At 40.1% G+C, this 143,329-nt stretch overlaps 11 protein-coding genes across 11 annotated transcripts in view; 4 read left to right on the top strand and 7 right to left on the bottom strand.

The window, feature by feature from the left end:
* Positions 1–34,921: 34,921 nt before the first annotated feature.
* Positions 34,922–41,766, bottom strand: api5 (apoptosis inhibitor 5). The gene is made up of 14 exons (XM_083893154.1): positions 41,486–41,766; positions 40,538–40,699; positions 40,271–40,364; positions 40,022–40,087; positions 39,784–39,935; positions 39,374–39,580; positions 38,978–39,082; positions 38,334–38,423; positions 37,639–37,820; positions 36,734–36,827; positions 36,551–36,607; positions 36,186–36,265; positions 35,920–36,062; positions 34,922–35,539 (listed from the first exon to the last, which is right to left on the bottom strand). The coding sequence occupies exons 1-14, from the start codon at positions 41,555–41,557 to the stop codon at positions 35,463–35,465; spliced, it is 1,581 nt and encodes a 526-aa protein (XP_083749280.1). The 5' UTR covers positions 41,558–41,766; the 3' UTR covers positions 34,922–35,462.
* A 1,135-nt stretch (positions 41,767–42,901) lies between these two features.
* Positions 42,902–48,568, bottom strand: samm50 (SAMM50 sorting and assembly machinery component). The gene is made up of 15 exons (XM_083893996.1): positions 48,429–48,568; positions 46,673–46,783; positions 46,462–46,563; positions 46,163–46,250; positions 45,947–46,053; positions 45,672–45,802; positions 45,345–45,432; positions 45,056–45,184; positions 44,827–44,898; positions 44,665–44,751; positions 44,498–44,568; positions 44,009–44,076; positions 43,766–43,912; positions 43,427–43,568; positions 42,902–42,988 (listed from the first exon to the last, which is right to left on the bottom strand). Exons 1-15 carry the CDS (start codon positions 48,447–48,449, stop codon positions 42,943–42,945), a joined length of 1,410 nt encoding a protein of 469 aa, XP_083750122.1. The 5' UTR covers positions 48,450–48,568; the 3' UTR covers positions 42,902–42,942.
* A 993-nt stretch (positions 48,569–49,561) lies between these two features.
* LOC310930699 (uncharacterized protein) lies at positions 49,562–51,990 on the bottom strand (the record flags this gene model as incomplete). Its single annotated transcript, XM_083893741.1, has 7 exons — positions 49,562–49,656; positions 49,768–49,932; positions 50,447–50,555; positions 50,754–50,763; positions 51,339–51,429; positions 51,561–51,725; positions 51,873–51,990. 7 exons carry the CDS (start codon positions 51,988–51,990, stop codon positions 49,562–49,564), a joined length of 753 nt encoding a protein of 250 aa, XP_083749867.1.
* A 264-nt stretch (positions 51,991–52,254) lies between these two features.
* On the bottom strand, positions 52,255–54,313 carry uqcc6 (ubiquinol-cytochrome c reductase complex assembly factor 6). Its single transcript, XM_083894096.1, has 3 exons — positions 54,193–54,313; positions 53,395–53,521; positions 52,255–52,780 (listed from the first exon to the last, which is right to left on the bottom strand). Exons 2-3 carry the CDS (start codon positions 53,500–53,502, stop codon positions 52,661–52,663), a joined length of 228 nt encoding a protein of 75 aa, XP_083750222.1. The 5' UTR covers positions 53,503–53,521; positions 54,193–54,313; the 3' UTR covers positions 52,255–52,660.
* A 732-nt stretch (positions 54,314–55,045) lies between these two features.
* tdg.2 (thymine DNA glycosylase, tandem duplicate 2) lies at positions 55,046–59,685 on the top strand. The gene is made up of 9 exons (XM_083893205.1): positions 55,046–55,391; positions 57,053–57,363; positions 57,481–57,683; positions 57,870–57,939; positions 58,387–58,522; positions 58,636–58,718; positions 58,802–58,896; positions 58,990–59,161; positions 59,264–59,685. The coding sequence occupies exons 1-9, from the start codon at positions 55,333–55,335 to the stop codon at positions 59,356–59,358; spliced, it is 1,224 nt and encodes a 407-aa protein (XP_083749331.1). The 5' UTR covers positions 55,046–55,332; the 3' UTR covers positions 59,359–59,685.
* Positions 59,686–61,992: 2,307 nt separating this feature from the next.
* Positions 61,993–67,254, top strand: tdg.1 (thymine DNA glycosylase, tandem duplicate 1). Its single transcript, XM_083893204.1, has 11 exons — positions 61,993–62,068; positions 62,625–62,720; positions 63,674–63,840; positions 64,019–64,347; positions 64,450–64,519; positions 64,724–64,859; positions 64,987–65,069; positions 65,170–65,264; positions 65,420–65,594; positions 65,773–65,925; positions 66,714–67,254. Exons 2-11 carry the CDS (start codon positions 62,662–62,664, stop codon positions 66,839–66,841), a joined length of 1,395 nt encoding a protein of 464 aa, XP_083749330.1. The 5' UTR covers positions 61,993–62,068; positions 62,625–62,661; the 3' UTR covers positions 66,842–67,254.
* Positions 67,255–68,418: 1,164 nt separating this feature from the next.
* On the bottom strand, positions 68,419–72,828 carry LOC310930698 (patatin-like phospholipase domain-containing protein 4; the record flags this gene model as incomplete). The annotated part of the gene is made up of 9 exons (XM_083893740.1): positions 68,419–68,587; positions 68,846–68,926; positions 69,343–69,481; positions 69,635–69,919; positions 69,989–70,049; positions 70,142–70,351; positions 71,397–71,462; positions 71,551–71,783; positions 72,621–72,828. 9 exons carry the CDS (start codon positions 72,826–72,828, stop codon positions 68,419–68,421), a joined length of 1,452 nt encoding a protein of 483 aa, XP_083749866.1.
* Positions 72,829–74,241: 1,413 nt separating this feature from the next.
* On the bottom strand, positions 74,242–80,878 carry LOC310930697 (patatin-like phospholipase domain-containing protein 2; the record flags this gene model as incomplete). The annotated part of the gene is made up of 9 exons (XM_083893739.1): positions 74,242–74,575; positions 74,964–75,071; positions 77,605–77,728; positions 77,877–78,053; positions 78,154–78,214; positions 79,064–79,279; positions 79,360–79,425; positions 79,611–79,843; positions 80,692–80,878. 9 exons carry the CDS (start codon positions 80,876–80,878, stop codon positions 74,242–74,244), a joined length of 1,506 nt encoding a protein of 501 aa, XP_083749865.1.
* A 368-nt stretch (positions 80,879–81,246) lies between these two features.
* LOC310930696 (uncharacterized protein) lies at positions 81,247–84,482 on the top strand (the record flags this gene model as incomplete). Its single annotated transcript, XM_083893738.1, has 7 exons — positions 81,247–81,399; positions 81,898–82,022; positions 82,376–82,442; positions 82,712–82,868; positions 83,320–83,462; positions 83,554–83,664; positions 84,303–84,482. 7 exons carry the CDS (start codon positions 81,247–81,249, stop codon positions 84,480–84,482), a joined length of 936 nt encoding a protein of 311 aa, XP_083749864.1.
* Positions 84,483–85,304: 822 nt separating this feature from the next.
* LOC310931067 (nucleobindin-2-like) lies at positions 85,305–91,434 on the bottom strand. Its single transcript, XM_083894155.1, has 13 exons — positions 91,302–91,434; positions 90,708–90,836; positions 90,375–90,486; positions 90,155–90,283; positions 89,738–89,841; positions 88,348–88,533; positions 88,041–88,131; positions 87,807–87,865; positions 87,594–87,686; positions 87,279–87,368; positions 86,979–87,149; positions 86,702–86,762; positions 85,305–86,178 (listed from the first exon to the last, which is right to left on the bottom strand). Exons 2-13 carry the CDS (start codon positions 90,834–90,836, stop codon positions 86,084–86,086), a joined length of 1,320 nt encoding a protein of 439 aa, XP_083750281.1. The 5' UTR covers positions 91,302–91,434; the 3' UTR covers positions 85,305–86,083.
* A 20,018-nt stretch (positions 91,435–111,452) lies between these two features.
* pik3c2a (phosphatidylinositol-4-phosphate 3-kinase, catalytic subunit type 2 alpha) overlaps positions 111,453–143,329 on the top strand; it is a 32,190-nt gene continuing 313 nt past the window's right edge. The window contains exons 1-32 of the mRNA XM_083894166.1: positions 111,453–112,629; positions 121,178–121,281; positions 121,864–122,024; positions 126,254–126,374; positions 127,335–127,446; positions 127,620–127,699; positions 127,814–127,877; positions 128,591–128,737; positions 128,826–128,859; positions 128,949–129,189; positions 131,039–131,161; positions 131,302–131,469; positions 131,857–131,974; positions 132,273–132,415; positions 133,578–133,769; positions 133,916–134,009; positions 134,106–134,200; positions 134,372–134,552; positions 134,661–134,765; positions 135,998–136,090; positions 136,179–136,308; positions 137,230–137,366; positions 137,833–138,002; positions 138,607–138,763; positions 139,506–139,615; positions 140,210–140,417; positions 140,520–140,644; positions 140,791–140,908; positions 140,999–141,080; positions 141,250–141,356; positions 141,438–141,563; positions 141,757–143,329. The exon at positions 141,757–143,329 is cut by the window's right edge and continues 313 nt beyond it. Of these exons, the coding sequence (XP_083750292.1) occupies positions 111,460–112,629; positions 121,178–121,281; positions 121,864–122,024; positions 126,254–126,374; positions 127,335–127,446; positions 127,620–127,699; positions 127,814–127,877; positions 128,591–128,737; positions 128,826–128,859; positions 128,949–129,189; positions 131,039–131,161; positions 131,302–131,469; positions 131,857–131,974; positions 132,273–132,415; positions 133,578–133,769; positions 133,916–134,009; positions 134,106–134,200; positions 134,372–134,552; positions 134,661–134,765; positions 135,998–136,090; positions 136,179–136,308; positions 137,230–137,366; positions 137,833–138,002; positions 138,607–138,763; positions 139,506–139,615; positions 140,210–140,417; positions 140,520–140,644; positions 140,791–140,908; positions 140,999–141,080; positions 141,250–141,356; positions 141,438–141,563; positions 141,757–141,939 (5,199 nt within the window). The 5' untranslated portion in view covers positions 111,453–111,459 and the 3' untranslated portion in view covers positions 141,940–143,329. The remainder of the gene's footprint in view (positions 112,630–121,177; positions 121,282–121,863; positions 122,025–126,253; positions 126,375–127,334; positions 127,447–127,619; positions 127,700–127,813; positions 127,878–128,590; positions 128,738–128,825; positions 128,860–128,948; positions 129,190–131,038; positions 131,162–131,301; positions 131,470–131,856; positions 131,975–132,272; positions 132,416–133,577; positions 133,770–133,915; positions 134,010–134,105; positions 134,201–134,371; positions 134,553–134,660; positions 134,766–135,997; positions 136,091–136,178; positions 136,309–137,229; positions 137,367–137,832; positions 138,003–138,606; positions 138,764–139,505; positions 139,616–140,209; positions 140,418–140,519; positions 140,645–140,790; positions 140,909–140,998; positions 141,081–141,249; positions 141,357–141,437; positions 141,564–141,756) is intronic.

Below are 143,329 nucleotides of genomic sequence, written 5' to 3'. Positions count from 1 at the left end.
AAGAGATGAGGGGAAAAACCCTGACTTGGTCTCAAACTTACGGCCCGTGGTCCACACGTGGGCCTCCAATCAATTACACGCCGTCCACAATTTTAATATCACGTTATCATGAAAACATGGCCCGTGTAAACACAGCAGATGTGATAGAATATACAGTAGATGGAGTTCTAAATATGTGTGTAAGCAACATTCGCTTGTATTTATCGAGTGATTTAATATATTAAATCATATATATATACATACATACAGCTAATTTAGTTTTTTTTTTACACTTTTACATATGTTATTATTTACTTCATTTTTGATTCTGTGAGTTTTTGTTTTTATTGCTTTTTTTATACATAATTCCATATGAAAACAGAAGTGTTTACTTTAAATTTCTGCGAAGCATCATCCTGAATATTAGTTACTACAGTAGCACAGTATATATTATTACAGTATAATATGATTTTAATTTTCTTTTTCTCTAGACCGAGCCCCTCTTGACCAGACGAGACAGGACATTTGAAGTTTGAGAGCCCTGATTTAGTACATGCATTAGAGGTGGGGCAGTAATTAAGAGGAAAAAACAGTGAGTTTGAGCTCAGGTATCAAGGAAACAAATTCTTTTTTTGGGGGGGAGCAGATCTGTGGGTGTCCTGCCTGGTCCACAGCGCAGCCTGCTCACAGTCACACATCACACACTCTCAAATAAACATGAACGCATGAGGAAAATAACAGATGATACACAGCATAATGTCACACTATTACATACTTTGACATCCTTTGACAAACACAAAGTTACGAGGAGTCAGATCAAAGACTTGCACAACTATGGAGCCTTAAATTAAAATGGTGCCTAATTTACAAATGATGCTCACCGACTACGTGGATTCTATTATATGATATATATATATTTTTATGAAGGTTTTACTTGGTATGTATTTTTATTTTAAGGCACTCTTGAGGATGTGAACAGATCAACCTAATTATCTAATAAAAAAAAATAAAAAAAAGACCTTAATTTTTTACAAACTGTGAATTGTCTAAGATTAGAGCAATTTTAATTTCTTCTGATTTGAGCCTCTTCAGTACAAGGTTTTCCTGAACAAACATCCAGTGAGCAGTGTGCTGCCTCTGCCTCTGTGGAGCTCTGTGTGCCTTCAGCTGTTAGTCAGCCATTTTCTGCTCTTGACATGACGAGGCTTCACCGAGGCTGCACTGCTTGTGAAAAAAAACAAAAAAAACAGGGCTTCACGTAACCTTTAAACAACACTACAAAAACCACGACACGTGAACAACGGCACGCGACGACGTGCTACAACACAACACCAAAAGAGATTTTCCATCAGTCTGTTTCCCCCTTTAGCAGATTGCACTGAGTGGCCATAACAAAATGGTTGACGTGCATCTTCAAGGATGGGTCTTATCCTTTCAAGTGTGTTGGAGGTAAAAATCTGAATGTAGAGAATGTCATTTTTCCTGGATTTGTAAATCATATTATAGCTGTGTTTCTGATGTTTTTATGTTTTCTTTATTTTCCTTTTTTTTTTTAAGTCACACAAGGACAACAGACCTCAGACCTGTACCCCTTTTTCAGACAGTGAAAAACACCCTAAAAGTGAGATATTTGTTAAGATTTGACTTTTTCTTTCTTTGATTTCACAGGACACATTGACATAAAATGCATGCTTTAATATGACAAAGAATTGAAAACATTGTGGAGAAACAGTGTTATCTGAATGAACACATCACAATAACGTCACATTTAAGCTTAATTTATAAAGGTACAGGCAGCACTTACAAATGATTTAGGGGGTTGAAAAGGTGCATTTTTATATTCTAAAGACTTTATATTATCCTATTTAGGAAGACTGAAACTTTGGTATGACAGTCTCGCTTCATGACGGCAAAGCTGAGATTTGTTAAAATATGTAACTTACATGTACATAACTAAATCCCCACAGTCAGAGAGGTTCTCTTCACTAAAATAAAAGTAGTCTCAGTGAAACCAGAATGTCCCCCCCCCATCCATCCATCGCCCACAGCGAGTTAAAGTACTTGAACAATAATGAAAATAAATAAAAAATAGGTCACAATTTACCCTTCTGTTATTTAAAAGACAATGAAATAACATTTATTTATGCTCTGTGTGTGTGTGTGTGTGTGTGTGTGTGTGTGTGTGTGTGTGTGTGTGTGTGTGTGTGTGTGTGTGTGTGTGTGTGTGTGTGTGTGTGTGTGTGTGTGTGTGCGTGCGTGCGTGCATGTTCACAGTTTATGTTTTCACATGAACTGTAAATGTTAGATATAAAATGAGAATAGTGGTTAAGTGAATATTAGAGTAAGGTGTTAACTTGTTATGGTTAAGGTTAAGGATTAGGCTTTGGTAATTTTTCATATGTATACATATGTAAATGAAAATTGAGCATTAAACTTAAACATTCAATAGAAATTTAATCAACACATACAAATACTGAAATCAAGTTACTGTGGATTATCTGCTACATTAAACTTCTGTGTTTGTTCTTCTTTTTAGTGACGGTGGCAAAAACCTAATAAAAGAAATATGAATTGTTTTATTTTGTCCATGTACATTTACTTTTCTGCTTTGTGTAATTTTTCTCTCCATCACCTAATCTCAACTTTTCAGGTTCTTTGTATATATTCTGTGAGGATGCATGAGGACGTCCTGTAAAACACATCAAATCTGTTTAAATGAAGCAGAAGGTCCTTCAAAATGAAAGTGTCGTTTTGTGTGAAACGAGGAAGGAAATGTTTTTTATTTATAGTTATATTTTGTCCATATACTAGTGTGTGCTAAAACACTAGATATAGAATGATGGTAAACGGAAGTGGTCTGGTGTCAGGGTGGCAATTATAAGAATAAATGAAGAATATTTTAGTATAATTAAATCTCTTGAAATTTTCCTAATAAGCTTCTTGTTTCTGGGTTTATTTCTGTGACATTATAGCAGCCATAATGTCATGACATAATATGTCATCACAGAGGGGAAATATAACATTTATCCTCTAAGAGATCTATTGTGTGTTCCTTTAAAATCTTAAATAATCTCTTTAAAAAAAGATTGAAGAGAAAGAGAAATGATTCCACTTTGAGCCAAACTGTAACTGAAAACTCCATCATGTGATAATAATAATAATATTAATAAGAACTTTACTGATCTAACTCCCTTCTAAACAAAGTTACAGTGTGTTATAAACTGTAATAAAAGCCACAATATGAAACTATAAAAAAGGACTTTCAAGTCTATACCAAATATAAAACAAATGATTAAAAAAGTGAGTTTTAAGAAGAGATTTAAAGATGATAAAGAGGGTTAAACACACAAAAGAACAAAGCTGTAATACGCTGTCCCTTCACGTTCACAAACTCAGTGGAAAATTATGATTCATCGTGTTCTTATTGTGAATCGGCCGAGTTTAAAATAAAAAAGAGTTACGTCGCGGGGTACAAAAAAACAACTTGATGAAATAACAAGCGGAATGATTTTCCAGGTTCGAGTTGACTTTTGATCTTGTGTATTCTTAGATTATTGTCCTGTTGTGTTTGTGGATCTGCGTCACGTTTTATAAACGACACGCGCACACACACACACACACTTTTACAGTATGACACACACAGTCACAGGTGCAGACAAATACAACTCATTCTGTCGGCACCTGTAAATAAAAGCTGAGATTATGACGTTATAAAATGGTTAAATAAACAAATTTTTTACATACACACACACACACACACACACACACACACACACTCCCAATTTTCCCAGTGCAATTACCCATTGGCACTTCTAATGTTAGCATGTGATTTAGAAATACTGCATTAAAATAAAGAAAAGAAAGAGAGAGAGATTAAATTTATTTACCAAAAAGTTAAATTCCTGTTGTTCTGAGGAAAAATGTAAATCTCACAAAACCAGAAATCTGTGTTGGAGCTTCTTCAGATCCTTAAATATATCAGTTCCCTTTCTTCCTTTGTCCTTTTTTTGTCATTAGAAAAAGAAAAAAAATGCAGGTGAAAAAGATTGTGAGGCTTTTTTGGAAAATGGTAAATAAACAGGATAAAAAAAAAAAAATTAATGTGATCAATTATTTTTAATGAAGGATCACAGCAGTTTGCGCTATTCCTGTTTGAGGGCTTGGATTAGAATTGCGTCAAAATGGATTGTGTGTGCGTGTGTGAGTGTGAGTGAGTGTGTGTGAGTGTGCGAGTGAGAGAGAGAGAAACAGATTTTAAAGAGTGACAAAGAAAAAAAAAGTGTGAGAATGAGTCAGTGATGTGTTAGCACAAGTGCGTCAGCATACGAGTTTGCTTTACTTGTGATATTGTCTATTCCTGACGTGTGCGTGTGTGTGTGTGCTTGTATGTTACCTGCTTTTTTTCCCCTTCTGGTATAAACAGGACCAGTAGTCCTCATGGAGTCCAAAAAACCTGGTCTTAAATGAGACACAACATCATTTATGAGGAACTGGTTTTTTTTTCTTCATAAAAACGAGCCAAGTGAACTGTGACTTATTTCCAAATTTCACAAATTCTATCCGAGTTGATTCCCTCAAACACTCTGACTCCTTTTTGCTCAGGTGTGTTTATAAAGTACACTCTTACAAATAAAAGTGCTAAGTAGAACCATATAAGGTTATTGGGCTTGTCCTCATAGGAGAACCCTTTTTGGCTCCAGGTAGAACCTTTTTTATAAAGGTTCCACCTGGAACCCTTTTGCAGGGTTCCACCAAGAACCATTTTAAAACCCTTTATTCAGGAAATGGGTTTTAAAGGGTTCTCTGGATCAAAATGGTTCTTACTGGAACCATTAGTGTTACCAAGAACCCTTGAAAAACCCTTTCCTGAAGAAAGGGTTTTTCAGAAGCAAATGGTTCCAGGTAGAACCTCAGCCCTCGTAGGAGGACCCTTTTGGAACCCTTATTTCTTTATTTATAGAGTGTAGTATATATAGTTCATCAAATTGCCTAGGTTGTGCTGGAAAAAAGGGATATAAGACACTCTATATTGCACATTCTTATAGCCTCTGTATGTTTAAAGATAGAACTGGGAAAAATCAGCCAACATCCTCTGTGTTCTAAGGGTTAAAACTAAAGTCATTAAACTGGTTTCCTTGTTTAATCTGAGTTCAGTATCACCACACTCCAAATGCCAATGCCACTTTTGTGATCTTTCTGTCCTCTAAGCTTAAAAAACAAGAGTTTGGTTTAAATAACACCAATTGATCAAACCACAACAATCACAACAATCACAACAAATTAAACTCCAAAAATCAAACATGTGAACGTACTGATGGAGACAGCAGTGGACCAACATCTTTATGAACTTAGGTGTGGATGGGTGCACAGTTTACACAGTGGTGTAAACTTCAGTTTCAAGTTGGAAATGGTTGTCTGTAAGGGCAAATCAAACCAGGAAACATAATCTTAAAGTATTGTAGACTTCAGCAGACGTAGAGTTTATTAAGTGAGACGTTTTTCAGTTTTTCCTTCAGTGTGTCCGGCTGCTTCACGGACAAACCCTAGTTTATTACATTTCTGCCCTCACTTTTCACAATCTGTCTGATTTTTTCCTTTTTCCCCCAATATTTAAATGCCTGACACACATAACTACACAATGACTGATCATCTCTGACGTTACCTACAAAGTTTACTTTGTCACACACTGTCAAAGAATGAAGTCTACGGTCACAGCAGTGAGAGTCAAAGTTAGTGCACATGCTTCATCATTTACTGATGTTTTTCCTCAAGCGTGTAAAAAAAAAATCACATTTAACAGCATTTATAATCGCAATATCAAACATATTGTAATTGAAATTATGCAGTTGTTCTGAACTCAATTAATGCTTTCAAAACGTGGGGTTTATTTATCTATTGCATGGCCAAATATGTTATTGCTCCAGAGTAAATTTGTGCTTTTAAAAAACAAAAAAATACACAATAAACACTTATTAAGCACACTTATTTAAGGGAAAATGTTAATCACTATTATGTGTTATGTCTCAAAGAGTGTTTACACCACGTTTAAAGATTAACTCAATACAGTATGTTAAACCTATTGATGCTGAATTTGACTGTTAATAAATTATTGCCCTGCTCACATTTATCGTATATACAGTATATACATGTAAATATATAAATACTGGAAACGTAGGATACCTGTTAAAAAGTATCCTATGAAGTTCAGTTGCAAAGCAACAGTGTGTTTTCACAGTTTTGCATTCTTCCCCTGCTCATGTGTTACATAGTGTCGTACTGTGACAACAAACGTATATCATTTAGATATTTTTTTTCTTCCGCTGAGTAAAGCAGGAGGGTGAAACGTATGTGTGTGTCATATTTTGGTCCTCGTGTCTCAAAGTGTGTTTACACCATGTTTAAAGATTAACTCAATATACGCAGTATGTTAAACCTATTGATGTTGGATTTTATGGCGATGTACTGTAAATAAATGATTGCCCTGCCCACATTTATCATATATATTCTTTATAAATACTGGTTTGAAACCAGGGCTTCCTGTTAAAAAAGTATCCTATGAAGTTCAGTTACAAAGCAACAGTATGTTTTCACAGTTTTGCATTCTTCAACTGCTCGTGTGTTACATAGTGTCGTACTGTGACACAGTATGACTTAAAACAAACCATTTTTTTCACTAAGTAAAGCAGGAGGGTGGAAAGTGTGTGTGGGTCATATTTTGTTACGCGCGTCTCACGTATGCATCTAGAAATGAGTCCCTGCCTGTGAAGTATGGCTGCATCTTAATCTCACGGTGTAACGGGAGGCTGAAGAAGAGAAACCTAAGAGAAGAGAGTGAAGGAAACATCATCAGCTGTGTTTCTCAGCATTTGCTCTGTGTCAGTCCTCATCTCAGGCTCCTGAAAAGAGTGAATGAGGCAAGAGGGAAACGACAGAGTGAAGAGGAAGAGACGGTGACGGACATTCGTGCAAAAGAAAAATGCACAAAATAAATTAAATAGCATGAAAAAATAGCATGTTTTATATGGAAAACAGGAAAAGAGAGAGGTTGGTGATATGGACAAATGGATACCATGAGAACTGTGCATGTTACGATATAAAATGAAGAAGAAATCAAACCCAATTTGTATCTTTTTCTATGTCAGACATTTAGTGCATTTAAATTTGGTAAAAGTCTCTCTGAAGAGTCGTTTTAATTATTAGTGAAGTGCACCATTTTAGGACATAGTGGAGCACAAATGTTCAACACAAGTGTTTCCATCAAACAAGATAATGGTCTTTTTTAAAAATCTTTTTTTCAGCGGATAATTCATTTTAAAAAACATGACTTATTTTTGGATATAATGTCAACAGCCGATTTTCCTCTTATTTCTGACAAAGTACCATCGATGAGTATGTTTGCTCTTTATATTAAACACCGTGTACCATTTTACCCTTACATAACAGATTTTACAGCACACTGGCTCGTGGGCTACAGTTTAACTTAGGTGGAGAGACTACAATGATGAATAATGCTTTTAACATTTAAACATTTAGGAGCTTTCCCACTAAGATGTAATTGCAGCCTCACGTACAGTACGTAGCCATATTGTAAAATGTGAGGAGGTTTCCTTCTCTGATGGTCATCTGGAAAACAGGGACTAATCCCAGAGTGATCCTCAAATCAAAGAGGAGTGGCTCCAGGCTCAGGCTTCCTGTTTTATATATATATATATATATTACATGTAAGTAATCAATCATTAGGACCGAGTATAAAGATGAACGACATTACTGTTCTCAAAAATGAAGCCAGAACGTCTCTGGCTGGCTTTAGAGCGTACAGTATAAGGACGGACTGTCTCACTGTTTATGTTTGCAACGTCACTTGTTCTGTTTCATCTCTACTCTGGCTTTTCAGGACGCCTGGTGTAAATGTCTGCAGATGAAAACAGAAAACCTTTATTGATATGTATTGTCGATAGATAAATAATTATAAATATAAAGAGCAAACTGTGAAAGAAAATCTCCAATCTAATTTTTTACGTCACCATGCTCAATTATCTGCCGACAATGGAAAGACTCCATGTGGAGATAGTCAGTGACCACAGACTCCCACACACGCAGATGACACAAAAGTCCTTGACCTTTCAGACTGACAGACAAAAACAGTATTACAGACACAGGAATATGAACAGATGTCTATTCTGTACCATGTCCCCCCCCCTCTCTCTCTCTGTGTGTGTGTGTGTGTGTGTCATCTTGTGTACAGGCCTACAGCTTGGGCGTATAAAACGTTGCTCAGCTAAAAATAAATAAAATGCTCCGGAGAGGAGCGAAAAGCATTGTGCGCTGTGAGTCACGACCAGGAGTGGTGACGATGCCCTGCCCCCACCACACACACACACACACAGACACACACACACACACAGACACATACACACACACCTTTTCCCCATTCATTTGCAGAGAGGAAGTCAGTCTGGGTCTCAACACAGAAGCATCAAGAAACCCCAGCAGACCCTCACACACAGACTCAATTCAGTGATGACATTGAAGCCAACAAGATATATATATATATATATATATAAGAAAAGTTCCTCCCTGTGTTCTCCCTGCTGCTTCATAATTCACAAAATCATTTTGACATCTTACACATTTATGCCATCAATAAAACGGACCAACTGTCACTCACACACTTCCAGTTTTAACGATGTTCCACGTCACAGAGAGACAGACAGACACGAATCTGAACCTCTAAACCACAGATTACACAAAGTTGTGAAGATTAACGACGCGCTTTATCACGTTGTCGAGTGACAATCGGAGTTTTATAGTTGAGCTCCGCTGGACAACAAACCGCAGTTAAGTCGTGATTTAGTCACATCTGGGAAAAGTTGACTGACAACAGGATATTTTAAAGAGTAAAGCAAATGGTGTAAAGCTAACAATTAAATAACCTAAGAGCTAACAATCTGAATTTATCACAGGGTTGGTAAGTGTCAGACAATGTGATATGTTACTACATGATATGATACAAACTGCGTCATAGGGAAATTTGCTTTTGACACACCTAAGTCACACCTAAAATTGCACATAATCCACTTTGCACACATACTGTACATACATTGCACACATCGACTAAAAACACCCAGTAACACTAACAAAACTCTTCACACCACAACAACAACAACGCCTCCAGCAGACAAATTAAATGAAGATTTAAGACTTTACACAATAACAGGTTTCAATTTCAATCAAACATAAACACACTCAATCTCTAGCTTTATATAAAGTGAAATTTAAGTCAATGTCAATAAAAAGCATGAACGTCTTGACAACATTTAAATTCTGAAGAGATTTGAGTAATGCTCTTAAATTCTATAGAACCAGAATTTGATTTGTGACGTTTTGGTGACTCTCACTGTTGTTAATATTATTATTCTGCCTCTGTTTGGTCGGCGTGATGTAACGTTACTTTTGTGCTACGTCCTTCATCTGAAACCGAGCAATACTATCATATATATATATTTATATATATACAGTAGCAGCGCAGGAGCAGGTGGGAGCAAGGACGATTTATCCCACCAATCTTTAACGTTAACACAGAATTAAAGACTGACAGCGCAACAAATAAAGGAAATTAATGTGCAAAGTGTCAAATGAACAAGCAAAGTAAAATACTAGGAGCAGGAGCAAGTTCCCGCTAAAAGAATTTTAAAATCCTGAAAATCAGCTTGAGACTCTGCTGAAGCATGTTTCCAGTTTGCAAATTGAGGGTTGACATGTAGGAAAATGCCCTTTTTTTAAAGTCATACACCAGTTTTTTTTGCAGCTGTCTCACTTTACTAACGCAATGTTGTTGTTGCCTCCAGCATAAAACAAATCACTTAATGTGACACAAGGTTTAAACACTGCTATAGTTAGAAACGTGAGTTGAGCTGATTTGACTATGGCTATATTTGGCTATATGGTGAGTTTTTAATTAAATTAAATTACATTTTATTTGTATAGCGCCAAATCGCAACATACATCATCTCTACAGCAAACACGAGGAGAGGGAAAAAACCTCTCTTTTAACAGGAAGAAATAGGAAGAAAGAACCAGACTCAAAAATCTGCCTCGACCGATTGGGGTGAAAGGAAAAATAGGGGACAGAAGAGAGGTTGGGAACAGAAAGGGTGGAGAGAAAGTGAAAGAGGGAGGCAAGGTAGAGACAATAGAGAGGAACCAGCAGCATTCAGGGCAGTTCTGACACGTTTAAAGTACTACAGCGTCATTTTGTGTCACAAACTGCTTTGTGAGGAGTACGTCCACGTGTTATGCGCTCACAGCTGTTAGAGCCCCAGCATAAAAAAAGATGAGCACCTCAAAAATAAACCTCAATCAATTTACAGCATCTATTTTTGGAAGATTTGCGCTCAAACTAACTGCAGAGATGGCGATGAGCTCGACCACTGTGTGCATGCAAGATGGATTTTTGTCAATAGTTTTTATGGTATACGGAAATAAGACAAACCACAGATGAACCAGCGAGAAATTTTCATGATTTTAAAAAGTAATGTTGTTTTCTCTGAACCTGATATATTTGATATTTCTGGTATGCAAAGAAGAAACCAGGAGAAAATATCCATCTATTTTCTACCGCTTTGTCCTCTTCATGAGGGTCGTGGGGGGTGCTGGTGCCAATCCCAGCTGACATACACGCTGGACAGACCGCCAGTCCATCACATGGACACACATAGAGACAAACAACCATTCACTCACACACTTACGGTCAATTTAGAGTGACCAATTTACCTAATCCCCATATTGCATGTTTTTAGTCTGTGGGATGAAACTGGAGAACCTAGAGAAAACCCACACACACACAAACATGGGGAGAACATGCAAACTCCATGCAGAAAGACAGGTCTTCTTGCTGCAAAGGCAAGATTGGTAGGAATTCCTCTTGTTCCATTGCTATGAACAAACTGATAATGTACATTAAGACTAATGATTATCTTACACATCACTCTGATCAGATTATTATTAGGGGAAAGAGCCAGTGTTAGCACCATATAGCAGTGATGGTTGATTAAAGGTGTATCAGTGACACTGCCATTCACTCATTCATTCATTAACAGATGCATTGCAAGGCCAACAGTTACCTAAAAACGCCAAAATCTTTATCTCTTCTGAGTCATTCTTGGAGAATGTAATCTTTGAGTGCCATAAGTACAACTAAAAAAAACAACTATTTATATGTTGTTTTTTTTTTATTTAAGTTGTTTACTCGTGTGTCTCAACCAGCCATTTTTGGGGGCCGGCAGTACTACTGGCTTCTTTGGAGTTATTTCAGTAAGTGCACCAAAAATGACCTAAATGGTCTGCTTTGACGTCACCCATTCAGATGCTGCCAGGAGCAATTTGAGGTCAAATGTAAGGGATATTGACATGTGCACATGTAGACGAGCGGCACTGGGGATCGAACCCAACCTTTCGGTTGGCAAACAACCTGCACTACCAGCCATATGTAAATGGTTTATACAATATTTGTACAGCGCTTTTCTAGTCTAGATGAACGCTCACTACAGTTTTGTCATTCACCCATTCACACCCAAAGGACATTTCATTTTCTATCACTCATCTTTCATACCCATTCATACTCTGCCAGCACAGCCGTCAGGAGCAAGGAGGGGTTAATCGCCTTGCCCAAGGACACATTGGCATGTCGAGTAGAGGAGGAATCTAACTCACAGCCTTCAAGTTGAAAGACAACTCGCTCTACCACTGAGCTACTGTTGCCCCTTAAGCTTAAAGGTTAATTTATGATTATGTCTAAAGTTATTTTGAAGCATGAAATTTGCTGAAAACGCAGCAGAATTCACTTGTTAAACTTTTCATAGACACTTCTTTATGTTTTCGGTCATAGTCCAGTTATGCACAACGGTTTTAAACGTTCAAATACTAACATTTCTGATCAACTCTCTGTCCTGAGCTTCTCTCACCACATAAGCACAGGCAGACACATTTAGTTCATACGTGACACACAGCGTGAGGTAATCTCTCCATCTCTGAAAACCTGATGCACATACTGAAATGATTTTGATTGTGGTTGTTGTCAGTTTCCTCGCTCTCTCGTTTTTAGGTTGCTTTGCAGTGAAGCTAGAACAGCATCCTTTCCACCACAGGGACACATACAAATATCTGCTTAATCCTGCCTCACACGAGGATTTTAAAAATGTCAACGACCACAGACACAACGCACTTTGTAACCCCCCGATTTTCAGTGTTTTAATCCAGAGAAAACACTAGACTGGACGATCCAGTCAAGATGCAGGACCGTACAACACAACAATTTCAGGGAGGAGGTTCCAGGGATTTTGGGATCTCACAGAAACTCCCGTGATTTAACGTGACTTCAGAATGTAAACAGACATGGAGGCGGTTGTGTGTGCGATGTTTTGTGCTGAGTGGATAAAGTCATATCTGAGAAGACGGAAACAACTTAGCTAGAAGTTAGGGTTCTAAACAAAAGTACGTAACATCTGTTTCCTGGTCAACTTGCTCTCATTGGTTATTGTGGAGTTCTGCTCACGCTCCAATAACTGTTCAGTCGTAAATACATCAAAATTCCGTCTGTTAATCCCTCACACTGCAGGATAATTTGTCCAGTTAATCTGTTCAAACCAGCCTAAAATCGTAAGACACCCCAAATTGTCGGAAGTGCCAGATCTGGACCGAAATCTGGCCAATTATCCTCAAGTGCGAGTCACACCTAATAGGATAACTTTGAACCATCCTGTGATTGGTCAGTTTCTCCTGTCACAAGCTAGAATTCTTCAACAGAGACTAAAGAGGTGCAGGAGTTTAGGTCTCTTTCACATCACTAGATTTACATTATACTTTTATTAAATTATGCTTCAGTTAGACAAAATAAATATCCAGTCCACCCAGCGTTAGTTGACAAAAGCCTCAGCAGAAAGAAGGTTATTGGTTCAAAGCCCATGTGTTGAATATAGTTGAGTTTAAACTAATTAAAACAAGAGCAAAGGAGGAAGTCATGTGACCTCACATTTCAAGTGACAAATTCATCCATTTAGCCAATAACGCACGACAAGAAGCTGGTCCTTCTCGCCCCTGAGCTGCCACTGTATACACCCAAAACGCTCCCTCTGCAAGCCCGTTTTCAGAGGAAGGACATGGCCTACAAATAATGTTCATAAAGCTCAAACAGAGGCAGGGATAATAACATCAACAACCAAAACAAAACCACGTAGAGTCACTCACTGCAGCTTTAAGGCAGAGACGACAGGACAACAGGGTTTCAATCACAGGTGTGAAGACTTCAGCAACTTCTTAAATAATAATAATATAGTTCACACACACACACACACACACACACACACACACACACACACACACACACACACACACACACACACACAGACAGAATGATGCCTGTCTCCTGTACCACAAAGACTGCAAATGGTCCCAACACAAAACATCTCACAGACACAAAGGTGATACAACCATAACACAACATTTGAGGTGTAACCATGATGTCATCTCACTAAATATAGTCTGTGAAGCGGTGGCAGGGTATTAAACTAGAGAAAACAATTGTCAGTGGATATTTAGTCCCATGCTGTGCATTTATCACGCACAGATGAGGGTGACGTCAGAAAAACTCTTAACACTTTGACGTAAAAACCGCGGCCTATGATTCCTAAGACAGTATCAGGGCTGTGATCATCAACAGCAGCGATTGGCTCCGACGTGTACAGCAGGTGAATAATGAAACACAGCGAGACGGAAGCCATGTATGGACACTCAGAACAAAAACTGTATCCTCTAGACAAGCCGTGATGCTTGTGCTTTGATCTACACTGAAACATACATGTTAAATCAGCCAAACAAAGACATGACATCATGATTTTTGGTGTCAGAAATATCACCATGCTGCACTCGGTTCACAGGAAGAAAGCAACAAAGTGGTTTTCTACAATGACGTGATACTCAAAGTCAGGGGTTTTTCTTTTTCTTTCTGATGCAACAAAAATGGCACAAAACTTAAATAGTAAATTCACACAAATTCTAGTTTCACTAATTTCCTCATGGTAGTGTCTCAGATTATTTTTCATGTCCATGTTTTTTTTCTTACATACACATTTGCCACTGCACTTTGCATGACAGCAATGGAGAAAATATATATATATAATATATATATATATATATTATACATTTAACAGCAACATTTCTCTGGACTACATAACAAACAGACCCCAGCTATCTTCAGTTTTCATTGAAACTACGTTCAACAGAGAAAACGGTGACATCTGACATCTGCTGACAGTGTGTTAGGCAGATAATCCTGACAACAGGGACACTGCAAACGTAAAGATTCACAGCAAAGAGAGAGTTCCATTCACCTCCATTATATTTGGGTGGAAATCTCATGTGCATGGCAACAATAATGATGTTTTAGTCATTTAGTTTGAACCTATACTATATGCACAGCCTTTAAGCTTCCTCCATGTTCTCAACACAAAAGACAAAGTCCCAAATTGACTGCCTTATTCTGTTTAACGTCTACAGCAGGTCATGGGAGTGGAAATCCACGTCAGTTTGTTCCAAAAAGGGAATGTTTTCCTCATTTTCAGCTGGTGTTTTAATTGCAACACACACACACACACACACAAACACACGTTAACATCCGTTGTGTTACTGTGAATACAACTTCCTAAATGCACCTTCAAATACCCTATGCTGAATAATATTTTTGTTTTGTTTAATTCTAATCCATGATCCCCCCCCCCCCCTCATTTTTTTGTTCTGAATTGTTCAGCCTGTTCTTTTAACTATACATTATTGGGACAAACTAGGAAGATCTGACGTGAGAGAGGAGGTGAATGACTCACATTTAACAGGTGACGGATGAGGTATTTGGGGAGGAGACCTCACAACTCCCGTCTGCTGCCAAAAACAGAGCATATAACGCAGATACAGTGCATGACCCCATGCTTCCACGGATGGATGTGATCACTGGACCATTTTGTGACTGACAACTACCTCATGGCCCAATGAAACCAGATGAATGGATTTTTAGAAGTGTGGCTTTTATAATATCAGATTTACATGTGGATGATTTTGTGCTATATGTAATCTTTATGTTTCTGACACACAATGACATCTTGTTTTGGACCCAAGAAAATATCACACAAAATCCAAACTGGTCATTAAACACTACAATCTATAGATTGTAACTTTCAGGCTTGTTCAGCATTACTTTTAGACGTTGTTGACTGAGCTTCTCAAAACCCCAAGCAGTGACTATAACCATAGAGGAGACATGACAAGTCCTGGCATTTACAGGTGATTTAAAGGCCTCAAATAATAAGTCAAAACAAAAAGGGGGAATCCAGCACCACAAAGACATCTCCTGCTCACACACACCCACCACTCATTACAAGACTTATATGCGCAAAATGCAATTCAAAGGCTGATTGGAGTTTGATGTCACTCTCACCCTGTAACACGTCTCAGGCCGTGCAATTACCTTTCTCGGGATGAGGACGCAGGAGAGGACAAAGAGGAGGAGGAGGAGGGTCGATCGGTGTCCCTCTTTCACTCCTCGGTGAAAACATCCAAAAGTGTGGGTTCCACCTTTTACCTCCGGCGCACAGTTGGAGGCTCCAACAGCAGAGGAAGAAGAAGGAGGAGGAGGAGGTTCGACCCGAGCACAGAAGTCACCGACGTCCTTTTTGTGATGGTTCCCTCCTGCAAGGAAGACACGCATGGTAAAAATGTAACCGTCCATTTGTACCAGGATTTCTCAGCGTATACCGTATAGATCAGGGTTTCTCACTCATGGTCCTGGACGAGCTGACCATTTGAATCAGGTGTTTTGGAGCAGGGGAACATCTAAAACATGCAGGACAGTGGCTCCCGGGACAAGGAGTGAGAAACCCTGATCTATACGGTGTGTCTTCGTCTGTGCGGGCGTCAGAGGGAATTTGGGCAGAGGTGGGGATTAAACTTTACGACCTGCAGCAGACAGACAGACAGACAGGCAGGCACGTGCAGCAGCTGCTGCTCCATCATTCAGAAAACAATATGAACTATTTTCTTTTTTTTACTGGCACAATGTCACACAGTGAAATACATCAGCCCACGGGCCAAATATGAGAGATGTGTGAGGTTGACCCAAGTCACATCAGAAACAGCAGAGAACCGCACAGGCGCCCGCGTGTCCCGCACACAACTCAGACTTCTGACCCACAGACACGCACAGCGTCTCTGCGGGTTAGAGGTCACACTGTGTCATGTATACAAACTATTCTTCTTTTGTCGTTTTGTTTTGGTCTTTCGTGTTTATTAACGGAACACGTGCACCGTTCATATGTAAGTTTTGGACCTGCACGTGGACGTTATTTTCCCCCTTTTTTCTTTTGTGGAACAGCGTCTTTTACGCACAGTCTGCGCAGCTTTTTGACGCCTGCGTGGGGCCTCGCCAGGTCACAGTTTTTTTTAGCACTTGGGTTTGATTACGTCATGCTACTCTCGGAAATTGCAGTGACGTCTTCGTGGACTTTAAAAAAAAAAATCAAGGTGTGTTATTTCAGCTTCGTCACTTTATTCTACTTTTTCCATTCTGGCGTGACTTTTTTTGTTCAAATAACCTGCACGTGTCATAAAGAAGGGGCGTCTCGGATTACTGACGGTCTCTCACTGATGACCAGGTCCACATTTGGCCCCCGTTTGGCCATAAATTCCAAATCGGCCCTTGTTCTAACGTGAATTGTGATTATTGATATTCGAGAATGAAGCTGCACGTGCCTCTTCTTCTCGGGGTTAAATTGAACCCCACTCTCTCGTGCCCTTTTTACTCGGTCTTTTCCAAAAGGAACTGCTCATCTGTGACTTTTGTTTTCTTTGGCGTGGTCACTTCTTGCTTTGCATGGATGCCGGTGGGGTGCGTGGATGCCTCGTAAGCACATTGATGGGATCGTTGGGCTACAGATAATCGGGGGTTGGTCATTTTTGTTTGGTTTGGTTTCAAGTCCCGTGGGTCAGACGTGAAGGCACTGGCAGTTGTATCCATGTGTGTGTGTGTGTATGGAGGGGGGGGGGGTCAGTTGATTTGGGACAGTGATGCTTAAAGTGGATTAACTACTTTTCATAAAAATGTGAGGGGAGGTGGGGGGGATTTGCGTTGACAGTGCATGCGACTGTGAGGTAAGGGGGTTGTTTGCACGACACACACACACGCGCGCGCACACGCACACATACACACACACACGGTCAGAGTATAAGATTACAGCTGTTCCTCATCCCTCTCCATCAATCCGGGCCTTTCTGTGTTAGGCTGGACTGTTGGGGATTCCCTTGCATATGCTGCACTTACAGGTGTGTGTGTGTCTATGTATATATGTGTGTGTGTGTGTGTGTATGTATGTGTGTGTGTGTGTGTTTTCCCACATTTTCTTTTGAACGAGGCTGGGGTTCCGTGACGTCCAGATGGCACCCCACCCTCCAACACACACACACACACACACAGGCTTTGCCCACGTGCAACATATTCATTGCAAGGGTCTTCCTGTGTTTACACTGCGTGCCGTGGGGCCGTGTGTGCGTGTGTGTGTGTGTGTGTGTGTGTGTGTGTGTGTGTGTGTGTGTGTGTGTGTGTGTGTGTGTTTGAACATGGTGACTTTATCTTGCATTTGTCAAAGTTTTGGGTCCGACGACATTTGTTTGTTTGTTGACAGTAAAAACCAAATGAATGTGTGTTTGGGGTTGTTTTTCCACCTTGACACTGTGGCACACACACACGTTTGAGGAGCACAAACTTGGGTGCGACGTACGTGGCTGCAGAGCTTTGCCACATTTTTTTTTTCTTCTAACAAAGAAGAAAAAGTGTTGACTAGAAAAAAAAGACAGTATGGGGCTGAAAAGCAACGTTGACAAAAAAAAAAACACACGCCCCTGGCAAAGCCGAAATTACTAAGAGTAAATGATAACAATAACAGTGCAAAAAAAGAAAAGTGGAAACAAGCCATAAAAAAAACCCTAAGAATTGTAAAATTCCAAGAGTGGACTCGTCTTCCTGATGTCGATGCCTCGGCGCGGCGATTGCGCCCTCCGCAAATGCTTTTTGGGGTAAGGGCTTCCCAGTTTAATAGTTATGAACAGCAAGCCCAGACCGCAAAAAGATTCGTGAAGGACATGATTTTCTGCTGCTGCTGGCGGCGTCCGACGGAGACTCCGTGAGACCCGGGGAGTGGAGCTGTCTTTTCGCTTCCGTGAATGTATCTCCCATCCCGGCGCGCGCTTGATTGTATCGCCAGCCTTCGGCAACCCGAGGCGAGTGAGTTCCTCCGACACACACACACACACACACACACACGCCAACATAAACACACTATAGGAGGAGATGGAGGATGGAGAGAACAAGAGGAACAGAAAAGGAGGAAGAGATGATGGGGGGTCTCCGGATGTAAAGGCTGCTGCTGCTGCTGCTGCTGCAACCGAGAACTGTCCAAGGTCCTTACGCTTCCTTCACCACTTTGAATTCTCCTCTCTCTCCTCTCTTGTCTTCCCTCCCTCGTCAATCCTTTCCTCATTCCCGGTTTTCTCTCCTCTCTCTCCCTGATATTTTCCTCCTGTTTTCTTTTCTATCGTAATTTTTTTCCTCTCTCATCCAAACGCTCGGATGTGCAAAGCCCGGGTGATCACTGGGAGCTGTGCATCGATGCGTTTTGTTGTCACTATGTGCTCTCTCTCTCCCTCTCTCTCTTTCCCTCCCTCTCTTCCTCTCTCTCTGAGTGTCCTCTGTCTCCCTGTAGTGAGTCGCTGCCTCAGTGCAGCCGCTCCTGAGCTCTCTCTGGGTGAGGAGGGAGCAAGGCTGTAAACTGCTGGCAATAAATAGAGGAGCAGGGAGGAATCTGATTGGCGCAAAGCAAACCTCGTCATCAACCAATCGGTTGCTCTCTCATATAGGGACCCCCCTTTTTGAAAAAACTAAGGAAAAAAAGACAGGACTAACCAAATTGAGGTCTAGGGAAAGTGTGTACTTGCATATGCATTGATGATGGGATGTGAGCATTTAATGAGACTATTTGTCATATATATAGATGTATTTAAATATAGTACTATGCTCTGTTTATCAACTCAACACTCACCAAAAACGCTTCACGTCGTGATAAATAACACTGAATTATTGACTGACAACGCGACAACAGCAACAACAACAAGGTGTACGACAGCGAGGAGGATGAGCCATGTTCACTATTATCACACATTTGAAAATAATAAAGAAAGAAACAACGCCCCCCCCCCCCTTTCCTTTGAGACACGAGCCAACAACCTACGTGAAATGGTGGCGAGTGCAACCCAACAACAACAACAACAACAACAACAGGAAAAAACAGTCATGGAATAAATAACGTGCTCCCGCGCGCACAGTTCTCCACATCACAACACTGCAAAAGAAGAAGCATCTGAGGTCATCTATAGAGTTCACCCACTGAGGGACATGACACGCGGGGTGGGGTGGGGCGGGGGGGCAATGTGAATCCGGCGCGAGTCACAGGTTGGAACCAAACACAACAACAGTTATAAATATCACCATGACACCGCACTGCATCAACAATGTGCGACTTCACAACAACAACAACAACATTGCTGAGAATCACGACCGTAAAACCACTCACTCTCACACACGGTGTTTAATGTGGTTTTGGGTCAAAATTTTAGTAACGTAATAATCACCTGTTTGACTGTCTGATTGTTTGTTTGTTTGTGTATTTGTTTGTTTGGTCACCTTCTCTTTGTCTGAACACACCTCAACTTCTTCTCTGCAGCTGTAACTTATTGCGTTTCTACCCCCGAGGTGGAGGCCGGGTCACGATGTCTGTCCCCCCCCGTTTGTACCAGAGTGGATGTCGAACTAACATAACCCCCCACCCTCCCCTCCCCTTCCCTCCTCTCCTCCCTCCCTCCCTCCCTCCTCTTCCTCTCTCTCTCCGCCCCACTATCACTGATGAAACTCGTCTGCATTCAACTTGGCTGCCAGCAAGCAGTGGGGCTAGAAGGGGGGGGGGGGTGTTGAGGGAAATGGATATAGTATAAACCCAAAATCTGAAGCCCACACCAGCAACCACCAACCCCCTCTTTTTTCATCACTGGGTGGTCTTTTTCATTTGCAAACCAGTCAGTCACGATTCTCCCCCACCGTCTGCACTGCACAGAGACTGCCTCTCCTCTCCTCTCCTCTCCTCTCCTCTTCTCTCCTCTCCTCTCCTCTCCTCTCCTCTCCTCTCCTCTCCTCTCCTCTCCTCTCCTCTCCTCTCCTCTCCTCTCCTCTCCTGACGCAGCCAACGCGCACATTACTCACTTTAGCAGTCACGACTCGGGAATCCGCGTTGTTCCGATTAAAATTATCGTCTCGGTGTTGACTTTTTGGTCAAAATGTCGCCCCTCGAGTGGGTTTTTACGCATTTGCTCGCGCTGGAGGAGGTGGAGGAATGTATCGCAGGTGAAGTGCAACCGGGTTGTTTTTTTTTTGGCATGGATTTTTTTTTGATTGTCTTTTAGGCTGCGTGCAATATTGTATTTTTTTTCCGGGGGGTGGGGATAGAGGGGGGTCCAGTCGGACTGCAGAACTGTGCAGCCGCATGTAACCTATATTCATGTATAGGTTGGAGTCGCGGATGCCAAATAAATGGAGAGGGTGATTCCTTCAAACTCCGGATTAGGAGCGACGATATAGCGACGCTCCTTTTTCGCCTGTTTTTTTTTTTTGGTAGTTTATTTTGATAATTGTTGAAGCAGAGCCACGTCACAGCACAGACATCAGACACGGAGTATCACAGCTGTTTCAGTCACTTGGTTTTTCTTCCCACAAACATTTCCTATACATTACGCACGCGCTGTTTGTGGAAATCAACGCGCAGCACTTCAGAGAGGATGATTTGTTTTACTGATTACTGATGATTAATGAGAGACGAGAGGAAATGACGGGGCTGACATGAGCAGAAGAGTTGATCCAAGTTGGTCCGCCTGTTACCTCTCTTCTCGCTCTCCCTCTCTTTCTCCCTCTCTCTTGCTGTACCTATGGCATCCGATGAGGCCGTTCAAACCGCACAGGCGGGAAAAGCCCTGATAAAACATCTTCTGGTGCCAAATGTCTCTCCTCCGTCAGCGCATATACAGTATAAAAGGAGGTGGGGGCGCTTCAGTATTTCTCATCCAGTGTTGCTTCGGGAAAAAAAGAGGAGTCACTCGGAAAAGATGCTGTTGGTTTCCAAACAGGAGTACATTAAGTATTTTTTGCTGCCAGAAAATCCACCCACCCAAACCCTCTACCTTCTCTCTCTCACACACACACACACACACACATGCATTTGAACACACGACAGACAAGCACCACCAGCAACAGCCCACTACCGCCACTTGGTGTGGTTTCAGCACCATTGCTGCTGGACAGCTCCCGGGTTTCCCCACGCGATGCACCCTGGTCTCTGCTGCAGCAACAGCTCGTTCACTTCACTCCTTCCTCTCCTCCTCTCCTCCTCTTCCTCCTCCGCCGCTGCTGCTCCTCTAGTAAACGACTCCTCTTTAACAAAAACACACAGACACACAAGAAAAGAGGGAAAGACGTCCTTGAGCGCTCATCAGAGAAGGGTTCCCCTCGCTTTCGCTGTGAGGCAGGGAGATGGGAGGAGAAAAAAATAAAAATGTGATAGATACTCAACAGCGCCAACAGACAAAGGGAGTTTTTGCACTTGTTTTTTTTTTTTTTTTTTAAACCAAAAGGGGTGATTCCTACTCTGCAGGAAGGGTTGCTATATGCCTCGGCTGCAGTCAAACAAGGCTCGTAAAGCATGCCAATAAAATACATGCCTATACGCCGGGGAGTCGAGGTTTTTTTTAATGCGTGTAATGAGACAGCAGAGGAGGTGAAATTTGGAGAGGTGAAGCACAGACAACCGAGAACATGCACAACCAAAAACACACAAAAGTACATGAAATGATACACTGCATGTGCAAATGTGCCACTCACCGTGAAGCAGACAGAGCCTTGTCCTAAACATGGGGGGAGAGAGAGAAACAGAAAAAAAAGATTGAGATGTCAGTGGAAAAAAACAGCAACAAGAGAGGGGGGAAGAAATGCAACAGATTAAGTCCTCCATTTGTTGTGATGTAGGCTTACAGTGGCACGTCCAAGTTTGCCCAGGATCGCCTCCCTTTTTATACAAGCGATACCCGTCTGTCTATTTCTGGCGCACGATCAAAACTATGTTGCTATTTTTAGGTCACAGTTCGAGGAAGGGGGGAAAAAAACACTCACGAAAGACATTGCTTAGGAACGTTACGTGAAGTGCATGTAATGTAAATTAATTAAGCCTCTCCAACTCTGCACAAGAACCCCGATTCCCCTCCGGTGCATCATTGCAGTGATTTTTTTCTTTTCTTCCTTTTTTTCCCTTTTTTTTGGGGGGGGGGGCACCATGCACCGTCACCTCCTCCTCACCCTCAAAACACACTATACCCCCCCCCCCCCATCAACAACTAAAACGTGGAAACTCGTCGTCTCTGCCAATATCATCCACATATATCTGATGTCTTGTGTCGCCCTCTTCGGCAGCAGCCTCTCGTCCCGGTGTCACTTCACAGCTCAAACTCTTGAACGCAAAATAGCTCCAATAAACACTGATGCACGCGGACTAAACGACGCGCGCTCCCCCCGTGGGATTTATTTATCTGCTCTTTTAGACGTTGGTGCATTGTAAAAAAAAAAAAAAAAAAGGGAAAAAAAGAGGTAGCACTTAAATCTTTGCTGACGAGAAGAAGAAGAAAAAAATAAATAAAGAAAAAAAGGGCCATTTTTTTTGAAGGGCTGCGTCAGTTACTAGGCATTGACGTCACGTTTAGAGTCTCTCACTTTACAGCCCCGTGGAACCTGATTAAAGACACTGCCGCTCCGTGGTCGCAGCTCTCCGCAAATAATGCCACGGGGAAAGACGTGTGTGACAGAATGGGAACATATTACAGGTGGAGAGTGTGGTGTGGACGCGTGGAAACTATAGCTTTGGAGCGGTTTATCTCCTGGTAAAACCCTCCTCTAATGCTCCAGCAGCATCTGGGTTTCCACTCCCCCCTCTCCTCCCTCCTCTTCCCTCCCTCCACCAGCGTTGGTGCTGTTTTGGTCTTGGAGGTTGTTGTTTTTTTTGTATCCCAGCATCCACTGCATTTAGCGGACCAAACACCGCATCTTGACGCCGAGAGGTAAACACAGCAGCGAACTGATCCTCCATCCCATATATCCACTGGTCGTGCCCACGCACCAGACCCTGCTCATCCACGGAATAGACCCACGGGGGGGCGCACACTTGTTCATGCACAAACAAATCCTTTTTTTCCCCCAGTTTCTTCTGTGTCTGTCTCTCACCTCCCCTTAATATATACAGTATATATATATAGCTATAACGCCTATGAGACCCCACACACAACACACATGCAGCGTGGATATTCACGAGACTTTACGGGAGGGGAGGGGAGGGGAGGGGACGGGGTGCGCTGAGGTGGATGGAGTTGAGGGTTTAGAGATGGAGTTGCTCAGACCGCAATGAGTGGCAGCCTAGAAAAGTCGACTCTGAGGAGGGAAAAGGGCTGCGCCCGACGCAGCGGTTTGTGCTATTTTTATCTCTGCCTGTAGGCCAAATGTATGTCCGTGACTTCTGGTGAGTGTACAGGAAAACTCTCTCTCCTCTCTCTTTCTATCCCTCTCCTCTCACTCTAACATAGCCAGCACAGGGAAACCCATAATAAGAATAAGAATGACAGCCATAATGGGGAAAATAGAAAGTTTTATTCCCTGGATATTTTTGACTGGTTATCCAATGGAGCAAAAAAGGATAAAAATAAAGAACATCAAGAACATCAAGAATCATCGTCTTTTCACTCCCAAAGATACAAAACCACCAGCAGTAGCTCACACCACACATACACACATGGACCACTGTCCTCTGTGGTCCACAATCATTCAATCAAAGAAGGAGCACTATCAATAGGAGATGCAACCGAGGTTCCTCGGTGCAGTGCGCCAAGATAACCGCGTGGTGTCGACAAACCTGGCCAGAGATCCCCTCACACACGCACACACACGCTCAACCTCCTCACCTCAAAAGAGTACATGCACTCCTGTGACTCCAGCAAGTTGCAGATAGCCAGCAACAGTATTAGTAGTATTATTGTCATTTGTGGAGCCTTTGTCCACAATCTCAGAATGGGGGAAATATTTTGCAGATTATTATCTCAACTAATGAGCTTTTACCTCAATGTTAAAGGAACATATTTTGGTGTGAAAATACTTTGGAGGAACAAAATGTGTGACGTTTTCAGCGATTTACACATCCATCGAACTCTGCTGAACTATGGGAGCTGTCCAGGGTGCTGAACTCAGACTGCCCACAACCCTCCCTTCTTCCCCTCTGTCTCACGCACAATCCCTCTCATTTTCTTCCCCTCTCTCTCACTTTCTCCACTTTTGATACACCATAAACCATGCCGCCAAAGAAATGGGAATGTTTTATGGCTAAAAAAAACATAATGTGATTCACCCAAACTTTTCCTCTCGCAACCTCTCACAGCTTGTTACTATACATGTGAGCAGAGCAGAGCGATTTAGGTAGAGGATCCCCAACACGTGAGTGTACTACGCAGTACCGGAGGACGCTCTCTTTGAGTGTGAGCAAAAGACACGCAGAGCCAAAAAATAAAGAAATAAAGAAAAAGCCTTGTCTAACCGTTTCCCCCCCGGAGACAGAAACGCAAATTCAGAAATGCCACCGCGATTAATGTAAAGCTGCTCCGGCATCAATAACTGTATAAGTAAAAGGCTCACATAGATGCACGTTCCAATGTTCACAGGTCAGTTAGATCGTTGTGTCAGAAGAACGATGTCTCCATAAATCAAACAGCAGGTTCACCTGACTTTGGGTGACGTCTCCCGCTTACATTCCTGCTCGTGTCCCCGTCCCCGAGTCCCAAACATCCATACGCTATCACTGCAAACTTCACTGACTGGCATTCTGGGTCAGGATTAGCACCACCTAAAAAAAATAAAGCACTTACCTTACTGATTTTTCTCTCCCTCCCTCTCTGTCCCTCTATTTTAATCTCTATTTCTAAAGAGGAGGTTTGTGCAGACTGAGGCAGACACGGAGGGAGAGTAAAAGCAGGGCAGCCTGCAGTCTCACCGTCTGCGTCAGGATGGAGGAAGCAGGTCAGTCCGGTGTGCGTCGTGTGCGCCCAGCTCTGCATGTCGGAGACTAAAATATTTAGTGTTGCCATTCACGATTCGGGGAGCAAATAAAAGGATTGGGGGGGGGGGGGGGCGGAGGGGGGGTATTGGTCGGTGGTTGGTAAGAGAAACGGGAGTGGGTGGGGGCTTCATCATGTGGGCCAAGTGATAGAAGGAGCCCGCCAAATCTGACAGTGCATGGGACTTTACGCATTTGGGCAGACGCGCGGCGACACCATTCACTGCATCTGAGAGAGAGAGAGAGAATGAATGGGACACGAAGCACGACACAGTATTATTGGAACAAACCCGATGAGAGATGAACAAATCGAAAAAAAAATATATTTTGAAAAGAAGACGAAATAGACATGATCGTTTAAAAATATATAAATATAAAAATACAATAAATTATATTATAAAATACATAAAAATAATAGGAACAGGTGAAGAAGGGATTAACTCGATCACCCCCCCCCCCCCTTTCTGTTTGTCTCTCTATCTTCCGTCTCCCTCACCCTAGTCCTCCTCTCCAGCAGTGTGCTATTGACCTGCATTGACGTCATTGCGTCATTAGGTATCCCTTAGAAACATTGACTTTCAAAAATAGTATCAAATTAATTCAGCAGGCAAGGAAAAGAGGGGTGGAGATTGCGAGTGTTTGGGGTTGGGGCGTTTGGGGTGAAGGGGGGTGCGTGTGTGGGCAGATAAGGGTGAGAATGGGGAATAACGTGTTTTATTCTGAGGGTTTTCTTCCTCCTTACGTGTCCGTCACCATCTCCAGACTGACTGGGGTCGAGAGCTGGACCAGACAAAATCGATATGTGAAGTCTAAAGATCCAGTGCGGAGTCCCACTGTAAGGGGAAAAACACAAAATAACTCAGATTTACATGCGCTCATTTGTCACCGTTGCCAAAGAAAGTGTGGCAGTGTAAACAACAGGAGAGAGGGAAAAACATAAATAAACCAAATCAATGAAAGTGATAATAAAACAAGAAGTAATAGCTTCAGTAATCAGGTCAGAAAGGTTAATCTCCATCAGTTTTTGTCTCTGTGTCTCCTCCACTCTAAAAATATCCTCCAGCCTCAAGCTGACTATGTTGAAAACCTTTTAACCATTTAACCAACAGCTCTTAAAGCTGAGGGAGAGGCAGAACAACAGGCAGACAAGCAAACAGACAGATATATAAGCAGATAGGCAAACAGACAGGCAGACATGCAGGCAGCCACATGCAGACATGCAGAAATGGAGGCAGAGATGCAGACGGGCATGTCGACAGATAAAGAAACGTGCAGACAGAGAAGCAACAAGTGCACTTCTACAGGTTGTGGGGATAGTGAGAAACAAGTCCAGCATTGTTCTTGATTAAAAGATAATTAATCACCGCTGGTTAGGAACATGTCTCGATATTATAACAAATAAATAACCAGAACAACAGTGGTTTTATTTTACCACAGTGTGGCGTTTTAAGGAGCTGTCCATGGTGCTAAACCTGTGTGCGTATACATTATTATAGTATAAAACAACAGCCTTTTGTATAACAGGGACTCTTTAAATCCCACATTGTTCTGCAACAGCTACGGGCTGTTTTTAATTTACTATGAGACGTGTTTTGGAAAATTTGGTCTCCTGCTCCCACACACACACACACAAATATTGGGTAGTGATTTGGAACCCATCCACCTCTATGTGAATTTTTAGACCAACTCCTTTGAGAAGATGCCCAGTATACTTGTGTCAGCAGTCTGCCATTTGTTTAGGTTTTTTTTTTCTCAATGGCATCCCCATCACAAGAAAGTGTAAGTAAAATTCAAATGAGCAAAGAGCGAGCCATGCAATCCCCCAGCTTGTGTGTGTTCACTGGTGTATATAAAGTATGGGTTAAATGTAGAGGTCTAAATCACTATCAAGAATTGGTGTGTGTGCAAAAATAACAAATTTTAAGACGCAATTTGAATGAGACTGCATGGTGATGCCAGGGGTGGCTAGTCAGCATTGGACGGTGGTCTGTATGATGACTTTGAAAAAAAGGAAGAATGTTGTGCAGAGTTCAGGGAAGACCATATTGTAACTGGGAAAGTGCAGCTAAGGTGGTGAGGGATACAGCCAAGAAGGTGTTTGGTGTATCCTCTGGACAGAGGAAATAAGATAAGGAAACTTGGTGGTGGAAACGAGGACGAACAGGAAAGTATATCCATAGGAAGAGAATGACATAGACAGTGGAAAGGCAGTTGGTCCAGATACCATACCTGTGGAGGTTCATCATCTACACCATTATGATGTCATGGTGTAGATGACAAGACGTTGAGTCAAGATCAGTGAGCAGCAGTTTGGGTTCATGCGAAGAAAGAATACCATACATGTAATGTTTGCTTTGAGAGTGCTGATGGAGAAGTATAGAGAAGGTCAGAAGGAGTTGCACTCTGTCTTTGTGGATGTAGAGAAAGCTTATGACTGGGTGCCAAGAGAGGAACTGTGGTGTTGTATGAGAAAGTGGCAGAGAAGTATGCGAGGGTGGTACAGGGCAGTGTGACAGTGGTGAGGCGTGCAGGTGTGGAGTAACAGATGGATTCAAAGTTAAGATCTGAGCACCTTTTTTGTTTACAGAGGTGATGGACAGGTTGACAGATGAGATCAGGCAGGAGTCTCTATGGATTGTTGTTTGCAGATGATATTGTAATCTGTAGTGGGAGTAGGGGACGGGTGGAAGAGAGCCTGGAGAGGTGGAGGTCTGCACTGGAGAGATGAGGAATGGAGGTTAGTAGGAGACAGCCAGAACAACATCCAGTTTTACATTCATTCATATTTTAGTTGCATGTATCAGGAACCTCTATAGTGTAAAACAAATACTTTATTTTGGAGGATTAACATTATATTACAGGAAAAACAAGAGGGTGAAGAAGGAAAGCGGAAGGAGATGCATACAAGGTACAATATGGAAATGGAGGGAGGAAAAACAAACGGAACGACTGTGGCAAACACTATTAAGGATGTATTAGGTTTTATGGTTATGATTTATACTCTTAGACTTAAACACACAAATTTCAAATGTCGTATTCCGGCTACTGGGTGGCTACCATACGTGCGATGGAGCACCATACGTGCCATGGAGCACGTATGGTAGCCAGCACTGCACTTTTCAAGTTTTTGTTGTCAGAATTGTGTGCCAAACACTAAAAAAGGGTGTGGGTGCTATTTGGGTGGAGGAAGTGGGGTGTGTGTGTGTGTGTGTGTGTGTGTGTGTGTGTGTGTGATAAACAGAAAAGCTGCTCCATCAATGGAGCCAAATGCATGACTGTACCACTAACCTGCTTCGCTTACCCTGAATAAAAGAAAAAAGTCAAAACGGTGAGGGTCTGAAGAAGAAATACGTTTGCAGGTACAGAACGAGGGACACAATGGATGCCTGGTTGCAGGACAAAGCATCAGACGTACGCACACGAGCCGGAAATGTATCATAGAGGACGACATCATCAGCACCACTGGAAGTCACGCAGCATTCATGGGGTCAGTGCCAAATCTAACAACAGACTTCGAGACACACACAGAGACAGAGAGAGAGGGGGAAATATATCCTGGGTGTGACTAAGACACTCCAGTCATGTAAAAACAGTGTGCTGTCGTCCTTTTCTCCTCCATAATAACATAAACATATGAGTCAGTCAGCCTGTTTGAGCGGAAATGTTAGTCTTGATAACAAAATGAAAATAACCCTGCCTCTGAACGCCTTATTGAGCTTCTATTCTCCACCCAGTCTTTTTTTTTACCATGTCAATACAATAATATCTTCCAAAACATTTGCCATGGGCGTATGTTTTCCACTGGGATCTCTGTTTGGGTTGTGTGTGTGTGAGTGCCTGATGTATACACACAGGACCTTTTAATTTGTTTGATGTCCCCTCCCATCTGCCTCATGGCTTTCCATTCCAACTTGTATGATTGCGTCTTTCTAGGAAACAGTGGGTGTTTTGGTCTGATGTTTACTATGAAGACAAGCACACACACACACAATGACAGGACAAGTAACACATAATGTTCAGTGTCGTAGAGTCGTATTGATGTGGTTTTTGTCCAACTTGATTCCAGATTTTCTTCTTTTTAAAAAAAAGTTTCAATAAACAGGGAACATAATCTCTCGTCTGTTTTGGTTAAAAGGTCATGAAAGATTATCATCCAGTGCACAATAAAAACACACAGCAAGACCATGCAATAAAATGATTCTCCTGCAACACAAAACTGTCCTAAATTACATAAACTCAGGTTAAATAACAGGAGGAAGAAAATGGGAAAGACATCTCCTAATTTGCTACTTGACTACTTGAAAGAGTCAGTATCAAAATTTCAATTTGACAGAATTTGTATAACTATCATTATTATTATTATTATTATTATATAGAAAATAATTGGACTAACTGACAGAATCGAAGAGAAGTGTTTTTGTTGTGTATACAGAGGAACGGCTGGCCAGGTTTTTGTTTGAATTTCAAGCCAAGATGAAGGAACCCTGCGCCCTCTCCTCCCTCCACTCCCCCTATTTATTTTTCCATCTCTCCTGCCTAAATGATGTCAATGGAGGCAGAGCTACAGAGCTATTTTTAGAACGTGCCCCTTACACACGCACACCACCACCACTTAGGTTTTACACACCGCCCCCCCCCCCCCCTCCCACCACACACACACAGGTTATACCTGCCATCATTGGCATCATGTGCATGCTTGGAAGCTCTGCTGCTCACAATGAAGCACCAACCTCCAGAGAAGAATCCTCGTGAATAGAGCCGCTGAATATTTATGAACGGCTTTGTCACATGCGCGGACACACACACACACACACACACACACACACGCCACCTCCTCTTTAATGTGTGTGTGTGTGTGTGTGTGTGTGTGTGTGTGTGTGTGTGTGTGTGTGTGTGTGTGTGTGTGTGTGTGTGTGTGTGTGTGTGTGTGTGTGTGTGTGTGTGTGTGTGTGTGTGTGTGTGTGTGTGTGTGTGTGTGTGTGTGTGTGGACTGTACGTGTTTGCTCTCCATGCTTGGTTATTGCTCGTGCAGCCGTACTTCCCTCTGCAAAGAAAGGAAACTGCAAAAAGGGGGAGGGAAAAAAACCGGGGGGAAAAAAACGCCCATTGATTGAGAGTCACGGGAGCGATGCGCGCGCCTCCTGTGTTCTTCTTCCTCTTCCTCGTGTTCTTGCTGCTGCTCCTCTTCATTCACTCACTCTGTGCAGTCATTCATTCATTCATTCATCACTTTTCCCCCCCTCTCATTCATTCACATAGTTGCTCCGACAAAAGCCTGTGAATGAAAAGATAATAGATGGGTTAAACATGGGAAGACACCTTGTGTTGTTCTGTTGGTGCACAAAGGTATTTAGACTGTAGACTGAAGACTGTATTTAAGAGTTAATATATATATATATATATATATATGGGGAGAGAACATAGTGTTCCCTATGTGACAAAAATCACTCTCTTAATGTTCACATGCAACATCGTGTAACATGGTTTGTGTAGATCAGGGGGTGGGTTTGGGGGTTGGGGTTAAAGTCTTCTCGTTTCACAAATAAATAAAATGCACGGTTTGCTGCACAAGCGTCTTCGATTGAGAAGAACTCAGGAGGTCTGCTTGTTTTTTTTTTGTTTTTTTTTTAAGATTTCCTTCTATTTCTGAAAGGCGACCGTGATAAAAATAAACCTCTCTCTCTCTCACTCCCTCCCTCTCACTCTTAGATTCACAAACGCTGAATTTCAAACCTGACTTTAATCAGCGCAGTCGTGTAAATAGCCCAACAGGGGGAACCGCCGATGATGCGGCGGATCATTTCCAAAGAGCCGTCAAGAAATCGATCATTTTCGGTTTCCAAAATCGCTTCCTTTAAAGCTCACACAAACAGATGATGGGTTTTCTTTTGGTTGAGACTCTTACTGCTCTTATTATTGGCTGCAAGGATTACATTGTGTGTATGTATGTATGTATATATATAGCTGCAGCAGAGAGAGTGTGTGTGTGTGTGTGTGTGTGTGTGTGTGTGTGTGTGTGTGTGTGTGTGTGTGTGTGTGTGTACTTGAATTTGTCACCTCTTGAGGACCTTTTCTGACACAAACACTGACCTTGTCGGCTGTACCAGTAGTCAGTCTTCATTGAGACAAACCCTGGTCCAAACTGGTTAAGTTGAGGGCTCTATCTGTGTGTGTGTGTGTGTGTGTGTGTGTGTGTGTGTGTGTGTGTGTGTGTGTGTGTGTGTGTGTGTGTGTGTGTGTGTGTGTGTGTGTGTGTGTGTGTGTGTGTGTGTACAGCGGTCACACGTGCAGCAGCAGCCGCTTTCACTGCTCTCCTGCTGAAGTTGACATGTTAACACTCACTGGCTGCTATATTTAGCCCAGCCTCACAGTGCTGTTACTATTCCCAGCATTGTACATGAGGGGGCGGACTTTGCGGGTTCTTTTTTTTTTTTTGTCTTAATAAAAGAGAAGAAAAAGTTTCTTTATCACAACCGATTTGTTTTACAGCACACACGCGTATAATTGATTGTTCACCATTTCAGGTGGAGACTTTCACTTTTTCTGAGAATGACTGACAAAGCCAAGGAAAGTCGTGTTATGATGGATATGATGGCGATAAACTCATGTAATGTAGGCGTCAATTATGATTCTGATCCTCTGCAACAAAATATCCCTTCCTCACATCAACCTGATCAATATGTACATACATGCTGCAGCTGCTTCAGTCAACATAATGTGAGAATCAAACAAAACCCACACCACGTTTACCAGACTCTGCTAAAACACAAACAGTATTCAGAAGTTTCATTAAGTCATTTGAAAGACTTCTGTGGCACCAAGTTCACACCCTTCACTGATTACTCTGCTAGTATCAAGGCAAGTGCCTTTTCAGCACCACAGACAGTTCCAACCAGACCCTTTGCCCTCATCGCAGAGATTCAGGACCATGGGCAGCTCCCTCCATACGTTAAAAGTGTATATTTACAACAATGGACACTTTCACATTGCTTATAATTTTCAACCATTTACTACATGTTGTCCTTTTACCCATGGCAACACTTCTATGACCTTGTTGGAAAATCTGTCTATGTGGTCATGTAATGATGAAAATACAACAGTAAGTCACAGCGGACAAACAGTAATCTCATTCCTGTTCACCTGACTCAAACAAGGCACTACTTGGTATATCAGGGAAACTGAATTTACCTGAGAACGTCTCCATTAAAGGGTGATTGGCTCCAGGTCGTGGTGTAAAATCAACCATAGGCCTTGTGTATCTTAAGAAGCAGACTTAATAATGTCAATGATCAGTGGTGTGCATTGCAGGCTGCAGTTCATGTGACAATGGGAAGTAATTTGACATTAAAATGCATTTGCATGAACTGCAATTTTCCCCTTTGAAAGAGTTTTCAGGAAACCAAACTTGGGCTTGTGTAGCAGCACTGAAATCTCAACTTAAGGCTATACCAAGTGAACATTCTGACCGGACACAAAATGAATCCATGCATTAAGCGACTGCAACATATAAGGAGGGAAAGCACTCAAATGAGGAGGGAAAGCACTCAAACGGTGTGTGTTGATGAACAGTATGATGGTCCTGATTTCCTGACACCACCACCACACCACAAAAGGTGGGTAATAAAGTGAGAAAAACAATCGAGTTCCACCAAGTGCTTCAGGACAATTGATTTACCTTCACTTTTATTCACATGGACTCGTACAGTCGCTCCTTCCTTCTCTTTCTCTCTATCCGAGGGTCGTCTTTGCTTCCTCTGCTGCTGCCGCCCACTCCTCCTCCACTTGATTATTTTCAGCACTGCTCTGCGTCTGTGTGTGTTGGCTGTGGCTGACTGACTGGCAGGTTGGTTTGGGAAATACCTGGTCACGATCAATGAGAAGATGGTTTATCTCGGTTGCACACTGCCCCCAACTGTCCTAAGGAAAGAACTGACAATTAGACATTAAACGCACTGTACAGTTTGTGCCAAAATAATTGAACCATCACTGCAAAAAAAAAAAAAAGATAAATAAAGCATTATAATGCTAAGGAAGCTCATCTGTACATATGCAGCACAACACAAAAGACTACACAATAAAGCAGAGGTGCAGCATCAGTTAATGTCACCACTGATTCAGCACAGAATAACAACTCTCTCAATAACTGAGAAGAAGAGGTTGTCATGATGACTGTGTCATGACAAACGAGGAGATGCATTTCAGACTCATTCCTCCCAGTTTCTGGTCTCTGAAACGCTCGCCTGGCTCGCAGTGTTCCTCCATGGGCATTTATCCGAGCACAAACACAAAGGGGAGACAAAAAAAAGACATGAAAGCTTTAAGTGACTTGGTGTTGATAAAAATAGAACCTGGTTGCTTTGCAAGGAAAACCCTGGTCTCGGTCGCCCTCTAGGGGGGAAAGTCTGCCAAGACAAGAAGCAAGCCAAGCAGTCTTTGTGACGTTTATTTTCTAAAAGGCGCTGCTGCCATGTTCAACCGACATACAAAAAGTGTTTAGTGTCCAACTTACATACAAAACTGTTTCTAATCAATTAAACACACATCACAATAATGTTTGTTATACTTCTTTGGGCATTTGACCAAACGGAAAGCTTCATTTTTGCAGATAATGAAATAATGTTAAATTTTCTTCCTCTAAAATATATCTAACAAATAACCATCATTCTGCAGCACACTGTATTTTACTTCAGACCAAAGGTTTTGCTCATCACCATTAAGGGATGATGATCCCTGTGTGTATAACACTATCAATCAATACAGAAAAAAGTTTAAGAAACTCCACCTCCGACTTCCTACAGTGTCCACATACAAACACACAAGCATCTCCACATGCAGACCCACTAAACACATGTATGCTTTAAAAATGGAAAAAAAAAAAAGAAGAGAAAAGCAAGATCCCAGATTTACACAATTAACGACTCTTTAGCACCAGTTACGATCATCATCACAACTGAGGAAACATGGATGCTAATCTTACCTTTAAAAGGAGTTCGTATTACAAAGTCTATCTCAGGGATGAGGGCTTTGTTATACAACAGGCTTGTGTGGAGCAGAGCCTCCACCACAAGGGTCGATAAAATATCCTCTGCACAAACTATAAACTATTCGATTATTGAAAGCTACTTTAACAAAACTCACCAAACTCCAGCACTGGGCCGAGTGGAGGAGCCAAGAGTAAGATGGAGGTAGACAGAAGATTGATTGAGTCATGTAGGTGGTCATAATCAAATTGCAGACCCTAGATTGTGGGCTAACATTTCTTGTCATGATTTAGAAGAGGGTTTCTCACTCCTGTTGTAGGCGTTTCCCTGCTCAAACACACCTGAATCAAGCCATCAGCTTATCAGCAAGCTCTGCTGAAGCCTGATAATGAGCCATTTACTTGAATCAGGTGTGTTGGAGCAGGGAAACGCCTAAAAAAATGCAGGACAGTGAGAAACCCTGCTTTAGAACATACATAAGTGAATACAAATGACAAGCAGGAAAAGCAGAAGGCTTAACAGGACAAATGGAAAGGATGAGTGGGTGAGCAATAACAAATAGACAGGGGGAAAAATGTGCAGGAGGAGATGGGGGCATCTTCAGGGGAAGTGAAATTCTTCATAAAACAAGGACAAAATCCATAGTTCCATACAAGTTTATGATAAAAATCCAATGACACATCATTGTTTCATACAAAGTAACAATCAGCCAATTCAACTTAAGCTCTAATAAAAAATAAGATTAAATAAAAATGTAAAAAGAAATGCATTCATCAATGTGTTGCAAGACAAAAGGATCTTTATCTTTTCCTACAGATATCCGACAAAAATATTTCAGTTACCACATGGCAGTCTTTTTGATCCACAAAAATACACAGAACAATGTTTGTTTGTTTTTTTTAAATCAAGGAAAGACAATAAGGTTTTACTTCAACTAGGCTCTGGGATAAGAGGATATACAGAGAGTCAGTGTTGTAATCACGGGTAAAAAAAAAAAGAAGTCTGAGCCCATTCACTGAGAGTGTGAGGACAAGAATCTCTAACCCTGCCCAAGCAAAATGAGGAAAAAAGGAAAGACAACCTGTGTGTGTGGGCCGGGATGCGAAAAAGACGTTGAGACTTAAAAACCAGAAGAGTATGTGACAAAAAAGTCCAACATGTTGTGGAAAAGATCCTGATGTGATGCAGTTCAATGAGCAATAATTTTGTTTGTGTGTGCATCTTAGTAGATTCGACCTCGGCTCCTGTTTCCTCTGGCTCCGAAGCCTCGTCCTCGGCCGCCCCTAAAGCCGCCACGCTCTGCAAGTCAACAGCAAAGCAAAAGATTAGGAGGAAGAAAAACTCCCAACTCTGAAGTATTGAATACCAAATGTAGGTGTCACAAAGCACACTTTCATGACTGTTTCGTTAGTTCAGTTGTTTAGCTAGTTTGACAGTTCAGTTCAGAATAGCAGGCTTAGGTGACTCATGTCCAACTTTTTCCATTGATGTGACACAGATCTGACTTGCAGGTTGAGGACATTGACTTATGGTGCATGCATTTCAGCAAAAGCCTCCATGGATTTACGTGTGCACTCATGTCACATATCAGGTGTTCATCTGCTCAAGGGACTACATACTGAGGTGTGCAATTTAAGATGAACCGTGTTTACAATAAAGTGCCACCAAGTGCTTCTCACCATAGTTAAAATTGCCAATGGTGGCGCTGTACTTGCCACTGGGGGGATTGTAGATTTGCCGTGCATCTCTTCGGGGCAGAGGAGAAATCTGTTTTTTTGTGCTGCCACCTGAGCCCATCTCCTCAGCTGATGGGCGCTTTGCCCTAGAGGGAAAAAAAAGTAAGAGGATCTATTAGGGCAACAAGGATATTCAGCTGATGTATGAATGGCCTCTAAAAGCTAAATGTTGTGGCAAAACTGGTGACAAACAGTAGCAGCAGACTTACACTACTGCCTCTGCCTTCTGCACAGGTTTCCAGGATAGTGTGACTGTGCTCTTATATGATGGAGGGTTGTGGAATAAATCCTGCAAAGAAAAAAAGAGGAAAAAATGAGTGCAATGAAAACAGGTAACTGGTTAGAACACAATCCACATTTCCGTTTTCTATACCAGGTGACATAAACATGGAAGCCATTTTTACTATACTTAATCAAAAATACAACAAATACTGTGTGACAAAGGCAATTTTGATTTGAAGTCTCCATAAATGTGTTTTAAAATGAGAAGCACATTACCTTCATATTAATTAAAAACAATAACGTACAGCATTTGCACTATTTTGTCAACTAGTGTGTACGGCCAGCACCATACCTTAATGAGGATGTTGATGTTGTTTGTGATCTTCAGGGCCACCACTTTAATCTTGTTCTGAGTACAAACAAAATAAAAGTCAAGACAGGAGATCGTTAATGGCAGGACCTCAAACAGCACAGTTTTACAATTGCAACAAATAACGTTTTCAATCAGTTTTCTTCTTAAGGTATCACATATTACCTCGTCTGTCTTCAGAGCATCTCCTGTCTTGCCTTGAAGTGCAACTCTCAACTGTCGGATGTAGAACTGCAGGCCTCTGGCAAAGTACTGTAACCTGTTGAAATAAAACGTTTAAAAGAGCTTGCATTGATTGTCATGCACTTGTTCTTAAAGCAATCTCAATTTTGCATCAGTTCATTTATCAGTTTATGCTACATCCACTGTGCGAAATACAGGGGGGTCTGACCCTCCTGATTAACACTCGAGACCCCCTGAAAGCCTCAAAGACAAAATTTGAGTGGGGTCTAAACTAGGGCTGGACGATTAATTGAATGTTATTCATGATTTCGATCGCTTCTCACGATCATAAAAACATTATAATCGAAGAAAAAAAAAACGATTAATGTGCCGTGTGGCGTGTATGTAAATTCCTATGCTAGAAAAACGCCTTGAATGTGTTACGTGCAGCTGCAGCAAGAGTGTGACGTGTGTGGATCAATAATATGAAGAGCGAGCGATTGAAAACATGGCAGAAAGGCAGCCTTTGATGAGAAGAAATGTAGGACAATATCAGTTCCCTTGAAACACTTTGGCTTCAATTTGACGGACGTTGAGCAAAAGGAAATTGTTTGCAAAGTTTCTCGTGCCGTCGTGTCTGCTCCTCAAGGTAACACGACCAACTTATTCAGTCCCTTAAAGTTCAGTCATAAAGTGGTCCATGACCAGGCGATAAAGTAAAGTTTGTTAGTCAGCGCCACCGCAACACCGTCCACTATAAAGGACACTCTACAATGCTGTCCCATGTCCCGCAGACATCAAGAGATAACGGAGGCTAGAAGTGTGTTTTGCATGTTGTAAAACACCCCCCCCCCCCCGATTATTAATGGGTATTTCGCACACTGGGTACATCCTATACATTTTTTCACCTGATCTTAAAATCTTTGATACGCTCAGCGTCCACTTTGTCAACGAGAAAGTCTGGCAGCTTCTTTCCCAGCTGGTGGAAGCTGTAGAGGAGGCATTCGACGTAGCTGAACTGCAGTTTGGGCTCCTCACTTGTCGGGTTCTCTCCATTCTCCGCCCCCTCTGGTGGCAGAGGCATAAACTCCTACACAAACAGAAGGGCAGAAAGATCTTAATTATACATGCTTTTATGTATAAAAGTTTAGCTCAGACCATAACGATTAACCAAAATAAGACCTTTTCCAAAACATCCAAAAAGTGGATATTATTCATCAAGTTAAAAAAAAAAAAAGCAACAGAGGATATGCCTCTGCAGTGCATATTTACACATTTTTAAAAAAGGCATTCAGGGAAAAGGTTGTCACAGTTCATATTTGGGAATAAGATATTCATGAATGAAGTGTACCGTTGCAAATAAGCAGACAAAATAAGACATGAAAAGTAAATGTTACGCGACTGAATGTTAAAACAACAACAAAAAGCTGAAATCAGGAGACCAGAGACCAGGTGAAGAAACATGACTCAAACAGAAAGTGCCTCGGATGTGCTTGGGAAACAATATGAACTTAAAATTAGGCAAGTCCCCAAATAAACGAGCGGGGGAAACTGCCCATGTGTACTTGTGCATTGCCACTACAACAGGACAATCTGTTCTCACCAGCAGCTTGGTAAACAGCATGTTGACGTTGGCCTCCAACTTGTCCATGTCTCCACAGAACGGACTCATCTCAGCCAGCAGCTTCAGTACCTACAAACACACACACACACACACACACACACACACACACACAGAGAAATGTGCATTGCTAATGAGAAAAAGTGTTGTGTGGAGCAGATTAACGACCCATTAACAACATGCAGTTGGCTGACACCTCTGACAGGTGGTGGCCACACTGACTTTTATTTGCTACTACTACAAGTGCCAAATGTCAGACATTAGCAGTATCAACCTTACACCAGTTACCATACTTGTCAGGCCTACGGGAGAGAGGAGGAGCTTTACCAGGATCAAAACATTTTGAGTTTTTCTGATGACCACACTGGTGAATGAAAACTGTATATTTATTTTCAATGTGGTCCTCAAACACACTCCAGTTGGTTTCCAAGATTTACCATATTCTTAGGGGATGGGAAAACATGCAAAACTTTTCAAATACTGAGAATGTGATTCGGCACCATACAAATATGAATGAAATGCTTAAGAAGTGCAACCAGCAATTTGGTCTGCTGTCATTTACAAACCAAACATAATCTGGAACACAAGTCTCCAATATTTTATATACAAATATAAGAAGAACTCACCTCCAACTGAATGTCCACATCAGCCACTGGGCTTGTGAGGATGCTGAGGTTGGGTAGCACGTGCTCACAGAAGTAGGTTACAAAACGTGTGGAGTGGACATTTTTCTGCAAGAAGCAAAACAACAAAGTTTAATGTCTCCTGATATCATTTCCCAGCACATCGAGAAGTAAATTGTTTACTTTATTTACTGATTCATTAGAATCATAAAATAAATACTAAGTAAACACTACTGCCATAGACACATTCAATACAGAAAGAAATAACATTCTAGAAAGCACCAACGCAAATTATGCAAACAGGAATACTTGATACTTAATAATACTTAATAATTTAGCAAAATAAAACAGTGACAGTTTGAAAAATGAACTTGGCAAAAGTGAATTGGCATCACTCACAGAGAACAAGGGCAGGGCGTGGCGTGTGCACTGCATCAGACGATCAACAGTGTCAGGATCGGCCGGGTTGAGAGCCTGTTCCAGGTAAGCCTGCTCTACAACCAACTCAACCAGCTGCTGCCGTCCATGCACCGTCTGCAACGCGCGAAGGCCAGACACCACGCGCATCAGCAACACAAACTCCTCTCCGGTCGAGTCATCCAGCACCTGAGCCACAAGCAAAGAAGAGACAAGAAGGACTTTAACAAACTTTATTTTTTTTTTTTTATCAAAGATGACAAAAAAGACATAAGACTCAGATTAGGCCCATATGGAGAATTATAAGTAAAAGTATCTTTGCTACACTGAGCCCAACACAGACACTCATCAGTGATCAAAGACTATTAATCCATTCGAGATGATATGCTTACCTTCTTTGTTTCTGCAAAGACATACTCGTCCACCTCCTTTGTCATGACATCCTCTGGCAGAGTCTTTAGTTTGGTTGACAGAAACTTGATCGCTCTTTCCCGCACTATGTCCTCTCCCTGCAGGACCTGAGAAAACAGGCCTCCAAGAGTACCTGGATGACAAAAGATGAGAGCAGACAGGGTTATGCGATTCATCAGTGAGTTTTACTTAGTTTACAACAGGGAAAGTAGCACTTACCCCTTGCATCGATCTTGAAAATAGAAATCAGTGCTGCATTCACTTGGTTGAATTCTGCTGTGTCATCTGAAATGCATATAAATTAGGATTAGTCAACAGGGCTGGACATCATTCAGATTTTATGAGACATAAACAAACGTATGTTTTATTTTTTATCCCAAGATCGAGCTTCACTACACATGTTTAAGTCATGGCTGCATATGTAAAACGTCTAATATTGTAAGTCAAATTATCTTGGGTTGTGAATACCTGTCTGAAGGAGCTGAGTGAGAATATCTGCAACTCTGAGGATGTTCTCGCCAGTTGCAAACCTTGGAAGCTCCTTGATGGCCTGCCTTCGAATCTGGAACAAGACACAGTCAGTGTTATTATAGAATGAAAATGACTTTACCAAATACATTTAGCCATAAGAGGAAAACAAAGGTGCACAAAGAACCCTGCACCCTAAAAGACAATATCTGCATCCCTCTCCTAGTCCATTATAAAAACATACACGTGTTTTACTTTCATACTCACTGAAACATCCTCATCTTCACAAAGATCAAGCTGAGCATTTATGGCTGCATCAGCCAGCTCTGGAAAGCTGCTGAAAAACTTGGGAATAAACTGTGCTGCCAGGCGCTTCTCCTTAGGACCACCTTTCACGCCATCCAAGATGACTTGGTAGGCATCTTTGTGCTGTGGAGGAAGAGCAAATCTATAAATAAACATTATAATATGACACAAGCTCAAGAATTAAGTATTTCAGATTTTAGGGCCACTGTCTGTAATGCTCCCTGGAATAGTTGTGCATAAAAATGACTGAGTGAACGTTACTAACTTAGAATTACCGGTACACCTGGTTACCATAGAAACCCATTTAAATCGTCACATTAGTGCAGAAGTGCTCTGAAACTTGCCTGTGTGAGAGCACAAAGGCAATTTCATTTACACACAGATGTTTAGTAATTCTTAATGGAACTCGTCATCCATAGAAAACACTTGAATGGTGTCCTATGTGGTTTTGGGTGGAATTTAAATGGGGAAAATAAACACACAACACACAAATGCAACCAAAAACTCATTTACTAAACAACGATATTACTTTAATAGGACCAGTGCATACAACATAAACAAGTAACGCAACAAGGCCCTGAATTTGCATCGTACCGAGTACTGGATCATCATATTATACCCCATCCACCTACAGGAGACACAGGCGGCTATGATCCACAAATAATCGACAGGATGATTTAAATATGACCAATAATGAGGATCAAATAAGGGCCGCCTGTGCTGTGGGTGCCCACGGCGAGGCTGTTGCCATTAGCAGCGTTAGCTACAGTTAGCCTAGCGCGCGCACAACAACGTTACATAAGCAAACACGGTTATCAACATTAAGGGTGAAACAAACACGAGAGAACAGTCCAAAAAACACCCTCGGTTTTGTCTAAATGCGGACCCTAAAAAGTATTTTGATATTACCGTGCTGAGGTTGTCCTTAGCGTCGGCTAGGATCCCGTAGTTACGGTAGAGATCTTCAATAGTGACCGCCATCAGCGTGCGTCAGGGTGACTGCCGCTCTCAAATAAGAAAACCGCCAACAAAACCACGGAATAAAACCTTCCCTTCCGGGTCACTTTGTCTCCGCTTTCAGTCGACTGAAACACGACCAACGGTTCTCTCTACCAGCCAGTGCGTTCTGTGGAAGAGGGGACGGGGAAGAGAACTCTGCACAAGACCGTGAATGAACACCCCGACGTCGGTGCTCTCGCAATGTTCTCCGGCTAAAATGGTAAAACGCTACGGAACAAAGAAAACTGCGCATGCGCTGGTTTGACGAACCGCGCGTAGCTCCACGACACACGTGACACGGGTCTGCGCAGAGAGCGCAGACTGCGCTGTTGTGCGCAGTAAATAACCCTCTCAAAGAGGCTTGTGAACAGATACAACAATAAAGCTTGAAAAATAATTGCAAAATAATCACACTCATATGTACAGAAGTACAGAAGAGTATTAGAGCCACATGTAACAGTCAAAATTCTTCTTGAGTCAATTATGATTTTCTTACTATTAAAAACTTCTCTAAAATTTCTCACTTTTTTTCTCAGAATTCTGACTTTATACAATTCTTTACTTTAGTATTAGAAATAAAATAAATATATACATAAATATTCATCCATCCATCCATCCATTATCTACCGCTTTATCCTCCACCAGAGGGTCACAGGGGGTGCTGTGCCTATCTCAGCTGACATTGGTCAATAGGCAGGGTACAATTCGCCAGTCCATCACAGGGCCACATATAGAAGCAAACTCCTTGCAGAAAGGCCCTTGTTCCGAAGTTATTCCAAACAGGGCTCAAACACTGCTGCAAAGGCAAGAGCGCTAACCACTACACCAACCGTGGGCCCATATATAAATATGTAAATGTGAAAAATTTACATTTCGCAATTACATATTTATATATGGGCCCACGGAAAGGATTGTTGTAAGCCTGTATAAATAAACTAAATTTAATGTACTTTATTTATACAGCCCTACAACAATCCTTTCGGTGAACCAAAAGAGCTTTACAACAGTTAGTAAATAAAGAGGAAACAAATAAGAGTAATTAAAAACAGTAAAGCAATAAAATAGCGCAAAATAAAATAACATAGAATAAGATAAAAGATAAAAAGTGTCACCATGCTATTCATGGCATGAATTCTGAGATGAAGTCATAATACTGACTTTATTGTCGTAATTCATGCCATTCTTCTGTACATCTGTATATATGACCTCTGATAGTAAATGAAAAGAAATATAAATCAAAAAAGGAAAATCAGTGCCAACACTTTTATTGAGCCAAATAAATTGCAACAAAAAATATGTACAAGCGTCATTCCCTTAAAAAAGTTTCTGGTATCACGTGGTGAAGCATAAGCAGAAGAAAAGTGGCTTCACAGGAATCTGATTCCTGCTCCAAACTGGACCCCGTCACATATCCTGCAAGGAGAAGAGAACATTATTTCAAAGCAATTTCAAATAACCCACAAATCTGATTATTTCTGGTGCATCAGAATCAGAGAGCAGGGATGGATTTATACCAGAGGTATCGACTGATGCCAATATCAATCTCATACTGTAGTTTAAACAATTTACTTGACTAATAAAACAGCTGCACTGATGCATTTGCCACCTAAGAATAACCAGAAATTTCAAATACATATCGCTTCAACTTCAACTGTGGAACAAATATTCTACTCCCATAACGGAAGAAATAAATAACCTACAACATGCCTTTTGCTTCTCTTTTCAGTGTGAGTAACCCTGAATGAGATGAGACCTAATGTTAAATTTTATTATTCAGTGGTTGTTTGCAGGGGGTGATACTGGGGATCGAGTGTACCTGGTGTCTCAGCTAACCTAAACCTAACCCTATACCTGTCTCCATTCTGGACACCCATGGGAATGCAGTAATTCAACTCCAGCCTGGCAATGTTCCCCAAACGCACAACAATGCCCAGTCCATACGACCAACGGATGCATTCTGCCAGTTTCTTCAGATGTGCTTGTGGCCCCTCACCTAAATGAAAATAGACATATAGTTTAGTTTAGGCCAAACAGTGGATCTGTGCAAAAGTCAGCATCAGTTACCTAAGCAGTTGGTACCTATAACACCAAAAATGATCCTTCCTGAACCATCCTTCTAATTAAAATGAATTCATGTTAAGATCTGCTCCATTTAATATGAACCCTAAACTGTAATTTTAAATTGCTCACCATAGTTGAGGTTACACAGGTTTCCGGCATTGAGGAAGAAGTGTGTTCTGAAGAGGTCACCAAAGCCGCCTCTTCCTGGTCTGAAGGGAAGAGGGGTATAGAGATGGAGGCCTCCAGCCCAGTAGGCCTCTCCTCCCATGTAGTCACCTGCCACACCAGTAATCCCAGCACACAAGCTTGCAATCAATCATCTAACTCCAGTGTGGTTATCAAGGAAATCAGCTACCTCAGTTAGTACCTCACCTTCACTCTGTGGGCCCATACTGTACATGCTGAATCCCCTGATGCTAGTGGGGCCACCCAGGTAGAACCTAGAAGTCAAAATAAGACAAATTCCCAGAGGTTTTATGACGACAATGGGTCTTGTTCAGATGTTTGCAAATTAAATACACAGATAAATGCTGGTCTCCTGAAAACAAATTGAAGTTATTGTATTTTACTTGGGTCATTAAATCACAGTCTCCATTATCAGCAGCAGTGACTTGTTATGCAGCACCCACTGCAACAATGAAGGTATCTTCAGTGCAATACTGCTGCAAAATGGGCCATAAAAAAACATTTTCTTCTGTGACTCATGAGTCAAATTCGAACACCATGAAACACATATTCATCTGTGACTTACACTTTGATTAAATCACAATCTAACTCAACATTGTGTCTGAGGGTGGCCAAAGTCAAAGAAATCACCTGGACACTTTAATAATAGCAATAGACTGCAGAATATTACTGTACCTGTCTGCTACGTTTGTTGGCTTCTCACCGATGGGTAGAAGCAAACCACCCCACATTGAAGCAGAGAGGACCTGGAGGAGACAATTACAGGGGTTTAATAAGGTCCCATCAAATAACTAAACCAACATTGTTGGACATAATCAAAAATATGAAATGTTTAAACTCACAGAGTCCCAGAAGAGTGATTTGTTGAGCTGGATCTCAAAGTCCTCCTTCAGGAAACTGACGTCTCCCCCAGTGTAACCAGCAAGTTCCTACACAACCACAACATAAGTAATGTTGTTCTCATGTATCATTTGAATATCTGACTAAACTGGTAAACTACAAACCTGGTGGATCTTTAGTAAGCCACCTTTCCTGGGAAGGATGGAGGAATTCCTGGTGTCAATGACCATAGCGTGCTGGGAAAAAAATGGCTTTCTTAATATACGCGATACAGATTATTGTCACCCTATCTTAAATATAATCACTGGATTACAGGTGTGATGTGAATTTTCTGTCAGAGGGAGCTATTTCAAATCCAACATAAAAATGAGATGTAAAATTGCAGACAAACACCGAAAGTGAGGACTTGAGGGAATGGCCACTCTCCTCGCGGATGGCAAATGATGCAGTGCGAGCCAAACAGTTCAGCTCTCTCCAAACTCCCTCCCACTTCAGTGTTTGATTGGTCTTCCACAATGGGAACTGTGTGTGACAGATCGATAACAGGTTTGTACAGTTATCGTGCAACAAATTTAAAAAAAAAATGTGTCTTTATAAAAATCAAATAACAATGGCCCTGGGACAGTCTATAAAATCAGCTTTTTAAATCATGTACGATATATTACTAGAAACAAGTATTTACACTTAGTTCTGCAGAGACGCCTCGATCTGTCTCCCTCAGTGAACTCCACGGAAATTGACCTGTTACCTTGTACAGGTTGAGTGTGATACTGAAAATGAAAAAGGAAATTTAAATACCCTACAAAGATCACGTCCTGATTGTGAACTACACCCATCTATAGTAACTGCTATACAATAATAAGTCATTGACTGTGCCTTTTAACTGACGGTCTTGTCTTATGTCAAACCACAGCCACACGACAAAGCCTTCCCACAGATATTATAGGCACACCTGCAAAGTCATTACAACTGTAAGAGAAGTTATTTTATGGAGCTGCTCATAACTTACTTGCGTTCAAAGTGGCCAGGTTGGGGTTTGAAGAAGGACAAGCCATAGGATGTCTCTTTGGTGCCATAGGAGAACTGAAAGTTGAGTTTCTCTGCACGACCAAGTACATTAGGTAACTTTAGCCCCAGTACCTGAAATTAAAGTCGGTATGATAAGATCATCACAATGACAAACACCTTTAAAATTATTCAAAATTGACTAATTGTCAATAGAAAGAAACTGATTTGGCAATTTTGATGGAAGTGGATGGTGACAGAAACTATTATAGTGCTCACCATGCTCCCTTCATTGTTTCCAACCATTGTATTGTAGCTGCCTGTTAATCGTCTCAGCTCAATGACCTCAAAGGTCACATCAAGGCCGTTAGCAAGAGCATCATCACCTAAAATAAAAAAAATATGGAACTGTTAAAGATTGCTGATCCTATTAAAGAAAATGGATCGTTATAATTTGTACATGTATTGGAAAGACTGTGCTCTGAATGTCTGTACCTCGAGAAGTGTCAATAACAACTTCCACTTTTCTGAAAATACCAAGACGTAGCAGCTTCTGTCGAGCTTCATGAGACTTTCGCATGACCTGTACCACAAATTAAACCATGCTTTTATGCCCGGTAGATGTTATTCACAAGCACAAACTCAACAACCCTTCAGGTGATGGTTCAGTTAAACAGGAAAAAACTGATTTTATCCACTTATCTAAAAGCGAACCTAATACAATTTATCCGTAACATGCTGATCGATTATGGAGAAGTAACCAAAGTCGTCGTGCCATCTACACATACACCTACATCAATCAAGTTTTTTGCCCGGAAAACATCTGCAATTTCATACGTCAACAAGTCCTCTTTGGTTTTTCCGAGGCCGTCTATGTGCACTCTTTGAACCACAACCTGAGAAACAAGAGAAACAGACAACATTGGGAAAATGAACAACACACGGTAGAGATAGTGTCCCAGAGTGTGGTACAATTATTGTCTGAAACAAACATAAAAATCTTACATCTTTGTTTTCAAGAACTTCTTGTTTCGGCTGCTGTTCAATCTCTGCAGCCTCTATGTCGTCCGGTTGAACGCCAAGCTCTGGCCCTTGCATGGGCAGAGGGTCCAGGCTCTGCAACACAAAACATCATTTCATAATTTCAGAGTCATGACAGAGCTATCAGGTCTACTGTGTAGTTATATCCTTGACATTTGACCTCCTAAACATTTTAGAGCTTCAAACCTCTGTTCCAATTAGTCCAACTACAGCCTATCTGCAAGTAAGACTGAACTTTATTAAGCGCAATTACATAATTGTACAATATGTAAGTAAAAAGTGCCACTGCTCATTTATTTCTATTTTCTGCTTTAACTTGAATATAATTAAATGTCGTTCATTTACTCTTATCTTCACTTGTTTTTCAGACTCAGACTTATATAAAAATCTATGAAATATGACAAATTCTTTAAAAGGGGGATCCTGTTCATCCACCTTTATTTAGATATGTATCATATCCCCAGATTGTTGAACCCACTACAATAGGGGCAGCATTTCTGTATAACCACTTAATGGGTGTTAATACATATCAACAAATAAAAATTAGAGATGACGCTTGTTTTCATTAAAATCACTAATTAAACATCATAAAAAGTCTGCCCATGGATGCCTTACTTCCCTTAACAAATGAACATACTCTATCTTATAATAGTTAAGACAGAAATATGAAATATGTTTTATATGTTATTAGTGTCACGTTGTTAACCGGATGTTCATGTTTTGCAGGTTGCCTTGGCCAGTTACTTTGTCATTTTTAGGGAGACTTTAACATCTGTCTAGTGACTACAGATGAAAAATAGCCTCTTGGCTAATTCTGGCGCATTTACAGCAATATTATCAATGTGCACTGTCCCTGTTGTCAAATAAATATATATATATATATATAAAAGAGTGTATGTAATTATTATTTATTCATATTTATTGTTACCTATTTTTATTTTTGCAAAAATTGTTGACTACCATACTATATAGTGTTTTATAACGCGTTTAAAGCATTCATTAATTCATTAATTCAATAAAAGGACCATCTTATCTTATCATTGTGGTCAGCATGATTGTCTGACATTCATATACAATTCCACTTTGTCATGGAAAATAGCTACAATTGTCTGGGGAGTGACTTAAACCCGCTGTGATGTGTGTTGGGTTCAATGGGGGCACCATATCCTAATTTCTAGGGCCGGCCCTGCTGTCCCTACACGCTAATGCATCAACATAGAAGCAATGGGAAAATTAAAAGAAAGCTAGCGACACACTTTATGAGCATCCTGTTTTCGAGTCTGCAGACATTTTAGAGCAAAACGTGCAGAAAACACCACTGTTGCCGCTGCGGGAGCCTGTGGTTAGTGACAGTGACAGTAAAGGAGAAGACCACACCACTCCACCGTTTGCGGTATACAGTAAAAGATAACTAGAGCATGTTGTGTGAGCACAACACATCAGAGTGGAAGCACCGGTAGCGTTTCATTGAACAAAAGACAATGAATCAACCTTTCACTGAGAACTTAAAACAGTTTTAACAGTCACAGAACTGAACGCCTCGCCTTGTTGCTGGATGTACAATATAAATATGTTCTTACAGGACACCAGAGCAAACCTGACCACACTACTGTCTGACACACACACACACACACACACACACATTGGGCTGTGACAGACACATACAGACAGACAGAGAGGTCACAGTCATGGCCGACACTTTAACCGGACATTCTCTTACCCGGGCGTGAACGGTGCCCATGTTGAGCTCCACAGGACGCTGTCCTGCTGAATATGGACGGAATGTAAGTGAAAATAAAACTACTTTAACACACGAGTAAGCGGAGAAAGACTACGACCGTCTGTGAAAGGAGGCGGCCATGTCACTTCCTAACCACGCCCCCCTCTGCTGATGCGCGTTCAACACGTCAACGCTGCAAAATCCGTAGTTAGTTTTTACTTTTTTACCAGGACTTATTATGATAAAAGGCTTTAACGTTTAATTGGTAGACATGATATGCACTATCTATATACTATATCTGCAACGCCATTCTTACTGGTCAAAGCTACAGTTACAGATATCTGTAATTCGGTTTTTACTCGCAACAGTAACGTCACTTTTTCCATTCACGTGTATGGGCTCTTTCATTATAGATAAATAAAGATTCAGTTGTGAATGTCTCTAATTCGCTTCAGATATCTACAACGTCATTATGACTAGTTATAATTCAAGTTAAAGATATATGTAACTATCCCCAATTGAAGAGATCTACTTTGTCCTTCAAGATATCTTGAATTAAGTTTCACATAGTCAAAATGAAGTTGTAGATATCTCTAATTTGTATCGTGACTAGTCATAGTGACATATCTGAAACTGGAATTAAAGATATGGCAAAAGTGACATCATTCTGACTAGTATTAACTGAATTTCAGATCATTTGTAACTGCAGTTTAGACTAGTAAGAAGGATGCAGATATCTACAACTATATTTCATACTATTCCCAATGAGATTCCACATGGTCAAACTGTCACTTCCATGATAAAATACATCTCAATAAACCATGTATGTCCAAACCATAATTTATTGATTTTTCTATCCTTAGCCGTCCAGTGACATCATATCAACATCCCTTTGTAGATTCCTGTTTTGTGCACTGTACAATGCTTTCTTTTTCTGGGTCCTTTTGCACATTTGTATCACAGAGGCTGAGTACAATTTAAAAGTGTCCATATGTTCCTGAGCATCTCTGCAGGCCTTGTAGTCTGTAAAATCAATCACACAAAAAGAGAAGATTTTTTTAAAAAGTGTCTTAGTATTGTCTTTATTGTGATGTTATATATATATATATATGTTTAGATTATAAAAGCTGGCCTTACGCTTCTGTTTTGAATGTCTTGTGAGATATTCTGTCTTCATTGACACCTTCGGGGCATTCATTGATGTCCTTAATGCCCAGTGTGACCAGTGCTGTGGGTTAAAGGATCAGTGACAAAGAAAATCCACATTTGGTTGATATTGATAACGTTATACATTGTTGTAATAATAATGATGATAACATTGTATGCGATGGTACCTCACCCTGCTTGTATTGTTCAAAAGTGATGTAGTTTTGATTAGCAGGGTCCAGTATTCCGAAGACTGCGTCCAGGTTGGAGTCGTCAAACATATTTGGCCCTTTCACGCCACTCTGTTTGGAATTCTTCAGCTGTTCCAGCTGCTCAATAAGAAACTCTCTGGGGTTTTCTGAATGAAAGAACAATTTAATGTATCAATAAACTCCAAACTTAAATTATTACTACTTTAGGGAGGGTTTATAAAAAGATTCAGACTAAACAAACATATATATAAGGCAGAAGGAGCTGCACTGGACACATACAGAGGAGGGACAGTGATTATAGTGGACAAAGGCTGTTGGAGATGGAGCTGCTGGACAGGAGGAAAAGAAGAAAACCACAGAGAAGATGCATGGATGTTGTGAAGGAAGGACACATGAGGACACGGGAGGCATCTGGCGACCCCTACAGGGAGAAGCTGATATAACAAGCACCAGTCGCTATTGTTATCTTATCAAATGTTATAATATTGAGTATTAAATAATTTATCCAGGCTTTAGCATCACTGGATAAAATCATTATATCCAATTGATTAAAAACCCCAACACCTGTTTGAAAACAGTTTCAACAAAGACTGAAAAGTGTGTAATGTAAGAAATGTGTTCCTAAAAGAAATGATTAAAAACAAATATTTCATCACTAACCGGGTCTGTAAAAGAAGAGCATACTGGTCAGATTGTCCACGAGCTCGATTACTTTGTGTTTTTTGAGATAATCAGCGGCATCTTGTTCTCTCTGCGTCGCCATCTTCTTCTACTTCACTTTTGTTTCGGCCTGTTGCCATGACAACAACATCTGTCGTGTGCGCGCGCGCACGCAAAAGAAATCCCACACAAAGAATAAAACCCACTCGATCTTACGTTGGTAATAATATCATACCAAAATATATTGTGCAAGTACGAATATGTGATGTGATGACGTCATGGAATCCATCTATTACGTTGTTGCTACGTGGTTCCTCCTATTTATCACCATTATATTCACAAACGGCACATTATGGACAGATTTTCAGATTCAGATTTCCAAATCAATTTGATAAATAAACATCATGTTACTTTCATTCCTCAGACTTTCACCGTTGTGTATTTATTTCATTTTGATTACACAGTAGTGTCATACATTGTTTTATTAGCATATTATCAACATCAAAGAAAAATATAATAATTTTAGTTAATCTGATCTTATTCATGAATGTGACATGTATCATCTCACTAGTATCAAACCCAATACCCATGCAGTTACCTGGTTTGATTTGGTTAAAGATTTGCCCTATGTATGAGATATTCCAGCACAGCATTATTCAATGGTCAACACATATTTTTGGCTGGCAACTTGTTCTACCAATTTGGTAAAACATTACATTTAATAAAAATTGGAATAAACATCAGTTGAGTCGACAAAAAGGTTGCATTTCACAAACGTTCATATGTTGCGGAGCATCTCTTCAGGCCTTGGATTCTGTGGAAACAACAATGTTTTATACGCCTGAATATTGTCCATGTGCCATGATGTTTTGATTATAGCAGCTGGACTTACGCTTCGGTTTTGAATGTCTTGCTGGATATTCTGTCTTCACTGACACCTTCAGGACATTCATTGATGTCCTTAATGCCCAGTGTGATCAGTGCTGTGGGGAAAATTGTCAGAGAGAGAATGAATTCACTGTTCATTGTTAAAAAAAAAAAAAAAAAAAACATGAGAGATGTTTGAATTTTAGTATAATATATAGCAAGAAAAACTTGAATATTTTGTGCTCACCTTGCTTGTATTGTGCAAAAGTGATGTAGTTTTGATTTGTGGGGTCCAGTATTCCGAAGACTGCGTTCAGGTTGGTGTCGTCAAACAAATTTGGCCCTTTCACACCGCTCCGTTTGGAACTTTTCAGTTGTTCCAGCTGCTCAATAAGAAACTCTCTGGGTTTCTCTGGACGAAAGAATCAATCACAACACAACAATGACAGTCATAGTGTTCCGTTTAAGACAATACAAACGGCAAAGTTTTGGCTAAAAGAGGGCAATAAAAATACTGTAAATACTGCAAACACCCATTGTCCTTTAAATTATCACTAACCAGGTCTGTAAAAGAAGAGCATGCTGGTCATATTGTCCATGAGCTCAATTATTTTGTGTTTTTCGAGATATTCAGAAGTGTCCTGTTCTCTCTGCGTTGACACCATCTCAGCATCCATTTTGAATCGTCCTTTTTGTTCTTTTTTGGGCGTTTTACAGTAGTGAACCCTGAAGATTTTAAAGTCAGCTTTCATACTGCCTTTAATCAGATTAAAGGCAGATGTGAAACAGCTGTCCTTTCATTTTAAAATGAGGCCGACTCAGCATCCATAGTATCCCTGTCTAGTGTGGAATGGTTTTCCTGATATGAAGCTTATCTTGTAATTTAGAATTTAACAAATTTTTACAACAATTACCTCATTTATTTAGTCTTCTTTGTCAGAATTATCAATGACTTCATAACTTTAGCACAGTTGCAGTGTGTTTATGAATCCATTGCTGTTTTTTATACATTTCATCACTCCATATACAAATGCAATCAAATTCAGAATCACGAGACAACAAATGAATACACATCTGCGTGGATGTATGAAAAAAAATATTGGATATGTTTCAAACAACATCCTTATTGCAGGCAACCAAACACCAGAGGTGTAGCAATCGATTGATTCCACTCTTGTTTGTTCCGGTAAAAGAAAACGCCAAACACAGAAGGTAACAGTTTCCGATGATCCAGAAACGTCTTGCTTCAACGTCCAGGCACAATTCTGCTTCGAGCTACTGAAAAAACTGAGCTGCTTCAGTCTGCTTCACTGAGAGTCCACCACACAGAGGATGTTTAGTTCAACATCAGTCCACTTTTTGGTTGGCAGCAAGCTGCTGTAAAGTAGCAGTAGCTTCTTCTCTGACTTTGTAGCCCAGCAGTTCTGTCTGAAGCTCCCCAGGCTTTGGTGGGATCTCTGGTATGCTCTGGAATAACACACACAAACACATATGAACAATAAAACTCCAGTTTTTCCAGCAGAAAGCAGAGTGATTTATCAACCTGACAACGACTTCAACAATTTATCTTTTAATTGATGATTACTCTACTACTAAATTAGTCACCAACTATTTTCATGATTGATTATCAGTTTGAGTTTTCTTAGCTCCTCTGTGACAGTAATCTGAATATCTTTGTTTTGTGGACCAAACACGACATTTAAGGACAACATTCAATATGCTGGGTGCCCTTAAAAACACACACTATATTGTCTGAAACAAATGTTCCAGCATATAGTTGTATGTAATAATAACCATGGCAATTTGCATACGTTTTAATAGTAACACAAATAACCTAAAAAGACCACCATAATAATATCAATCAGAAGAAGTTTTACTATAGCCCATGTCAATCCTTAGAAATCAGGGCAGACAACGGCTGACACATGATGGTGCATTTCACTGAAAGTGTACTACACCAACAAGAAGATCAACATTTTTGGTACTTGCAAGCCACCGTAGTTCCTTGACACTCTTGGGAAATGGAAGGGTGAGGTTTATTGATCATCTACACAGGAAACACAGTTTATATTGTCCCTTACCAGATCGGGCAAGTAGTACTGGTGGACGAACTGTGCTCCTGCAAACATGGCCAGCATGCTAGCACCAAACATCCTCAGGTACCGAGGCCAAGACACACCGGCTGGCATCTTTGTGGATTTTCTTCACCTGGAAATTGAGAGAAAACTGCAATATATACCAAAAAGAACCATCTCATCTTTTTCTGTTCTCCTTTTTTTCCACACATAATATGTTCTGTGTTCATTTTTTAAAGTAGTTTGTACAGGTAGAGATAAAGACATCTTAAATGTCATTACTGGAAAAAAGGGGACATATAATCGTATACTCTGCTAAAGGTTCAATACTGATATCTATCTAAATAAGTATTAATTCAAGAAATTCTTAATGCAATATAAAAAAAAACAACCTTATTCTTCCTGGCCTTCCCCAAATTGTGCTGAATGTTCAATACTAAAAAATGCAATTTGCTATTCCACTATAAAATAATAATTTTTAAAAAATCTTCAATACTTTTTTGTTTCTCCTTCTTGACCTCTGTCATGTTTAAAAGCAAAGCTAATACATTTTAAGTGGACATTTAAAGAAAAGAAAAAAGAAAAGTTGGCCCCACCTTTAGTAACGATATGAGTAATATCATTCTGTAAATATTTCACTTAAAAAAATCCTTCATATGTTTTCGGGGACGAACAGCTGAGTGGTTCGGTCATACTGTGTTTGTTAGCACTAATGTGACAGCTAACAGGGTAACAGTTAAAACAAACAATAACGACAGAGCAATAGACATAAAGTGACATAAACGAACACTGGAAAGACCTTACCTCGGTTATTCCACTGTTATTTACACAGATCCTCACAAAATTAGCAGAATTTCGTCATGTTTCGTCAAGTGTTCGTCAGGTCCATGGATGGTCAGGTCACGCCGCTGTTTGGCTAACCCGGTGATGTTTTCAGAATATTAGAGAGCTCACACTCCTCTTTGATTCACTGATACCACACGTATTAGATTGCAGAAGCCCGTTTAAGCTCAGTTTGTAGGCTCCTGTTTTGCGACTGCATTCAAGTTGTGTTTAATTGACATTTAGTTTAAAAATCAACAACGATTATATAATTAATTCTTATTGAAAAATAATTTCAGCTGTGTCTATTGTGGCTTTTTTTAAACTTCCGAGTGGTGCGCTTTACAAAATCTTACCATCTTTTACTGCAGCGCTTCTTTGTGGTGTAAATGTGTGTTGGCGCTTTCATATATTCGCTCTCTGACGACATCTAGAGCCAGACGGCGGTAGTGTCTGCTCAAATAGGCGTTGCTAACAGCTAGTCTTAATAATATAAAGTGTACTAGCTGGATGAGGTAGTCCAGTCCATTATTTGACATAGACATGACTCATTCGTGTTTACATGTATTTAATGTAACTGAGGTGTAAGATAACTCTGGTCGATACTATTCCAACACTCCACCTTAGTGGTGGCGGCGGTATTTCACCTTAATACGGGTTGCCACGCACCATAAAACGGGAAAGAAGAAGAACCGCGTGGTTGAGCGAACACCTCCCAGCCAGACGGTGGCGGTAGCGCATTCTAAACGAGAGGAACCGTCGACCGTTTAAATGGTCTTTGTTTTGGTTGGATCATTCCAGCCCCGTCTGCCTTTTCTCTCTCTCTCTCCTTTTTCTTACAAAGAACAAAATGTATGAAAGGTAGGTTAGCTTGATCTTATGTGTTCATGTGTCGGAAATGCATCGTCTTCTCTCCACGTCCGAGATTTGCAGCCGCGGGACCGATGATTGTTGTTGTTAGCTGACTGTTCGTCCACAGCTCCTATCATCTTTGTGCCAGCAGTCAATGAAGTGTTAACGTGCTTGAATGTCCACAGCTCCTGTTTCCTCATGTGTAGACAGACATGCTCCATCCAATAGCATAGTAAATATTCATGTTATTCAAGTAAGTCAACTGAAAAGATGGAGGAAAACCACTACACGTCGTCATTGACGGTTCCTACGGATTATTTTCAGCAGTGGTGAGTGAGTTGGTGATGGAGGTGATGCCAGGTCTTACATTTTTTTTCATGCATGGGATGGAGGAGCACAAATCCTTTGACATATCATACCTCATGCATTTTATACTTCGCCTTGTAGCAAGTGATACCAGTAATTATCAATGGTGATGAAATGTTCCTGTAAATGAAGACAAAATGGCCATTAATAGCTCTACACACCCGGTGTTGTGTCTCAAGAAATGTAATAATTCACTACAGTAAAACAGAAATCTTATATTTTCATAATCAATCTCAAACTTGCATATGAGACGTTGGAAGATTCAGGCTTTTTAATATGAGGATTTTATCTCCTGTTTTTGCTATATATGATAGCAGATTAAATATGTCTGTTGTTCTGACAAAAGCTTACACCTTTGGTGATGTACCGATATCCGTGAGTGCTCTGGCCAATAATCAATACCGATATCTACATCTTTCCTTTTGCCTAACCGCAGAGGTCATTTAGTCTCTTCTGTTGTGAAAATGTTTTTCACATTTTACATACTCATTTTGCAGCAGATGTGGATATAAAATATCTTCATTGTGCAAAATAATATCGGTAAGGAGCGCTAGCATAGAAGTCAAGGAGGTAGCAGCATATTCAGCCTACTATTTTCTCATTCGTCGTATCATCTGGGAAGGGGGGGGGGTCTTGGTGTGTTTGCCGATATCCGATAATATACTTTATAATATTGATAATATCTACCGATACCGATATCGTACCGATAATATCGTGCATCCCTACAATTCATTGACTGAAAAAGCACTTGGACATGGCAAACATTTGCTCAGAGTCAATACACTCTCCTCACTTGGAAGGCTAACATTTGTTTTCTGCACCTGTATTGTCAAAGACAGACAAATGTGGCCAAGATAGATAGAAAGATAGACAATTGTGTATATATATATATATATATATTATAACCCCTTACCTTACATTACTAACCCTAACCCTGACTATACATAAACATGACAGTATTAATTCTGGACTTTAAACATATTTAATTATAAACTGAATACCAGTAGAAACTAAGTAAAATCAGGTGCAGATTAATTGATAATGATCTAATATTCATGTACGGTTCTACTGTTGAGCCTGGTGCTGGTTTGCCACATTTAAAGGGATATTACATGACATTGTCACTTGCTACAGACTGCACCTGCAGAGGCTTTTACTCCGCAGATGCACTGCAGGCGGTAAATGAACTCTGCACGTGTCTCAACGTGTAGTCGTTGACTTCATGTCGGTCACAGTCGCTGTGTTTTTGCACATCCTGTTGGTTGCTTGTATGTCTTCATTAATGTATGGACAACACTTCATGGAGACATGGATTGGTGGAACAAACACACGGTCTCTCAATCGTGGTTCCTGGAGACCCACTGGACCAGGATTGAGAAACCCTGTCCTAGGTTACATACACAGACCGGATCAAACTGATGAACTGTAATGTAAATGAAACATCAACGCATGCATGTTTTCTCATCTATTTCTTCATGCACTGAGCACCAGAAACAATCTGTCTTCTTGCTGTCTGTGGTTGAGTTTTTTATATTGTAGCTTCGATCTCCCTTCACCCTTTTACCATGTGTTATACCTCCTTCTCCTCTTCTTAATTTCTTTCATGCAACTTCTCCTCTTCTAGGTACCAGTCCAGCCAGCAGCATCCCGAGGCACAGCATGTTATGCCGTATCACAACATGGGCTATCACACAGAGGGTCCCAGAGATGAGCCGGTCATGGCTGAGCTGTCCGTCCACCGGGAGCCGTCTTTTTACCAGGAGCCTTTTTACCAGAACTGCCAACCAGCCCAGAATCACTATCACGAGCAGATGTACCCACAGAACGCCACGGAGCAACAGCACCATCTGACGACACTGCACCACCCTCAACATGCGATACAGCAGCAAGAGCAGAGCTTGCAGCACCAGCCTCAGCCTGCTGGTCCACCTCAAGGTATTGATGATGATGATGATGATGTAGCCATACTCGTTCTGTGTTGTTTATTGTCGATGTGGCAGTTTGAGCCAAGAAGCGTGTCGTACGTCAAAATGCTCCTCCTCTCGCTCCCAGCTGTGACACCAGTGAAGAAAAAGAGAGGCCGACCTCCGAAGCAGCAAGCCGAGGAGGGCGAGATGCCGGACGAGGAGGAGGATGAGGCCGAGGCGGCCAAGAAGGCTAAGAGGGCTCTCAATCGCTTCAACGGCATGACGGTGGCTGAGGTTATGGCCAGAACCTTGCCAGATGTTATTACCTTCAATCTTGATATTTTGATAGTGAGTTTACAATTTACCTGTTCAGAATTGATTATTTACGACTACCTGTGACCCTTACACAAGGTCAAAGTGATGCATTTGGAAAAAAGCTGTGTTGCAGTGTATTAAATGGTGAGAGGTTTCAGTCACAAAGAACTGTAGTATGTAGGACTGCTGTAATGGTAACCCCTTCATGTTTCTCCTCAGATTGGAATTAATCCAGGACTAATGTCAGCCTACAAAGGACACCATTACCCAAACCCAGGAAACCATTTCTGTATGTTGAAACACAATTTCATTACTGACTACAGTAAATCCATGCCAGTCTTCATGAACCCTGTTGGACACAGTGATTGGTCATTCATTGTGAACGTTATTTTGTTATGCAGTTTAAAATGTCTGATATGTTGTAACACTCAAGCCATTGAAGCAGCCATAAAAATGGTGTCTTGGGTTTGAATATTATTGTTTGTGTGAGCAAGGTAGACAAGAGGATACATAGTAGACTTTTTAATGGGTCAGTAAAGGGCATTAGCAACATTTTAGCGGCCAATGAATAGTTTGTAAATGTCAAATTGTGATTTATCCGTTGGCCAAAGCTGTTAGCTTCTCATTACGTAACAGAATTAATCTGGAAGAACACCTTGTCCATCTGTGTGTGCCTCTGAAGTTGTGTCGTTTTTGACTGTGTCCATTTGCTCCATACATTTTGCAATCTGTGCAGGGAAATGTCTGTTTCTAGCTGGTTTCACTGACGAGCAGCTCAGCTACATGCACGACCAAAGCCTGCCGGAGAATTACAGCATCGGCTTCACCAACATGGTGGAGAGGACCACGCCTGGCAGCAAGGACCTTTCCAGGTGAGCTGATTGTTGTTTTTTGTAAGAACATGATGCGAATGGAAGCTTCTAACGTCATCAACGCGACAGAACTTCTTTGTGAAGCTTGGAAAATAGCATTGTGTTTGTTTTAGTAAGGAGATTCGTGAAGGTGGTCGCCAGTTACTGGAAAAGCTGAAGAAATACAGGCCTCTGATAGCAGCTTTTAACGGAAAAGGTATTTATAGTGTACTTTTGTCCGTTTACATGACATATTCATGAAGATGTGTTCAATTGAGATATAAATATTTATTTTGGCAGGTATTTATGAGATATTCTGCAAGGAAACCTTTGGTGTGAAGGCAAAGAATCTTGAGTTTGGTCTGCAGCCCTACAAAATCCCAGAAACTGAAACGGTATGAAGAAGAAGAAGTACATGAATTATATTTTCTGTAAAAAAAAATTAATACAAGCGACAATCCTCATAGCGCGTGCTTCCTTTCTCTAAGGTGTGCTACTTGATGCCTTCATCGAGCCCTCGCTGTGCTCAGTTTCCCCGAGCACAGGATAAGGTCCATTTCTACATCAAGCTGAAGGAACTGAGAGACCAGATTAAAGGCTTGGTACCAAGAGAAGAGGTGGAAGAGACGCGTTACTCCTTCGATCTGCAACTAGCTAAAGGTAAAACAATTGGTGTAATTTTTTTAACTGTACCTACAAAGAAAATACACATTTGTGCCTGAAATTAAATATAACGTTATGTCTGATAATTGTGTTCTGCAGAGGATGCTAAGAGGATTGCAATCAAAGAAGAGCAGGTGGATCCAGAATATGAAAGAGGTGGTGGTGTAAAGCAAAGCAACAACGTACCCAACTGAAAGAGACCTACGAGAGGGGAGAAACAAGCCTTTTTACTGTAGCACAGCGGTAGTGCGGTTACTGGACGTTCCTAACAACTGAAATATTCGGAAAACTTTAAATGTAACTGTAATTTTTTTTACCACCAATATGGATTACCATTGGTTGAAGAAGTAATCAGACCTTTTACTTCAATAAAAGTAAAAACACCACAATAAATTAAACACTTCACACTAAAGTCTTGCATTCAGAACCTCACAGAAGTAAAGTTGTGTCCATTTCATATTGGATTATCATGGATTTTCATGTAGCTAAATCAAATGATACTCATTTTAAATAATTTCAAAATCACACATCTGCATTTAGCCTATAAGATAAAAGGAATTTATATATAGATAAAACAATGCCTTCTATCTTATAGGGTATTGATGCATTTTTAAATCCATGATCTGCAAAGTTGCAGTTTTTAGATGTCAGAAAATGTAGCCTGAAATGAAATGTAAGTACAATAACTACAAATTGTACTATTTGACTGCACTTCATCGCTGCTATAGTTACTTTCCACCACTGTAACAGATTACCAAAGCAAGGTACAAGTCTGTTTTGTTCTTTCTACAGTAGAGACAGTTAAATAATAACCATCAAGAATGGGGGAGAAAAAAAAATCTAAAAATGTTAAATGTTACAGTTTGCAGCAAAAAAACAAAATAATAATAATAAAAACTGCTGCAGATCTTTTTAATGTTTTTGCACGTGTTTATGGACTGGCTTCTGCTAGCTGCTTATTTAATTTTTAATGTGGTATCTTGCATCGACACTGCAGTTGGAGGTGTTTGTTGAATAGATACCATTTATAATGGCTACAAGATGCATCCGTGAGAGGAAGAGGAGAGTTGCACTGTTCCAGAGATGCTGCAAACAAAAAAAGAAAAAAAACTCACACATTCACAGATAAAGGACAGATATCATTTACATGTTTTAACTCCAAAGCAGACTGTGCATGTTTGTGTTTCTTTTAATCACTATTTATTGCATTTTTATGGTATTTGAGTCCAGTGACCTATTTTTGTATTTTGAAAGAATGACACATTTTCTGATTTAGCAGCTGTATAAATATGTATTTGTACTCTAGAATTTATAATCTGTTATTACAGCTATTAAATCTTTTCTAAAGCTGACACATTTTCTGTCTGATTGTCTGAAGTCTTTGTCAAATGTTGAAGATCTCAAAAGGAAACGCTGCACTCGAAACCACATTCTCCTCTCAGAACAAAGTCCTTCCAACATAAGCACTGATGTAATAACTGCTTTTATGTTTTGCCATCAAGTGACATAATCAAATGTATCCAAGCGTGTGGAAATATATTTCCTTTTTCTGAATCTGGTGAATTTGTGTTTCAGTCCTGAAATGCCATTTACAGCACTTTGATAATGCGGCACAAAACTCAGAAAATCAGTGCACCGATACAAAACTTAACAAAAGAAGCATTCATTAGAAGTCACTTTAGGCTTTTTTTGTTTATTCTAACACATGATTGGAGTGCTGCATTTGCATCAGTGAGACGAGAGCTCATTGTTCCTAGATGATTAAAGCTGTGGTTGGACATTTTGTGAAACTAATTTGGGTTATTTCAGTGGAACCGATGGAACTCTCAGAGTTTTGAGTCATGATGTCAATGCATTTACTTCTGGTTTTCAGCATTTTGTGCAGTTTTATTTCTGAGTGAAATGGGAAAAAGTGTAATAAACAAGCACCAGCTACTGTATGTGGGTCTGGAGATAAAATGCATTTTTTTAAAAGGATGCTGGTACACTGAGTACAACCACTGGGTGGTAATTCTCATTTCAAATGATTAAGTGATGAAGTACCTAGCTGATGTTTGATTAGATCCATGGTTCTCAAATTGTGGTACATGTACTACCAGTGGTACGTGAGCTTCCTCTGGTGGTAATTGGTTTGGAATTGGAGTTCTGACTGGAGTTCTGACTGGAGTGTGGATAAAATTTATCAAATAAAAATAATAATAATTAGCATCTTTTTATCTCTTGCTCCATCTTAATCTGATTTCCCCATACCAGTGTGTGAAGTATAATGTGAGTAAGATGAGAGAGCAAATTCCCTTATTGGGAATAAATCAGAAAACTTATTTACACCACTGTATTTTAACACGATAATGGTGGTATTTTTCAGTATTTTCTCAGGTGGTACTATTGTTATTAAAAGTTAGATTAATATAGTTTAATGGTTTTAGTACTACGTGCTGAATAAGTTTAAAGGGAAAACAACGTTGCTATGCAAAAACAAACAAATAAATCGAGGGAAAACTGCGAACATTACATTGTGCTAGCCAATAGAAAGCAATCACGAGGAGTTTAAAAGTCGAGCAGCTCATACCAATTCAACAATGGGTTATACGCGGTTGTGTTTTGTTGCGATTTTAGAAAGCACTTTCCATTTTGAATGCCAAATTCAAATATATATTTTAAATACTTTATTTTATTATTATCCGCTCTATAACCTGCTCATTTTTATACATGTATATTCATTATAGAGAAATAGTTTTCTTTATACATCCCTATGACTCCGACATGAGCTCGCCCGGTGTCAGAGTTGAACAGCAGGGCTGTCATGTCTTTGTTGCACCTCTAGAAGACTAAAAGCCTCGCATAGATGGAAAAATAACAAGTTATATTTATAGAAGAGGCAGATTTCAACCTGATCCACAACAGGTACGTGTTGAGTTTGCACATATATACGCCGTGTGTGTGTGTTTACAGTTTCTCCGCGAGAAATCTTAGTGCAGGCGAATCAAACCATTCATCCATGCTAAGTTAGCTGAGCACTTAGCACCCGGCTAACATTAGCTGCACTTGTGGCAGTGCTCGTAAAACAAACCAGAATAATAATATTATCAGCCGAGATACGACACATTCAGAGTGGAGATTAAATAGATTTAATCCATCTTTACCTGCCAACAGTGCACTCGAACGCTTTTAAGATACGGCAAACTTAAAACTTTGGAATCCGGGTTGTAGCTCATGTTAGCTAAGCATTGTGTTTCTCTCCAGGATTTGGTGTTTTAGATAATATCTCATGTATTTTTCATATGTTTTACTGTTTCATCATCATTTAAGTTGTATTTTGTTTTGCCCCCACGTTGTGGTTTCTCTTTTGTTGTTTATGTAAACAGTTTGTCGTCAATACGCTGCCACATGCGTTTAGTTTCACACACTGCCACTGACTTGATATTATGCTAAACCAATTGTGCATCACCCCAACACGCAGATTGGCTTATTTAATAAAGTCAAACCACCCCCAAAAGATGGAAGAAAAGCTGAATGGATCACTGCCTGTTGTGTCCCCGGAGTATCTTCACCAGTGGTGAGTCTAGTCCCCCTCCTCACCACCCTCAGTGTGTCCACACAGAGACACAGTATTACACCAGAGCTCTGAATGGCAAAGTGTGATGAAAATGAAATTAAAGCATGTGCACCCAGCTGCTCTTTCAACTCTTTCTTTCACCCCTCTTTTTTTTCACTTTATGCCATTTGGAATGTAGCTTCTGTTCTATGATTTACAGTCACTGTGTTTTTTCATTTAACAGCTGAATGGTATCGCAAACTAAACTTAATGAATCTCAACATTGTTGAATGCAAGCTGAACGTGTGGGTGAAAATACACTTCACACATCGGATCCCTTTTTGTTTGATATGAATAATATTGAGTAGGGCTGCATTGATTACTCAATTAATCGATAATTGCTCTGTAATGATGTAATCTTCATCTATTTTGATAATTGATCAATAGGTTTGAGTGTTTTTTACAATTTTTGCCTTCTTAAATGTGAATATGTTCTGGTTTCTGTGCTCAATATGACAAAGAAATCATTAAAACAGAATAATTGTGATTCGGGGACAAAACAAGTACTCGATTAATCAAGAATAATATTTAAATATTATTGTTAGTTGCAGCCCTAATATTTAGCTTATGCACTTCTTAAAACGGTTACAGTTAAAGCAGGCCTATAATATATTATGATAAAACCATAGTCATAAATATATGCGATACAATCAATAAATACATGTTACACTGTTCAATCTAACCCTATGTTCATTCCAATTTCATTGGGGAAAAAAGCACCTCAAACACCATAAAATGTTTTCAACTTAATAACTAATAACTAGGTAAGGCTAAACTAAGTCAGATAATGGAAATGAACCCAATATTTAGGATGCATTGACTTGTGACAAATTTGGAAGTAACAAATTTAATTTCACAATTTCACATGTCATAATAATGAGATCCACTTATATTTTGTAATTTTTCTTCTCCAGGGTTCAGTCTGCGCAGCAGTTCCATGCTCTCCAGGCACAATATTCAGGCTACAACTCCAACCATCAGTATCAATACCCAGAGGTGCAGACAGAAGAGACAGCCATGGCACACATGGCTAATCCAGATGCTATGATGGATCAGCAGGAGCCTGCTAACATGACAAAGGGTAGATGGCATGTTCACTTGTGAATAAAACATGGTCTTTGTATGTGGTACTGGGTTGTGGGTTTAATTGAAATATAGTTGATTTGTGTAACTCACCGTGAAGGCAGTCTGAGAGAAGGGTGGCTTGATTCGTACTGTTATTTATTTTCTTTTGGTATCTTCCTTTTGTCCTCCTGTAGCTCCGGCCAAAAAGAGGGGCAGACCAGCTCAACCCAAGGAACCCAAGCCACCCAAACCACCAAAGGTACCTAAGGCCCCTAAACCCCCTAAGGCACCGAAGGTACCAAAGGCTCCAAAGCCGCCAAAGGACCCAAATGCACCGAAAGCCAAACCTGGTCCAAAACCCAAGAAGACCACTGAGGCTCAGGCAGATGGTAAGCAGGAGAAGATTGACGAGAGCTTCAAAAAGGTGAAGCGGAAAGTCGACCGCTTTAAGGGAATGTCAGAAGAGGAAGTCATGAAAAAAACCCTACCAGATCTGCTGGATTACAACCTCGATTATGTCATTGTAAGTCATTGTTTTTGTTTTGTTTTGTTTTCAGTCGAACTCTGCTGTTTGGAATAGATTTGAATTTCTAAGTATCAAAAACATCTGCCATTTTTCTTTTAGATTGGTATCAATCCAGGGCTGATGGCAGCTTTCATTGGACGATGGTTCCCAGGACCTGGAAATCATTTTTGTAAGTCACAGAAATTTTTGGGTGAAAAAGTTCCTGTGCTAGTCTATAAGAATCAACAGAGCAAATAATTATGTTTCAGTATTTTAGAATGTAATTGTGTTACTGCAGTTCTAACATAAAGACAATGCACAGAAAAGCATCATCACAATATGAGAGTGTTGCTGAGTGTGCAGAGATGAATGATCAGTTACCTTCTGATTTCAGGGAAGTGTCTCTTTCTGTCTGGATTTACTGAGGAACAGCTCAACCACATGCATGACACCACCCTACCAGTCAAGTACAAAATGGGCTTCACCAACATGGTGGAAAGGGCGACACCAGGGAGTAAAGACCTCTCAAGGTAGAGACGTGCGGTCAATGAAGCTTGGTTATTTGTTTTTTACATGGCTAAATTATAAGTTTTGAGCTTTTGAGATTAGATTTTAGTTGCAACTCTATTGTCACTATGTTTTTCTTCATCCTAACAGTAAGGAGTTGCGTGAAGGAGGCAAAATTCTCACAGAGAAGTTGAAAAAGTTCAAGCCACTTATTGCTGTTTTTAATGGAAAATGTAAGAACTTCCCCACCACAGCGTAAAAAAGGTTACAGTGTTTTCAAATCACTAAATTGATCAATCTAACATTCTCTGTTTGTTTTCTTTATTTTTTCAGGCATCTATGAAATGTTCTGCCGAGAGATGTTTGGTAAAAAACCCAAAAAACTTGACTTTGGTTTACAACCTCACAAGATCCCAGACTGTGAAGTGGTAAGACATTTTATGCCACATTATACATACTAAGAATCAATATTCAATATTCAATATATAGAAGATAGCTTCCAGTGTACCACATCTGGGCAGAACTTTTAATCATAATTACTGTTTTTAAAGAATTTAAACTGACCATTGCGTTCCACGCACAGGCCCTGTATCTGATGCCTTCTTCTAGTGCTCGATGCGCTCAGTTTCCTCGTGCTCAGGACAAAGTTCACTTCTACATCAAACTCAGGGAGCTCAGAGATCAACTCAGGGGCGTGCAGACCAAAGCTGCAGAGATCCAGGAGGTTAACTACACATTTGACCTGAGTTTGGCCAAAGGTATGAACCACTGAAATGACATAGACATGTTTTTGTGCCCTGGCAAAAATCTTGAATTTTTTCTCAAATATTCGGAGTATCATACAGAAGTAAATGAATCAATACAAATGAGATTCTGTGTGTTTCAGTACATTGTGATAAAAATGTTTTGCATGTATTTTCCTCTTCCCTTCAACAGAGGACGCTAAGAAGATGGCAATAAAGGAGGAGAACTACGACCCGGGTTATGAAGATGCCTATGGAGGAGCATATGCAGAGAGAGGACCTGAGGGAAGCCAGGAAAAGAGCCAGACCAACGGTCATTGCACATTCTCAGCTATAGAAAACACAGGTAACAACACTGACACCTGCTGGACACAAGGGGGGAAGCAAGGGTGCAGTAAATGTGGGTCTGCATTGGTCAACAATAGTATTTGTATATAGCTCTTTGTATCATAATCCTTAAGTGCATACCATTATACAGTTTTTCTTATCCATTAGCGATAGTACCTTGTACCTAGTGCTTTTTAAGTACCTGCTCTGAAGGGGTTCCAAGCTAGCTGAGCCGATGCTAAAATGTGATGTCAACATTGGATTCTTGAGAGATTCACGCGTTAATCTCCAACATTTAGCAAGGACATTTCTAAAATCTCAATATTTAACAGAGGAGTCTGGTGTATTTAGTGATGGCATCGCTGAAAGCTGGCGATCATGAGCCCAATCACAACAGACAGTCTGCACTCTGGTCATGCAGGAAGTACTGAATTAATATTTTACAATGAACAGATTCTAATGATTCAGTACACCGAAAACGACTGCTTTGCTCGTCACTAGTTTGTGTCGCATATACAATGACGTCCCAGCAGTTTCTCATAGCTATGCTATGATGACCCTGCCCACGTCGAGGAGGTTCTACTAAGTAATGGAAAACGACATGCCTGATACCAAACTGAGTCGAGCCGAAGCACAAATATTATCTCTTTACCTCCCACTACACAAGCTTGTACATTAACACTTAAACATTTGTGGAGTTGTGTTTGATGTGTTGAGTAATTACAGGGATACTTTACTCGAAACTCTGTGCTAACCTCTGTGCGACACAGTTACCACAGTGTCTGACTGCTTGCCATCTTTGTTTAGAAGGAGCACCAGAGGCGTCCACATCTCTAACGGCAGAAGGCCAGCTTCCAGACGGACAGTGGATGACTCAGTCCTTTGCTGATCAGATCCCGGACATCAGTGGTGCACCAAAGGATGCCAGCATATGAGAAAGCCGATGAGCAGACTCTTCCACCATTTCAGTCACCTTTCACCTTTTGTGTCAGGTTCTTAGAATATTTTCATTAGTAGTGTCAGGGTGGAATATATAAATACTATATATATGGACTTTTTTTAGACATGGTGCAGAAGATTTTCTTTCTGCATTTTGTTTGTGATCTTGTATACACGTATGATCATCTCCATGGTAGTCTTTTTAAATATGTGAAATCAGGGACTTGACAATGATGCTTGACTCTCATTGGAGAAGGTTGTGTATTTAAACATGTTTGCCTCTGTGTACTGTACTGCACTGTGATGCAGCTGCAAACATTCACGGTCTACTGTCGGGAGCAGTAGATCGAACTCGAGATGTTTATTTTATAAGCTTGCTTTGACTCATCAGTGTGAGCCTATGTGATCCTCCGTGTGAAACGAGGACTTAGCAAGCATGACTATTTTTTACATTCATGGTGCTATGGACTGACCACAATGGAATGTGAACACTCGGTGAAAACCAGACTCATCGGACGAGTTTGCGGCTCCACAGAGGGAACCTGTGGCCACAAGCTCGTCGATGTAATGTTACAAAAAAAAGAAAACAGGTTTTATTTTAACCTTTATCACCTTTGGCTTTAGGATTTTTAGAATTATGTATTGTACGTTTTAATGGAAATGTCATGCACAAGGAATTTTATGAAACACTTGTCCATTAAAATGCCCTGATGATGCTTCTTATATATTTAGTGTTTTTACATTTTTGTAGACTTTTTAGCAGCTTTATTTTTTTAATTGGATAAACGTAAGTTGTGGCTGACATGAAAAAGACAAGGAAAGAAAATGTTATGTTATGTGATGAAGTCTAATCCATGATATCAGTAACAAGGTGTTCACCTTTGACCACTGGTGGTTAGATTTACACATCTGATAATGACATAAATGACAGCAATATTCCTTCTCACGAACAGAACGGCCTGCCTTTTATGAAGGCATTGTGTTTTTGCAACAACGGACAAACTAAACGTCTTTTGAGTGTTCATGCTAACGTTTTTACACAGGCTCAATGAAAACAGATCCAAGAAAAATTATTGCTTTAGACGATAAACCTGAAAACTAACTTCGGTTTTCTTGTTTATTGAAATGAATATGGATGGAGTCTTTAACCTCTTTTAATCAACTTACCTGTCAAGACATCAGCACTGCTGAATTTACCACTTATCAAGCACCTGGTCGTTTCAAAGACACAGTGCTCCCTCACTCATGTCCTTGGCACAGGACGGTGGTGGACGCCTCTCTTTACACTATATTTTATGTCAATGAGGTTTCACGGATCTGATCGAATTTTACTTTTTCCCCCAATATATTGCACTTGTACTGTGTACTGTATTGGCTCATCCCTTGAAAATCAGTTTTAGAATTTATGTATTCCACATTTTCAAAATGTTCACTCAAAAGCAAGCTATGCTCATTGAAGCTCTGTCCGTCCCATTCTTGTGAATCACAATCAAGTCAATGAGCAGCTTTTATGAGTCTTGGAAATGTATGCAGACTTCATCAGTCTGGCAGAGGCATACAGCTGATGGTAGTTCTAGTTTCTGCCTGGTTTATGGTTGAGGTTACTGTTGTCGTCCCAGTGGAGTCTATTGCTGGAACCCCGACTTATTGCTGAGGTCAAAGGTTTGATGTTATTGATGTTATCTCCCGTCTGGTGTCCGGTGTCCGAGGATCTTTTGCTGCATTGCTGCTTGGGTGTGGCTCTGGATGAAGATGCAGATAGAGACAGGAATTGTTGCCATTATTGCTCTTAATAACAAGATACTATCTGTGTTGTCAGTTTTACAGCTGTAGATTATGTGATGGTAAACAAAAGGTGTGTGCATCAAACTCATAACAACTACAGCCTCTAAAAGTCCACACTTTATTCAACAGCTTCTGGTGGTTGTTGAGTTTAAAGGCACATTAGGCAGGATATTCTGGAATAATAATTTGACATTGAATAATGTAATGGCTCAGACCTGTAAGTGTCCTTGCTTCCATTGCAGACGTGTGTGAGTGACGGCAAGAGACAAATGACTGTGTAGCCCACCTCGATGATGCTGTCGCAACACAGAGCACAATGAGAGTTTTTAAGACAGCATTAAGACAGAATTTGATTCAACATTCGTGACCCATGTTTGATTCCACCTGTGGTCCTTTGTTGCGAGTTTTCCCCTTTTCATGCTTCACTGTCTTGTCCAAAAAAGGGGGGGGGAAGCCCCCCAAAAAATCTTGAAAACTTTAAATTCAACCATGTATTTAGCATCTAAACTAACATCTCTACATACATGAAAATGGGCCACTACTTTAAGAAATTTAGAAGAGTTTATTGGCTGAAATTGAAGATATGTTTGTAAAAGTGTATAATCACTTGAAAGTGGAGGCCACCCAAGATCCCAGACCTGAGCCACGTTGGAATGGCACCATTAGATGGCACAGATTCTTATGCACTGGGCCTTTAAAGAAAAGTCTTTACCTCTTTGTGAGTAAGAGGATCAGCTCCACGGGCAGCAGGAGGACAGTCAGCAGATACAGGACCACTTTGACCGGGAGGAAGTCGGCGAACCAAGACCAACTGACACTATCACCACTCTCCCTGCAAGCCTCACACAGGACTAACACACACACACACAGAGAGAGAGAGAGAGTGTAATTATCTGTCAATATTACAACTAAATATTTAGATGTTTGACCCCAGGGAAATAGAAATAAATAATAATAGAAATAATAATTGATAACTCTTATTGTCTATAAAAAGTAAATAACACCTTGGAGTAAACTTGGTGTCTCGAGGCTACATTTTCCTGAAGATTTCCTGGCTGGTGAAGGATCCAACCAGTTCTCTCTGTGCCACGTACTTTTCTTGACTTCCGATGGGAGGTTTGCTACGACGTCCTGGTCCAGTCGGTGATCTCTCGTCTCTTGTGTTGGCTTCAGTCTGTCCAGCAGAATCTTCTCGGAGACATCTGCTCGAGTCCTCATCGACTCGCAACAAGTGGGATGGTCCATTTGTGCCACCAAACTGGGAGGACAACAATGTGTCCCGAGCAGATCTGAAAGAGACAGTTGATTATTTTTCGACTCCCATCATGAGATGAGGTGAAGAAGGTGGTGCATCTCACCTTTTTCTCTCAGGAAACGAAGAGCATCCATGTAGCCATTGTGACAGATCTCAGCCAGATTCTGTCCAGAACAAATGTAAATCATGAGTAACTTTACTCATTTTCTTGTCATGACAGAAACTCCAGATAATCAGAGTATTAAGGGAACCCAACCTCAAGTCTGGGAGGTAAGAAGGATGTACATATGCGGTGCACGTTGCCAGTGTTGACCTGGATGCTGACGTTGCCGTAGTGCACCTCGAAGAAGTTGAAGGTTCCCTCTCTGGGGCAGATGTCGCTCTCGCCAGAGAACGGAGCCACGGTGATGGTGTTTCTGTTCTCAAACAGCGGCATGTTGTTGCTCAGGGCTCCGTCCATGTAGTGCTGAGAGGAGAGCAAAGGTACTGTACATGACTGACATACTGTACAGTATCTCACCTGACCAGGCACATGCATGTCTTTTCAGGAGACATGAAAACATGGTCTGATTAAATGCAGAAAGTATGAAGATCGAGATAAGAATGAAAGATGTGATTGTGAGGAGTTTTTTTTTTTTAGTTGTTTGCTTTTAAACCAGCAACAAATTTTAAAAAGGCAGTGTAAAGTGCAATTATAGTGGAATATATAGTAAATAATGCCCAGGGTGTACTCCACCTTTCTCCCTGTGTCAGCTGGGATTGACTCCAGTGACCCATGACCTCATGAGGAGGATAAAGCAGTAGAACAAGGGTGGGTTCTCAAAGTTTTGATACCTGAGGGCCAATTTAGTAACCCAATGTTGGACTGATGGCCGCCAAAGGAAAAGTAACAGAAAGAAATCCCATTTGTAATAATTTTAATAGATTGCAGTTGTACAGTTAACACTTATTGGTCTGTATCCAGTAATGGCTAATAAACATTTAACAAGCTTAGTAGCTCCTGGATTAAAACTATCAACTGTAATTCATTGCTGGCCGCCAGAAATGTTTCTGCGGGCCGCCATTGGCCCCCGGGCCGCACTTTGAGAACCAATGCAGTAGAAGATGAATGAATGAGTAATTTTATGTATGTATGCAAAGTGCATTTCAGAGAGATATTAAACACCATTATTTGTATATAACTGTACGTTTATAAAGTCTACAACCTTTTGTGCCACAGCGACTGTTATTGTTAGTTGCTGCTTTTACATTTAACATTGTTATTTGATGCTCTTTTATGCCTTAAGATTTTTATTGAAGCAGTTTGTCGTTGTTGTATTACACAATGTCGACAACGTGCTTAAATATTGATGATTTTCTTCGAAATTCTGCTGCAATGTTTTCCTTTTCTCTGTAGATCACAGTATAAGTTGTGCCAAACATCAACTATTCCAATTAATAGAATTAATAGAATTTCAAGAATTCCGAGTGTTGGTGATTTAAAGTAAAGAACTGTGTATGTATCTACTGACCACTCCACGGTACGATGGTGGAATAAAACCACAGTAAACTGGGAAAAAGCAGCTGCACACGAGAACCTGCAAAGGGACACAATGAGAATAAAGATGATGAACAAGACAAGGTTGCAACTCTTTTGCGTTTGTGACTTCCACCGCTCCATTCTACCTGAATGAGCTCTTCTCTGCTGTCAAACTCTGACACTAAAACATTCTTCCCATCAGACATTCTGGTGAGGGACACGCAGAGCTTCCCCGAGGCCTGGAGGTGGGCGTCCTCGGGAAGTTTCTCCAGCAGGAAAACCTCCACTCTCCGCAGCAGACTGAAGGTCGGGTGAAAAACTCCCAGTGTGTGTCTTCTGGCCTCTTTTGCCATCGTCAACACATCCACACAGAACTGCTCTGTGGAGGAAACAGCAGGTGAATTTATCATACAAGCAGGATTGAATTTTTAGTTCTCTCTTTCTCTTGGTGCTGATGTGACGTAATGTATTGGTATGGTCATTGTTTCAGCTGATGTTTACTGTATCTTATCTCACTTTCATGGTTATGTATGTTATAGTACTGCATAATGGTTGTATTTCGATTGAGAAATTTGATATTTACCTCCCTATTTTCGCCCTCCCTTGCCTTCGATCCTCATGTAACATCTGGACTTTGGCCTCACTATTGCAAAGTGACTGTGCGTCAGTGAACTTGTGTGAACTTGCCTTACTTTCTTCGTTTGATCGTTTACATCCCTGACTCTGACATAACATAACCCTGGCATTTGATTTATGAACGATAACTTAAATTACTACAGGAAGAACTTGGAGTGAACACGAATTAGACAGCATCACAATTGGATTTGACTGTTAATTAAAGGTGCATTACATAATAAATCTAAAGCAACTGGCCATAAAATCCTCCTAATATGTCACAGAGACTCAGGAATAATGTTCATATAACAAACTGAACTCACCAACAACAACAGTACAGCCAAAAAATTTGCATTAAAAAAATATTTTTGTGATTTTCATTATTAAATGTTAAGAAATGAGCATAATACTTGTTTTATTATTGAAATACAACTAACATGGGTGATATTTATAAACCCTTGTTTGGAAAGCATCCAACCTCAGACCATAAATACTATGCTGCTGATGTAATGCTATAGACCGTGCCCTCTAGATTACATAACACAAAAACAATAAATAAAGGCAGCTTAAAAGACTGGGGGAAACCTTTGTTTTGACTCACCAATGGGAATCCCAACAGTCAGAGCTGCAGCAACGAGACATCCCGACGAAGCTCCACAGATTTTAGAAGCACCGTGAACTAACCGGGGCATCCGCTCCAAGACACATCGCATGGCTCCCATATGATAAATACTCCTGAATCCACAACCTGCAAAGGAGATGTTCCACTCCTCATCCCAGCAGAACGTTCTCTCTGATTCCGGTTCCATTCACACCGAGGTTGATGGAAAGTCAAGGGTTCAGCTGGTGTGCAGCGTCAGGAGGTCATGCAGGAGTTTCCACATGTAAACAACTTGTGTTATCTCCACTACAACCAGAGGTGAAATGGGCTCAGAGTCAGTTGGCTACATAATGGTGTTGCGCAACTTACTCCACTCGGATGTCACATGTGTGAAAATAGAAAACAAGCTGGAATCACCTCACACACTCTGCTGCAGTCAGGGCAGCTTAATGTTACTGTAACAGTATATTTATACACTATCTTTGGCAAAAGTTTGGGGTCACTTAGAAATGTCCTTATTTTTGAAGGAAAAGCACCCTTTTTTAAATGAATATAACATTAATTGTATCATAAATACACTCTATACATTGTTAATGTGGTAAACGACTATTCTAGTTGCAAACGTCTGGTTTTTAATGGAATATGTACATAGGTGTATAGAGGCCCATTTCCAGTGTTCTAATGGTACATTGTGTTTGCTAATCACGTTAGAAGACTACTGGATGATTAGAAACCCTTGAAAACCCTTTTGAAAGTTTTAATTTTTATTTCAAATCTTGTCAATGCCTTGATTATATTTTTTTTAAATTAATTTTGCAACTCGTTTGATAAACAAAAGTGTGACTTTTAATGGAAAACAAAAAAATGCATAGGTGACCCTACACTTTTGAATTGTAGTGTATACACATTTGTGTTTTTATAGTGTTTTAATGTTTTATAGTATCTATATCTATTCTGTACTCTTTCATAATGATTTGTTTTATTAATTCATTAATTAAAACACACATTTTTCTGTAAAATGGATGAACAAGATGAAGCAATTATTCTGTCATATACATTTAAAAGGTTTGATTTCCGGTTTGGTAAAGAAAAAAATATATGTTGATGCTGTAGATTGTCCAACGTATTACTTTATTACTACAACTGTTTGCTGTGATTATGGATGTTTATGATTATGAAAGAATGCAACAATAGATCATCTGAAACTATGCTCCACAATATTAGTGTCTAATTAGTTCCAGGGAAAAACTAAAATATGTGTGTGGTTACTGTCCATATCAATAATGAAAAGTAAATCATCATGTAGTTTTATTATATTGATCCTGCTGCTTCTACACATTGACTGGCGAGCAAAGACGCTATAATGATCTTTCTCTTCAGCTGTGTCACATTAGCTGTGCCTTTCACACTTTACACAGTAACTTCTCCATTGTTTAGTAAATCTTTGACACAGAATAAAGCCCAGCTTACTGTCTAATATTGGCCTGGATTAAGACACCACTAAACACCGGACATTTGCATTAATTTATTCAACATTTCCACTTTCTTTTCCTTGGCTACAATATTAAACAATATTTAAAAATATTTACTTAAATGCAAAAAGAAAAAATATGACAATGAATCATTTATTTTCTTGTCTTTTTGAGGCAATGTTCTGCAACCACCCCACCGCTCTGCCCAAACCCCAGCCTCCTCCTGCGTTATGAGGTGATTCTGTAGCTGTGGCTTCCCCAAACTCTGAGGTGTTGTTGATGGTGGGCGTGGGGGGAGGAGTCAGAGGAAGAGACATGTTGTCCACCTCTCTGTTTTCATCCCAGGTGAACACGAGTGTGCTGGGTGAGCTGGGTGTGCCACTGCCCTCTGGCGTCAGTGGAGGAGTAAGTAGGTCATCTTCTTCTTTAGTCCACATGTTCAGGCCTAATGGCAGACTTGTACATCTGTGCAGAGCTGATTCTCTACAGAAAGCATCGCAGAAAGACAGAAGTTTAACTTAACAATGGCAATATTTTTGTGTGGGTCGAATTCTGCAATTAAAAAAGCTATAAGAAAACTTCTCACAACTTGGACAGAGTGATGTGCAATTAAGCGTAGAAAGAATACAGGTTCAGTGTGTAAGTATTAGTAAAGAGTTAGCGACATCTAATGGTGAGACTGCACAGTGCAACAGACAGAGGACGCCTCCATTCAGGTCAAAGTGATTATACACTGACACAAACAAAATTATGCGTAAATAAATGTTACACACTGGACCCCATACATGTACAAAGTACCATATCATATCTGAACCAGTAAAAGGCACCGCGAGTGAGATAAGACACATGACCTTCACATGATAGTATATACCTGTCGTTGTCTTTCACCCCTTTCTTCGGCGCTTGCTTGTAAACATCTCCAGCCATGTCGCAGAGCCAGTTCATGTCTTTGGTCACACCCGGGATCCAGTCCACCAGTCTGGAAGGATTTAATTCACAGTCGGAATATTTTATTAATCCCCTGGAGGAAATTGTGTGGTCACATGCCAGATTAAGAGATATACGGTTACAAGAAAGAAAGTGCCAAATAATAGATACAAATAATAGAAGTAATAATGACAAAAGTCCACATTTTGGTGTGCCCTTTTATTGACCAGACCATAAGTAGTGTCTGTGTACTGGTCACGCATATTGACCACCACTCTGCCATGCTCCATGACTCTTGTGATTTGAAATACTCTAGTCAATAGGAGTGGCCAAGTGACACTGGACTACTGTGTTCGAGCAAAACAAATCATTCCATAAACAAATGCATCAAGAATCTGAGCAAATGTCACGACATTCTATTTCTGTTCACCATTGCGTTTATATTTTACATAATACATGATTACATTTGAACAGGGAAAAAATGTTAAAACTGAAATAGTTATCTATGTCTGTCAAACTGAAGAAATAAAAACAGCACCCACATTACATTCATCACCTACAAGCAGAGGTGATTCTAGAGTCTGTAGGGGCCCTAAGCAAATATTCCCAGGGGAGCCCTTCCAACCAGTGTTCATCACCATGATGTTATAAATAACCTGACACCAACAAAAAATGTATGTTTCGAAATGAATGAAAAAACACAGAAAAACCTTGTAATTAAAAAGTATGTGAAACTATAAATGTAAAGAACAATAAAATACTGTAAATAGCTTTTTAAAAAACTATATAAGCTTAATAAAAAAAATACATTACACTGTAAAAAACCCAGATTATGAAACAATATAAATATATAGAACAATAAAATACTGTAAATAACTGAAAAAAAACATATATAAACTGAGTAAAATATATATTCATTACACTGTAAATAATCCTCTTCATTTTCCAACCTGCAGAACAATAACTTCACACAGGTTAACGTGAGGTGGGGCCCCTTTAGGGAGGTTTCCTACTGAGATGTCATTGCAAATCGCCCATTGTTGTTTAAGGGGGACGGGGAGGCGGCTGGTCACTGCACATTTCAGAAAAACAGCCCTCAGGCTCCGAGTGTTGGGGGCCCCCTATCAGCTCGGGGCCCCAAGCAGTTGCCTGCCCTGCCTGTTCACAAACTGCGCCTCTGCCTATAAGCCTTGCTTTCACTGTTACTCCACTGTTTGCCATGGAGTTTTTCCTTAAAAGAAAATCTTGTGACGCAATTAAAGCGACACTTTCTCCCCCTTTATCACATAAATCCAGCAGTATAAACAGACACTGTATTTAAATAGAGTTATTTTTTACAAAATGACTCAAGAAAGAATGTCCCATTTGCATAACAGTCGTTTTTGACAGGTCACAGTCGAAAAAATCACAGGTGTAAATAATCAAGCTAATCATGGCTGAGTTCCAATTATCTAATCAGAGTGCATGCTGGTCCCCTGTCATGCATGAGACAGAGACCTTGTTGGTGTAATCAGTAACACCTGTGCTTTTCCTGCCATGACTGCAGGGCAGAATCAGCCACGACAGCCATGACTTGAGTGGTCACGATATAAAGTTTACAGATTTGTTTTTGGCGTCTCATACCATTCGAGTTCCAGATTAAATTGTAGAGCTCACAGTCTGCAATGAAAGCTTAATATTTGACTCTTCAATATTTGGTTTAGAGGCTGAGAATGAAGTGAAGACATCTAAGAGTAAGAGACATTTTAAGGTTAATAATTTTGCCATGGAGTTTTTCGTTAAAAATATTTATGTATTTGCTTATTGGTTATATTCAACCGTATAATATCTTGATGTTTTTTGTCATTAAAGCGGAACTAGACCGGAAGTTCCAATTAATGCTGTTTTTTAGTGTGTATCTGCGTCATTACCTCGTTTATGAAGCCCTGAAGTTTCGAAACAAACAGTTCAGCCACTGCTGAGAACACTGTGTTTTATTGTAATCTCGGGATCAGCGAGATCTCTGAAAATCCCGTTATAGTTACGTAAACAGCGGTTCTCCGGAACAGCTGATCGTCCTGCTCCGGGCACTAGTCCGGGCACATCCAGTTGCGTACATTGTACAGCAGAAGAAGAATAACGTCCGTTGTGGAGGTGTTTCACGAGCGACAGTGTCTTCTGACTCTGGGTCTGACTCCGGGTCAAAGTCATAAAAGGGACTGCGACGGGGAGTCGTGAATAAGCTATTTTTAAACACTGTTAAAACAATGTTTTGATAATGAGTAGCAGTGCATCCACCGTTCCAGAGGGGGGAGCTGCGCTTCTGAGTGCGGGTGTGCTGATATGTCACTTCCGGGTTGAGAGATTTGAGTCTCAAGTCTCGCGGCTGGGAAACACCGTCAGAAAAGAGGATTTATATCGGCTCGTTTACAGCAACTAGGAGGTTTTTGACCATAAAAACAACTTAATGTATATAAGTAGACCTCCAATATGTGTAACAGGACCACTCTATGTGACCTTTAAGACAACAACAGTTGTCCACATTGAGTGAAAGCTGTTGGAAAAGCTGTTCATTTGTGTTATTACAGCAGCTATTAGTATCTTACCTGTGGGCTAGAGAGTAGGCCGACGGTATCTGCAGGTACGAAGTCACCTTCTTTGGCAGGTACTCGGCCACGTGAGAGAACAGACCATCAGCAGCATGTGATTCTCTACAGGCCTCACACAACGCTGACACAAACACAGTGAGACATAAAAGTTAGATATTGATACTAACTGCATGAAATGCCCCCCCCCCCCCTCCCCCCCCCCTCCCCCCCCCCTCCCCCCCCCCCTCCCCCCCCCCCCCAAATACGGAGTTCACACTTACTTCACTTACCCCTTCTGATGTGAACTGGGAGTTTCTCTGTGAGCTGTGGATTCAGCCAAAAGTGCTCGTCGTGTTTCAGTCGGTCCTGCTGCGTGTTCTCCTCCTGCTCCTTCATCACCTCACAGCAAGCACATCTGGGTGAGTCCACCTCCAAACTCTTTAGTGCACAATCGCTGCTGATCAGATCTGTGACATTTATTAAATAAAACACAAAGTACTTTTCACTTGCAGAATCTTGCAATGTTTTTCTCTTTTTTCTTTCCTCACTGACAAAAAATGTCCTTACTGTTCTCTTGCAGGAAGCGGAGAGCATCAACATAACCACTCTGGCAGATTTTAGACATGACCTGTGAAACACAAGAGTTCTTGATGAGAAAGCAAAACAGGGTCGCTTAATCTACAGAAGATTACAGCGGTGGACTGTGAACCGGCATAAAGATTACACTATAATCATAATATGATAATCATAATCATACAATACATATATTTTTGAATTATTTCATAGCCAAGAAAAGTATCGGCAAAGTTTGAAGCAAGACTTTTGAACTCTTGCCGTGGCCATGCCCCTTTGGAATCGGCGACACCCTTTTCATCTTTGATGTGTCCAGTACAAACTGATGCACTTTTTAGTTTTTCATATGTTTGTTTTATGTGCTCAGACGAATTCTTTCATTAATGAAACTTACTTTAAATCGCCATCAAATTCAAAATGGCTGACTTCCTGTTGAGCTGAGGCCATGGTCCTGATAGACTTTTTGTTCGTCTAGGGCTATAACATTCCCACCAAGTTTTGTGAAATTTGGTGCAACTTAGTTTCCACTTTGTCCTCCCGGGTTTCACTTTTTGGGGGTGCTAGTGAGCCATTTTACACAACTTTATCGTATTAACCTTATTTTATATAAAAGTTATTTTTTAAGTGCCAATTGTCATCTGTTTTCACCAACGTTTACCTCCTTTCAGAAGTACAATGCATTCCAATTCTGCCAGGGCTCAGGCCCAAAAAAATGGAATACTAATCCTAAATACTGGTGACCTCACATATCAGTTAACCTTACATATACAGCTGTAAAACAATAATGTAATAGTACCATAGATTCTTAAAGGGAAAGATAGTTCTGTTTTTTTTTCTAAACAAAGTCCATAGAGATAGACACTTAAACTGCTGTGAGTCCATGGAGCTTGTGCAGGTGTCTCACCTCAGGCTCAGGGGGGAAGAAGGTGCTGGTCACTCTGTACATGTTCTCTGCGTTGACCTGAATGCTGACGTTGTTGAAGCGCACCTCGTGCAAGTTCATGCTCCCTGCCGCAGCCGGAGGGGAGATGTCGCTCTCACCGGCATATGCAGAAACGGTCACCGTGTTCTTCTGGTGACAGCGAGGCAGGTTGTCACTGACGGCGCCGTCCACGTAGTGCTGGAATTGGGAAATTGACCAACACGGTCAACATCTAGGTAAACAAACATCCCAGCTGAATAGACAAGTTTATTACTCACCACTCCTCTGTAGACCGGAGGAACAACGCCACAGTAGAACGGCACGAAGCAGCTGCACAACAGCACCTGGTGAAAGAAGAATTATATTATATAATTCAGTATACTTGCAAGTTGGAGATGACCTTTCTGTGTATACAAATAAAAACAGACCGGCCATTTTTTCTTATTTGAAAAAGCTGTAGAAAATTGATTTCAGGGTGAAGGGTGAATTTCCTATACATGACACAACGATGTACAATGAGAATAAGTACCTGAATAAGCTCCTCTCTTGTCTCAAACTCTGACACCAGTACATTTTTCCCGTCAGACACTCTGGTCAGAGACACGCACAGTTTCCCCGAGGCACGGACGTGAGCGTCCTCTGGAAGACTTCTCAGCAGAGACTCTCGCACCATCTGCAGCAGGTTGAAGGTTGGATGCAGGGGCCCCAGTTTGTGCCTCCTGGCCTCTTTGGCCATGTAGATTAAATCAGCGCAGCATTGTTCTGCAGAGGAACACAGCGATGGTAAGATGTCAGAGTCAAATACACAATTTAAAAAAAAACACAGTTGTTTAGACGAGCCATGAATGTATACACTAGCTCTTGAAATCAGAACTTTTCTTTGACTTAAAATCAATATTTTTGTTGACACTTTGTGACCTATATCAAATGACCCATTGTATATGGGGACTTAAGTGGTTATAATAACAGATGTTCAAAAGAATAGTTTTATTTACGTATGTTTTACCTTTTTTATTATCACCTGCAAATGAAGAGCACTTGTGTTTTTGTTACTTCAGAGTAAGCTGTTTACTTTACATTACACAGATGTTCTTACAGGAGCCCAGAATGGACAAATCATTGCAGTACAGTATATAATCTCACTCCTGGATTCCAGTAATTCTTACACACTGGTCCTTTAACTGTTGGATAGAAGTATACTTAGTAAATACAAGTATAAAGACTTTATTTCCTGCTTTTATCAATTAAAAAAACATTTCATTTATTTTTATTAGTAAATATATATATAAAATACAGTAAAGGATGTTCAGGTGGCCTGGACCAAGGTGCAGTCAACTTTGTTGTTGTCGGTGAGTGGAAAAATCCTTAAACAACCGTATAGAATAAAATGCAGTGACATTTGATGCATTTTATTCCAATTTTCATTTTCTCTCTTACTTACTTAAATAACGTTGGAGTATTTTATTTATGATTGTACAGCACTTTGTTATTTCTTATTTTAATCTATGAAAAGTGCTTTATAAATAAACTTCACTAACTCCCTATGGCAAAAGTAAAAGACACATGAACTAGTATGGTGTTTAGGTTAGGTCTTTGTCGTGCACTCTTACCGAGAGGAGTTCCAGTGGTGAGAACAGCAGCCATCAGAGAACCTGCAGAGGATCCGTAGATTTTAGAGGCGCCCTGGATGAAGTGAGGAAACCTTTCGAGGATACAACTGGAGACACCGACATAGTAAATCCCCATGAAGCCACATCCTGCGAAGGAGATGCTCCACTCTTTGTTCACGTCAAACATCTTCTCAGGTGTGTGTGTACGTGTGTGTGTGTGTGTGTGTGTGTGTGTGTGTGTGTGTGTGTGTGTGTGTGCGCTTCGGCCTGTAGAGTCCAGACTGATTATCTTTCTCTCTCTCTCCAAAGATCAACCTGTTCACATGTAAAATAATTCAAAGTGTGGCGCCCCCTACCTGCTGCCACACAACAACAAACAAGACTTGTTACTCCTTACTTGTTTGCTTCACGGGGAGCTTCTCTCCTATTGGATGTTAAAAGTCACATTGGAGGAATGTTGTCAGATTCTTGCTAACTTCGTGTTAATGACGTGACCCTGCTGCTGTAGCTGCTGAGACTCTCAGACACACCTTAGCCTGTGTAATTTAGTATAAAATGAGTATTCCTGTGGTGGACTTTGGTGCTTACAGCCTGAGAGAAAGACATGTTTCTGACGAACAGCTGCGCAACCTGAGCCAAGAGCTGAAGGCAGCGTTTACAGAAGTGGGGTTTGTTTTCTTGAAGAACACAGGGATCAGTGAGGAGGAGGTGAGGAGGACACAATATGATGTAACACAACATGTCGCACAACTCTTCTGATGCTAAAGTAACACTTACATACATTAGAGTACAATAAAAGTTTAGATAAAGGTTTACTTGAGTACAAGTATACGTATATTATCAGAAAATGACTTTGATAGAAGTTGAAGTCACTTTTTAAAAATAATATTGCTTAAGTAAAAGTATTAAACTATATAAAAGCTAAAGCTAGTCTATCAACTATCTGCTAGCAAAACACTAACCCCATGTTGAAGTGTGTGAATGGCAAAACTAATGTAAAGCAGCTATATGCTAAATACAGCATTGCAACCCAACTCTTTTTCTTCTAATGCTTTCATTTGGTGGTGACAAAGATAGTTAGAGGAAATGTAGTGGAGTAAAATGACAAGTTGCCTTTAATATAAATCACAAAGTAAAGTAAAGATATGTGAGTGTTGTACTTAAGTACAGTAACAAAGTATTCTAATGTATTACCTGTGTGTAAAGGTGGACCGTGTTATGGATGTGTCCAAGAAATTCTTCCTGCAGCCAGATGAAGTGAAACAGGAATTTAGCAGGAACACATTCTCCTGCTCTCCTAACCACGGCTGGGTGTCGATGGAGACTGAGAGGTATATAGTAGAATTCACTTATCAAGTCCATCCATCCATCCATTATCTACCGCTTTATCCTCCACCAGAGGGTTGCGAGGGGGTGCTGTGCCTATCTCAGCTGACATTGGGTGATAGGCGGGGTACACCCTGGACAGTTCGCCAAACAACCATTCACTCACACTCTCACACTCTCACACTTACGGTCAATTAATGACATAGAATCGTAGAATCACACACTCACAAATCAAGCACAGCTTATATTATGTTTGAGAGAACAGGGGGAATGGTTTTGAGCTAATCTGTAAAACACACATGCAGTATTAAATTATCTGGTAACATTTTTAAAAATTATTATTATTATTCTTTTTCAGGTTGAATCCACGTCGACCAGGAGACCTAAAGGAATCATTCAACACTTCATCACTTGACCCAGACATAGTAATGTGTCTTTTTAATGTTGACTTTGTCCATAATTTGCAAGTGACACTTTAAATCAGTGCTGAGGTCAAAGTCTGACTGGGCAAATTTTTGTATTTTGAGCACAATTTACATATTTGGGTTAAGGGTGGCCAGTATTATTTTCATCAACAATAGTAATAAGGCCAATAAAAATGACCTTTTTTTTAATAAGAGAGAGACAGAGATAGTTTCTTCCTCAGATATCGAAAGTTTCTTAAAGACCCAATGCCTTTTCCTTCTGTTTTTAGAAATGGCCGTCATCAGACACAGTGTCTGGGTTCAGGGAGATCCACACGTCTTTCTTTCAACGCTGTAAAGAGCTGAGTCTGCGGGTGATGAGGGTGATGGCCTACAGTCTGGGTCTGGACCCAGAGGTTTTCGTGAGTGCACACCAGTTCATAGGAAGTATGTACAGTTCAACCACTTGTCTAACACTTGTTTAACTGTACAGCTCTGAGTAGTTAGGGAGTATATATAGACTACTGTTCAAAAGTTTGGGGTTGGACAGAGCTTTACTAGTATGTTTATATATAAATTAGACTAGACTGCAAGTTTATCCCTTACTACTTCACCCTGTGTCCAGTCTCATCTTCTCTGTCTCTGTCCAAATAAAGGCAAAATGCTCCAACAAACGTACTTAAAAAAGAAGAATAGAATTGAAAACTTTATGGTAAAATATGTGATAAGAAGTGCATTTTTACAAACTTAAAATAAAAAAGCCACAGACAGATGTGGAAAAAAAAGATTGGTGAAGGAAATAATGAAAAGTAGATTGATATATAACAGTATAGCATATTGTGTAATTATTGCACCAGCGAGAGTCAATTGAGCTGTACTTGTGTTATGTCTCTTGTAGCTAATAAGAATGTCACAACACTGCGGTGTCTGTACTACCCACCGGTGAACAGTGAGACAGTGAAGGAAGGTCAGGTTCGCTGTGGAGAGCACTCAGACTACGGCAGCATCACGCTGTTGTTCCAAAGCTCTGAAGGTCTGCAGGTAAACATCACAACTTTTATACCTGACCAAACGTCTACCTCAAGTGTATCGGCGGAATCAGTCTGCAGTGTAATCCCGCCTCACTCCTCAGGTCCGTTCACGTTCAGGCGAATTCATCTGTGCTCCCGTAATTCCTGGAACTGTCCTGGTCAACATCGCTGACATGATGCAGCGCTGGACCAGTGATCAGTTTGTCTCTGTGGTGAGTACAGAGAGCGAGTTTTCTTTCTTTTCTGTAATCCTGCTTAATTTCTTCACAAGGATGGAATTCTCCTTAAGTCTTATTTTAACACATTAACTTGCATTCTATTTATAAGTGCCTTTCAAACACTTGAGGACACGTTACACAAACAATAATTTTACAGAAAATGGAATAGTGAAATTAGTGTAATGGAATAAAGTTGAAATACAGTCAACTTACTGTAATACAATATGTGATGTCAGCGTCATAATGTGTATGTGATGTTTTCATTAGTAAATATGTTTTTTTTACTGCAAGTAAGAGACTCACCTGGTTAACCCTTAAATACACACATTTTTGTGTTTTTGGCTTTTAATTTCTAAAAAAAAATATTTTTTTCATGCATATTGTTTAAAAATTATGCCAGGTTGTGCATTTTTGAGTGTTGTCATTGTTTTAAAATTATGTGTATTATAAACAGTGTTAACTAAAATACTCTCACTAACACACCTACGCACAAAAATTATGTTTTAATTTATTTTAATGACTTAACTGTTTTCACATTTTTTAAAATCAACTTCTCTATTTAAGGTGTATTTTTGTGAAGCACGTAATGAGTTCCATTTCTGCATAAGTATAATTTAATTTTTCTTGCGCAGCTGCACAGGGTATTGCTGCCCCCTGCTGGAGACTCCAGCACTCGTCAGTCCCTGGCTTTCTTCGGCATGCCCGATAACGAGGCAGTGATCACGTGCTGCGACGGCTCTGACAAATACCCTGCAGTCGTGTCAGGTGAATACCTAATTGAGCGCTTTAGTGACTCATATGGACGACCCTGATGTTTTAGAAATATAAAATTAAACTCAATTCACCTTTGATTGATTCAACCTTGATGAATTTGAGCCGGCTCACTGGGCTTCTCTGAGAAGTCAGAAATGAATCAGCCAAGCACAACATTCAACCACTAAAACAACTTTATCAATCTATATTCCGAAATGCAAGTAAATAACTATAAATTGACATCTTAATCAAGAAATAATAATGTGTTTTACTATTTTTTTCAGTTTTTTTGTAAAACAGTACATTTGCAAAATCATGGATAATGATAATAATTTGATTCAAGCTATAAACATATTATTTTGGTTAAAGAGCTTATACATACTGGTATATTAACCATTGCAGAAACAATGATGTTAATTTAGAGCAGCTGTGGTTTTGGGTGGTGGTCTGACACTACATTTGTGTGTCAATATTTGTAACAAAAGATATCCCATAACTGCAAGCTTATTCACTTTATTGTCCACATTAGCATCATATACAGTTGAGCAGCTTCAGGAATCCACATGATGTCGTTTGTGGACAGATTTAATGACTTTGAAAACAAAAAAGGACATAAATAAAAATAAATAAATAAAACCAAACTTCAAAAAGGTAAACCACAGACAAGACATTGAAATCGACATGTACCAAATTTTAAATAAACCTGTACCAAAGTCATTACCCCTTGTCCTTATGTTATTACTTACTGTAAAATATGTGGGTTTTTTTAGACATGTGACCCCTCAGTTAAACTCCCATGTTCACTTTCATTGACAACAATAGAGAATAAACATTAATCATGCAACTATGAAAACCTCGCTCGCTCACAAGCGCACAGTAAACAGCCACTTCTGTATCCATTCAGTCACGCCAGCAAAATTAAATTAAATATGTAATATTAATATTTAAAGAATCATCCGGTCCAAAAGAACAACTTATGCCAGATTTCTCTTTAGCTTCACTTGTGTGGAAGAGTTTCACTGCCAACACACAACCATTTAAGAAGTTACTTATAGAAACAGAGAGCAAGATTATTTGAAATATTTACTTTTATAAACAAATAGATTTATTCTATTGATGTATTAACACTTGTTAAAATGGGCATGGCAGTATTTATCTCATTAAAAGAAAAAAAAGTCACTCTTGCAGTTAAAAGTAGGTTTTAGTAAGTAACAGGCTCTCTCCACCTGAATAAATAAATGTTTTTTAAAAGAGACAGTGTCAGACAGTGTCAGACAGTATTGACAAAACTTTTTCTATTTAACCCCAAAGTTCTTCCTATGGAGAACAGAGGCCTATCAAAAAGACAAAAACCAGTCATTTGTGCAGACAGTTGAGCAGACATTGTGGTTCATGCAGCTGAATGGCAAAAGGGACACACAATAAGATAATGAAGCCATATTTAGCTCCAGAGCCATGAAGGACGTTCAGTTTTTGGCTGTGTTTTTACCATTAGAATTATTATTCTAACAGATTCATTTGAAAGAAACCAGTATCAAAGCATTATTCTGTCATGTGGTGGAAATCTGGAATTCTTTCATAACACAAAATTGGTATAATTATGAAGCAAACGCACACACACTCACTGGCATTCATACAACACACAGAGTGGTGAGGTTTGCTAAGAGTGTCCTGGCACTGGCACGTCTTGCTGTTGGTGACTGGGGGGAAGTGGTTGGTTGTTCCCTGGTACGACAGGTGCTGGCTCACCTTCACCTACAGGAGAGGAGCTGCATTAACACATTTTAAATGCATTTATGTAATCGTTTAGAATCATATGCGTGACTAGATATGAAGAAAAGTCTGTTAGATTCAAAGTACTTCATGCAGTGTTGGCTATGCCTATCCTCTCAACATTATAGAAGTGTAGTGTTTAGATCTCATGTCGCTGTCGACAACATTCCCGCACTACAAACAGGAAGCAGAAACAGAACTCATTTATTTCAAGACAGATGGAGGCAGAAGTAACATTGTGCAAGTAAAGCGAGCCAGCTGAAAACAGGGTGGGGTATGACAACCAAAAAAGAAGTGCACACAAAGCTTCAGCAGTTTGTAGAGAGAATTGAGAATTGGTTTTCAGATGAATGATGTTGATATAAAGATTAACATCAACAACAACAAAAACAAAAGGTTACAGACTGCAGCTTTAAATATACTGTGCTGTAAAGTGTGCATTTTTGAAGCTCAACTCATGCCAGATGGGTTGGGCGACTGTAAATCACAGCGAAATGGTACTTACCTTTTGGTTTGACCTCGTCAATTTTGCTTAGGGCTTTCAACTTTTCAATTCCCTCTACAGCCTGAGTGGAGAAAGGAGAGAGACAATAATGTAAAAGCATGATATAATAAGTTGAAACCTCAATATTGAGTAGGTGTAGCGCAGCAAATGTTTTATACGGAAACAAAATCATGCATCATATTACTTTGTCTGTTATACCTGTGAAGTGACTAGTCAGGGTCAGGATCAATAATGGTATTTCACGTGGAAAATGTTATAATTAGGGCTTTTTGTTCACCTTTTGTATCGTCCTCCGCTGAGCGTTGAGTTCTTCCTGCTTTTTTTCGAGCTCCTCCCTCTGTTTCCGCAGCTCGGCCGACTGCTGGATAATGCTGTTGTCCGTCGCTGCCAGGTTCAGTTCAAAATTCCTCAGGTCCTCCTCGGTGTATATAGGTTTACCTTCTAAGACCTGAGGACGCATGAACGGTGCACGGGCAGAGGAAGAATGGTCATAATGAATGAATGAATGAATGAATGAATGAATGAATAGGATGAAAGTTAAGTAAGGATAATGTAAAACAACTTTGCCAACTCTTACCTCCCACTCATCATTTTTCGCGAACTCCTCCTTCTTAGTGGCCGCCATGAACTCACTCAGTGACAGAAGTCTGTCTTTATTGGTGTCCACCTTAATGTCAACAACATCAGAGACAACACATGATATTAACAGATGAACCCAGGCAACATGAGGAAGCGGCAATGACTCTTCAACTCCCTGCTAAAGTACTCACTGCTCTCCACTGTTGTTGTTTGAACACTTGAACCCGCTGTTCCTCTAATGACTGCACTATGTGTTATAGAAATAAAGCTTTGCTAAGTTAACTCACAAACTTTAAGTGCTGTAGTGCCTCACCTCGTTCATGATGTGCTCTCTCATTAGAAGTCTCTCCTCCTCCATCTCAGCCAGATCAACTTCTTCTTTTCCAGTAGGGTATATCTTCTCCAGCTTGAGGGCAAACACACAAACTTAATTAAACAGATTATTTTACATACATAATGTAATACACATACAGTATTACATTATATACGTATAATGGCATAAGTACAATCAGGACACCATAAACACCTCTTTAGTGAAAATGGCTTCAATCTCATATCCGTCGAGAAAACCATCTCCATTAGTGTCTGTCAAACAAAAATCACATAAACATCATCGTCTTATCAGTTTACCTATTCCACTTCTCCATGTACAACACATTCAGCCACAGTGATCCCTTATGGTCAAGGAATGACTTTCATTTCAATTCTACGGCTGTAGACTGACTGTATGTATTCATGGTCAACGACCATCTATAGTTACCGTGTAATTTGAAGAAAGTCTTGGGATTAAAGTCTTTTGGGTCCAAACCGTCCTCATTTTTCCACACCTCCTTCAGCTGGTCTTCACTGCCCTGCACGCACACATGCACACGCACACACACGCATATGCACACACTTCAGGCGTTGTTTTTCTTTGCTTTTCAAAAATCCTCCTCAGCCGACTAAATAAAAGCTGCTCAACAGGCTCATGTTTTAATATCTTGCGCACAGAAGTCCCATGAAGTCTAAATAACTCTTAAAACACATAAGGGTCTAATTCATGAACATTATCACAGCAGGACACTCACAGGATGATTCACTTTGGGATGATGCGCGCGTTTCTTCTTCTTCTCCTCGTAATCGTGCTCGGCCTTCTTGCGGTCCTCCTCGCTCATGCTCTTCAGATGTTCTCTCCTCTCGTGCTCCTTCATCATCTCGTACCTCTTGAACTCCTCGTGGTGCTCTTTGTCATAGTTTTCGAGGTTTTCCCATGTCTGTGAGCAACAAACGACAACAGGGAGAAATTCATACATGGGCAGTGCAGTTCATATTTGAAAACATTTCGAGTGTAAGACAACCTACACGGCTGTCTGAGTTTCATGGATCATTCAGGTGCTCAGGCAGGATGCTGAATCAATCTAAAACATGCTGTATATGTTTAGCTCGTGCCCTGTGAGCAATGATATGCAAACAAAGAGTCAAACGGCTGCTGAGTCGGTGTTAATACACAATTGTCTCAATTGTTCTCAGCAGGAAATATCATGCTTAACTGCATGATCTTAGTGGTTAGTTGGCACAGTGGTGCAGCTGTTTACTTTTATAGGGCTGAAATAGTTTGCATTACTGATGCATTCTGAGTTATACTAATATTAAAAAAAAAAAACACCTCTATTTTATAGAGCACATCTCATGCAAATATGCAACTTTGAATCTCTGTGAATTAGAACACCTGTGTGTATAATTCTTTATTCTAAGTACATGCAAATGATGGGAACGTTGACAATAAATTCATTCATCCATTCATCTTCTGCCAGTTTATTCTGTTTTTGTTTGTGGGGGAAGCTGGAGCCAATAGAATGCGGAGGAAAGGTGGGATACACCATAGACAACATAGAGACGCAGAATTTAGAGTCCCCAATTTACCTCATCCCCAGTCTGTGTGTCTTTGGACTGTGGGGGGAAACTGAGCTCCCACACACAAAACCACAGAGAGAACATGTTTACTCCACATGGAAAGGCCCTCAGTGGATCCACCGACTGCACAAGTGATCAGGCCTGAAGGAAAATAGTCAAACTAAAGCCTTGTTCTAAGATAAAAAACCTGAAATTATCATAAAACAAACACTAACTCGACACAAGTCTATGTCAGGATCAAGATCAACTGGATTGACAACTCCACCGCAGGCTGACGTTTCCTCAGGGTTTTTACTTTCATTCCAAAACCATTACTTTTTTCTAATAAAGGGCTACCGTTGTTAGCTGACGTGCGAGCGATTCAGAGAAACGTGACTCACTGTTAGACACCCATAACGCTCTTTAGGTTCCTCCATGCTAGTTTTAGCAGAAAATATGGGCGCAAGCTGCTCTTTACTGTGTTTACATGTATGAACTGTGACACAGTATCATAAACACATAATAAACAGCACTACTATACCCACTAACTGTGGGTACAGTAAACTTTTACATCACATTGTGTACCGTCTTTAACAGGCGATCCAGGTCCTCCACCCCAAACTTCTCTGGATCCATGTGGTTGAGGTACTCAGAGTATTTCAGCAGGGCCCGATGGTCCACTATCCCATCTGCAAGGTAGAAAATGATGAAACATTTCCCATCCCTTGGTAAGAACAAGTTATGTTTACGCATGCACCGTTTACTCAATGTTACCCTCAAAGTGTTCAGAGTGAGCATAGTGAGAGTAAATGTATTTCAAAGCTCGATCTTAATGTCTGTTATTAATTAATCTAACACCATGCGTAGAACTCGCTGTCAGACGACGTATTCCATCAATTTCCCGTGTCTTAGGGAGACGCATGCTAGATTTATTTGATTACAAAACTTGAAAAGTGCACACGTTTGTCAGTGATATATTAGCAGTGCATGCTAAATATTTACCTTTGACCCTTTGAGCGTCAATTTTGGCCCTCATGATCATCCGCAGCCTGTTCATCTCCTCCCTCTTCAACTCATCCAGCTTCGTGCGCACACTGTGATGGACAAAGTCCAGCTCTTTACCAAGTTTACCTTGCTGCAAGCACAAATGATCGATGTCTATGTTATTCGTGCCAGTAAAAGGGTTTTTTAAAATGATGCAGTGTTTCGTGGATGTGCAGACGTGCCTTCATATCGTCCATGCTGGTAGATTTGAGCTTTTCTCTGAAGTGGGGGTCTTTCTCGAGGTAGTCCATGACTTCTTGGAGGTAGCGTTGATAGTGAAGCCCCAAATCCTGAAGCACAAACTCTACGTCAGTGTTTGTTGTCTACACGTAAAATTGACATTTCACTTGAATTTGTGTTCAGCTTTCTGTGCCACATCATTAACCTTTATTGCTTCCGTTTGTTTCCGGCAAAAAAAACCCATTACTTTTATGTACTTTCCATGTGAAACATCTATCCATGCTGTATCCCATTTTTTACACCTGTGTATGACAGTGTCCAGCTGACTCACGTCATTCTGTGACGAATCTTTCTCATTGTGCGCTTCTTTGGTCCGGTTAGTTATTGGCACTGACTGGATACACAGCCACAGACTCAGCAGAACCAACCCACACTGAGCCAAGGCTTTACCCCACACCATCTGGTTAGGCACATACAATTAAAGAAAGAAAGAAAGAAATAGTAATATAGAATGTATTTGGTGTCAAGTTTGCACAAGGATATTTCCAAATATGGTGATATTAGCCTGTGTCTATAGTCTAGCCCACTGTATTGTGGTAAATCATTGCAAAAGACAACAGCCTCAATTTCTCAAGCAGTGCAATGGCTTATAATACATGTTTGCACCTGTAGACGCAGTGAGGGGGAGCTAATGTTAATGGTCTCTATGGTGCAACACACATGTTTAGCAGATGTAAATACACCAGGTTTACTTTACATTAGTTCCACCTCTGACTTCAAACCCGTAAAAGACTCTCTTGGGTACATTACATTTTTAGTTGTTGTTTCACTATAAACAACAGGTTGTCCTCGTAGAGAGGAGGGGAGGGAAAAGTCTTTACATTTTTATAAAATGACATTATTTTGGTTTAAAAACAACACTTACTTGTACGTCGACTCTTCACTTGTTGAGCTCCTTCAGATAAATTGAATGGAGTTTGTTTACAGCCGTCATCCACCGTCAGTGCGAGGCAAGTCTCTCTGATGTGATGGTGGCCACAAGCTACCAGTGAAATTACAAGGAATTCTCCTCACTATGGCAACGCCCCGCCCCCCGCTGCCTCCCATTGGCCGGAACGTGTGCAACGTTGGTTGCAAAACAGTCGCGTTGAGCGCTGATTGGTCGCTCCCGCTGTCAGTCAACGGTGTCCCCTCGTAATCCATTCGTCCACATCTTTGTTTGGGAACCCGTACGTGGCGTGAAATCAACCTGTTTATCTGAGACGCGAGCGGACCTCGTGTTTTAATTGGACACAAAGTCATTTCAAGTTTATTTTCAGTTTAAATAAAACGTGTTTATCCCTTGGGGACAACTGATGACACGTAGAGCAGCTGTCAACACACACAGAACAGATCAACCAAGTTATAAACACAAATAGAATAAAGAATAACACACATATTTACACAAGGTTCATATTTTTTTTCCATTCACAGTTTGTACAAGACTTAAGAAGAAGACTTTAGACCAACATCCTCTTTCATCTGTCTTACATTGCTATTGATCAGATTGCATCATAAGTCTTTATTGAGCCACATTTTAACATGGAGTCCTCTGACGACTTAGAACAAGTTTTTATACATTCATAAAGAATATAAATGTAATTTATTGTGTGTTGTCTTTATTTCTGTGTTTGCTCACTGATATATTATCTTGCTGGAATGCTTATTAATGTACACTGTCCCTGCCAAATAAACCTAAATTTAAACCTAAAATTAATTTAACTTTAATGAATCTAATGAACGCCCGATTGTCCACTTGGGTGTTTGCATGAATATCTCTTTTATATGTATTGATTTATATATATATATATATATATATATATATATATATATATATATATATATGTATATATATATATATATATAACTGTATGACACTGTAGTAGTATATAGACGGGTAGTCTTAGTTCCCAAACCTGCCACTAGGGGCAAACATATCAATTTAATATAAAACTAATTAATTATGCATAAATTAAAATTGAAAAAAAAATTGAAAAAATGCGCATGCGCGAAGGGGAGGAGTAAGACAGGATGCCCTCCTTAAGGCTGTAATGCATCAAATGTTTATATTAATGTTTTGAGGGGTTATAAGGAGCTTATCCAGGGAACTGTTCATGACCCCTGTTACAGGCAGGAGGAGTGTGTGTGTGCGTGTGTGTGGGTGTGTGTGAACAATGTATGGGTTTCCTGTCGTGGACTGCCGAAGTAACTAGCACAAGGCTAATTATGGTGTAAATGTGTGTGTGTGTGTGTGTGTGGGTGTGTGTGTTAAGCTGATGCGCAATGTATGGGGCTTCTCGTCGTGGACTGCCGAAGTAAATTAGCACAAGGCTAATTATGGTGTAATGCATCAAACAGTGACATTAATGCTTTAAACGGTCAATGGTCCCTTTTTCACAACCGTTACAGACAGGATGTATGTGTGTGTGTGTGTGTGTGTGTGTGTGTGTGTGTGTGTGTGAGAGAGAGAGAGAAATAAATATTTTAATAAAAGAAGCTTTAATACTTTCAATCGTATTCATGTATATTACCCCTTTATCACCATATCTATTTTCTGTCCTCACTCTACAGCATACCCTAAAACAATCTACTTCAACACATAAATCCAGTTTTTACTTTCCTATGTCAATAGGCCCCAACCTTTCTATCTCCAATGTTCCTATCTAATAGAGTTCTTGTCAAGACTACAGCTATGTACCCTATTCCTAGTTTTGGATACAAATGTAAGCTAAAAGGCTTAAATGTATTTTATTCCAGATCTTACGAGTCAGAGTGTGTGTGTGTGTGTGTGATTACCCCACCCGTCTGAAATGTGTACCAGCATGGCAGGACAGAGGCAACATTTTCATACTAGCCAGGTCAAAGGTTGCTGGTCTGGCAAGAAAGGAAGTAAGGAGGGGTGTGTGTGTGTGTGTGTGAGAGAGAGAGAGAGAGAGATGAGACACATATAAGGACAGGATATGTGAGAGATAATTTAAGAAAATAAGCTTTAATACTTTAAATCTTATTGATTCACGTATATTATACTTTTATCACCATCTCTATTTTCTGTCCTCAATCTTACTGCGGCCGCTAAAGCAACATCCTTCTACACATACATATAATCTTTAGTAAGTGAGTAAGGAGCACCCAAGTGGTGTGCAGTATGATGAGGTCTTTTGAAACACAAGTCAATTTAAAATGGTGAAAAAGGAAGGTTTTGGTGAATAAAGTATTTGTTTTTCAACAGGCAAACACCAATCTACTTGGGAAATCACATTCAAATGTTTCAGATAAACAGAGTTTGACTTTTACAGGGTTGGAGAGTTTTGTATCTACTGATATTCTCTTTAGAGACTAAGGTGGCCCTCAAATAGTGTTTCAGATTAACAGTGTTTGACTATTTGTAAATTTTTGGAAGAGATTTTTTTGTTTTAAACAATCTATTTACAAATAAAATGAAGGGACTTTACGTTTAAATAAAGTAAAGGATATATAAAATAAGGAATGTCTGAACTGGCTAGAAAGAGCGGACTATGTACCCTATGCCTAGTTTTGGATACAAATGTAAGCTTAAAGGCTTAAAATGTATTTTATTCCAGATCTTACGAGTCAGAGTGTGTGTGTGTGTGTGTGATTACCCCACCCGTCTGAAATGTGTACCAGCATGGCAGGACAGAGGCAACATTTTCATACTAGCCAGGTCAAAGGTTGCTGGTCTGGCAAGAAAGGAAGTAAGGAGGGGGGTGTGTGTGTGTGTGTGTGTGTGAGAGAGAGAGATGAGACACATTTAAGGACAGGATATGTGAGAGATAATTTAAGAAAATAAGCTTTAATACTTTAAATCTTATTGATTCACGTATATTATACTTTTATCACCATCTCTATTTTCTGTCCTCAATCTTACTGCGGCCGCTAAAGCAACATCCTTCTACACATACATATAATCTTTAGTAAGTGAGTAAGGAGCGCCCAAGTGGTGTGCAGTATGATGAGGTCTTTTGAAACACAAGTCAATTTAAAATGGTGAAAAAGGAAGGTTTTGGTGAATAAAGTATTTGTTTTTCAACAGGCAAACACCAATCTACTTGGGAAATCACATTCAAATGTTTCAGATAAACAGTGTTTGACTTTTACAGGGTTGGAGAGTTTTGTATCTACTGATATTCTCTTTAGAGACTAAGGTGGCCCTCAAATAGTGTTTCAGATTAACGGTGTTTGACTATTTGTAAATTTTTGGAAGAGATTTTTTGTTTTAAACAATCTATTTACAAATAAAATGAAGGGACTCCGACTCCACTAAACAATCTACACAGGCATCATCTAGGCACTCTCCCCCCCAGGTCACTGCTCCTATCTAAGGGAATTCTTGTAGAGACCACTTCTAGGTATCACATTCCTAATATTGGATACAAATGTAAGATAAAAGTGAAGTTTCTTTAAAAATATTTTGTTTTTACTGATATTCTAAGCTGGACGGCAGAGAAAGTGATGGTGGACCCATTTATGACCCGTTTACGATCAGACAGTGTGTGTGTGTGTGTGTGTGTGTGTGTGCATGAGGGTGGGGGCTGGGGGGTTAGAGAGAGAGAGAGAGAGAGAGAGAGAGAGCAAGACCTACTTTAATAAGAGATTCTTTACTGCATTCAATCTTATTCGTTCAAGTATATTATACTTTTACCGCCATTTTCTATTTTCTATCCTCCCTCTTACTACAACCACTAAACAAGTCAAGACTTAAGTGAGAGAGGGAGGAGCGCCCAATTGGTGTGCATGAGTATGATGAGGCCTTTTGAAACACAATTCAAACTATTTAAATGGAGAGAAATGTAGGTTTTGTGAATAATGTATTTGTTTTAAAACAGGAAAACACAAGCCCATTGGGAATTCACATTCAAATGTTTCAGATAAACAGTGTTTGACTATTTGTACATGATTGGAAAGTTCTGTATCTACTGATCTCTACTGATCTACTGATCTCTCTTTAGAGACTAATGTGGCCCTCAAATAGTGTTTCAGATGAACGGTGTTTGACTATTTGTACATGTTTGGAAAGTTTTTAAAAAATATATTTTTTTACGGAGTATAGTATCTCCTGGTAACGTTTGTAGAGACTAAATACATTTATTCACAGATAACCTTAAGTGACTTTAAATAACATAAACCAATCGATGTATTGAGATGGGTCAATAGAGACACCACCCCCCCTTTAGAGGAGGAGACAAATAAAAGGCTAGCATTCAGGAGCACGTCTTGCCAATACCGATCTGACTACCCTAGCATGGAGACTCTACGCCAGAGAAGATTTAACTACATATACAATGACTTGAACACCACGGCAAAACTGAACTATGTTAGCGACGTTCTCTTCCAACATGGCATGCTAACATATAATGAGATGGAGGCGATATGTGGTCTAGTACACACAGCTGAAAAGGCTCGATTCTTGATTGACAAGGCTAGGAGGAAAGGAAACGCTACCAGTAATATGTTAATGGAAACCTGGGACAATTACAAGACCCCAGGAACTAAACAACAACAACAACAACAACAACAACAACAACAACAACAACAACAACAACAACAACAAACCACCCCAGTCTACACCGACAATGGACTACAGCCTAAGCACATACTTCAGATATTGGAGCGTCTCACCAGCATCGAGCTTGAGTTCCTCAAGTTGTACATGCAGATTACGCATGGTCAAGGAGCCATTCCTAATGCTGACATTGATATGACGGATAGACTGAAACTAGCAGACGCCATCTCAGCAAACTACAAAGATGAAGCCAAGGAAGCCTTGACGGGCCTGCTGGGGAAAATCAATCGCAATGACCTGATCGAAGAAGTCGCTACCTTAGCCGTCACTTCAAGCAATTCAGGACACTCGAATACCTATGCATGCCTATGCATGAAAAAGATAGGGTAATGTTGGTAGACTTTGTGTATCTCGACAATAAAAAAAATAATCTGCCCAATAACTTGACTGATAGCCTACTATTTGATGGGGTAATGCTGTGCAGAGAAATCACTGGTGATATACAGTTACAAATACTAGCACAGTTGTCAATGGTGATTTGCTACCCAAACAGGGCAGTGTGTGTGGCGGTTAAGCACATTCTTATTCCCAGAAAAAGTGGTAAAACCTGAACAAAGACCAGTGTCGTTCATGCATTGAGTTCAAGAATGTCCTAAGATTTGGAGTGAAAAACAACCTTAAACAATAAATCTAGGTATAGACGAAGTACACTATGTATAAGTTGATGTTTTTGGTGCGTGTTGCTGTTGATTAGGCTGTACATGGCATAGATGTTACAAGATGTTTTCTCAAATTAGAAAGACAAACAGACCGGGCTAGACAACCATGAGGCGTTTGGTACTTAACGCGGATGTAAAATCTATTTTCGTTGATGATTTAAACTGTTTTCCTCCAAACAATGATGAATTTCACAGGGGTCATGTAGCATGCTTCTGTACCTTTAGTACAGATTTATGTGTTTCGATGTTAAACAGAAAACCAAATGTTAAAAATGTAATGCAGTATCTGCATTACTACTTTATAAAATCCTAATTCTTGTTTTGAGTTCAAAATCAAAAACAAACAAACAAAACTGTTTAATGTGTCAGATATAACAACTCACTAAACACGTTCATTCTTATAACAAAAGCGATGGTGGGGGAAAATGAAACATATACTATCACCTGAAAAATGCAGGAGGATATGGGGGTATACAAAAGCTAAAAGAGGAGGGGGGTTTGAAAATACCTGGATTTTGTCACACAGATTCTGATTTAGCACATGGGCATTGAAAACAGAGTTGGTTACACTCTTCACAAAAGCTGCTGCATGCATTTTAAGAGAAACGGGGGTTTTAGTAAAAAATAGACAAGATATATTAGAGGGGACCTTTTATGGAGCAGAGCTGCAAAAACAGCCAGAATATGGCAAGAGTCAAAGGTGTTGAATGGTCTGATAAATTTAACGTGTGGAGACAAATCATTCATTTGCAGTTTCGAATTCCTAACCAAGTTACATACTGAGACATTATCCTTGCATGGCCGGAGAGGTTTTTTTCTTTTTTTTTTTTTTTTTTTTTTAAATATTATTTTTTATCCGTTTGTTTGTTGTGACAGTGTCTAGCAATTCTTCTACATCGTATTATCCCGACAACACAATAGCCAAGTGTTAGAACCAAGCTACCCCCAGCCTTTTCAGGGTAATGTTTCTTATGAAGTGGAGGGCCAATAGAAATTAAACATACTGAACATGGACAAACTTTCCACCAAAAGATGCAGAATTTGCTGTGTTTGGACAATAAAACAAACAAGAGGACCGGGCTAACAGTAACCCCGGATTCTACTCAACTATGCAGCAGATAATAACAGAGATAAACAAATGTGTAGGGGACAGCTACGGACTCCTTTTAAGAATCATTCACATTGCTGAAGCAAACAATCGAATGATAACAAGAACGTACGACAAAACCACATTTGGGCTTTTCCTTGAAAGACGCATGCGTGCTTACAATTGAAAGGGGACATTAATGAATCTGGGGTGATTTCTCCAACAGGGTGTGCACTCTCAGACTTGCCCTCTTTTAAATGTTTCTGCTTCACTAGTTACTAACACAGGCGGCAGTGATGGTGTTTATATGCTGTTTCTTCTAATCATGCCATCAGGTTCTGCTCCTGTCCACTGCTCAGTTCAAGACACCGAGCTTGGGGCTCTTGGTGAAACCTTTAGATTAACAGGTGGCTAAACTGTAGAATCTACATTGGTTCATGTTATGGCTGTTACCAATCTAACTGTCAAATTACTAAATGATTACTGTTCTAAATCTTAAGACATAACATAACATAACAAGACATTGCACAACTGATAATAGCTCCTGGTCAACTATTTAGTTTTGGTAATATTTAGTTTTGGTCCAATAATCAATTAAGATTCAACCCCATGTTTTGGTGTTTATATGCTATGGTGAGCAGGGGATTAAAGTAACTTTGAGCTTTTTTCTTTTAAGTCAGTATCATTACATTTTTACATAAAGATTATTTGTGTTTACAAAATTGTACTCCCTTGACTACACACGAACATGTTAATTTTAAATTATTTGTGAATATTGGGGTTAATTTTCTGCAACAGAGAAGAGATTATTATAACAGATTTTTGTAAAATAAAAATATATTGTATAATATATCAAATTGAATTTATAAAGTTCAATTATATCTATATTTAGTTTCTTAATATTTCCCAAGAGCTCAACACAATACGATATGTATGACAGTACACGTGAACAGTTTGGTATGCAAAACATTTCTTCTTTAACAGATCAGCTCAGATGTTTTGTACCAAATCACAATATTACAACATAGGGTTATTACATTTTACATATTGAAAGCTGAAATTTAAGGAGCTTCTTAACCACTGATTTGCCACAGGATTATTGAATAATGATTGTGTCAAATGCCTTACATACAGTAAACAAATACACCTATAGGGTGCTGTTCACCCTCTGTCCCCCGTTATTATTTAACAAATTCCTTGTGGCTAAAACCTACAGGGCTAAAGATGTGGATCGATTGGTCTTAAACCAGTGGTCACTCAAAAACACATCAATTGTCCAACCTCTGCTCATCTGTATATTAAATATATTAAGTCATAAAAATTACTCTCCGGGGATTTAGATGATTGAAACATTCTCGTGAAGAAATAAACATGAAGTATGCTTTTGATTATTCATGTATTTGTTAATTTATAACTGAAAAAGGAATTGTTTGAAGCTCAATAAATTATTTAATATTATTTTGGTTTGTTTTATTTATTTATCTCTGATGTACAGCCCTTTGTTTCAGCTATTGTAGTGTTTAAAGTTTTTATAAATAAAGTTGGATTGGCTTGGATTGGAAGATGTAAATGTAAATGTGAAAAGCAAAAATGTAAATACCATGATTTAGTTTGGTAATACAATGGATAGTATTTGTTTGGGGACGGATTTGCTAAATATTTTATACATGTCAAAATAACTATTAGTAGTTTTGTTTTACTCTTCAAAATAATACCTACATTAGAGACATTCTCATACAATTCACGAGTATTGTGTTGAGCTCTTGGGAAATATTAAGAAACTAAATATAGATATAATTGAACTTTATAAATTCAATTTGATATATTATACAATATATTTTTATTTTACAAAAATCTGTTATAATAATCTCTTCTCTGTTGCAGAAAATTAACCCCAATATTCACAAATAATTTAAAATTAACATGTTCGTGTGTAGTCAAGGGAGTACAATTTTGTAAACACAAATAATCTTTATGTAAAAATGTAATGATACTGACTTAAAAGAAAAAAGCTCAAAGTTACTTTAATCCCCTGCTCACCATAGCATATAAACACCAAAACATGGGGTTGAATCTTAATTGATTATTGGACCAAAACTAAATATTACCAAAACTAAATAGTTGACCAGGAGCTATTATCAGTTGTGCAATGTCTTGTTATGTTATGTTATGTCTTAAGATTTAGAACAGTAATCATTTAGTAATTTGACAGTTAGATTGGTAACAGCCATAACATGAACCAATGTAGATTCTACAGTTTAGCCACCTGTTAATCTAAAGGTTTCACCAAGAGCCCCAAGCTCGGTGTCTTGAACTGAGCAGTGGACAGGAGCAGAACCTGATGGCATGATTAGAAGAAACAGCATATAAACACCATCACTGCCGCCTGTGTTAGTAACTAGTGAAGCAGAAACATTTAAAAGAGGGCAAGTCTGAGAGTGCACACCCTGTTGGAGAAATCACCCCAGATTCATTAATGTCCCCTTTCAATTGTAAGCACGCATGCGTCTTTCAAGGAAAAGCCCAAATGTGGTTTTGTCGTACGTTCTTGTTATCATTCGATTGTTTGCTTCAGCAATGTGAATGATTCTTAAAAGGAGTCCGTAGCTGTCCCCTACACATTTGTTTATCTCTGTTATTATCTGCTGCATAGTTGAGTAGAATCCGGGGTTACTGTTAGCCCGGTCCTCTTGTTTGTTTTATTGTCCAAACACAGCAAATTCTGCATCTTTTGGTGGAAAGTTTGTCCATGTTCAGTATGTTTAATTTCTATTGGCCCTCCACTTCATAAGAAACATTACCCTGAAAAGGCTGGGGGTAGCTTGGTTCTAACACTTGGCTATTGTGTTGTCGGGATAATACGATGTAGAAGAATTGCTAGACACTGTCACAACAAACAAACGGATAAAAAATAATATTTAAAAAAAAAAAAAAAAAAAAAAGAAAAAAACCTCTCCGGCCATGCAAGGATAATGTCTCAGTATGTAACTTGGTTAGGAATTCGAAACTGCAAATGAATGATTTGTCTCCACACGTTAAATTTATCAGACCATTCAACACCTTTGACTCTTGCCATATTCTGGCTGTTTTTGCAGCTCTGCTCCATAAAAGGTCCCCTCTAATATATCTTGTCTATTTTTTACTAAAACCCCCGTTTCTCTTAAAATGCATGCAGCAGCTTTTGTGAAGAGTGTAACCAACTCTGTTTTCAATGCCCATGTGCTAAATCAGAATCTGTGTGACAAAATCCAGGTATTTTCAAACCCCCCTCCTCTTTTAGCTTTTGTATACCCCCATATCCTCCTGCATTTTTCAGGTGATAGTATATGTTTCATTTTCCCCCACCATCGCTTTTGTTATAAGAATGAACGTGTTTAGTGAGTTGTTATATCTGACACATTAAACAGTTTTGTTTGTTTGTTTTTGATTTTGAACTCAAAACAAGAATTAGGATTTTATAAAGTAGTAATGCAGATACTGCATTACATTTTTAACATTTGGTTTTCTGTTTAACATCGAAACACATAAATCTGTACTAAAGGTACAGAAGCATGCTACATGACCCCTGTGAAATTCATCATTGTTTGGAGGAAAACAGTTTAAATCATCAACGAAAATAGATTTTACATCCGCGTTAAGTACCAAACGCCTCATGGTTGTCTAGCCCGGTCTGTTTGTCTTTCTAATTTGAGAAAACATCTTGTAACATCTATGCCATGTACAGCCTAATCAACAGCAACACGCACCAAAAACATCAACTTATACATAGTGTACTTCGTCTATACCTAGATTTATTGTTTAAGGTTGTTTTTCACTCCAAATCTTAGGACATTCTTGAACTCAATGCATGAACGACACTGGTCTTTGTTCAGGTTTTACCACTTTTTCTGGGAATAAGAATGTGCTTAACCGCCACACACACTGCCCTGTTTGGGTAGCAAATCACCATTGACAACTGTGCTAGTATTTGTAACTGTATATCACCAGTGATTTCTCTGCACAGCATTACCCCATCAAATAGTAGGCTATCAGTCAAGTTATTGGGCAGATTATTTTTTTTATTGTCGAGATACACAAAGTCTACCAACATTACCCTATCTTTTTCATGCATAGGCATGCATAGGTATTCGAGTGTCCTGAATTGCTTGAAGTGACGGCTAAGGTAGCGACTTCTTCGATCAGGTCATTGCGATTGATTTTCCCCAGCAGGCCCGTCAAGGCTTCCTTGGCTTCATCTTTGTAGTTTGCTGAGATGGCGTCTGCTAGTTTCAGTCTATCCGTCATATCAATGTCAGCATTAGGAATGGCTCCTTGACCATGCGTAATCTGCATGTACAACTTGAGGAACTCAAGCTCGATGCTGGTGAGACGCTCCAATATCTGAAGTATGTGCTTAGGCTGTAGTCCATTGTCGGTGTAGACTGGGGTGGTTTGTTGTTGTTGTTGTTGTTGTTGTTGTTGTTGTTGTTGTTGTTGTTGTTGTTGTTGTTTAGTTCCTGGGGTCTTGTAATTGTCCCAGGTTTCCATTAACATATTACTGGTAGCGTTTCCTTTCCTCCTAGCCTTGTCAATCAAGAATCGAGCCTTTTCAGCTGTGTGTACTAGACCACATATCGCCTCCATCTCATTATATGTTAGCATGCCATGTTGGAAGAGAACGTCGCTAACATAGTTCAGTTTTGCCGTGGTGTTCAAGTCATTGTATATGTAGTTAAATCTTCTCTGGCGTAGAGTCTCCATGCTAGGGTAGTCAGATCGGTATTGGCAAGACGTGCTCCTGAATGCTAGCCTTTTATTTGTCTCCTCCTCTAAAGGGGGGGTGGTGTCTCTATTGACCCATCTCAATACATCGATTGGTTTATGTTATTTAAAGTCACTTAAGGTTATCTGTGAATAAATGTATTTAGTCTCTACAAACGTTACCAGGAGATACTATACTCCGTAAAAAAATATATTTTTTAAAAACTTTCCAAACATGTACAAATAGTCAAACACCGTTCATCTGAAACACTATTTGAGGGCCACATTAGTCTCTAAAGAGAGATCAGTAGATCAGTAGAGATCAGTAGATACAGAACTTTCCAATCATGTACAAATAGTCAAACACTGTTTATCTGAAACATTTGAATGTGAATTCCCAATGGGCTTGTGTTTTCCTGTTTTAAAACAAATACATTATTCACAAAACCTACATTTCTCTCCATTTAAATAGTTTGAATTGTGTTTCAAAAGGCCTCATCATACTCATGCACACCAATTGGGCGCTCCTCCCTCTCTCACTTAAGTCTTGACTTGTTTAGTGGTTGTAGTAAGAGGGAGGATAGAAAATAGAAAATGGCGGTAAAAGTATAATATACTTGAACGAATAAGATTGAATGCAGTAAAGAATCTCTTATTAAAGTAGGTCTTGCTCTCTCTCTCTCTCTCTCTCTCTCTCTCTAACCCCCCAGCCCCCACCCTCATGCACACACACACACACACACACACACACACACACTGTCTGATCGTAAACGGGTCATAAATGGGTCCACCATCACTTTCTCTGCCGTCCAGCTTAGAATATCAGTAAAAACAAAATATTTTTAAAGAAACTTCACTTTTATCTTACATTTGTATCCAATATTAGGAATGTGATACCTAGAAGTGGTCTCTACAAGAATTCCCTTAGATAGGAGCAGTGACCTGGGGGGGAGAGTGCCTAGATGATGCCTGTGTAGATTGTTTAGTGGAGTCGGAGTCCCTTCATTTTATTTGTAAATAGATTGTTTAAAACAAAAAATCTCTTCCAAAAATTTACAAATAGTCAAACACCGTTAATCTGAAACACTATTTGAGGGCCACCTTAGTCTCTAAAGAGAATATCAGTAGATACAAAACTCTCCAACCCTGTAAAAGTCAAACACTGTTTATCTGAAACATTTGAATGTGATTTCCCAAGTAGATTGGTGTTTGCCTGTTGAAAAACAAATACTTTATTCACCAAAACCTTCCTTTTTCACCATTTTAAATTGACTTGTGTTTCAAAAGACCTCATCATACTGCACACCACTTGGGCGCTCCTTACTCACTTACTAAAGATTATATGTATGTGTAGAAGGATGTTGCTTTAGCGGCCGCAGTAAGATTGAGGACAGAAAATAGAGATGGTGATAAAAGTATAATATACGTGAATCAATAAGATTTAAAGTATTAAAGCTTATTTTCTTAAATTATCTCTCACATATCCTGTCCTTAAATGTGTCTCATCTCTCTCTCTCACACACACACACACACACACACCCCCCTCCTTACTTCCTTTCTTGCCAGACCAGCAACCTTTGACCTGGCTAGTATGAAAATGTTGCCTCTGTCCTGCCATGCTGGTACACATTTCAGACGGGTGGGGTAATCACACACACACACACACACTCTGACTCGTAAGATCTGGAATAAAATACATTTTAAGCCTTTAAGCTTACATTTGTATCCAAAACTAGGCATAGGGTACATAGTCCGCTCTTTCTAGCCAGTTCAGACATTCCTTATTTTATATATCCTTTACTTTATTTAAACGTAAAGTCCCTTCATTTTATTTGTAAATAGATTGTTTAAAACAAAAAAATCTCTTCCAAAAATTTACAAATAGTCAAACACTGTTAATCTGAAACACTATTTGAGGGCCACCTTAGTCTCTAAAGAGAATATCAGTAGATACAAAACTCTCCAACCCTGTAAAAGTCAAACTCTGTTTATCTGAAACATTTGAATGTGATTTCCCAAGTAGATTGGTGTTTGCCTGTTGAAAAACAAATACTTTATTCACCAAAACCTTCCTTTTTCACCATTTTAAATTGACTTGTGTTTCAAAAGACCTCATCATACTGCACACCACTTGGGTGCTCCTTACTCACTTACTAAAGATTATATGTATGTGTAGAAGGATGTTGCTTTAGCGGCCGCAGTAAGATTGAGGACAGAAAATAGAGATGGTGATAAAAGTATAATATACGTGAATCAATAAGATTTAAAGTATTAAAGCTTATTTTCTTAAATTATCTCTCACATATCCTGTCCTTATATGTGTCTCATCTCTCTCTCTCTCTCTCTCACACACACACACACACACCCCTCCTTACTTCCTTTCTTGCCAGACCAGCAACCTTTGACCTGGCTAGTATGAAAATGTTGCCTCTGTCCTGCCATGCTGGTACACATTTCAGACGGGTGGGGTAATCACACACACACACACACACTCTGACTCGTAAGATCTGGAATAAAATACATTTAAGCCTTTTAGCTTACATTTGTATCCAAAACTAGGAATAGGGTACATAGCTGTAGTCTTGACAAGAACTCTATTAGATAGGAACATTGGAGATAGAAAGGTTGGGGCCTATTGACATAGGAAAGTAAAAACTGGATTTATGTGTTGAAGTAGATTGTTTTAGGGTATGCTGTAGAGTGAGGACAGAAAATAGATATGGTGATAAAGGGGTAATATACATGAATACGATTGAAAGTATTAAAGCTTCTTTTATTAAAATATTTATTTCTCTCTCTCTCTCACACACACACACACACACACACACACACACACACACATACATCCTGTCTGTAACGGTTGTGAAAAAGGGACCATTGACCGTTTAAAGCATTAATGTCACTGTTTGATGCATTACACCATAATTAGCCTTGTGCTAATTTACTTCGGCAGTCCACGACGAGAAGCCCCATACATTGCGCATCAGCTTAACACACACACCCACACACACACACACACACACATTTACACCATAATTAGCCTTGTGCTAGTTACTTCGGCAGTCCACGACAGGAAACCCATACATTGTTCACACACACCCACACACACGCACACACACACTCCTCCTGCCTGTAACAGGGGTCATGAACAGTTCCCTGGATAAGCTCCTTATAACCCCTCAAAACATTAATATAAACATTTGATGCATTACAGCCTTAAGGAGGGCATCCTGTCTTACTCCTCCCCTTCGCGCATGCGCATTTTTTCAATTTTTTTTTCAATTTTAATTTATGCATAATTAATTAGTTTTATATTAAATTGATATGTTTGCCCCTAGTGGCAGGTTTGGGAACTAAGACTACCCGTCTATATACTACTCACTGTAGAAAAATGTGGTTAACCGTTATTGTCAATTATGTATTAAGACATTTCGTTGAAATGGCACAATAGCAACCCTCCCAGGGATAATTAAATTGATAATTATGATTACACCACTCTCACCAACTACAACAGTAAAGTGATTATACACATCAACACATCGACAATAATAGTCCAATAAAAGGAGATCACACTCTTATGTTCTTCAGGAATTCCGTATGTTGAGGTTAAGGTTATTCATTTCATAAACAAAGATGTCTTGCTTTACGATTTGAAATGAAAAACATGATGAAGACTCTGTTTGGGAAGAAATACAACTGAAGCAATTTTGGTATCACTCATGGACTTTTCTTGTTTTAATGTGTGTCCTAAATAACTGGTTTATAAAGCACTTTGAGATGCACTTTGCCTAAGTATGGTGCTGTTTAATTATAATAAAGTGTGTTATTATTATTCATGTTGTAGTTTTGTCTTTATTCTGTCTTTGTCTTCATATGTTTTGTATTTTAAAGTTTTTGTCCTGTACACATGTATACCGGTGGGCCAGCTCTAGTAATCATTTGCTATTGCTTCACGGGCCAAATATAATTACACTGCGGGCCAAATTTGGCGCACGGGCCAGAGTTTGACACCCTTGATTTAGATAGAACTTCATAATCATACATAATCATTGACTCAATATTGATTTAAAAACATAACTGAGATCATCATTTATTCCATGACATTGTGTGTTATTTTATATTAGGCATGTTTTCAGTCTTTCAATTTAGATTTGTTTTTCCTCAGAATAAAGGCAAGGCAAGGCAGCTTTATTTGCATAGCACATTTCATACCCAAGGGTACCTCAATGTGCTTTACATTAAAACCAAATTACATCCAGCATTTTGAAAACCCAATTTAGATACAAAAAACAGAGTATAGAGCAAGGGTCACCAACACCTGGTAGCCCGCAGGCAGCCAATACGTTGCCCGCGGGCTCACTTCACCTCACTTGCATGTATCCATATGATCACTCAATAAAATAGCATTGATTTTGTTTATAAAAACTGATAATCCTTAGGAGTAAGCACTGGAATGAATGTGTATGCAGTTGAATGCATAATATTAATCATTTAAATGGTTTAAAAAAAAAAAATGAAAATGTTAATGTGGTAGCCGTCCATATTATTCTTTATCCTTCAGGTAGCTCTCGGTCTCAAACATGTTGGTGACCTCTGGTATAGAGTAATAAAAAGAACGAATTTAAACAAAACATTTGACTAAAATGGAGTATAAAATATGCTAATGCAGCATAAAACAATTATTTACTACTTAGAAAATGATTACAATAATGTAAGTGCAGTAGATTAGCCGTGTTTTTAACATGTATTGAAAAATATTCACATTCTGTCCTAAATTCACTTCCACTGGTGCAATACCACCAAAGCCCAGCAGGAGGCAACCGCTCACACAGTCGTCAATGATTTTATTCTGACAGTGACTCCTGTTGTCCACACGGCGCCGCTGTTCTCCCGTTTAACCCTCAAGGAAAGAGGCGACCCAGCCTGAGAAACGCCATCCAACCGCGTCCAACCAGAGACCTCCGTCCAACCACCTCAACAGGAACTGACGTCGCCTCCATGCAAGTGGATGGAAAAAACGCAGCTGCAGGAAAAATGGCTCCAAACACTGCACCGCCGCTAAAAGGTAAGAAGTTAGCCCGTTTTCCGCAGTTAATGTGCGGCTGTGAAACTTGTGTCCTGCTGTCGTGTGTGTGCTCAGCGGCTCCGCGGTAGATGGGCTTGTGTTCCGTGGCACCAAACCGCCGTTTCTTCCTTGTTTGTGTGCAGTTGGCAGGAGCGAAGGAGTTGCCTGGGTACTTTTAAATTATTCAATCAGTGCCTCTGTGAGAGGATACGCTCGTGTAAGTTGATGTTGTTGAGCTAAACCCAGGCAGTCTTTGTGTGTTTTTTGTAAGCGACACGTTTGTCCACGGTTGTTTGTGGGCAGTTTTGCTCGAGTTTAGCGGCTACACCTAGCATCCAACAAAGTTAAAGTTCCAGCTCAAACGGGTACAAAAGTCCTCAGAAGTGACATTTTATCGGACCGACCGGTTTATTCAGATGGATTGGTTTGATAAAACCTCTTAAAAGCTTGTTATCTGTCGTTTAACATCCTGTAGTTCGTATTTTAGAGGCGTGTTTTGTGAGTAAATCAGACGTTTATTGACAGTACACAACGCGTCATATAGTGTCAGGTGAACATCAGCAGATTGAGCAGCTAACAGGTCTGTGAACTCTTTAAAAACCTTTATTTTACCTTTATTTTATTCGATAGCTACATTGACTTTACACTTTATTCTACAAGTGAGACCTAACTAAACAGGACGGCGTCTTTTATCAGCATAATACATGCGTTTGGACAAGCATGTTTACAGCAACAAATAATATCAGAATTCGTAAAAACATTCTCAAAAAGTGGGCCGCAGCCCCCTGGTGGGCCGCGAAGCTACTGCAGGTAGGCCGTTGAAGGTTAATAAAATATTTATATTTTTTTATTTAGATTAAAAAATACGTTTTTATTATGTTGCTGATGCTGCTCTTTAGAAAGTAGGACAGCTGATGGTAGATAGATAGATCGTTTTCTTATCCCTTTTCGCCCCATCCTGATAAAATGTAACTGTTTAATAACACAAAAAACCTCATAAATGCTTAACTTTTATCAGCATTTATTACAACAACCACAGTCTGAATTTTTTGTGTGTGCTGCAGTGCCATTTTATATTTTAAATGATAATGATTGATAAACAAAATGTTAAATACAATACTACGTTACCTTAGCAGCATTATTGAAGGTTCTGAGAACAAAACAGGTAAAATTACATACTAAATGGCCGATTAATTGACTAGTGCAGATTATTTCATTATAGCAAACATAAATCAGCCTGATTCAACAGCTGACATCTATTAAAATATACTTGTGTTGTTGGGTACTTCATACTAGTAGATAAACCCATGTAGACAAAAAAAACACATTCCATTTCCTTTCATGATAACCACAGGCACAACATACAGTACAGATCTGAGTGCATGATCTGGTTACTTATTCTGTGTTTTAAACATGTGCTGTACTTTGATCAGCTGTAGACTGTGTTTTTCTGCAGACATCTGCACTTAAGCACAGCTACTGGAAGATAAATTCTCACTCGGTCTCCTGAGATTAAATCCTAAATTAACTCAGTCCAAACATGTCTTCGTTTGGCCTACAGTGCCTCTTTTTTTCCACAGTACAGTTTTTACATCCAGTAAGATGTTAAGGATGCAACAGTGTATGTTAAAGGGTTAAAACCATGATGCTGGGTTTGTCAAACCATCAAGCAAATGATGTAGGAAATCACTAGTAGACTCCAGAGTCTCATTTGTTAGTGTGAGCTCTGCATACTAGGATTTTTTTTTCACCCAAGCAACCCTTTTCACTGGAGCCTTATGGTTTTGGTGTTGTGTTCTCACTGCTAATCGTTCTATTCTCTAATATTTAATTCTCAAAGATGTTGGCTCTGCTGTCATTTACCATGATGCACTACAACCAATATTGCAGTAAGCTACAGTTGGCTTCTCTCCACTGTTGTATACCGCCCACTGCCATATAGACTATAATACAGTATGGCTAACTCAGAATCTTTTGCATGTAGTGATGGTTGCAGTTATGTTAGTGTTCCCTGCATCCTGTTGAATTGCCTTGTTTTAAATACAATAGAAGGGGTTGACCTGACCCAATGTCCTTTTCTCAGGACTTATCTTAGCTGATACTATATTGGATTGATCTACAAGGATTTACAATGCAAACCAGATTTAAAAAAACAAACATTACTTATGTTCCATGTTGTCATGTATTGACTCTGTTTACAGACAAAAATCAGGAAGTGGTTCCTGCTCAGTGTATGGTTCGATGTGTTGAGTTGTACACTTGACAGGGCATGCATGCTTATTTTGTGCAAAGTAAACAATAAGTGAATAACATGTGACTTTTATGCAGAGAATTAAACCATCACTGACCCGAAAAAGCTAATGACCTATCTCTAGTTGCTGCTTTCCTGGTAGAGTTTGGCACTGAGCTCTCCTAGAAATGCCTAATGAATGCAGCCACATTGTCGCTGCCTGCTGGTGTTAGCACAGCTGATAAGACAATCTTGGACCGTGGTGTCAACATAATGCTAACAGACTGAGAGAAAGCCAGAGGAAGAGAGCGACCCATTGGGCTGCTTAGCATGCCAAATTCCTCAGCTGCACAATAGTGTTAGGCTAGCCTGAGCCCCAGCAGAGCCAGGCTTCACCACAATGGGAGGGGAAGCTCAGGAGAGGCCGGTGACGCCTGGTGAGAGGGAAGGAACTCACTCAACCCTGGGACTGTGATCGTTTGATGAATGGTTGCTTTGAGAAGGCGCTGTGTCATTTCAGGACCACAAAACACTCTTTTCAGCAATGTTTTTCTTGTATTAAAGATGTAGGCCCCTGATGTAGATGGAGGTCCTTTTGGCCCCTTTCTGTAGTTAGAATAATCAACAATACAACGGATGCTTCTTTTGGTGTGAAAAACAATGCAACAAGCAGTGTAACACAACCCTGGTGTTTTGAAAGGGCAATGTTCACCATTTTCTTATATATTTTTTAAAAGCAAACAAAATACCAGTTAACAGAAATGAATCGACACATGAATTGATAATGAAAATAAAGGACCTCACACATTTGTACGTTCATGCCAGTAAAGGTGAGTCATATGTCTCCTCCTTGTTGTACAACACATTGTGCAATTGTTTGATTTAGTCTTTTGTTTGGTATGTGGTCAGCCGGGCTACTTAATTAAACAACTTCATATTGCAATTCCAGGTGAACAATTTATACATATACTAATGGAAGATAGCTTACTGTCTTTAAATGCCATGAACGTGCGGCTGGTAATGTAGCATCATCATGTGTTAGTTGTATAACCTCACTGATGCCCTTGACTTAGAAACAAGCACATGTAATTATTGGTTAATGTGTGACAGTTGGCAGCCTGTCAATGTACAGTCGAAACATGGGGCTCAGTGACGCCAGAGATAAACAGCTGCCAATTAACAAATGAAGCTGAGCCTTGAGAGGTCGTGGCTCAGGATGAAGCCAGAGATTTTGTCATACTGCTTTTCCTGTTTATGTGGAATGTGGACACAGTGGACTGGAGCAAAAAATACTGAACCCAATTTTTTATTACACTGCCACCACAGCTAGAGGCAGAAGAATTGATGTTTTTGAGTTGATGACTTATCCGTCATTCTCTTGTGAACATGGTATTTCGATGGTGTTGTAAGAGAATTATTTCAAAACTTGTACAAATACTCACTTACAGCCACATTTGACAGAACGAGTGGTTGTTGAGAAAATGTAAACATACAGTAGATTTTTCCAGTTGTATGTATGAACATTTAAAATATATAATGGTTTTGAATGTCTGTGACCTTCTCTTTGTGTTGAACTAATGTTTATTCCCCTTTCTTTTAGGTGCTTAGAGCTTTGCTCCACAGACATTTGGGCCACACTGACTTAAACTCAGTCACACTCATGGCACCTTCCAGTTGACAGAATGGCCCAGATATCAAGTGGTAATGGGTTCAAGCTGGATGTCTCCCAGCCAAAGGGGATTGTGGGTAAAGAGGAAGCCCTCCGTATGGAGGAAGAGGCTTTGGCAAAATTGCAAAAGGAGAAGAGACCCACTCATTCAACTTTGACGTCTTCATCTTTGTATGCAACATCCACATCTTCCTTAAAACCAAAACCATCTAAATACACCACTACTGCTCCTCATACTTTGCCCTCTATTAACAGACCAGAAAAGGACCTTATTGTCTTCCCAGAGACCAAGAAGCAGGCAGAGCAGGATAAGTTCAGGGATATTGATGTGGACAAGCTGACCAATGAAGAACTTGAAAAGCTCTTACTGGATGAAAACTTTGGGGCAAACAGTCAAGTGTCCCGTCCCTCATCGCTGCTGGGGTTCAACCTCAGCGCCTCCTACCCTGGAGGCCATGCCTGTAGCTCCTCTCCTTTCCATGGCAGCCAGTGGACACCTGTTCTGGCCACTCCAACAAACTCTAGTGTGTCCACTCCCACACATCAGCGCTCCCCATTGTTCCCCTCTGCACCCTTTCCCAAACCAGGCACATTTGGCTCACAAAATGGCTTCACTCCAACCATATCGCCCTTTTTGGCTCTGCCAACGCAGCAGCCATCTTTCATGGCCTTCACTCCCATCCAGCCTGCTGCTGCCATGGTGTTCCCACAACCAGCTGTGGACCCAGAGATGGCCAAACTGTTTGACAAGATTGCCAGCACCTCAGAATACTTGAAGAATGGCAGATCCGCCAGCACTGAGATCGACTCATCTCAAGTGGGCACAGCTTCTCTGGCACCCGACCCAACGCCCCAGCAGCCAGCAGGGGTGGAATCGGCTAGCATCAGTAGCATTGACTGGCTGGATCTGGACCCGCTAACTAAACGGAAAGCTGAGAGTGAGGAAGCATCGGTGGCATCAGAAGGCACTGCACAGACGGTACCCGGAGTTCCTGCTGGGGATCCTTGGGATGCAGTGCTCGAGACTGAAGTAAACAGTAGTAACAGCAGCCCTTCACTGGAGGTGAAAGCATCACTGTCAGTTCGCTCACAACCTAGGAGGTCATCGGCAGGAGCGGCTGTCACTAGGAGCCACTCACTCAACATACCTGGGACCTCCTCCCATCACAAATCAAACAGTCAGGTATGAACACATTTGTCTAAAGTCTATTTAAGTGTTATCCTTTTCATACTATACTGTCCACCTATCATGATCAGGATTTGTCAATGTTTGAGTCATTATAAGATCATTGTTTACCAATGTTGTCAGAGACCACTATCATGTGAATCATATCAACCAACACCCACACTCTTCCGTTGAAGCCCGTTTGTTGAGCGTGAACTGTCTTGGTACTTTGCAGTGCTAGACTTTTTCTCTTTCTTCATCCATATTTTATTATCCAGGTTTAAGTCCTTCCACCTGCTAAGTGTGGTGACCTCTTAAAAAGTCAATATACTGACAGCAATACTTTCATGAAACTAAAGGACAGCAAATCCAACCACATCCAAACACACATACAACACTAGCAAGTATGACTGAAGTTTACTTCCGTTCATTGTCGTCTTCAGCCATAACACCCACCAAAGTTCTGCTGACGTGTGTATTTATGTGTATTGACTCTTCTTTCATTTTCAAACACAGACACAACATCTTTGTATTTTATGGCCCCTGTAATCAAGTTTTTCACTGTGGTAAGCTACCCACGATTTCCCCCCAAATATTTTCTCTTGGCCACATTTTGTGATTCATATTTTCAAGTGAGACGTGAGTGAACTAATTTCTTGTGATGATGAATGTTCATAGAATATTCATTTGGGACAATGCTGTGGGCAAGTGGCATGGGATATAATCTTAGGTTTCCCCTAAATCCAAACAACCATCTGTCATTTTGTCTAGCAGCTCTTAGCTGAAGTGGAGAGTTGTCGTCAGAGTTGTATTTCAGATATTCCTACAAAAGTGAAAAGTGTCATTTTGGAAGTTTGGGCAGGTGCAGTCTGGCAGTCAGTTTATATTATCATCATGTGCAGTTAGACGAAACCTGTTAGGTCTCCATACATGATGTACGAATATGAAGTATAGAACATAACACGGTGACCAGGAAGGAATAAGGAGGCAGTAATGCAACTGCCATAAAGCACCAAAAAAGAAGATATAACGCCAATGCTCAAAAACCCTCAACATGTTATTCTACTAGACGATGCTTAATGCGTCTCTGTGTCAGGACTAAAGAACGTCTCTCTCTGGTATGTTTCTGACACCAGGGTGATATTTAACCTTCCAGTGCTGTACAAGGCCAGTATTTTCAAAAATTCCCCATGGATGTGGAAAACGGTTTGACACAATTTGAATACGATGTTTGAAAAGATGATAGTCTTGTGGTATATCTCAGAATGTGACTGTATGCTTCTAGAAGGTCTTTTGGGCGCTTGTGTGGGATTGGACAGACATAGTATACTGTTTAAGTCACGAAAGGCAACCACTTCAGCCTGTACTCTAGACTTTAGGGGGTTGAAGAGTTTCTGTTACCTACAAAGAATGAAACCGTTTATTTACACTTGCCCATATACACTATATTATGTCTGGGTTTACGGCCTGCGACTGCTGGTCTGTCTGCTGTGTTGTGTAAGCTGAGCCCTGTTAGCTCAGTGCTGTGCACATGCATCCCTCTACGCTCCCCTCCTTTTATCTTCATCTCGCTGTTGTGTACGTGAGATTGAGATGGTATGCGAGTTCGCCTGCTTCTCTGTTCTGTCAAGGCTCTTGTTGTAATAAACAGGAACAAGCCTGTGCAGCTCCCCTGTGCCCCACAGCGGCACCACAATGACCTCACTAAGTGCCCTCATAAGTTGCTGCTCTAACCCTCATTTATTATTGGAGAAGAGAGAGATGTCATATTTATGAAAGACATACTTTGTGCAGATGTGATTAGATATTGAGATTTTGCCTTAAGATTGGATGATGCTATTTAAAATGTACCTTTTTCCACAGCAGCCATTTTGACAGTTCACAGGTGGAAAAGCACTGGTGTAAATGTTTAATGGTTAAGTTGTTGCTGAGATTCAGTGCAGGTTCAGACATCAGTGTCCTCTTTACCAAGGCTCAAGTCTGGATAGTTGATGAAACCAGTACAGAAACACACTCTGCAACAGTGGTTTGAGTTGCATTGTGGTTGCAAGTTGACCAGGTAATGAACTGATATGTTATTGCTGAAAAAGTCATTTTACTCTTCTAAAATTACAGTTTTTATGTACTATTATTTTCTAGTTGAATGTATGCCTGTGGATACAGACCTCATTGTGGTAGGGTGTAAAATTTGTCTAGAAAGACTTCTTGTGAACATGGCTGCCTCATGTGGAGTCGCATCACTTCTGCTTTATGTCTCACTCTCCTTTTAGTCGTCTCTCATTCTTTCTTCCAGTTTTTTTCTTGCAAATAATAGTCTAATAAATTATGGTACATCAACTTACAACAGGGTAAGTTGATTGGTAGTAGTACAACATTCTATAATTGTATAAAATGTATATAACATAGGCTGCTGTACATGGTCTGAAGACATGGTTGTTTGTACATTAGATGTCCTGCTTCAGGGTTCATCAGTATTGTTGTTTTTTTAACAATTGCACAATACCACAACATATGGTATGTTTCCACCATTGGAACGATTCAGTACGGTGTGGTATAGTATGTATTCTTGTGCGTTTCCATTAGGAATGGTACCAAAATAACTGGCACCATTTGTTCCATTTTAAGGTGCACTTCCCCTGGGGTACAAGAGTAATGGTACGATACAGGAGGCGCTAGACCCACTACAGTCGGCTGATTTGGCGCCTGCAGTCTGTTCTCATACAAAGCTTGATGTCTTGTTGAGACGCCCACAAACCGAGCAGGGAAAAAAAAGCGAGCTGCTGGATGGCCTCCATTGTCGTTTGTTGTGTCACGTTCGATGTCCTTGGTAGTTGTCGGTGCACCAATACAAAGTCACACTACGTATCTAGCTGACACTGCCATCGAGGTACCATTCTCAGTTAAAACGCAAGCCTGACCGAGGGTTTTACTGTCCCAAACCGTACCAGACTGTATCAAACCGAACTGTACCATGATGGAAAGATTTTTTTACAATCTTGTTCTTCATCATAGCCTCTACCTCTTTGCTGTAAAAACATTTCCACCTTTCTCCCACCTCCCCCTCTTCCCCCCACTGCCTGTGGTGCCTGGCAACTAATCCTTTTCTTCTGGCCCTTGGATTTTAAGTTGTAGGTTAGAGATAATCAGCATTCAAACAAATACCTCTATCTACAGTTAAGTTGTCACGCCTCACAGCACCTGTGCCTGTTCAGACCTGGCTCTTAGTGTGTGCAAAGAAAGCAGCACTGAACTTTTGATGCGTCACTGCATGTTGCCGTGTCTGGCAACACAGATTTATGACTTTTTGCTCATAATTGTTAAGTGCGGTTGCCCTTGAATGAATGTTTGGTTCATGAAGTGGATCCAGAGAACAAATGGTAAGAGTTTTCACACACATTATCTTCACTAAAATCAGCCACAAATTTCATTACTCTGCCAAGAGTATGAAAAAGAGGATTTTTATGATTTGTGATAAGACAAATTCTTTCATTGAAATTAAATTCTCTGTGTTATATAATTATTCTAGGTTTTGGTAGTAATGCTGACGCACAGTAAACTATATTTAATGGGCATTATAATCAGCTGTTAAGCCTATCAATTTGCATTTACATTCGGAATTCAGTGTTAAAACGCAGTGCCTTTTTTTTTTTTTGCTTGCTCGTTCACTGCAGATCAGTAGAGCATGTGTGTGCTTGTTTGCGCTCGCTCTGTTTCTGCAGGCTCATTTTTTATCTCTGCACATGCTGTGTGATCCAATCTCACTGTCTATGTGGTTGTACAGTACAGTAATTTTACATCAGGAAATGAATATACAGTGAAACTTCTGCTGCCTCTGCAGTAGGTCTTTCATATCGCTCAACACCTACGCAGCATCCCACTCTACACTGTGCCCTATTTTCTTTTTGTATTATTTTCTAACTGCACCTTAAGCACGCGTATGAGATGCTGCAGCAGAGTTTAACACTCCACATACCAGACAGATTGCAGGGTGACTGAAGATGTCACTGTGCAGGGACACAGCGTGGATTCCAGTTAAATGAGTGAGTCACTGGGCAAACAGTTCAGCGTCTAACCTAACCTTTGACCTTGTTTACTGGCAGAAAACAGACGAAGCCCTGTGGAAGAAACTGTGAGTGGGCAGATGCCATTGCACATGATGAAAACCTTGCCATTACTTTAAAGTTTATAAAAAAAAATCAACCAGTTGTCAGTTGGATATGTCATAAAATAGCAAATGTGTCTGTTTGATATTCTGTCCCCAGCAATTATTAAGCCAGGGATTTCAGTGAATAGCAGGAAGTGTGAGCCAGATAGCCTCTACTCACTTCCTAATTGAAAGAAGAAGTTGATTTGTGTTTTCAAGGCAGCTGGTTTCCTCTGATGTAAACCACTTCACTTGGTCTCACAGATGAAAACATCTCTAATTATTCACCTATGCTCTCAAAAAAACGATTCAACTGTTAGTCATGGCTGAATAGTCGCAACGGATTAAATCAATCTTCGTCTCTTCTGTAAGTGCTTTATCGGCACGAGAGCATCACTCAACATTTCCCCCACACAGTTATGTAGTTAAGTGAAGCCTGGGGCAGCTGTCCTACTTTCAACTCAAACTCAGATTAAGATTAAACACCTTTATTCTAAATTAATAATGTCAGTTGACATGACATGACATGACATGACAGTTTTTCTTATGGTATTAGAAGTGCATTTAATTAAACAAAGAAAGACATAACAGAATCTAGAATTTTTTAAAGCAGATTTTCTTTGTTTGAGCAGGTTTGCTGTGAAAAGTTTGGGCTAATTTTTATTAGACTGGCATGGAGAGTTAATGAGGTGTCTGATGTCTGGATGTGCAGTGTAACTCGATGCTTATGTTGAGCTTGGAATTACAACCCAGCCACAAGTCATGGCTGTTGTAGGTTTAGCCTTTCAGTTGTGTTCCCTTGTTCAGTCGGGCCTTTCCTGTATGACGGTGGCTTGCGCTTGAAATTAGGGCTGCACCGAGTATTCGATGAATCCAATGTTAATCGATTACTAAATGAACTGTCATTTGTTGTTGTTTTTGTTGAGGTTTCATTGCTTCATTTGACAAAAAAATCATTAAAATTGTGTGGACAAAGCAAGACAGGTTTGGGAAACGCCAATCAAACTTTTTGAACATTTTTCTGACATTTTATGGTCCAAACAAATTGAGAAATCAATAATCAACAGATTAATCAATTATGGAAATAATAATTAGTTGCAGCTCTACTTGGAAGTTACTTTTATGTCATGCGTGATGGGGCTGGCAATGGGGTCAAAAAAAAGTTCAGATCCGATCGGAGTTAAAGTTGAAGAAACCACAAATGCTTGAAAGACACACAAACATTTAATAGACAAAATATTTCACAGCAATTATGTGTTGTCTCACAGTGTTTTCATAGTGCATACACATATCAAAATTTAGTGTACATTTGTATTGAAATGACACAAGATAATATAACAATATATATATATATATATATATATATATATATATATATATATATATATAAATTCATAACTTTGAACTTGATTGTACCAGTAACCACCATACTGGTTAAATCTCTTGCTTTGTAATGAAACCATTCCACTGTTAAAAGTACAACACATTGTTGGGTAATAAAGTGCCAAACTAAGGCCAGAAAGCGTTCACATACTTTCCAAACACAAAGTTGTGTCACTTTTCACTTCTTCAAGTTGCTCTGGAGGAGGAGCATGAATAGTTAAACACCTTTGTCAATCTGTAGAAGCAGAAGTCACAAGGTTTCATCATGGATTATGTCTCACTCCGGAGCAGAATGTGTCATGCTGTGTGACATGGGATGGCCAGCAAAGACACTTGTCAGCATGTAGTTAAATCACATCCAACTGAAAGTTGAAGGGAAAATGTATCAAGGAAATGCATAGAAAGTTGCAATTCCTCTGTTATCTCTTTGGTTTCTATTGAAACCCTGCAAAAGTTGGCACTGCAGACTAGAAAGTGGCCTGTCCGTCGACCTTTTGGACAGTAAAGCGTCGAACAGACAGATGTGCTGTGCGTTTATAGATGGATTTGTCATTAACCGCGGCTAACTACCGTCAGCCATCAGTAGGGCTGTACCCCCCCCCCCTCCTTCTTGGACACCATGTTCCTGGTAATACTGTCAGGATTGTTACACTCCAGTAAACATAGACGAAGGATGAAGCATTAGTCAAAGTGTGAATCTGTCCCCATGACTTCAGACACCAGGAGCGCTCTGTTGGGTCCAAATAAGTCGATTTAGGGAAAAAAAGATGGGACTGTTTAATTGTACAGCCAACACACATCCCACTGTGTGTGTGCATGTGCGTGTGTGCATGGCTATCAGGTAATATGTCCTCATTGGATTATCTGCTCATGTTTGTTTATGCTCGAGCAATCCTGACTCTAAACATGAACATGCTTAATATGCTGTTTTTTTCTTTCCATCTCTCCCCCCGTCTCTGTCCTATCTCAGTTTATTAGTTATTATTATCCAAGATTCCTACATGTACTGTTTTTAAAATGTGTTAAAACACCCGACAGCATTTGTAAATTCTGAACATGTGAGACAGAATTGGTGCAGGCAGCAGGAACCTGTTCTCTCTCCCTTGCTGGGAGTTGCAGGTGTTTCACTGTCAGACTCGGCTCTCTTTTCTCAGCTCCCTGCTGACTCGAGAGATTTCTCTCTCCTGCTGTTATGTCAGGTCAGCTTGGCTCGCTGGAAAAACAAGCTCTCCTCTCTTGGGGCAGTTCAGTTCTAAATCATAACTCGCACAGCGATGACGATGTTGGATGTTGTGATCTTAGTAGTCGGATTTAATTCCTTCCTGTTTTCTTGTTTTTCTCTTCACCTGTTATTTGATAGTCTTAATTTACGTGAAACAAAAAGGAGATGAAGGGGTTCGTCATGCAATAAAACCAGTCCTACTGTGGTTATGTGTGTGTCATAACCACTATGAGACCATGACTTGAAGGTTTGGCGTGTGAAGAGAAGGATGGTTTGACTGGGGTGGATGTGGCTCAGGAGGTGGAGTGGGTTGTCCACCGATCACAGGATTAGCAGTTTTATTCCTCATTGTCCTTGGGCAAGACGGAGAACCTTCCATTCCCTGTACATGATGTGTGTGTGCTCTTCACTATGTGTGTGTGAATGGATGAATTAAATGCAATTTTGATTTTCGTAATTAATTACAGGGTGTCTGCAGGGTCTTAAAAAGTATTAAAAGTTCATGAATCAATTCTGGGAAAATTATGGTTTAGAGTTTGACTGCAAGAAAGTATGCATGAATGTATTTATATTTTATTCATAAGAACAACGATTCATAGAAATGCTCATTCTGCGAGATCGGCTCGAATATAGATAGATATTAATCTGTCGACATTTACTGAAAATACAGTGCATGGCATTTCAGTCAAACGCACAATAACATTAAAGTGATTAGATTACATGATGTGGTAATTCTTTATGGTTTCTTCATAGCACATGAAAAAAAAAACTCACTCTCCCAGAAATCTCTGAGGGGATTAGCGAAGCATTGTTGTAACAGTCCCTTCAACATTTTTTTTTTTTCACCGGCTGTCCTTTTCCTTCCCTTCCTCTCCTCTGTTTACTAACTGTATTCAGTGACAGTGATGTCAGAGTCCCAGATTTCCAAGTCATGACTGAGCACTTTTCTAAACGGCACAGAGCTTGGGCAAAAAACAAACAAAAAAAAGGGGCGGGGCCCTTTCACTTCTCATTTCCTGTGCCACAGGAAGCACATTCCTCAGCCGCTGGCAGTCACATCGCCGTAAAAAGCCCAGTGTAACTGCGAGTTCCCGGCAGCGGGCTGGTCTCCAGGAATATCTTCGAGTAACTCCCAGGGGAGCTGTCTCAGGATCTGTGTGTGTGTGTGTGTTCTTGTATTTGTTACCTCTTCAGGACCAGTGGAAACCAAAACCTGGTCCATATGAGGCAGAAGCTAAATTTAGAGTTAGGGTTATAATTGGGTTAGGGTTAGGTATTTATAATGTTAAGGTAAGGGGTTACAGAATGCATTATGTCTATGAGTGTCCTCACAAAGAAAACTAGCATGTGTGAGTGTGTGTGAAAGAGTGAGTTACAACTCTTTTGACTTATTAATACATAAAAAATGTGGTTAATGGTCGTATTAGGAACTCAACATAAAGAAACCTTACAGTTAAACCCATGAATCCTTGGTAAGTCCTTGCTGACACGTGTATTATTCACTCAGAAGAATTCATTGCTTTGAGAGTGTTTTAATAAAACTGTCCGTTCAACAATCCCTACTCACAGATCACCATGAGCACGTGAGGAGTTGGGACTGTTCAAGTGATTTAAGGAATTCATAAAGTACGTGCTAGACTTGCAATAAAAGACAAACTACATTATAATCAAGGCCACACGCAGCCTTCCAGTACCTTTGTATCCTGTCTGTCTCATTTTCTTTGTCCAGCTGCCTGGTTTCAGTTTGAAGTGTACAAATGCGTGTTGTTCTGACTTTTATTTTTGCTCTTAATTTCTGTGTCTGTTTGCCTTTGTAGGACAAGGCGAAGGGCAAAGTAAAAGGTTTAGTGAAGAACCTTGCCCTGGAGGAAGATGAGGCACAAAACCTGGAGGTTGTCGCCTTCTGTGAAGACATTGCAGCGTAAGTTCTTTGCTTTGACTCTTTATAAGTGTTGATTTTGTTGACTTCTATGTCACGTAAAAGCACCAACAAAGTCCCAGTTCATTGTTTAGATGTCTTGTCATTGTTATTTTGGCAGCAGCATGGGAACAAATTGAACTATTACCGTATGTTGATGACAAAAATACAGCTTAAAAAAGGAGTTTACACTGGATTTTCGTTCATCGGCTGCTTATTGGTCAACACTCACTCGCGACAGTATTCTCAAGAGTATAAATGAAAAATAAAAACATGTTCTTTGCATTTTCAACATCTTTTAATCTCTCTGTGACTCCACCTAACTATCAAAATCAACATCACTGGCAGAGCACTGATACTAAAATTTGGCAGAACATCATTATTTTGTGTAGCTTTCTCTGTGAGCGTACAATTGGAAAACCAGTTCTTTTCCAGTTTGCTCTTCCTCCTCTCTTCCCTCAGTTTTACTGTTATAATCGCTGCTTGTGATTCATCCAAGAAGTGTGATCCATATGCGCAGCCTGTACAGGTCAAAATCTGGAAAACAGTTGTTGACTTTTTCCCTGTTTTGTCTTCCCTCCCTAGCCTGCGTTCTAAATTCCCTCATGGTGACATCTCCACCAACCCCGGCTTCGTCCTCAGTCCCGTCATCACCCAGAGAGTCGGTGGACGAGACAACACCTGTTCTGTCAAGGTTTCTATTGAAATCTCAGAATCTCAGCAGCCTGTGACCTTCACCTGCGACGGTAAGCATCCTTGGATTAAAGTGTCTCTGATCTGAACTCATCTTTGAACCAGCTCTTACAAGATTAATTTTCACCTAGAATTGACACATTTTATTCCTTACACACTTTCTCCCAGAATTAACAGATTTTATAGTTTAACTTTCAATTTGTGAAGTGCAGAAAATCCTCCAAACAGATGCACACCATTGTTTTTCAAATCTGCCAAAAAAGAAACCTTGTGCCCTCTTTGCCTTTGAGAAATAACGGCTCAGATTGCAGATAACAGGGCTCTGAACAAGGAAACAACTTTCACAGCTGCCAAACTCTTCACCCCCCTTCCCTCCCCATCCCATTTTTTCTTTTCCTTTCATTTTTTTTCTGTCGTGGGAAGTACACTACGTTCCTTTTCTGCACAAATAAAGGTTTGTCCTCACCATGGAGTAGCAATGGTGGACAAAAAGGACAAAATTCATTATTTTCCCAAGGACCCACACACAGTTTTGCTTTCCTTCCTTGTGTGTTTGGTGAGCTGTTATTGGCTAAGCTCTCATTGTATGCACAAGCAATAGCCACATACACACAAGGAATGAGATAGCTCCTACGGACAGTCTGAGGAGAATGTTGTGACTTCTGTGCATGTCTGAATGCAGCTTACACGAGAGAGAGTTTTTAACAACTCCCCGTAATGTAAATTGTTATTAAAATAGCATTTTTAGGTGAAGACACCAGGTTTAGGATGAGGCCAGTAGAAGTTATCGATAAGGTTAGAGTTGGTCTCCAGGAAATTAATGCAAGTCAATGTAATAATGTCCTCTGAAATCTTGGAAACCAGACTGTGTATGCATGCGTCTGTCCTACTGACCTAAATACTCCGAATAGTTCACTTCAAAAGCAACAACCTATAGGAAATATACTTATTACTTTCCTTGTTCTTACATTCTTTCTTAGCTTCCTGCTCCGTCTGCTCCTTTATTCCCAGTGTCTAGGGTCACTGCTTAGGCTCACTGCCTTCCTAGTTGACTTCCTATATTACGGCTTACTTTGAGACACAGGACAGGACAGGGCAGGTACCCCTTGTTGTTGACTTCTTTCTGCTTCTTGTTTGCTTCCCCTTGTGCTTTTGCTGTCCTTATATCGTATCTCTTCTTTCTATTGTTGACCATTATGGCTTGAGCCATTTCATTTTTGTGTCTTCTGTCACCATCCCATTCTTGCAGAAACAGGAAATCTCAACAATCTGGCACAAACATCCACTTGGACTCAAAAAAATAACGGATTATAATTTGTTGGTCACTGATTACTGTCAACATCGCGAGGCATAAATTCATCGAATTCAAAGACGCAAATGAACGCAATTGTTTATTCAAGTGATGAAATTTTCTATGGAACGGTCAAGTATCAACCTCACTCTGACATCATAATGATGTCTGGCCATTATTCACCACCATAACTGCAGTTTGACTGTTTTTTTGCGGAAGCGTGTAACCACCCAACATTACATCGAGTTCTCAGTTTCTATCCTCCCTTCTCTTGCAGCTTTCCCTTCCACCCTTGTTTTGTCGTAACATATTTACACTACTCTTGACGCATAAGAACTCAACTGTTCTGTTTGATTTTCCCCTCACCTTTCACTTCTTCTTTCACACAGCTTTATTACCCATCTGTCTGATTTTATTAACCTCTGTTTATTTCCTCCACTGACTATTGTTTCCATTGGAAGGGAGTAGATTATGTAGCTTTTTTCTCAGTCAATTAAAATGTGTTTACTATGAATCATGTAGGTTACATATTAAATAAATCAACAAAAAATAGCAGCACAAGAAAAGAACACTTTTGTGTTCTTGTGAAGAGGCAAAAAAAAAAAAGAGGGATAACTTATTTTCTAGGGTTTGGCTGTGAACTCCTTCTGGCTTCAGGGGATTCCTCACATACTGTTGCTGAGGAGGCGAGAAGATGAGGGGGTAAGAGAGAGGGAAAAGTCATGCATAGAGAGAAACATGGATGAACATTAAAGAGAAGGAAAAAATACAGAGGGATACATTTAGGGAAAGTGAGACATAAAGGGGAAAAAAGATTTTGAGGGCACGGAGGAAGAAAGTAAAATGAGTCGGAGTAAGAAAATAGTATGTGCTGTAGAAAGAGGAAATAGTTGAAGGCAGGCTCACAGAGAGGGACGCTGACAATTTGGCTTAGGTTAAAGAGACACTTTGTTTGACTCACAAAGACAATCATCAAGAACCTTATCCAGAATCTTTAAACCATGTGCAGGTACAGTAGATGGAGGATAATGCACCAGTGGTGCAAGGTACTTTATTAATTATTACATTTTCTCTTTTAGAATTCAAATAACACTCGGGAATAAAACAAGGAATTAAAAAACAAAACAATATTAGTGCCAGATAAAATATATATCTTGACACGAAATAAAAACGTGACATCAGTGTGACACTAAATATGACTGAATAATAGCATGTAATTATGCTGTCAAACCCATAGAGGTTTACAAGAACACAATCGTTTGCCTAAGCAACAACATGCCAGTCTACACCTACATGATACATGTTCTCAGTGTCTGAATTTTTCCATGTATGGTGAATTATTAGCTGGATAAATGATATCGCCAATGCTGTCGATGTACAATTTGAAACATGCAACAGCAAGCTCAAGTGTACCGCTGCTCATCCCTTTGCCAGTTGTTGAACTAATGACCAACGCATCAATACCATAATATGTCTGAGTGTGATCAATCCATTTCCCAGAACTGCATCCATGCCTGTCCCTAAAAAAAACACCTGAAAGAATCAACACCACTGTAGCTACAGTTGTAGGGATGAACCAGACAGCAGAGCTTCACGTTGTGTCTGTTTATTTGCATACCACAGCACTTCCATTACCATAGTTACTCCACAGCTCCTTTAAAGGGGGGTGCGGTTGCAGTACAAAACAACCTGCATTAAGATTTGCATGACCTCACAATGAGGAAAAATCCAAGCCACGCAGGCCTTGGTGAATTATGTCCATGTAATATCCACCACAGTGTGATGTCCAGGTGAGAACTGCTGTAAATGAAAAAAAATAGCAGGATATGAGATAACTTAAATGATAAATTCATGAATTTACATGCTTTTTTAAAGCTGTAAATCTTTTCTGGTACTGTTAAAAAGTAGCATATTCTTAAAAATGTTAAAAAATCTTTCCATTTGCCTGTGTGTGTTTCCCTTTGTCTCTGACTCTATTTCTGACAGTTGGCATGGTTACAGATGCAATAATCTCTCATTGCACATGTAGGAATTTAAGTAATCAAATCAACCATCAATTTTTTTTATCTTTTATGTATAAACCTGCCAACACTTTTTCCCCAGCCATGTGTAAAGCGGTTAACAGTACGCGACAGAGGAATTTTCCTTCTTTTAAGTCGTGTCCACAAAATGCCCTGGTGGGAATTGTTACCACCTCAGAGCACCGACAGAATGAGCCATGACCCGTCTTATTTGCTTTGTTACAAAAAACCTCTGGTATGTGAATAACCACAGCAGCAGCCACCACCACCAGCACCACGTCGTCTTTCGCCTGTGATCCTAAATCTATCGTCCTAAGCAGCAAGAAAAAGATGCACCATTCCTCTGAAGGGTGGAGGTCTGTTATTGCTGGAGCTCGAGGTGGTCTTCCACCCTGTGTGTCTATTTGAACGTCCTGTATTGTTTTAATCTGAGAGTGTGCCTGCTCTGTCCAAAGTGAGATGTGTGTGTATATGCAAACGCCTTCTGTCTTTATATCTGTCTGCTTTTGTTTGTGTAAAGACACGTATTAAGTTAAGAGCGTGCTTAAGAAGCCAAACAGTACAGTAATCTTCCATGTGTCGGGTTCCACTCTCCATCCAGTCAGGTCAGATGTTGAGGCACATAAACATCCAAATCCTCTTGACTTTATATCACACCTCAAAGCTGCACACGGTGTTATTCTTTAGATCTGAGAACAGGTTTGGTTTGAGAAGAAAGTCGAGACATTCATAATATGGCAGGATGGTCTGTCGTTAGAGGAGACATTCCACTAAGGTCTGTAGTTCACTTCCCACAACAGCAATTGTGAAAACACTTCAAGGTAATTTGTGACCAAGACGCTCTCTCTCTCTCCAAACTGTATCCTAAATTTCAATCCTTGACCTCCGTCCTGAAATCTCCCCCCCTCTTTCTGGCCCCCACAATACTAACCTTGTTGTCTTTGTTATCTCTCCATTGTCATATCGTCAGTGAGTTCTCCGGTGGAGTTGTTGATCAGCCAGACTCTGTGCTGGGTCCACGATGACCTGGATCAGGTCGACTTCTCCAGCTACCTGCTCAAAGTCTGTGGCCAGGAGGAGGTGCTGCAGAAGTGAGTATTTACAAAAACTGTTTAGTGCACAGCATTACATCAATAGAGTTTCAGTAATATTTCTAAAACCATTTGGAAGAAATAAGTAGGCTGACTAGGCTTTGCTTTTGATAATTACGTGGGCTTTAAATGGGTATCATTTTCTTTTGTTCAGCATCGTACTCCTTCCCCTCCTCTCTTCCTCTCTCCCTCCCTCTCACTATCTTTTTTTTGTATCACTCAGTATCTTGGCCTCTCAAAATCTTGGACAAAAAGGACTTGGTAATGTTTCTATATCTTGCCTCTTTTCCCTCTAATCTGGGATACAAGGGAACGGATACTACTCTAACGAGATTTAAAGGCTCAGAACAGCCAAAACATTCAACATTGGATATTTAATACTATTACTGTTTTTTTTTTATATTCATAAGGTTTTACATGTTGATCAAGCTCTATAAAGAGCACTTAAATGCCATCATGTTGTAGAAGGATGGATATTTTTTTTAACAATTACAGCCTGAAGCTGTGTGCCATGTGCCAAATGCCAAAAGTTGGTTATAATCATTCTTGACCTTTTTCCAGGGAAAGTCACCTGCTATGCCTTTGCTGTTCATAGATATTGAAACACCACACATACATGTTTCATAATGATCTCAGCATTATTTCTTGAGAAATTCACCAAAATCTCCTGATCTAGTCATGTTAAATGAAGTGAAACATTGGTTCAGTAATTTCTGTGTTTTTCTGCATATAAACTATCAGACTGACATAACTTCCTCAGCAGAAGTAACAAGTGACAAAAATTACAAACAGAAATATTGCCAATGCACATAACGACTCCTAATCCACTTTATGCTACTGTTGAAAAACAACACAACCCACTTCACTGGTGGAGTCATACATCTCTGTCTCTTCTTACATGCTGTGTAGTATGTGATTTTCTTTTTCATGGCCTTGCCTCCGTGTTGTCCTGTGCCACAGTAAACACAGCCTCGGCAGCCATGAGTATGTCCAGAACTGCAGGAAGTGGGAAAATGAGATCACTTTACAACTACTCTCTCACTCCACCATGAGACGGGACTTGGCACGCAGTGTAAGTCACTATATCAAGCCAACATATGCAGTGTATATGAATTAAAAAGTGAACCGTGACATAATGTAAATTAAAGATTAACTTCTAACAGTTTTACCACTACTGGAAACTGACAACAGTGCTTTCTTGGCAGCTTATATAAGTGGTTGGTCATTTTTCTACTGTTTTCTTAGGGGGAAGATGACTGCTCAACTGTAGACTTGGAGAAGCACCTGGGCCAGGTGGAGAGGCCTTTTAAGGAGAATGTCACAAGGTATGAAAGTACCATGAAGATATGGACTAATGAGTAGTTAATCAATTGGGAACCTCTACAAGTTGTCTATGATTTTCTTTTTTTACTGTAGTTAATCATTGTGTCTTCTTGCAGACAAGGCCTGGCTGACTACTTGGAAGGTTACCACAATCAAGTCAACATCTGCCTACAAAATGAGGTACACAAGGTCCCTGTGCAGATCTGGGAATTTGAGGAAATGATGGAAAATTATTTTTCTTTGAATATTTTCCAGGTCTTGATGTTGGAAAACAATGAAGACACGTCTGGAAATGTTTGCCATTTCTCTGTGCACATATTGCACATATTAATCTCAATGTGTAGACAGCCTAGTATCTTTATTCTTCAATGTTGTGCATATCCCTTGCAAATAGATATTCATTTACCCTATAGAGCCCATCCCTGATCATACACCTAAATACATTTCATTGTTGGGATATAGTATCAGTTTTAAACACAAAAGTTTTTTGTTTTGTTCAGTACCTGACAAATAAAAGTGTTTTCTAGTTTCAGGAAGTGGGGGGTTTTGTGAAGCTACACTGCTGTACACTCTGAAACCAACCTCATGACGATATCTAGGTTTATTAGCATGAACATGACAGAGTCGCATCCTGCACAGTATTGAACTGAACATACAGAGGTGGGCTGTTTAGCAGTGGTCATGCAAATGTATACACACTGAGCTGGTTTGAGTTGTCCATGACAGTCATCTCTCTCTGAGGCACCCAGCCTGTTGTTCTTGACTTCAACGATATGTGTGCCTGTTGACAAGCTTGAAATCAAAAGTACACATCAGGAGTACGACACAACAAAGGAGCTGGTGTATAAACGTGTGAAGAGTGATGTGTTGATAATGCACCCGTCTGTTTGCAGAGCACTCAGTATAAGACTGTGGATCGGGTGGTGCAGACTGTGAAGAACCTGTGCTGTGCTCTGGACGAGGTGGAGACACAAGCCATTACAGAGGCCGTCAAAAGGCTGCGGCATTCTGTCAACGTACCTCGAACATGCTCACCCAAGGTGGGCTCTTCACACGTACGAGGTGTATATACTTTATATATATTATATAAGGATGTACTTTTAAGACCAACATGTTTTTGCATTGTAGTTGGGGTCCACCTCTTCTGGTCAGTCATCAAATGGTAAGTTCTGTACACGTACACAGTTGCATTCATCCTCCAGTCATTCAGCTCGACTGCCTCATACAAAAATAAAATGAATACCTTGATAGATCACACCAGTCCTGTGGAGGAGAGCATGGCGCTGCTAACGCAGGCCGTGTACAACGTGGCCAAGCTCTACCTGCGCTCCTTCTGTCCTCCCTCCACCTCCTTCAAGTCACATCCGCTGCCCCAGGCTGCAGACATGGAAGCTGTGGAGGGAAGGAGCAGCAAAGAAGCTTCTGGCACCACCGACCACCTTCAGTTCACCCTTTTCGCTTTGCATGGAATCCCGGCCAACTGGGTCAGCAGGTAAACAGATCAACATTAAATCACTGGTTTGTATTCAATAGCAATACAATGCCTGGAAATAAACTTATATAAACCTTATGTGATGATAAAGCTCCTGCAACTCACTTTTTTTAATTCTGATGCACTTCAATTGTAGGTAAATTATATTAATATAGCAATATTTTACAAAGCTTCCCAATCATTGATATACATATACATTTGAATGAATGAATGTGTATTATCTTTGCTGCAGGGTCATGAAAACCTTTTTTCATGCATTTTTTTCTTGCATGATCAACCATTTGCTTGTTATTGTTAGTGCCACCCAAGTTTTCCTTATGTAAAAATCATGGTCAGTGAAAGGACATTTATTCATTCATTGTATGATAATCATTTTTTATTAAGCAACAAGGACCAGTTTTTGAGACACTATACTGTCAGTGGACAGCGTCACTGCTGTCACACCAGGTAGTTTGCTTGTATGGTGTGCTCCCTCCTCCCTGTGGCTTATTTTTCCATGTCGGTGTCCATTTTCACCCTGACTATCTTCTTCATGTGTCTGAAAGGGAGCTGAGCCAAATTTTCCGTTCTCGGCACCGTCATGCACCATGGATCAGGGTGGTTAGTCAATTTTTGACAAACCTGACTCTAAAACACTGGGATATTACATTTAAGAAATATATGAGGAATGATTTTCATATGTTAATTACAGGAAAGCAACAGAAAGTTCAGAAGCTTTGACATTGCAAATATGTGTTAACAGAGTGATAATTTCTCCTGTGAAGAAAAGTGCATTTTTGAATTTGTAATATTTTATTAGTTAATACAACCATGACCAAGTTTGGTCAAGAGGTTAGAAAAAATGTGTAGGAAGTGTAACCACAACTGTGAGGTGGTGGCAGCTTGAGAACTGCTGCAGCGCCCTCTTTCCACGGTAATTTTCTGGCCAGTGAGGCCTTCATGCTGAGAAGCACTGCTTAATAACAGGCCTATTTTCTGCAGCACTGTCTCCTCGTGTAGCTATTTCCAGCCAGTACCAAACATTGCTGCAGTGACAGTAATTCCACCCGCACCTCCAAAAATATTTAGCTCCTCACAATTCAAGGCCAGAGGGAGGCGGTGAATATAGTATTCCCCAAGTCAGACAAGTGTTGTGGTGATACTGTTTTGGTACGTAATTGAAGTCTGGGGTGTGTTTTTTTTCGTTGTTGTGACGAGTGTTTCATCCATCTGGAACTCCGGTAGATGCCACAGCGATATGCTAGCATATTGAGACAGCATGACTAGCGGTGAAGCTGCCAGCACAGATGGCACTAAGCAAAAGCTCAAGCCGGGGCGTAGTGAAAATGTGTAACTGATGAGCCTGTAGTTTCACCACTTACTCACGCATGACTCTCAAAATGAAACAGACGTGTGGTATATGGATGGAACTAAAGGCTTTATAATAAGTACACACTATAAGCATTAGTTAAGCATTGATAAATATTGAATTCATCATTTATAACGCATGAATAATCATTAGTATGTAGTTTATAAACACCGTTAAATATTATTATATTATATTAAATATTTTACTCATCCCATCAGCAACAAAACAGGACAGTACATGCAATAAAATGCCTGAGTGAGTGGACTGAATCAGACCAATTTCCTAATTCTCATTCTCCTCTTAAGCTGTGTCTGGTTGGGAAACATGCAGATGATTTTTCTTTCTTACTTCCTTTTGAGTTAGCCCTGAACAAGGCGCTAATTATCTAAAAACCATCAAGCCCGTCTCCTTTGTTTTCATTTTGCTTTATAGAACTCCACGCAGTAGGTTGTGTTGGCAGGAAGGCGATATTAATTTGTGCTATGCGTTGTGTTGTTTCAGCTATGAGAAGTACTTCCTAATGTGCTCCCTCACCCACAATGGAAAGAACCTGTTTAAACCGGTCCAATCTAAGAGAGTGGGCACATACAAAAGCTTCTTCTACCACATCAAATGGGATGAACTGTGAGTGGATTGTCTTTCACTCCTTTTCTCTCCATCCTTGTCTCCTTCACTTGTTTTACCATTTTAAATTTGCCTGACAACAATAGTGTGCTGTTTGCAATGTCCTCACATTCTGCCGATGCTGTCCTCATCTCTCCCAGGATCAACTTCCCCATTGCAGTCGCTGTGCTCCCGCTTGAGTCCATACTGAGCCTGACTTTGTTCGGGGTGCTGAACCAGAATGTCGGTGGATCCCCGGACTCCAACAAGCAGAGGAAAGCTCCAGAGCAGCTGGGCAAAGTTTCCATGCCACTCTTTGACTTCAGAGGGTGAGGAGAGAGAGTAACGGATGGTAGTTGCTGGATTATTGTTTAGTGTATTTTTACAACTTATGGGGAAGCATACTTAAAAACAAGTGCAATAATAACAACAAACAAGGTATGGACACATAAAAAAAAAATGATTACCTCAGCACATGCAGATTGAAGTCCCTTTACGCATCTGAAACACCACATCTTTCACTGCTCTTTTCAGTTATTTTGTTACTGTAGGTCCCTTTATAATCATTTTCCATCACTTTTACGACCACTTAGTGTCAGTTTTGTTCTCCTTATAATATCAGACAGGTTAACATCCTTGCCAAAGTATATGCCGAACGCTGTTTGTAAAATGACTGTAAGGGATTTTGTTGTTGTTTATTGCTGACTGTGTTTCAGGGTGCTTGCCAGGGGCAACAGGCTGCTCTGTCTGTGGATATCTGCCCAAGGAGCTGCTGTCGGCACTGGCTCTACAGCCGGTCGCAAGAGGATGCCCACAGAGAGAATTATACTGCAGGTGGGGGGTCACAAGCAGAAACCTTACATAGCGGTGTTAGAAAGTACAGGTTTAGTTCTTCATGATGCATTAAAGAGAAGTGATTGTCAGTTGAATGCAGTAGCAACCACAATATTAATAAAACAAAAAAAAGGTGACAATGATCATTGAGCTTCGAGCAGGAAACTGCAGAGGTTTTACTTCAGGTCTTTTCAAACTCTAAAAACAGCAACATTGTTTTGTTTTTTTGTTCTCAGTCAGTTGGATTATATAATAAATAAATAAAGTGATCAACATGATGGTTTCATGTTACCATTAGGTGGACTTCCCCAACACATCGGTGGATGTTATGTATGTCGGACCCAAGGAAGCTCCCAGTCCAGACCCCATCCCCCAGGAAGAACTGGACCCAGACCTCCGACGCAAACTGGAGAAAATCTGTAGCCGAGCTTCCAATTTCGGGTAAGGAATCTAAAGCAATGACGAGATTTACAGTACAAATGTTTGGATCTGAGAGTAAATATCAGTACCTCTAATAATTCAGGCGTCTGCCTTTTCTGCCATTAATGTCACAAGTAAATAAGTCAAAAGATATGTAGGAAATCCACTGAATCTGTAAAGGAGTGCCATTGTTGAGATAAATACACCAAAAAAACATGCATATAAACAGTAGTTTGTAGTTATATTTATCCCCTTCAGCAAACAGCTGTTTCTTTCAGACCACCCAGAAAAAGAGATTTTAAAAATTGCCACTAACTTTGCCAGACACAGTTCCCTATAAACGTTTGTCAGTTCTCTTCCAGCTGCTCCGAGCCCAGCTCTTTAACACCTGGTGCCAGCTAAATTTGCCACTCTTCCAAAAATCCATGAGGCAGAGTGCTCTCACTGTGTTCCCCATTGCCTGCTTTCTGAACTTCCCATTCATATGTCCAGCCTCTACCCTCTCGTCAATGCCCACAAAAGTTGCTGCTCCACTGACGGATTGTGTGTCAATTTAATGTGTGTGAAAGTGCATAATTTCCTCAAAATTAAATTTTTCATTTTCACCACTACAGGTAGCTCAGATTCAGGCACAGTTTGACATCTGTCAGCAATTGCAGAAAAGCAAATAGTAGCGGAAAGAAGTTGTCTTAAGTGCATGGCCTTGCAGCATAGCAGATCAGGATACTGGTCACATTTTTATACGTATTAGTGCCAAAGAAATGTTTCTTGTGTGATTTGTTGAAGGACCAAATATACACTCAAGTCTCATGATAGGAGTGAACATTTTATGCAACCAGTCCCACAAGTAAAACTGTTCTGAATAACAAACTTATGCTGAATGGTGTGCTTAAATAATTTGCACAGGTGACTCTTTTTTTATATAATATTTGTATGATTCAATTGAAGTGCTCTTTTCTCTTGTCTGTTTCAAACATTACTGTAGATGCTGCCAAGTGAAGTCCACATTCATATTCACTTTAAACTTTTTTCAATGTTTGCATTGTTGAAACTGTGAGAAAGACAACATCTAACTGTGATGAAAAATGATTTGATGTAAAGATGCATACCATAAAACTGTATTTTCATGTTGACAACATTTCACCCACATTTCCTCTTGGTCTGTTTTCGGCTCCGCCTTCAGGCTAAAGCGGGCAGATCACCAGATCCTATGGGACCACTGGCTCCACTGTAAGAGGGACCACCCCAGCAGCCTGCCCAAGGTGCTGGCCAGTGCACCCAGCTGGGACTGGGCCAGCATGGCTCACATCCACTCCCTGCTGCACCACTGGCCTCCTCTACCCCCAGTCACCGCATTGGAGCTCCTCGACTCAAAGTATGAAATATTCTCAATGCTTCTGCCCACATTTTGTCTGTCGAACCTCTGATAAAAAAATATAATATATATATATATTATATTAAATATAATATAGAATGTTGATTTCTTACTTAGCCAATAAATCTATCATCAATATTGTGTAGGTTTGCAGATACAGAGGTGAGGACAGTGGCTGTAAATTGGATTGAGAAGAGCAGTGATGATGAACTCGCTGACTATCTGCCGCAGCTTGTACAGGTATAGCAATATAGCAATACCTTTGCAATCATGGATTCAATCCCTTTCTTTCACAATCGATGTCTTATTTTTTGTCCCTCTCTTTTGTCTTTCCAGGCCTTAAAGTTTGAGTGTCACCTGAAGAATGCCCTTGTCATTTTCCTGCTGTCCAGAGCACAAGGCAACATCAGCATCGCCCACTACCTCTACTGGTCAGATGAAGTTTTGCAGCTAATATATCATATATTAGATAGTTTATAACATAGAGATGGATTACAATGTTTTCATATGCAGAAATATCACTGTGTATATGGAATCCATCTTCTTTCACCACCTTCAGAATATTTGTATCTTAATAGCTGTGATGTATGTAATGGCTGCAGGCTACTAAAGGATGCTGTGCAGGATCCTGCCTGGGGCTGGCGTTATGAACGTGTACTGGGTGCCCTGCTGTGTCTGTGTGGAGCCAAGCTGAGAGCCGAGCTGGAGAAACAGACTCAACTGGTGACCCTGCTGGGAGCGGTGGCCGAGAGGGTCAGGCAAGCCGGGGGGTCAACGCGACAGGTTAGCGTGTGTTGCTTATATGTAATCTGACAATAATATATTGTGATGTCCTGTATTATGCTTATGGATAATAATATCCGTGCGTGTTTAATTTGTGTGTGGGGTCAGGTGGCGCTACAGGACGGCCTTGAAAACGTTCAGAACTTCTTCCAGAGAAACAACTGCAGACTGCCTCTCAGCCCCAGTCTGGTGGCCAAAGAACTCAATTTTAAGGTAACCTACACACACAGGTTACCTTAAAATTGGTAACATCAACTCTTTTCTTATGACATGATCCATTAAAAAAATACCAACGACTGTAATGAAATCATAAGTTCCTAAGTCGCCATGAATATACAGTACAGTGCAAAAGGCTTTTTTTTATGTCCGCGCTGTCAGAAATTAATAAGCTTTTAATCGCACTTTCCTGCTACTGCCTCAGCAGTCTGCCTAACAGTTATTGTTAAATTGAAAGTTAAATTTAGACCCAGTCACACTTGATGTCAGCAGACCTCTTATATGATCCACATACTGTTTCTTAGTTCTCTTACATCAGACCACATTATTGAGTTTTAGGGCCAATTCCTATCATAACCCTCAATCTAACCCTCAAGCTCAACCCTTATCTTAACTGGCCCTCAAAACCAAGTGTTGAGGGTTATTTTGTCACTTAGAAATGGGACACCCCTTAAAGATACGTCTTCAGACTGCGGGGGGCAGAATAACGCGAAAGCTGCGTCCAGTCTGTCAACTCCAAAAAAGAAGAAGAAGAACACATTTACGTCACGATTATTTATTATTTTATTTCAGTCAAGTTATTAGGTTGTCAGTTAGTTATAAGATGATACTCATACAAATACCACAACCACGGACATATTCAGCTCACAGTTACCACACATCACGGCTTATTGAAGGGTAAACGATAGCAAACGATCACGTGTGCGCACCAGCCGGCTATTGACAAAAGATCGTAAAATAAAAATAAATGTTACGCAACAATGACGTCAGTAATCCATAATATGGGCCTAAACTCATACAGATCATACAATGTTTTTCATAATTTTTATATCTCTATTAACAAAGAAAATACTTAATTTGTATCGCACTCGCTTCGCTGCTTTCGACGCCATCTTTCTTATGTGAAAACACCCAATGCATTCTGGGTAGCCCTTGCTCCCAAGGGTGGTCCCGGAAAAAATCTGAGGGCGATACAGCCCTTAAACTTGCCCCTCAACTTAATTTTTCTGAGAATCGGGACAGCACTTGCACTAGCGGGAACGCGCATTTTTGAGATTGAGGGTTAAGCAAGGAATTGGAATTCACCCTTATTCTGCTCAAAGTCAGTGCACAGTGACATATTTTTAACAGAAAAGGCTGTCATGTTTACATCCTGTAGAACCTGTTACATTCACATATGAAATTATTCAGAAGTTGATGTCATACTGTTTGTTTTTATGCGCACATAGGCCTGCTCGTTCTTTAACTCCAACGCAGTTCCCCTCAAGCTGGCCCTGGTCAATGCCGATCCACTGGGAGAAGAGATCAATGTAATGTTCAAGGTAATGTATATACACACACACACACACGCACTTTCATAGTTTTTAATGGGTAGTAATGTCCATGCAGTAATGTTTGTCTCTGTATCAGGTCGGAGAAGACCTGCGCCAGGACATGTTGGCTCTTCAGATGATCCGCATCATGGACCGCATCTGGCTGCAGGAGGGGCTGGACCTGCGCATCGTCAACTTCAAGTGCATCTCCACTGGAAAAGACAAAGGTGACAGAGAAGCACATTCAGCCAGTCAAACGTTAAATCTACAGAGCACAGACACACTGATCACTCATGTTAACATCGCAGCACATGTAGGTTTGATGTAGCCCATATTATGTAAATGGCAGGGAGGTAATACAACAATTCTAATTTGTGCTATTCGTGGCAATGATATACATCCTGTCTGAAATGGCTACAGGAATTATATATCTATTTAGCTATTGAGCTGTTATATACCTCATTTAAAATGATATATGCAGAAATTATGAATACAATCCTGACATGAAACTGAACTATTATTACAATTAGCCAAATATATGATAATGATTATTCTGCAGACATCTGTCTAATGGCTCTTTGATTTGACTAAGATATCTGACTATTTAATGTTCTCATTGTCTTTGACTCTCCATTTAAAAAACCATTAAACGCAGAGGTGGCTGTTGTGTGAGGAGCCACATGTAAATACTTTTTTGGGGTTTAAAGGGGATCTTTATCCTCCAACCTCGTGATATGATAAGTATCACGTTGCAGAGGCCATGATACAATGCATATAATGCCCTTATCCTACAGCGAATCAACAACAGCTGCTTTATAAACCTTTAACAGCAAGGGCTGTGGACTTTTTTGAGATATGCATTGCATCATGTCATTTGACCTCTGCTGCCACCCACTGGTTTAATGTTACACTGCAGTTAATGTTGCTTCTGTTGTTCCTGATCCATCCCATAGAACCACATTTAAAAACATCCATTTACTTTGCCCACAAAATGAATCACTCAAAAATTACATTACATTCTTTCCTGTCTCTAAATGAAATGTCCCCATTCCATAGTTAAGAAAAAAAAAAAAAAATTATTATAGCACAGACCTAATCATTTGTTGTTTATTTGCTCGTTTTAACAAAAATCCACATGCATTGTTCAGGTATGGTTGAGCTGGTGCCGTCCTCTGACACCCTGAGAAAGATCCAGGTGGAGTACGGCGTCACCGGTTCCTTCAAAGACAAACCTTTGGCAGAGTGGCTTCGAAAATACAACCCTGCTGAGGACGAGTATGAGAAGGTACGCACATGAAGGATATGTCTGCCTGCACACGAGACCAGCTGAGGAGCTTCCACTGCTAATCCACAGCAGCTGTTGATGCAAATTGATGAATCTAACTATCATTGTGCCATCATAATGAAAACACACAGTGAATGCACTCTTGATGTTTATAGTTGTTTATAGTGTATAGTGTAACTGCGTGACCTTTGGTACCTACAAATGTTGAACTGTGCTCCCAATACCTAACCTCTGACCTTGTAAATAGCAGGAAATTAACATTGACCTGTGTGTGTGTGCTGTATGTGAAGGTGTGATGTTATTGTACAAATGCTTTACAACTTCTTTGAGGTTTCTTGAAAATCCTGTCGGAAACGTTACTTCCTTGTCGAGCATTATAGCTTTTGTCTTCCTAGTATTACACTCCATCGTAGCACAGTGACTGCTGTGTAACATGCTTCACTCTTTCTCTCTTCTTCATGTTAAGGCGTCGGAGAACTTTATCTACTCGTGTGCGGGATGCTGCGTAGCAACTTACATACTGGGCATCTGTGATCGTCACAACGACAACATCATGCTGCGCTCCACCGGTCACATGTTCCACATTGACTTTGGCAAGTTTCTCGGCCACGCCCAGATGTTCGGCAGCTTCAAAAGGTGACAGTCGGATGTGCTCTTTGATGTGTGGTTGTGTGTACCAGGGTATTAAAAGTGGTCGACCAAGATCTTTATTGTTATTTGTAGCTAAATAAATGCTTTAAATTGTGTTAACATCACACATAACAGCGATAACAGTTGTTATCCTGGTTGTTAATGTAGTGCAGCAGAAGCAATGCTTCAATGATTGTTATTTGATCAGCAGATGTAGCAGGAGAAATAACAGATGGTTCATCGCAGCAGGATTTATGCATTTTTGTTTTTTTGCTATGACCTGTTTCATAGCTCACACTGTTCCACACATTCCCTGCTGGGATTTATCCAGGTGGGGTCTTTGTTTAAAACTGGAGTGTATAATTTTTTAAATGTAAACAAGTCAGTTACATTCAAAACATGTGTCATATGGGTACACACAGTTCAGCTCTACATGAATCACCAAAGGTTATGCACTGCAGCTTCAAATGTGTAGTAATAGCTTGCTGACTGATTTCTCCCAGGTTGTTTAAACCAAATATCTATAATCTATACACCTTGTATTCAAACTTCTCACTTTGACAGAAGCTGAATTTAAGTCTTTTCTCCTCCTCTTGGTGTTTCCGATCAGGGACCGGGCTCCATTTGTCCTGACATCAGACATGGCATACGTCATCAATGGAGGCGAGCGCCCCACCAGCCGTTTCCAGCTGTTTGTAGACTTGTGTTGTCAGGCCTACAACCTCATCCGCAAGCACTCCGGGCTTTTCCTCAACCTGTTGTCACTGGTGAGACAGAACACACGCACAGTTTGGATACATTAACACATCTATTACTTTAACATACAGTGGAATGGTGTATGGGGTATTTGCATTAATGATGCTAAGTTTATACCTCAGGCTCAGGCTGTAGAGTTGTTGTTCTAGATTCTATTTGTGCTGCAGACTTAATAACTACCTTCACTTTCTTGTCTTAAGATTTCTGTGCCTCTCAGCAGTTTTTTGGCTGCTTTTAAATTCATTCTCCCAGTTGTGTATGGGTGTACCTCCAAGACCCAGAAGAACAATGGTCTTGCTTTCCTGCCTTGATAATGAATAAGTGCAATGCATCCCACCACGTTTGAAACACATAGGGGAATTCTTAGAGCTTTTCATGAGGCATAAGGCTTCATTAAGAGAAGATGAATATGTTTGTGTGTAACTCATTCATGCTTTGTCTTTTTAAACTGGCTATCATATACACTCTGAAAAGCTACAAACCTTTGGCGTTATCAATGGTTTTATTTACAGTACTTAGCAGTATACTGCTTCTATATAGAAGAATATGCACTATATTTAGTCTTCTATATCTATATATGTCTGTCTGCTAATTGTATAAATACCCAGTGACTTGACGGGTTTCAAACTTGGCACCACTGTGTGTGCTTTGGCAGTGTTTGGATAAGAAATGTGACAAATACATCATTATATATCGAGCTTGTTTACTTTCCCCCTCGAAAAACCAGGCATCTTTGTGTTCTTTGTGTCGTAGATGACATCATCGGGTCTTCCAGAACTGACTGGCTCTCAGGATCTCAAATATGTTTTTGATGCTCTGCAGCCTCACAACACTGACGCTGAAGCGACCATCTTCTTCACCAGGTAAACACACCACAACTGAGTTGTTTATCCTCTATTTGACTGTGCTTTTGTTATTGTTATAGTATGTGTGTTTATAATGTATAATGCATTTTACTGTGTCTGCATCTTCAGTACTTAGCTGTAGGCAAATGGACTTGACTATGACCTGGTTGACTGAGAACCTTCACATGCCTTTTTATCTTTGATGTGACAAAATTAGTATTCTAGTAGTAGCTGTAATGGTATTAATACTATAATTAGTAGTAGCAGCAGCTGCTTATCTGGTGTCCTTGTAAAATCGTACAACCTCAGAATTGAGAACAGAACAAGAGAGAAATTAGTTACTTAGTTTTACTCAATTTGGCTCCTTTTGTTTTCGGTAAATCTTATTTTAATAAGCGTGAGTCTCTCTACTACAAAAACCCCAAATCCCCCAGATGGCAGTATTAGCATAGGGAGGACAAGATTACAGTAGATGCTGTCAGCAATGAAACCTCTCTACACACTAGAAGCAATATCAGGTGTACTGTGTTTTTACAAAAACAGTCGAGATGTGTTTAAAACTAACCTAGTTCACAGGAAGGATATAAGGATGTTTTTTCTCCTTCTCTCCAGGTTAATTGAGTCCAGTCTGGGAAGTGTGGCCACCAAGTTCAACTTCTTTATCCATAACCTTGCCCAACTACGATTCTCTGGCCTACCAGCCAATGATGAGCCTATACTGTCTTTCTCCCCCAAAACCTACACCCTGAAACAGGAGGGCCGCATCAACCATGCAACCATCTTTTCCTTCCAGAAGAGATACAACCCCGACAAGCATTATGTGAGTCCTGCAGTGGTGGATTCGTCTTTAAACGTATGACATAAATCTTGTAAAACAGGGACAGAATGAACACCTGTCTCACTCTGTGTCCTCTCTTTGCAGACCTATGTAGTGAGGATCCTTAGAGATGGTCAGAATGAGCCCCAGTTTGTCTTCCGTACTTTTGATGAGTTCCAGGAGCTCCACAACAAACTGACCATACTTTTTCCACTTTGGAAGCTGCCAAGGTAGGAACTTGTGACCGTCAGCCTCTCTATGGCATCTCATCAACATCTCTCCTGTAACCTTTTAAGGTTTCTATGCAAATGTTCTCTTGGGTGTTATATCAGCTACTGTAATACTGAATATGCCACGACTTTCTTTTTGTTTCTAGTTTCTCGAACAAAATGGTGCTTGGCCGCACCCACATTAAAGAAGTGGCAGCCAGGAGGAAGCTGGAGCTCAACAACTACGTCCACAACCTGATGAGGAGCTCCACAGAAGTCACTCAGGCACGTGCACACAAACAAATCGGTCATATTAAATGGGATGTCATTCATTTGTACAGGGTAGTGAATAAATCTCCCTTTATCATCATTTAGTGTGATCTGGTCTACACTTTCTTTCATCCGATTGCACGGGATGACAAGACGGAAGGTTTAGATGCCACAGCCAAAGCTCCAGGTCAGCATTGATTAGCATTAGTCACATTTGGCACACTGTATGCACATTTACTTTGTACATAATTTGAATGCACTATGGCCTTCATTTTAGACTCCAACTGTGTTGGGAAAATTCATATTTTTGTCATTTTGACTTCATGTTTGTGATGTTTGATGTGTGTCTGTTGCAGAGCCTCCACTGAGTCCCACTTCAGGACGAGTGGAGGGAGAAGTGAAGCTCTCAATCTCTTACAGGAACAGCACTCTCTTCATCATGGTCATGCACATCAGGGATTTGGTAAACACAGTGATCATTTAGACACAGTTTTATACTGTTTAATTCTTGTTGTGTCTTATTAACCGTTTTGTTGATCTTCAGGTTTCTGAAGATGGAACAGATCCCAACCCGTATGTTAAAACCTACCTGCTTCCTGATCCACACAAGACTTCCAAACGCAAGACAAAGATCTCCAGGAAAACCAGAAACCCAACTTTCAATGAGATGGTTAGGAAATCAAAAATATTGTTGTCATCATTAACATTATATATTTATGATTTCTAGAAAGCAGGGGTTTGGTTTTAGAAATGTAAAATGAGTTCATTAGTTTTTTTAAAAGTTAATAAGAACGTGCAGTTAATGGGTCATTCCACACCACGATGCAGCTGACCCAAATAATAACTTTTCTCTTCCTCCACAGCTGGTGTACAGTGGCTACAGTAAGGAAACCCTGGGCCTGCGGGAGCTTCAACTGAGCGTGCTCAGTGCCGAGTCACTGCGCGAGAACTACTTTCTGGGCGGCATCACGCTCAGACTCAAAGACTTTGACCTCAGCAAGGAGACTGTCAAGTGGTACAAACTTACAGCAGTTCCATACTTCTAACAGCCACTTGAAGCCCAACAACGACTCTCCAGACAAAAGCTGCATTCACATCATATGGGAAAAGGCAGCTGATGCAGTCTGACTGACACCTCAGCTTTCGGTTATAAAAAATACTAATAATAAAGAACTACTGGAGATGAATCATCATTTTTTTGGTGATAGATGACATCATTAAAGTATGTTATTAGTGCATAATTATCATGGCAGGATCAACATTTTGCTAAAACACAGTTAACCTAATAAATTAAAACCTTCCGTCATCCTGTTGCCTTTGAGTTTAATCCCATATGACATGAATGCAGAATTAAAAACTGAGACGCAACCACAGAGGACGACCAAAACAGGCCTGTTCACCTACTGCCTGTTCTCAATTCTTCACTAGTTTCTCTCCCATTTTCACTAATCAAGATTGTTTGTGATTGTGACAAATGGTCTCCACTTATTGTGTTTCTCTTTTTTTCCTAAACTATAACGAAGAACTGTAATGATTTGTACATTTTGATATTAGAGGACCAAAACGGCTTACTTGCAGAAGAGTATATATAGATTTACCCATTTATTTTTTAAGGAATAGACCAGAAAGGGCTCATTTTTACACTTTACATGTTTATTTTCTCCATGGACAAATAAGGAGGCATTGGGTTTTCCTGCGCTGCATCAGGCATGTCTGAGTAGAGTAGTCCAAAATACCACATTATGAAATAAAAAAATCAACAGTGACCTTATTATTCCCCTGAGAATGTGCCAAAATGAATGAGGACGGCAAATCAAATCACTCTCACCAAAAGGGTGCCTTTGTTTGTGCTCACAATCTCTTTTTAATGCTCAACTTGGCCTTATTGCTATGTATATTTTATTAACAATGTGATTTGTCCTTATTAAAAAAAATATATATATATATTCTGTAAAGTTACATCAGTAGATCTTTCAGAGCAGGTCTGCTGCAGGACTGGCATCTTAAGGTGTATTTTTTAACAGTGGCCTGCCACTAAATGCACACTACCAGGTCTTTCTGCCGTGGTATTTACTTGACAATTTTCACACAGCACACCTTAAAGGGGAACTTGTATCATAAGCTTGGAACACACTCTTGTCTTTGCTTTGGATGAAGAGAAGTTGTTTGCCCTTTCACATGGATCGTGCATCAGTCCAGCGTTTCTTTCAGGTGGTTCAAAACCACAATGCAGACTTGTAGAAAGCAGTTTTAGAAATGTAGAGTGTGGAAATGAGGCTTTTTCCCCACATTGACAATAATGCCACACTCACACCCGGTCCCTAAACATGGTGTAATCATGCCATGCTGGCCAAAATGGGTAACTATATTAATAAACTGCAAAGGAAGTACAGATCTAGTCCATTTTTATAATATTGAGAAAATGCACGCTGACCA

This window comes from Microchirus variegatus (genome assembly GCF_963457635.1).
Source record: "Microchirus variegatus genome assembly, chromosome: 8".
Lineage (NCBI taxonomy): Eukaryota > Metazoa > Chordata > Actinopteri > Pleuronectiformes > Soleidae > Microchirus > Microchirus variegatus.
The sequence above is the reverse complement of the archived record's forward strand: the minus strand, read 5'-3'. Positions and strand labels throughout refer to the sequence as shown.

Excerpts from the sequence above, each read along its gene's own strand:
- api5 (XM_083893154.1), bottom strand. The coding sequence starts at position 41,557 with ATGGCGGTCACTATTGAAGATCTCTACCGTAACTACGGGATCCTAGCC. Across the intron at positions 39,083-39,373 it reads ACGCCCTGCCCTTGTTCTCT|AAAAATGTCCACTCCACACG; the intron begins GTGAGTGATGCC and ends TGCTTCTTGCAG. Across the intron at positions 36,266-36,550 it reads ACATCAACATCCTCATTAAG|GATTTATTCCACAACCCTCC; the intron begins GTATGGTGCTGG and ends TTTTCTTTGCAG.
- samm50 (XM_083893996.1), bottom strand. The coding sequence starts at position 48,449 with ATGGGCACCGTTCACGCCCGG. Across the intron at positions 46,564-46,672 it reads AAGTTCTTGAAAACAAAGAT|GTTGTGGTTCAAAGAGTGCA; the intron begins GTAAGATTTTTA and ends CTTGTTTCTCAG. Across the intron at positions 43,913-44,008 it reads TATGGGCCCACAGAGTGAAG|GTGACTACATGGGAGGAGAG; the intron begins GTGAGGTACTAA and ends CTGGTGTGGCAG.
- uqcc6 (XM_083894096.1), bottom strand. The coding sequence starts at position 53,502 with ATGCCAGCCGGTGTGTCTTGGCCTCGGTACCTGAGGATGTTTGGTGCT. Across the intron at positions 52,781-53,394 it reads AGTACTACTTGCCCGATCTG|AGCATACCAGAGATCCCACC; the intron begins GTAAGGGACAAT and ends GTGTTATTCCAG.
- tdg.2 (XM_083893205.1), top strand. The coding sequence starts at position 55,333 with ATGGAGGAAAACCACTACACGTCGTCATTGACGGTTCCTACGGATTAT. Across the intron at positions 55,392-57,052 it reads ACGGATTATTTTCAGCAGTG|GTACCAGTCCAGCCAGCAGC; the intron begins GTGAGTGAGTTG and ends CTCCTCTTCTAG. Across the intron at positions 58,719-58,801 it reads AGCAGCTTTTAACGGAAAAG|GTATTTATGAGATATTCTGC; the intron begins GTATTTATAGTG and ends TTATTTTGGCAG.
- tdg.1 (XM_083893204.1), top strand. The coding sequence starts at position 62,662 with ATGGAAGAAAAGCTGAATGGATCACTGCCTGTTGTGTCCCCGGAGTAT. Across the intron at positions 64,520-64,723 it reads AGGACCTGGAAATCATTTTT|GGAAGTGTCTCTTTCTGTCT; the intron begins GTAAGTCACAGA and ends TTCTGATTTCAG. Across the intron at positions 65,265-65,419 it reads AGATCCCAGACTGTGAAGTG|GCCCTGTATCTGATGCCTTC; the intron begins GTAAGACATTTT and ends TTCCACGCACAG.
- LOC310931067 (XM_083894155.1), bottom strand. The coding sequence starts at position 90,836 with ATGGTGTGGGGTAAAGCCTTGGCTCAGTGTGGGTTGGTTCTGCTGAGT. Across the intron at positions 89,842-90,154 it reads TGACGCTCAAAGGGTCAAAG|ATGGGATAGTGGACCATCGG; the intron begins GTAAATATTTAG and ends TCTACCTTGCAG. Across the intron at positions 88,132-88,347 it reads ATCCCAAAGTGAATCATCCT|GGCAGTGAAGACCAGCTGAA; the intron begins GTGAGTGTCCTG and ends GTGTGCGTGCAG.